At 43.7% G+C, this 121896-nt stretch overlaps 3 protein-coding genes across 11 annotated transcripts in view; 1 reads left to right on the top strand and 2 right to left on the bottom strand.

Moving 5' to 3' along the window:
• Window positions 1-279: 279 nt before the first annotated feature.
• On the bottom strand, window positions 280-115283 carry LOC123762392 (salivary glue protein Sgs-3). Of its 2 annotated transcripts, none has more exons than XM_069324427.1 (3): window positions 115193-115283; window positions 2204-2506; window positions 280-1408 (listed from the first exon to the last, which is right to left on the bottom strand). In XM_069324427.1, the coding sequence occupies exons 1-3, from the start codon at window positions 115235-115237 to the stop codon at window positions 1058-1060; spliced, it is 699 nt and encodes a 232-aa protein (XP_069180528.1). In that variant the 5' UTR covers window positions 115238-115283; the 3' UTR covers window positions 280-1057. The 2 variants fall into 2 exon arrangements, with proteins under 2 accessions (XP_069180528.1, XP_069180533.1); XM_069324432.1 differs by lacking the exon at window positions 115193-115283 and adding an exon at window positions 5046-5496.
• LOC123762240 (chondroitin proteoglycan 1) lies at window positions 53198-77986 on the top strand. 6 transcript variants are annotated; one of them, XM_069324384.1, is made up of 5 exons: window positions 53205-53328; window positions 61000-61097; window positions 69557-69910; window positions 74296-74446; window positions 74802-77986. In XM_069324384.1, the coding sequence occupies exons 4-5, from the start codon at window positions 74297-74299 to the stop codon at window positions 75081-75083; spliced, it is 432 nt and encodes a 143-aa protein (XP_069180485.1). In that variant the 5' UTR covers window positions 53205-53328; window positions 61000-61097; window positions 69557-69910; window position 74296; the 3' UTR covers window positions 75084-77986. The 6 variants fall into 6 exon arrangements, with proteins under 6 accessions (XP_069180489.1, XP_045604587.2, XP_069180485.1 ...); XM_069324388.1 differs by lacking the exon at window positions 61000-61097 and having other exon boundaries at window positions 53198-53328; XM_045748630.2 differs by lacking the exon at window positions 69557-69910.
• A 4275-nt stretch (window positions 115284-119558) lies between the features above and the next one.
• eIF2Balpha (eukaryotic translation initiation factor 2B subunit alpha) overlaps window positions 119559-121896 on the bottom strand; it is a 52456-nt gene continuing 50118 nt past the window's right edge. For all 3 annotated transcript variants that reach the window (XM_069324407.1, XM_069324415.1, XM_069324400.1), the window contains one exon: window positions 119559-120629. In XM_069324407.1, coding sequence (XP_069180508.1) covers window positions 120474-120629 — 156 coding nt within the window. In that variant the 3' untranslated portion in view covers window positions 119559-120473. The remainder of the gene's footprint in view (window positions 120630-121896) is intronic.

Genomic DNA, 121896 nt, shown 5'->3' with positions numbered 1-121896 from the left:
GTGAGCGTGGTGAGCGTGGTGAGCGTGGTGAGCGTGGTGAGCATGGTGAGCATGGTGAGCGTGGTGAGCGTGGTGAGCATGGTGAGCATGGTGAGCATGGTGAGCATGGTGAGCATGCAGCCTGTCTTACCGGGAGTAAACTTCCGGTAATCTTCAAGAGTAATGATTACATGTTTAGTTATTTATTTTCTTTCTATTTTTGTATCTTTATTTTGAATTAACAAAATAACTTTGTTGTTTATGACTCAATATAAAGGATCAGTAAAGAACACAAAAGGGTATTAAATGAGTACTTCATTTTGTTTACAAAGTATAGGGGAAACAAATGATATACATATCCGCCCTAAGAATGTGTTTGAAGCCAAGATAAGACGCTATCCGAAGCTGTTAATATTGTCTTGAGGTTCCCTAAGGACCAACACACTGGTGTTCGCTGTAATGGTCTGAAGTACAGCTTATATTGACCATATGATGCTGTAATGGTCTGAGGTACAGGCAAGTACAGCTTATATTGACCATATGATGCTGTAATGGTCTGAGGTACAGGCAAGTACAGCTTATATTGACCATATGATGCTTATGACTATCAATAAGAGTTAAAATAGTGAGTAAACCGCCACAAAAGTTATAACAGCATAGACAGTTTTCGTAAACATTCAGGTTAATTACACTACACGTGAACGCAACGACATGATTCCTGTAACAATAACGTAATAATGATTCCTATAACGAGTACGTAACAACCAGAATCATATAACAACATGGTCAAGTTTAGGCTAAGACAAAGAAGAATTGAAACCTCTACATCTGAGTTGACACTAAAACTTAACCATTTGACACTGAGGAGATAGAACCTGTCCGCTGGCAGCCGCGTCCAACAGCCTGGTTGACCAGACCACGAACCAGAAGGCCTGGTTAGAGACCGGGCCGCGGAGACGTTGATCCTGGGAATCACCACCGTTAGATAGACCACTCCTCACTGTCTTAGTGTGACGTAGAAGAGGGGGACGTGGGGCCCCTCCCCACCCCGCCCCCCTCTCATCCTGTTACCTTCGTATTACTGATCAGACTTATAACTTGAAAATGGGTTGAAGTCTTTAAAGTCAAAGCCTTTGAAGCCACCGAAGCCCTTGAAGCCACCGAAGCCATCGACGGTGGGCGTGGGGCCGGAGGTGGGCGCGGCTGGCGGGGTGGGGTAGGACGGGGCGGGCTTGTAGGTGGGTGTAGCTGGCGGGGTGGGGTAGGTGGGGGCGGGCTTGGGCGGGCCGTAGGAGGGGGTGGGACACTGGGTTACCTCCACCTTGCGGACCTCAGTAGTGGTGACCGTCACTGTATGCTGCTTCACCGTCGTCGTCGTCTGCGTCGCCACCTGGGTGGTGAAGACCGTCTGGTAGGTGGTGGACGGCACCTGCAATAGATCGGGTTAGTATAGGACAGTATGGGATAGGTTAGTATAGGACAGTATGGGATAGGTTAGTATAGGAAATCATTCCCCCTCACAAAACGTGTCACCGGAGATTGGGACATATATTTGTCTGACAACAAGTGACAGGATGAACAACCCAGCGGGTTTTCTTCCTATTGGGGAGTGTTGTACATGCTGCTATGGCGGTGTGTCCACTCACAAGATGAGTGGCGCTGCCCAATACTGTCACTATGGCGGTGTGTCCACTCACAGGATGAGTGGCGCTGCCCAATACTGTCACTATGGCGGTGTGTCCACTCACAAGATGAGTGGCGCTGCCCAATACTGTCACTATGGCGGTGTGTCCACTCACAAGATGAGTGACGCTGCCCAATACTGTCACTATGGCGGTGTGTCCACTCACAAGATGAGAGGCGCTGCCCAATAAACTCGCCTCTCGGGGCAAAATTTAAATTTAAATTTTGTCTGACATCTTCCTGGATGAAGGGGCAGCTGACTGCATGTAACTCAATTAGAATCAAAGTACTTTACTTCACAGACGTGACTAATCAGAACTCATAGACGGGATAACAACAAATGTTTGTAGTATTGTCTAGGGTGAAAATAGCCTCATTTATGAGTAGGAAGACGAGGGTGCAGTGAGGTGGTTGCAGGGTTGCAGGTCAATATGATGAGCAGTGATTAAGACTTTCACTATGGGTGCAGGAATGACTTCATTAGAGGCGTGACCGTCCCAGGCACAACCAACCCTTCACCAAACCGGAAGTAGTTCCTCACCTTCTGTGTCTCAGTGACGACGCTCACAATGGTCTTGGTGACGTGCTGCGTCTCCGTCTGGGTGTGCGTCTTGGTGACGTACTGCGTGAGCGTCTGCACCACCTCCCTCACCACCGTGGTGTAGGTCGTGTGCACCTTGGTGTTGAGCACCGTCGTCGTGCTCAACACGGTAACGGTCGGGGCGTAGCAGGGGGCCGGGGGCGGCCCGTATGAGGGCGTGGATGGCACATACTGAGCGTCACACACGCTCACCACCACACACGCCACCACACACGCCAACACACACACGCGGGTCACGCTCATCTGTAAACGCAGGCTTAATTACCAACAAGGTGATAACAGAGAACTATCCAGGTAATCTGATACCATACTACTTGTGAAGGAGGAAATGTATATGTTTACCTCTCAGAATGTTTGGTAATATGTTTATTGTTTGTGATGTGTGTCTATGTATATATTAACACGTTGTACTGAATGGGGTGAGAATAGCTTGAGCTACCTCATCCCTTTGTGTGTATTTTACCTCAATAAACTTATTTCAATTTCAATTCAATTTCAATCTAGGTAATAGTGTTGTCATCAATGAATTCATCTTCTCGTACATTTTGATGATGTCAAGTCTAACAATAGTTTATCCTTTCTTGAAATTGTCAATTAAGCTTTTCCGATTTCTCTTCACACGGAAGGTTTCAAATTTGAGCACTTAACTTTGTCATCCTACGCTGGGCGCGTACTAGTAAATTTATGTCTATTCTATAGCGTGCCGACCCAACCTGAACTGCATAATCTAAATGGGACCTAACAAGAACAAGATATAGCTGACGAACAACACCAGGTGTAGAACAAAATTATTAATCATGGTAACAGAGTTCATTTCATGTGGTCTCCATTTTATATTGGCCTCCGAATGCATGATAGAGCTGATGAGTTAGCCAAAGAATCTGCCTTTAAAGGAAAAGTTAAGTATAACCTTGGATTGTCAATGAGCAATCTGAGAGCAGCAGTACACCAAGAACTTCAACAAAATCTTGTAGATCTGAGGCAAAGTGAAATCGGCACCAGTAATTCCATCTATCATCATACTATCATGCAAGAGGAGCCACACATCTATGGTTCATCCAATAAAATCAGCAGACTTCTAGATGTTACTACTGCTCGGCTTAGACTCAGTTATAAGTATCTCTGGGAATTCTCGTTATCTGCTGATGTAGACCTGACCAAATGTAAACTGTGTCAACAAAATTATTCGCACACCCTCCGTCACTATGTGATGGAGTGCGAAAGGATACGGGGAGCTGAGCATGGTGAGCATACAGCCAGTCTTACGGCTGCATGCCATTCAGAATACGTGAATTTAGAGACAATTCTATAGCAAATATTCTACAGATGTGTAAATATTTTATTAAAAATTATCTGCTGTCATAAGTTTTGACCAAATATCCCCAGTTTGCTAACTGTAGGTAGTAACTAAGTGACTGTAACCTATCCACCGCTGCCCACTGGATGGGGGGCGGTGTGCAGGACAAATATATCAACTGTGACACTAGCTCTCCACATATGTCAGTTGCTTAATTTAGAAACTGTACTTGTGGTCGATCTCGAGCCCATTGACGATGTCTATTGAATTTTATAACTAGCTCAAGAATGTAACTTGCTTAGCTAAATGACTTGTGGGGTTCAGTCCCTGAGCCCATTATGTGCCTCTGTAACCCTTTCCACTACCGCCCACAAGATGGGTATGGGGTGCATAATAAATGAACTAGACTAAACTAGGTGTATTAGTACTAACGCTTCAAGAAATTAATCCCAGTATCCTTTTTACCTTATTTCGAACATTTACGCGTTGATCTTTTGACATTTGTTTGCATAAAAATGCATTTGCTAATCTTTCGACCATTTTAAAAGCCTTACTAGATCGTCTTGAAGTGATTTTGAGTTTTCTTTTGAGTTTATCCCCCGAAAATTTTCGTATCGTTTGCAAATTTGCAAATATTGCTGCTTAATACTGAATGTTAATCCTTTACAAATGCAGACGATGGGTCACAATAACGGGGCTGAAGATACGATGACTAAACCACGCATCGGGAAGTGAAGAGACGACGACGTTTCGGTCCGTCCTGGACCATTGTCAGTCGTCCAGTACGGACCGAAACGTCGTCGTTTCTTCATTTCCTTCGTATGGTAAACAACGTATCAGTACAAATGTGTAGTCTACACTTGAAACAATCAAGGGATCCCAGTATGGTGCCTGGTAAAGGGAGGTAATAACGAAGGGGAATACAAATGCTATAATAAATATATCAGCAGAGATTGAAGCCCCAAACAATGAATAACGCGCGGATAACTTCAGGGTGAGGAAACACCTTGTTAAACTCTACTTCAAAAAGAGTGTTGTAAATGTATAAAACAAATTACAAGGCAACATAAGTTCTGGATTGTTTCAAGCTAAGGTTAGACATAAGTGAATGAGTTTGATTGTTGGGCGGCTGGCATGGGCCAATAAGCCTTCTGTAGCTTCCGATATTCTTATATTCCATATTCTTCAATATAGATAGATAGATAGATTAGATAGATTTTTTATTCAGGTAAAGGTACATGGAAGATGTATATGGAATCTATATGGAATTTATATTCCTGTATATGGAATATGAAAGCTGTATATGTATATAATGGTATATGGAAGAACATTGTTTACATTGCTAAACAAAGCACGATAAGAGACAAAGTCTCAGCTTATACGTGGAAAGCAACAAAACACTGAGATCAATCAAACAAAACAAAAGACAAACACGTCAAACAACTTGTGAAAAAGATGCCATGGACTGAATTCTGAGGAGTTTACCGGTGGCTTGAGCAGAGAGAGTGAGCCGAGGAGGAACTGGTGAGCCCCACAACAAGGCGGGAGTCAAGTGATACCGTAGCAGACGGCCAGGGGGTGAGGGAGGATAGAGGAAGCGTTCATCTGGTAAGCTGGCCGTGTGGTGGACTCCAGCACGTGTTTGGTGGCAAACACCCAGGTCTCTATATGGCAAACCGACCTTGATGCAAGCCACGGTATCTCGAGAGCGTGTGGTGTATACCTGCTATGTGGAGCAGCCTCGGGCACGCATGACTAGGAATAGGAACGAGGAGTAAAGGTCGCTCGCTGGTGGTTAACAGACTCCTCTTGAGCGTCTGGAGGTGAAAGTAAGAGCCAGGTGGAGGCAGCAAACGCTGCCGGCGCACTGCAGGAAGGTCACGGGGTGAGGCCCGGGTCGTGCACAACTACACTCACTCACTCATTGCCTCACTAACTCACTTACGCACTCACGCACTCACGCTTACAGCCTCATACTCTTCCCTCCCACACGCGCACCCGGCAACATACCCACGGCCTCACTCCCAAATGCCCGGTCCTCGCCCACACTCGCTTCAACCTGCTATTGTGATCCATCAACACGGCGCCCACAACCATCCCCTCCTCTCCACACGGGTCCTGGTGGCACAGTCGGGTTTATTTTCGACACACAATCGGGAATTACGGGTTCGACTCCCGGGCCAGACAGAAATGGCTGGGCGCGTTTCCTATCACCTAATGCTCCTATTTATCTAGCAGTAAATAGGTGCTCAGAAAGTTGTCTGCTTGTTGTGGGGTTGGGGGAGACCTCTATATAAGCCTAACATGTATATAATCAGAAAGAACATTGACAAACTAAAAGACTCAAAAGCCCCAGGAGTGGATGGATTTAAATTCCAAGTCGTAAAGAAACTGGCAAATGCATACCATTAAAACTCCTTTTCAGAAAAACCCTGGACCAAGGGATAGTTCCCCTGGATTGGAAATATGCAAATGTTGACCCTATTTTTAAAAAAAGGCAGAACGAGCTCGGCAGAAAACTACCGGCCGATCAGCTGGACCTCACACATCTGGAAGCTCATGGAGAGAATCCTAAGGGAAGGAATCATACAACATCTCACAGAGAACAATCTTATAAAATCAACGAAACATGGGTTTGTTAAAAATAGATCCTGCCTTACTAACCTGTTCACATTTCTGCAAACAGTAACCGGCTATTCAGACAAAGGACATCCGGTAGATGTAGCTTACATGGACTTTGCTAAAGCTTTTGACAAGGAACCACATGAGAGACTGGCAAGGAAATTACAGGCACATGGAATAAATAGCAGAATATTGGAATGAATAAAACAATGGTTGAAACAGAAAACAAAGGGTCGTGCTAAATGGGAATATATCTGACTGGGGAAATGTGGTGAGCAGGGGTACCACAGGGGTCCATTTTGGGTCCAACCCTTTTTGTCATATACATCAAAGACATAGATGAGAATATTACAAACCACATCATCAGATGTGCAGATGACACAAAGATCTATGGTATAGTGGGAAGTGAAAGCGATACTGAGACCTTACGAGGAGATCTGCATGAACTCTACAAATGGTCAGATGACTTGCAAATGCTTTTTAATGTCGATAACTGCAAGACCTTGCATGTGGAGCACAACAATCCACGGCACAACTACCATACTGACAGCACTACCTTACAACAGATTGATGAAGAAAAGGATCTTGGTATCAGTATCCATCATTCATGAAAAGTTGCACAACAAGTGGGAGCGGCAGTAAAAAAAAGCGAAACAAACCCTGGGAATAATCAAGCGTACATTTACCTTCAGGAAAAAGAAAGTAGTCGTTCAATTGTATAAGTCTCTGGGGCGTCCCCACCTGGATTATTGCATCCAGACATGGAGACCTCATCTTCAGAAAGGCTTAGCTGCTCTGGAGAAGGTGCAACACCTGGCAACAAAAATCATCCCAGAGCTAAGTCATCTCTCGTATCAGGAACGGTTGAGGGGCACTGGGCTAGCAACACTGCAAACCAGGCATGACAGGGTGGATCTCATCGAAACTTTTAAAATACTGAACAATTTGTAGGATGCTGATCCGGACAAGTTCTTCAAAAGGTCAGATGTAACACGAACGAGGAGCAACGGGTTCAAGCTCAACAAGCCACAATGGAGGACAGAAAACAGAAGATGCTTTTTCACCCATAGGAATATAAACCCTTGGAACAGCCTACCCGCCAAAGCCGTAAACGCCAAAACTCTGTTGGGTTTTAAAATACAGCTGGGAAAGATTATCAGGGCAAATGGGGAATAGGCTCAGGAATCTGTATACCGGTTGATTGACAGTTGAAAGGCGGGACCAAAGAGCCGAAGCTCAACCCCAGCAAGCACAACTAGTTAAGTACATACGTATACACACACACACACACACACACACCGCACACACAGTATAGAATTTACTAAACTAAATTCCCTGTGTACAGGGTGCTCCAAAATGACCAATTTCAATGAAATAGGACGAAATTTGTACAAACTTAACTTTACTGATGTTTATCATGTGTTATAAATGTAAAAATGTCTAAATTATTCCAACACTTTTCAGAAGCCTAGCCCTAATAATGCATACAGAGGTCCGCACGCACCTTGGTTGTGACACCCGTATCAAAGTACTGTGATATAATGAAACCAGACGAAGACTCACAAGGAAACGTCCTTGCATCGGTGCTAGAGACAAAGCGAGTAGTGAACTTGTCAACACAATATATTCCTCAACACTAAGGTTAGATGAGAAACATCCGGGGACGCAGACGGAGCCCACCTGGAAAGTTCTCAATAAAGACTTGACTTATGATTTATAAATCTATCTGGTTTTGTATAACAATCAAGTAAAAACATGAAATTATGTAGGTTTTTAATTTAATAGATTCGTTCGATTTCATAGAAACTGGTAGCTAATTCTGGGACACCCTGTATATATATGCTGGACCAAGAAGCGGGTGTATATATATATATATATATATATATATATATATATATATATATATATATATATATATATATATATATTATTAAATATGACCGAAAATTTTCGGTCATATTTAATAATATATGTCTACAGGAAAGACTGCTACCAATATATATATATATATATATATATATATATATATATATATATATATATATATATATATATATATATATGCGAACAAGCCTGAATGGTCCCCAGGACATATGCAACTGAAAACTCACACCCCAGAAGTGACTCGAACCCATACTCCCAGAAGCAACGCAACTGGTATGTACAAGACGCCTTAATCCACTTGACCATCACGACCGGACATAATGAGGTGATAGCCGAGGCTATATGAACCACCCCACCGCCGGCACTCGGATAGTTATCTTGGGCATAGCATTTTACCAAATCACCTCATTCTTTGGGGCACACGTGAGGAACACAAATGCGAACAAGCCTGAATGGTCCCCAGGACATATGCAACTGAAAACTCACACCCCAGAAGTGACTCGAACCCATACTCCCAGAAGCAACGCAACTGGTATGTACAAGATTAAGGATTAATTAAGGCGTCTTAATCAAGTGGATTAAGGCGTCTTGTACATACCAGTTGCGTTGCTTCTGGGAGTATGGGTTCGAGTCACTTCTGGGGTGTGAGTTTTCAGTTGCATATGTCCTGGGGACCATTCAGGCTTGTTCGCATTTGTGTTCCTCACGTGTGCCCCAAAGAATGAGGTGATTTGGTAAAATGCTATGCCCAAGATAACTATCCGAGTGCCGGCGGTGGGGTGGTTCATATAGCCTCGGCTATCACCTCATTATGTCCGGTCGTGATGGTCAAGTGGATTAAGGCGTCTTGTACATACCAGTTGCGTTGCTTCTGGGAGTATGGGTTCGAGTCACTTCTGGGGTGTGAGTTTTCAGTTATATATATATATATATATATATATATATATATATATATATATATACATTTCTCTGTGTATATCCCTCGTGGTCTCGAATTTCCCCACTGTATATAGTCTGTATATCAAGATGTTACTCTTCGAGGTTGTTAAGGTTATTAGAAGTTGTTAATGATGTTCCTCTTTTGTTATTGTTATTGCTGTTACTATTATTATTAATAATAAAAAGTAAGCACATTTAGGCAAATTATTTCAGCCTGACTATACGAGACAAAGAAAACGCAAACAGAAAACGAGGGTCAGGTGTGTGGGGTGAGTGAGCTCCTGTGACCCATCCACCACCTACTCATTCATCCTCCCACCCTTGTACCCCTGGCCCACACTCACCCTGGCCCACACTCACCCTGGCTCATACTCACCCTGGCCCACACTCACCCTGGCCCACACTCACCCTGGCCCACACTCACCCTGGCCCACACCCTAGCCCACACTCACCCTGGCCCACACTCACCCTGGCTCATACTCACCCTGGCCCACACTCACCCTGGCCCACACTCACCCTGGCCCACACTCACCCTGGCCCACACCCTAGCCCACACTCACCCTGGCCCACACTACAAACAAACACATGCATGTTGGCCACACCAACATGCATGCCAGTTGGTGTGGCTCCAGTTGGTAGAGCCAGTAGTTCTACCTGGAGCCGGAAGCGCTCAGTGTAGTGGCATAATATAATATACAAATACTGATCATCTGTATTTATCAACCCGTCCTCCTATTTAGATAGTACTTTTTGTAACTATGTACACCATAGTGCACATATTGACGTACTAAGAAATTAGATCGTAGAATTATGTATTATTCGCTTTACAGAGTCCGAAAAAATGAAGCTAAAAACAAGCTTAAATATTCCTAGGCCTAGAATAGCACACATATGTACTATAGTAGGTCTCAGCGTGTATTAGGCCCAGGAAGGTTAGGTTAGGTTAGTTTGTCTTTGCAACATAAGTTGAAAATCGTTTTCCGGTTTGTCCAAATTCAGTTGCACCGATTTCTACTTTCTAAGTACGTTGTACGTCGGTATATGAACTATGGTGCTCATCCGACCTGTAAGTACGACCAACACAGCAGGATAGGCTGGGATTTTGACATAAATTATTATTATTATTGTTAAAAATTGATAACTTTAGGATTATTGGGCGCCAGAGCAGGACAGTTAAGCAAGTAGGGTGCTTCCAGTCAGCCTGTCCTCACAAGTAATACATTGTATTTTGTACGTGTGAGGGCTGTGGTATTCCCATTGCCTTGAGTGTAAGAGATTGTGTAAGATAAGAGCAATGGAGTGAATTCGTCTGGTCCTAAACTGGTTTTGCATGCAGCTAGGATGGTCGTGTTTGCCAGCTTGGGATAGAGCACGACATGGGCAGTCCAACGATGCTATTATGACCGTCGTAGGTCGCTTGTGGAAGATCCCACAGTGATCAGAAGAACAACTACCCAGACACACAATATTCAGCTTTGAACAGAAGATGGAGAATCCAGAAGTAGTTTGGTGCAGTGGAGAGAGGTGTGACCCTGTCTCTCTCTCTCTCTCTCTCTCTCTCTCTCTGTGTTGGGAGTGCCTGGGGGGATGAGGTCAGGTCAGCTGCCAAGTGTAAGGTTTACACTTGGCAGCTGACCTGCCTATTACCTATTCACTCCAAACTGACTTTTGGGGAAGTTCCACTATTCCTGAATGCAACAAGAGGTACTCAATGATTAGCTCATAATGAGAGCTGTCATTCCATTGGTCTTACTATTCATGCCCGTGCCACCTCTTGGGGTGGCTTAATCTTCATTAATGAATCAATCAATCAATCAATCAATCAATCAATCCACTGGTCTAGGCATGTGTGTGCGTGCTTCACAAAGGAACCAGCTCACCAGCCATGCCGTTGAGGCTGTGTTCATCACTGTGTGTACGGGAGTAACGAAGAGAAGACCTGCAGCGTTCCTATTCACATTTGGCCAATCTAAATAGTTAACAGTCTTGCTCTAGACTCCATGAAGTTCTCTGCAACATACTGCGTCCTCCTGACCTGTGTCATGTTTCCTGCTCTAGTGGAACAATAGAGGAAGTGTGTGCGTGTGGACATGACCTAACTGATCCCACGTGATCACGTGTTAACAGGAGTAATAGACTGTTGTATTATCGTAAATCATTGGAATCATACTAAGTAAAGTCGCATAATTGCCTAACTTAACTCATATTATATATATACTATATATATATATATATATATATATATATATATATATATATATATATATATATATATATATATATATATATATATATATATATATACATGTCGTACCTAGTAGTCAGAACTCACTTCTGAGCCTACTATGCAAGGCCCGATTTGCCTAATAAGCCAAGTTTTCATGAATTAATTGCTTTTCGACTACCTAACCTACCTAACCTAACCTAACCTAACTTTTTCGGCTACCTAACCTAACCTAACTTATAAAGATAGGTTAGGTTAGGTTAGGTAGGGTTGGTTAGGTTCGGTCATATATCTACGTTAATTTTAACTCCAATAAAAAAAATTGACCTCTTACATAATGAAATGGGTTGCTTTATCATTTCATAAGAAAAAAAATAGAGAAAATATATTAATTCATGAAAACTTGGGTTATTAGGCAAATTAGGCCTTGCATTGTAGGCTGAAAAGTGAGTTCTGGCTACTAGGTACGACATACATATATATATATATATATATATATATATATATATATATATATATATATATATATATACATATATATATATATATATATATATATGTGTGTGTGTCTTGTGAAGAGATAAGTGGATATATATACAAAAATAAGTGGATCATATGAAAGATAAGGACTTAAACTGTTGCTTAAATGTGTAGTGCTAACCCCTCACGTGGCTGTCTGTGTGTGTTACAGTGACAGGTGTTCCACACCTGTCACTGTAATCACGCCGCAGTATCTGGCCCCCCAGGTCTGGCACCCCAGGTCTGGCCCCCCAGGTCTGGCACCCCAGGTCTGGCACCCCAGGTCTGGCACCCCAGGTCTGGCCCCCCAGGTCTGGCCCCCCAGGTCTGGCACCCCAGGTCTGGCCCCCCAGGTCTGGCACCCCAGGTCTGGCACCCCAGGTCTGGCACCCTAGGGTGTGCTGTGGGTTACCGCACATCCCTCTCGCCCGCACTAAGCAGCCACGTGCGCCACGTGTGCGCCATAGTTGAGTCGACGTTGTCACCGGATCATCGTGTCCCAATAGCGTTCGAACGCTATTGGGACAAATGCTCGAACGTCATCAGTCAACCCGTCCTCTCATACAAAGATCCAAGCTCTTTAATCCAGCCGCCAAACCCCAGCTGTTTATGAATGAAAACGGTTTACACACGACTCACAACTGATTTCGTTCGAACACTTCCAGAACTTCCAAGTGCTTCACTGACGAAGAATTTTGTTCGAACCACAACGCTGTAAACAGCCCGTCCTCCAAACAAAGATCCAAAAGTGATTCCATGCACCCGCCAAACCCCCTGTTTATGAATGAAAAACAGTTTACACACGACTCACAACTGCTGACGTTCGAACATATCCGGAACAAGTGCTTCACTGACGAATTTTGTTCGAATCACAACGCTGTAAATGCTTCACCCACGTACTACAAATACAAATAATCGCCAACAAAACCTAAACACCTAACCTAACCTATGTCTAAATATGCACAATATGCTAATATATTATAATATTAATTTATATTTGAGAAAATTCCTGTTTTGAATGAACAGAATGTTAAAATTTGTGAATGCGTGTGTGGGGTCGACCGCTGGATGGTCGACCCCACACACGCATGGGTTGAGAGGACTTGAGTCGAGGACGGGTCGTGTGTAAATAGTTTTTTCATTAACAGGGCGTTTGACGCGTGCATGGAATGGACTTTTGGCCTTTGTTTATGAGGACGGGCTGCAGTATTTGCAACTATGTGCTTGCAGAATCGAGCCCTCTTGGATCCCTGTTCTTGTTAGGTCTGTTTTCTTGGACAAGTTATATAACACTGGTTATTAGTGCCTTGGTGACCTATAATGGTCATTTGTTATGGTGCATTATTTTTCAGTGAATACTGATATAGCATGTGCAGACGAGGAGTCACAATAACGTGGCTGAAATATGTTGGCCAAACCACCCACTAGAAAGTGAAGGGACGACGACGTTTCGGTCCGTCCTGGACCATTGTCGTCCTGGAGAATGGTCCAGGACGGACCGAAACGTCGTCGTCCCTTCACTTGCTAGTGTGTGGTTTGGTCAACATTGATATATCATTGTTGTGTATCTCTATAATCCACCTTCAGAGATATTCTTAGTGAGGCTCGGCCGCGTCTTGGCCTGACTAGTGTGTTATAAGTATACTACTGTATACCAGTCACCTTGCCTTGGGTTTACCTGTGCCAGCGAGAGTAACCACGAGAGGTATGAGTGAGCAGCGTCGTGTGGCCTTACAAGTGACGGGGACAAGCCCGCCCAACACACACCGAAACTACGACGTTGGTACAACGTTCGAACAAGTTTTAACACCACCTAACCAGTTATAACAACCAATATAGCAAGTTGTAACAACGTTCTAATACGTCATAAACACATTAAGCCAAGATGTAACAACTTTATTACAAGTTGTAACAAGCGGAAAATAGAGACAGTTTCGGTTTGTGTTTCCAGGGAAGTACCTGTTCGTTTAGCGTCAGTGGCGGCGATACGCTCTTAATGTGAGGGAACCCGTCTTACACTGTTATATTATTTTAATAAACTAGTGGTTAGTTACATGAGCTTTCAGTTTGAGCCTTTTTCCCCGTACTACTCTCACACGTGGCTCGTCCCCCCCCCCCCCTGGCTCACTCGGTAATAATTCTCGACATCATCTCTAGGGTAGAAGGGCCTGACGGCTGAATGTATAGCGCTCGGGATTCGTAGTCTTAAGGTTCCGGGTTCGATCCCCGGTGGAGGCTGAAACAAATGGGCAGAGTTTCTTTCACCGTGATGCCCCCCTGTTCACCTAGCAGTAAATAGGTACCTGGGAGTTAGATAGGTGCTACTGGCTGCTTCATGGAAGGGGGTGTAACAAAAACGAAACGAAACTGCCCGAAACGCTGCCCGAAACGCTGCGCGTACTAGTGACTTTACAAGAATGTAATTACTGTACTATCCAATGTATTCTCACAAACCCAATGTACCTTCTTGTATATATATAAATAAAATAAAAATAAAATAAAAAGGAGACTTGGTCGAGGACCGGGCCGCGGGGACGCTAAGCCCTGAAATCACCTCAAGATAACGTCAAGGGTAGAGGTGCTTCACAGCCTGGCATCACACTCAACCTTGAGGCGTGACATGACGCTCTCAGCCCTTCAGCGGGAGTCGTTTGGGCAGCAGGACGACGACCCGTAACGCAACATTACGATATCAGAGAGGAAGAGGTCATTCCTTCCTGTTATTATCTCTGCCGCTGACGTAGGCGTAACTTCTTGTTATCTCTCTGCCCCACTCAACATGCGCCAGTACAAGAGCAAGGTGCAGTTGCACGTCCACTGGCAGAATCTAATCATTACAGTATGCTATGGTCCCCCAACGGACAAAATACGGGGTACTATGAAAAGTAGCGGATCACAAACATCCACATTTTCGATGCGTTGGATGGTTAGGTTAAGTGGGAGGCTTGGGTTCGCGGGTTTTAATACACCGTATTCTGTGTGTTGTGACGACTCAAGAGCATGGGCGCCTCACCCACGTCACACTGTTCTTCACCCGCCTTAACCTGTTGGGTGTAGTGGAGCCCCGGCCACCACACGCACCACTTGGGTGTAGTGGAGCCCCGGCCACCACACGCACCACTTGGGTGTAGTGGAGCCCCGGCCACAACACGCACCACTTGGGTGTAGTGGAGCCCCGGCCACCACACGCACCACTTGGGTGTAGTGGAGCCCCGGCCACAACACGCACCACTTGGGTGTAGTGGAGCCCCGGCCACCACACGCACCACTTGGGTGTAGTGGAGCCCCGGCCACAACACGCACCACAAACACCACCATTTCCAAACCTGTACTTTACTATATTCTTCTTAAACCCTAACTTCTCCTCGGCTTTGGGGTCTCTAATACACTAACCTGGGGTGTATTAATACACTAACCTGGGGTGTATTAATACACTAACCTGGGGTGTATTAATACACTAACTTGGGTGTATAAATACACTAACTTGGTCAGGATAATGTTAGCTTGATAAACTGTGAATACACTGTTGACGTATATGTTAACAAACTATGTAACTAGCTCATTAAGGCTGTAACCTGCTTATAGCTTAACAACATTTTGGGGGTTCAGTTCCTGAGCCCATTACGTGCCTCCGTCACCTTCAAACTGCCACCCACGGTATGGGTATGGGGTGCATAATAACCGAAATAAATTCAACAAAACACTACTCCGAATATTACGGGTTCTATCTTTTCTGACAGTTTCAGAACACTACGTATCCCCCTTGGTCTATGTCCCTAACCTGCCTGAAACTCTCAGACCTGCGCCTCTTGCAACAAGAGAGGAGATGCCCCACGAGAAACATGATCACAACATACAAAGTACTGACGGCGAATGGACAAGAACTGGGGACAGTTATTGTTCTAGTGAGTAATAATAGAAGAGGACACAGGGTGAGGGGTAAAGGCGCGCGGTGCGGGTAGTGAGCAAGTGGAAGGTGGCCGCCGCTCACAGCCCCAAGACCCGCTGCTGCACCCCCACCTTGGTGAAGGATCTACGACCACCAGGTACCAAGAGCTGGGTGCTGCTCCCAGTAGACCACGGCAGGTGAATGTGTACACCCACACACACACGCACCTTGACAGTTGAGAGGCGGGACCAAAGAGCCAGAGCTCAACCCTAGCAAGCAGAATTAGGTGAGTACACACACACACACACACACACACATGTTGTGGGGTGGGTGTGTGTGTGGTGGTGATGTGGAGGAGGCAGACTCCATACACAGTTTCAAATATAGATATGATAGAGCCCAGTAGGCTCTGGAACCTGTACACCTGTTGATTGAAGGTTGAGAGGCGGGACCAAAGAGCCGAAGCTCAACCTCCCTAAGGACAACTAGGTGAGTCCAACTAGGTGGGGCGCTGGTAGCTGAGTGGACAGCGCGCCGGATTCGTAATCCTGTGGCCCGGGTTCAATTCGCCGGCGGAAACAAATGGGCAGAGTTTCTTTCACCCTAATTCCCCTGTTACCTAGCAGTAAATAGGTACCTGGGAGTTAGTCAGCTGTTACGGGCTGCTTCCTGTGTGTGTGTGTGTGTGTGTGTGTGTGTGTGTGTGAGAGAAAAGAAATTAGTTAGTAGCTAGTAGCAGTTGATTGACAGTTGAGAGGCGGGCCGAAAGAGCAGAGCTCAACTCCCGCAAGCGTGTGTGTACTAGGTGAGTACACACACGTCTTGATCTAACCCTCCTCCCCCCCCTCCCCCAAGAGCAGCACCACAACACAACAAATGTGTCAAGTTGTCGCGGGTTGCATTGTCCCACCGCTGGGGGAGAGACAGGAGACGGGTAGTGTGGAGTGACGGGCAGTGGCCGCACCACCACGCCACACCCAACCCTCCCTATACACACCCACAACATGTACATGTTTTGGGTGTGTATAGGACTTGTCTATTTGTCAATATATTCCATTCAAAACAATTCTTCACGATCTTCAGAGGGACGCATTTGGGCGGCCTCTGTGTGGCGTGCAGACGCTGGGGGAGGGAGGTGACGGGGGGGAGGAGAGGGGAGATTACGGACAAGTTGGTAGATTTCAACACAAAACATGACACACGGCACAGAGGTTGTCCCCACGACAGCTCCAGGAACTGGGGAGAAGGAACAAGGTCCTTGAGCCTCCTTAAGGCACATCTGCCTTTCGGAGGAGGTTAACCTCGCCACATTGGATAAAAAAAGGGGGACATGATCACAACATTGACGATTTTTCCCACTGACATGGCAGACAGAGATGAGATGTCCAGATGCCAACTGGAGGAAGGAGATGACAGGGGAGGATGCTGGAGAGGCAGACGGAGTCATGGGGGTGTATGGAAGCACTTCAGTGTGAGAGAAGTAATGGGTAGTGGGAATGGGTAGCGAGGAGTGACGATTGATGTCAACATCACATACAGTTTCAGAGTAGACAAGGCAGACACTGGTAGCTAAAAGGCGGAACCCGGGAGTTGAGGATCGACCTGACAAGCACGGCTGGGAGAGTATAGTAGCAGCGTTAGCATAACACGGTGAGTACAAGGAGGTGAGTACAGCTGAGTAATTACCCGCACGTACTACAGTGGTGTCAAAGCTGTTCAGTACTCAGGGAGCTCCAGTGTCACAACCGTCCTCCTTGTTACTGCTGCCTGGTGTCTTGTTACTGCTGCCTGGTGTCTTCCTTGTTACTGCTGCCTGGTGTCTTCCTTGTTACTGCTGCCTGGTGTCTTCCTTGTTACTGCTGCCTGGTGTCTTGTTACTGCTGCCTGGTGTCTTGTTACTGCTGCCTGGTGTCTTGTTACTGCTGCCTGGTGTCTTGTTACTGCTGCCTGGTGTCTTCCTTGTTACTGCTGCCTGGTGTCTTCCTTGTTACTGCTGCCTGGTGTCTTGTTACTGCTGCCTGGTGTCTTGTTACTGCTGCCTGGTGTCTTGTTACTGCTGCCTGGTGTCTTGTTACTGCTGCCTGGTGTCTTGTTACTGCTGCCTGGTGTCTTGTTACTGCTGCCTGGTGTCTTCCTTGTGAGGTGGTGGTGGGGGGAGGGTACGGGCCCACAGTTCCCTGGCCCCCGTACAGAGGTGGTCACAGGGCCCCTCACGCTGGTGTGTCTCCTCAGGTGATCACAACATGCTGTCATTACCTGTGGATTACCTATAGACCATTTCGAGAGTTATACAACTCGGGGGCAGCCTGGTGTGTGGCCAGTGTTCTTGTACATGTGTGGAGGCAAACCTGGCAGTACCTTACATGTGTGTATTGTGAGATCTCTCTCTCTCTCTCTCTCTCTCTCTCTCTCTCTCTCTCTCTCTCTCTCTCTCTCTCTCTCTCTCTCTCTCTCTCTCTCTCTCTCTCTCCCCCCCTCTCTCTCTCTCTCTCGTCTCCGTGCCCACGAGTGTAGTTTGAGTGCTTTGAGTCACTCCCAGGAGTTTAAAGTACTTCCCTAACTCTTGGGCTGGACGGTAGAGCGACGGTCTAGAGCAATTCATGCAGGTCGGCGTTCAATCCCCGACCATCCAAGTGATTGGTTACCATTCTTTCCCACCGTTCCATCCCAAATCCTTATCCTGACCCCTTCCCAGTGCTATATAGTCGTCATGGCTTGGCGCTTTCCCCCTGATAATTTCCTCCCTGCCTAACTCTACGCGGTCTGTGAACATCTACCTTGTTCTACTGGCTCACATCTACCTTGTTCTACTGGCTCACATCTGCCTTGTTCTACTGGCTCACATCTACCTTGTTCTACTGGCTCACATCTGCCTTGTTCTACTGGCTCACATCTACCTTGTTCTACTGGCTCACATCTACCTTGTTCTACTGGCTCACATCTGCCTTGTTCTACTGGCTCACATCTACCTTGTTCTACTGGCTCACATCTGCCTTGTTCTACTGGCTCACATCTGCCTTGTTCTACTGGCTCACATCTACCTTGTTCTACTGGCACACATCTGCCGTGAACGGGGCTGTGAGGGTAGAACACTGCAGCCCTGGAGAGAACACCAATGGTGGTTCAATGCTCAGTATTACTGGTGCGGCCTCGACCCTTGTTCTCACTGTCTTGGGGCGGCTGGTGGTGTCCTTGTGTGTCTGTCCTCTCCAAACTATCCCAAGCTCTTGGACCTGCTCGCTCCTGTCTGTCCTCTCTAAACTATCCCAAGCTCTTGGACCTGCTCGCTCCTGTCTGTCCTCTCTAAACTATCCCAAGCTCTTGGACCTGCTCGCTCCTGTCTGTCCTCTCTAAACTATCCCAAGCTCTTGGACCTGCTCGCTCCTGTCTGTCCTCTCTAAACTATCCCAAGCTCTTGGACCTGCTCGCTCCTGTCTGTCCTCTCTAAACTATCCCAAGCTCTTGGACCTGCTCGCTCCTGTCTGTCCTCTCTAAACTATCCCAAGCTCTTGGACCTGCTCGCTCCTGTCTGTCCTCTCTAAACTATCCCAAGCTCTTGGACCTGCTCGCTCCTGTCTGTCCTCTCTAAACTATCCCAAGCTCTTGGACCTGCTCGCTCCTGTCTGTCCTCTCTAAACTATCCCAAGCTCTTGGACCTGCTCGCTCCTGTCAGTGAGGAGATCTGTGTATCTGTGTATTTACGTATGTAGGTTACTTGACCAGACCACACACTAGAAATTGAAGGGACGACGACGTTTCGGTCCGTCCTGGACCATTCTCAATCGACTTGAGAATGGTCCAGGACGGACCAAAACGTCGTCGTCCCTTCAATTTCTAGTGTGTGGTCTGGTCAACATACTTCAGCCACGTTATTGTGACTCATCGCCTGCATATGTAGGTTAGCTTAGCATTTTAAAAGCACCGAATCACCTTCTGTGGTTGATTGTTCAATAAACCCTTGAATTATATGTTTAACACTTCTCTAACCCTGTCCATGGAGGACAGAAGAAAATGTATATATGCTGGTTAGCATTGTAAATGTGTAGCCAGGACTACAGGACTACTAACTAATGGAGCCGGTCAGCCGAGCGGATAGCACGCTGGACTTGTGATCCTGTGGTCCCGGGTTCGATCCCGGGCGCCGGCGAGAAACAATGGGCAGAGTTTCTTTCATCCTATGCCCCTGTTACCTAGCAGTAAAATAGGTACCTGGGTGTTAGTCAGCTGTCACGGGCTGCTTCCTGGGGGTGGAGGACTGGTCGAGGACCGGGCCGCGGGGACACTAAAGCCCCGAAATCATCTCAAGATAACCTCAAGAATCTCAAGATAACCAAGTCTGTGGTACAAAATAATAATAAAAAAAATGAGGAGATCTGACTGTATCTTGTATCCTGCTATCCTCTAAGGGGTTATTGTTCCTATACTGCCAAGCTTTATAAAGAAATCCATTATACCTCCTTGCCCCTTCATTATGTTGGATATCATAGTGCTAAAGCTACCGTTGTATTTACCTACATTTATACAGATAAATCATTACTTTATATATAACCCTTGTATATAAATGCTACGGCTGGACGCTTGAGACTAAAGGAGCAGGTTGTAGAGACAAACTCCATTCATAACTTTTAAAGTAGAAATGATAGGGAAATAGGTCAGGGGGTCATTGCATTAGACAACCAGCAGCTAGAAAAGCGGGGTCCAGGAGTTATAACTCGATCCAGCAACCACAAATAGGTGAGTACACGCATACGATAAATAATTGTACTTAACTGAAAATAAATATATTAAAAAATAAATACGTCATTTGCATGTTTGTTAAAAACAGTAAGATTTTGTTGACTGAACTTTATGTATTTTAAACGTTCAGAAAACAACTTTATATATATATATATATATATATATATATATATATATATATATATATATATATATATATATATATATATATATATATATATATATATATATATATATACTGTAGTTACAGTGTCACCTTTCTATAACCTGTTAACAACATTTCTAAAACGTTGTGTGTTTGCTGGGCGTGCCCTCTTGTTCTGTTGATATTCATTGTAAACAATTCCTGTTTCCACCCTGGCAATCCCTCTAAGTATTGTATACGTCTGAATCATGTCCCCCCTCTCCCTCCCTCCTTTCTAGCGTCGTCAGGTTTAGTTCCTTCAGTCTCTCTTAATTTATATCTCATACACCAACACTGTACACCACGCACGGTGTACAGTGTACCCAGCGACCGTGTACACCACGCACGGTGTACCCAGCGACCGTGTACACCACGCACGGTGTACAGTGTACCCAGCGACCGTGTACACCACGCACGGTGTCAATAAGTGGTGGTATTTCTTGATGAACGATTATGACTTGTGCTGCACATTCTCAAGAGCACTTGTCACTTATTACAGCGATAGTTAGTAGGGGGTGAAGGGCACCACTGTTGACCACTGGACCACACTCACTACTGGACCACTGGACCACTGGACCACACGGACCACTGGACCACTGGACCACTGGACCACACGGACCACTGGACCACACTCACTACTGGACCGCTGGACCACACGGACTACTGGACCACACTCACTACTGGACCACACGGACCACTGGACCACACGGACCACTGGACCCCACGGACCACTGGACCAGACGACAACAACAAAGGTGACACCTGTGCTTGCAACAAACCGTTGTCTCAGGCGACGCAGATAAACAGACATATGGCTGACAGGTGCACACACTCAGCTGGCAACACTGCACAGGTTGTAACATTTCAGAGGCTGCAACACCGCACAGCTTACAACACTGCAGAGTTGTGTTGTAAGTTGCCCACCAACTTGGGCCTCACACACGCACACGCACACGCACACACACACACACACACACACACACACACACACACACACACACACACACACACACACACACGTGGGGGTCCATGCTTCGAATCTTCTAGAGCCCAGGTGCCGATACAATCCTACCCATGTTGGCCACGAACCCCACTGCAATCACCGTGCAAAGTTGGGTGAGGCTAGCCGTAAGCGTCTGGCTTAGGTGAATGGGATGTTTATTTAGCCGGAAGTGCAAGTTTCATATGGCGTGGGTCACTAGTGCATCTCAGCTTCAGGAGTTATCTTGAGTTGATTTCAGGGCTTTAGTGTCCCCGCGGCCCGGTTCCTCGACCAGGCCTCCACCCCCAGGAAGCAGCCCGTGACAGCTGACTAACTCCCAGGTACCTATTTACTGCTAGGTAACAGGGGCATAGGGTGAAAGAAACTCTGCCCATAGTTTCTCGCTGGCGGCCTGGGATCGAACGCGGGACCACAGGATCACGTGTCCAGCGTGCTGTCCGCTCGGCCGGCCGGCCCCATTCAGTAGTCATGGGAGTGTCGACAGTGTCAGTGTAGCAGTAGGCTGCTGCTTCTGGAAACTTTCCTTATTAAGGCTACTCATAGCTGAGTGGATACAGCTTCTGCCTCACGTGCGTCGGGTCCGTGGTTCGAGTCTCCTAGAACCCAGGTGAATGAAATGTAGAGGTTGCAACACGGTATACACTACAACATTGCAGAGGTTGCAATACACCAGAGGTTACAATACACCAGAGGTTACAATACACCAGAGGTTACAATACACCAGAGGTTACAATACACCAGAGGTTGCAATACACCAGAGGTTACAATACACCAGAGGTTGCAATACACCAGAGGTTACAATACACCAGAGGTAGCAATACACCAGAGGTTACAATACACCAGAGGTTACAATACACCAGAGGTTACAATACACCAGAGGTTACAATACACCAGAGGTTACAATACACCAGAGGTTGCAATACACCAGAGGTTACAATACACCAGAGGTTACAATACACCAGAGGTTGCAATACACCAGAGGTCGCAACACTGCAGAGGTTGCAAGGGCCACACCAGGAGTGAAGAGCGTGCTGGACAAACACACAGTGCTCACAGGTAAGGGATCATTGTGTTGCCGCAACAGAGGAGGAACAGCTTGGTAGATCATTAAGCCCACGCTGCCAGAAGCGGCCAACAGGGTCGCTTCACCGCTGTCAGGTTCCGGGTTCAATTCCTAGGGCAGGTTTCCCCTCAAGTGAAGCCTCTATTTACTTGCCAGCAAATTGGTGCCAGGACAGACGCTTAGGGCTAGTCTCACCCAACTTTGCACAGTGATTGCAGTGGGGTCCGTGGCCAACATGGGTAGGTCGGTATCGGCACCTTTGAAACATATATAACGTGTCTCGGGTGGGGAGGGGGGGGGGAAGAGAAGGGGTGAAAGAATATGTATCTCTATAAAACATGACGTCTGTCTGTCTATTTGTTGAAGGATGGAGGCCAGATACTTTGCAGGGTGATGTGTGATTGTGTGGGGAGCGTCATAGGTTGGTTGGGATCGGCTCCTATTCCGAGCCCCCGGCAGCAATACCTGTGACGTGTGACGTGTGACGTGTGACGTGTGACGTGTGACGTGTGGGGTTGATTATCCATAGTGACAAAACAACGTTTATGGCTCTTATTAACGTTTAATCAACGTTGATAACGTCGATTGAATCTTACTCGGGCATCTTTTGCCCCATTGCCAGAGAGAACGGGAAGGACGGAGGACGGGAGAGAGAAAACGGGAGAGGGGAAGAGCGGCAAAGAAACTGGGTTGGAGGGAGAGAGAGAAGACGAGGGAAGGAGTGACGTGTAGAGAATGGGAAGGAGGGAGAGAGACCTCGTCAATTCTCGCTACCCAGGACTCGAACTCAGGATCAAATCCCTCACGAGGTGCTGGACGAGTGAGTTACCACCGCGCCACCAAAGCCTCCAACTTATTCATTAATTATTTATATTTCCACAGCAAGATAAAGGGGTCAGTAATCCAAGAACGTTGTCTCTATAACTTCTCAGCTACCCGCATCCAAATCCCCCTTCAATCCATTCAATTAAACTGTTTTTACCCCACAGTGAACACAAACAGGATAACTTTGAGCGCATTTTTCACGATGATATAACTTATTATATTCTAGTTGATGTTTTGTGAGCTGGAGGAAGGTGGAGCGGAGCAGCCTTACAGGAGGAGTGTCCTGCAGGGCAGGTCAGCACTGCTGCTGCTGCCTCAACGCTGAGGTGACGGACAGGCCACCACTCTCCCTGACTGTCTACAGGGACCTCCACACTGGACTGTGTACAGGGGACCTCCACACAGGACTGTATACAGGGACCTCCACACAGGACTGTGTACAGGGACCTCCACACAGGACTGTGTACAGGGACCTCCACACAGGACTGTATACAGGGACCTCCACACAGGACTGTCTACAGGGACCTCCACACAGGACTGTATACAGGGACCTCCACACAGGACTGTCTACAGGGACCTCCACACTGGACTGTATACAGGGACCTCCACACAGGACTGTCTACAGGGACCTCCACACTGGACTGTATACAGGGACCTCCACACTGGACTGTATACAGGGACCTCCACACTGGACTGTATACAGGGACCTCCACACAGGACTGTATACAGGGACCTCCACAGAGGACTGTATACAGGGACCTCCACACAGGACTGTGTACAGGGACCTCCACACTGGACTGTTTACAGGGACCTCCACACAGGACTGTGTACAGGGACCTCCACACAGGACTGTGTACAGGGACCTCCACACTGGACTGTCTACAGGGACCTCCACACAGAACTGTATACAGGGAACTCCACACAGGAGGATACTGCTATGTGTGGAGCCTGTGTGTGTGTGTGTGTGTGTGTGTGTGTGTGTGTGTGTGTGTGTGTGTGTGTGTGTGTGTGTGTGTGTGTGTGTGTGTGTGTGTGTCGAAAAATCTATTGATTGATTGACATTTGAGAGGCGGGCAGAAAGAGCCAGTGCTCAACCCAAGCATGTACAACTAGGTGAATACAACTAGGTGAATACAAGAATCCATACAGAAGGCCTATACACAGGCGGCATGACAGCTCAATATGCTCTAGTACCTGTATACCACTTGATTAAGGACTGAAAAGCGGAATATATAAGGTGTTGCTCGTCCTCCACAAGTACAACTAGGTAAGCCCAACTACGGGAACACAGATACAAGCCTACCTTGTTTGTATCTCGGCTAAGAGCTTGCAACTTGTCTTCTGGAGACTCTGGAACCCATATATAAGAGACCGGATAGTTAGGGCGGGGCTTGTGGCGGTCACCGGGAGGCGGGAACCACCTCAGAGGTGGAGCCAGACAGGCCAGCAGCAGGAGGAGCTAAGGCCTGTGGCGAGGGGTGATAAGGACCTGGATGGCGTGTTTAAAGGTTGGTTATGAGTGTTGGATGAAAGTGTTGTGGGGGAGGTGAGAGTGAGAGCTGTGGTCAGTGGCTCAGCTGCTGTGATGGACTCACCACCTGTGAGTCTCAAGCTCGAGGGAGAGTCTACTCACACTCACATCTTACTGGGGAACTTGAAAAGACACAGAGTTCCTGGTACAGAGTTCCAGAGTTCCAGAGTTCCAGAGTAACGTCCCACAAGTGTGAGAACTGAGATATGAAGAGACACTGAAAGAAATAGATCTGGCATTGCTAGAAAAGGGGAGAGAGAGAGAGGAGACATGATAAAGATCTATGAAATACTTAGGGGGGGATTCAAAGAGTAGAAATGAGGTGTTCACAATAATAATCCATAGAACAGGAAAGCATGGAAGGAAGCCTGGGAAACAGATGAGCCTTAGAGATGTAAGAAGGTTTTATTAGCATATGAGTAGTGGGTAAAATGGAACGAAATAAATGAGTAAGTTGAACAAACGAACTCCATTCATTATTTCAAAAGTAGATATGATAGAAAAATGGGCCAGCAGTCATTGCACTAGATAACCAGGGGCTGGAAAAGCGGGTTCAAAGAGCTTAAGGTAGATCCTGCAAGCAGAAATGAGTACACACACACACACACACACACACACACACACACACACACACACACACACACACACACACACACACACACACACACACACACACACACACAAACCCACTCACACACACACATGAGCGACCACAGTCGCTATATCAGAAACCTATCCTGTTTCTGATATACGTAAATGATCTCCCAGAGGGTATAGACTCATTCCTCTCAATGTTTGCTGACGACGCCAAAATTATGAGAAGGATTAAGACAGAGGAGGACAGCTTGAGGCTTCAAGAAGACCTGGACAAGCTGCAGGAATGGTCGAACAAATGGTTGTTAGAGTTAAACCCAAGCAAATGTAATGTAATGAAGATAGGGGTAGGAAGCAGGAGACCAGATACAAAGTATCATTTGGGAGATGAAATACTTCAGGAGTCAGAGAGAGAGAAAGACCTGGGGGTTGATATCACGCCAGACCTGTCCCCTGAAGCTCATATCAAGAGGATAACATCAGCGGCATATGCCAGGTTGGCTAACATAAGAACGGCCTTTAGAAACTTGTGTAAGGAATCTTTCAGAACATTATATACCACATATGTTAGACCAATCCTGGAGTATGCGACTCCAGCATGGAGCCCATATCTAGTCAAGCATAAGACTAAACTGGAAAAGGTTCAAAGGTTTGCCACCAGACTAGTACCCGAGCTGAGAGGTATGAGCTACGAGGAGAGACTACGGGAATTAAACCTCACTTCGTTGGAAGACAGAAGAGTTAGGGGGGACATGATCACCACATTCAAGATTCTCAAGGGAATCGACAGGGTAGATAAAGACAGGTTATTTAACACTAGGGGCACGCACTCGGGGACTCAGGTGGAAACTGAGTGCCCAAATGAGCCACAGAGATATTAGAAAGAACTTTTTTAGTGTCAGAGTGGTTGACAAATGGAACGCATTAGGAAGTGATGTGGTGGAGGCTGACTCCATACACAGTTTCAAGTGTAGATATGATAGAGCCCAATAGGCTCAGGAACCTGTACACCTGTTGATTGACGGTTGAGAGGCGGGACCAAGGAGGAAGAGCTCAACCCCCGCAAGCACAATTAGGTAAGTACAATTAGATGAGTACAGTGTACTGAGCGACCACAGTGTACTGGTGTTTGAGTACCTGATTGAAGAAGGGTTATTGAACTCGAGGAGGGATACCGAAGCCAAAAGGTTAGCATACCGAAAGGGAAACTATGAGGAAATAAGAAAATTCCTAACAGATATAGCATGGGAAACAGAGCTCAGGGGAAAGACGGCCCAAGACATGATGGACTACATCACGTAGACGTGCAAGGACGCAGCAAACAAGTTTGTCCCAGTCCAAAAGGAAAACACTGAAATGAAGATGAGAAACCCATGGTCTAATCAGAGATGTAGACTAGCTAAGCAGCAAAGTAAAAGGGCATGGAGAAACTATAGGAATAACAGGACACTTGAGAGCAGAGAAAGATACCAGAATGCCAGGAATGAAAATGTCAGGTTGAGAAGAGAGGCAGAAAGACAATACGAAAATGACATCGCAAGCAAGGCAAAGACTCAGCCTAAATTGCTGCACAGCCACATCAGGAGAAAAACAACAGTACTGGAACAGGTTATCAAATTAAGGTTAGGGGCGGAAGGATTCACTACAAACGACAAGGAAGTGTGTGAGGAACTGAATAAGAAATTCCAGGAGGTCTTCACCTTAGAGCAAGGAGAAATTCCAGAGATAAGAGAGGGAATAGTTAACCAGGAACCACTGGAAGAGTTTGAGATTACCAGCGGGGAATTAAGGAAGTGTTTACTAGAGTTGGATGTGACAAAGGCGAAGAAAGCTAGTGGAGCACCTGGAGCGAAAGAACTTTGTAACACAGCATCAACATGGGTTCAGGGATGGCAGGTCCTGCCTCACAAGGTTACTTGAATTCTACGACCAGGCAACAAAAATAAGGCAAGAAAGAGAAGGGTGGGCAGACTGCATATTTTTGGATTGTCAGAAAGCCTTTAATACAGTACAACACAAGAGGCTAGTGAAAAAGCTGGAGATGCAGGCTGGAGTGAAAGGGAAAGTACTCCGGTGGATAGAGGAGTACCTAAGCAACAGGAGACAACGAGTCTGTGTGAGGGGTGAGGTCTCAGATTGGCGGGACGTTACAAGTGGAGTCCCGCAGGGGTCAGTCCTTGGACCTATACTGTTTCTGATATATGTAAATGATCTCCCAGAGGGTATAGTATCGTTTCTCTCATTGTTTGCCGATGATGCAAAAATTATGAGGAGGATTGAAACAGAGGATGATAGTAGGAGGCTACAAGATGACCTAGACAGACTGAGTGAATGGTCCAACAAATGGCTGTTGAAGTTCAACCCGAGTAAATACATAGTAATGAAACTAGGCAGTGGAAACAGGAGGCCAGACACAGGATACAGGAGATGAAGTACTTAATGAAACGGATAGAGAGAAAGATCTAGGAGTTGATATGACACCAAACCTGTCTCCTGAAGTCCACATAAAAAGAATAACGTCTGCGGCATATGCGAGGCTGGCTAACATCAGAACAGCGTTCAGGAACCTGTGTAAGGACTCATTCAGAATCTTGTACACTACATATGTAAGACCAATCCTGGAGTATGCGGCCCCAGCATGGACCCCGTACCTTGTCAAGCACAAGACGAAGCTGGAAAAAGTCCAAAGGTATGTCACTAGACAAATCCCAGAACTAAGAGGCATGAGTTACGAGGAAAGGCTGCGGGAAATGCACCTTACGACACTGGAAGACAGAAGAGTAAGGGGAGACATGATCACAACCTACAAAATCCTCAGGGGAATCGACCGGGTAAACAAGGATAAACTATTCAACACTGGTGGGACGCGAACAAGGGGACACAGGTGGAAACTGAGTACCCACATGAGCCACAGGGACGTTAGAAGGAACTTTTTCAGTGTCAGAGTAGTTAACGGATGGAATGCATTAGGCAGTGATGTGTATGGAGGCTGTGTATGGACGCTGATTCCATACACAGTTTTAAATGTAGATATGATAGAGCCCAGTAGCTCAAAAAATCTGTACACCAGTTGATTGACAGTTGAGAGGCGGGACCAAAGAGCCAAAGCTCAACCCCCGCAAGCACAAATAGGTGAGTACAAATAGGTGAGTACACACACACACACACTTGGGGAACAGGTTGTGGAAGCAAACTCTATTCATAATTTTAAAATTAGGTATGATAGGGAAATGGGACAGGAGTCATTGCTGTAAACAACCGATGGCTGGAAAGGCGGGATCCAAGAGTCAGTGTTCGATCCTGCAAGCACAAATTGGTGAATACACACAGGGGTTGGTGGCTGAGTGGACAGCACGCTGGACACGTGTTCCTGTGGCCCGGGTTTGATTCCGGCGCCGGCGAGAAACAATGGGCAGTTTCTTTCACCCTAATCCCCCTGTTACCTAGCAGTTAATAGGTACCTGGGAGTTAGACAGCTGTTACGGGCTGCTACTTGTGTGCATATGTGTGAAAAAAATTAGTTTGTAATTAATAACAGTTGAGAGACGGGCCGAAAGAGCAGAGCTCAACCCCCGCAAGCACAACTAGGTGAATACTAGGCTAACACACACACACACACACACACACACACACACACACACACACACACACACACACACACACACACACACACACACACACACACACACAAATGTGTACAGGGCCAGAAATGAGTACATCAGAGTGAGGAGAGAAGCAGAGACAGTATGAAAATGACATCGCGAGTAAAGCTAAGACCCAACCAAAGCTGCTCCACAGCCACATCAGGAGGAAAACAGCAGTGAAGGAACAAGTGATGAAACTGAGAAAAGGGGAGAACAGATACACAGAGAACGACAAAGAGGTGTGTGAAGAACTCAACAAGAGATTCCAGGAGATTTTCACAATAGAACAAGGAGAGGTCCCTGCACTAAATGAGGAGGAAAACCGAACAACCTTGGAGGAATTTTACCTCACCAGTGGAGGTCAAAAGGAATCTATTGGAGCTGAATGTGTCAAAGGCTGTTGGGCCTGACAGAATCTCACCGTGGATTCTAAAGAAGGTGCAGAAGCACTAAGTGTGCCACTCTCTATGGTGTATAACAGGTCACTGGAAATGGGAGACCTTCCGGAAAGCTGGAAGACAGCTAATGTAGACCCAATTTACAAAAAGGATGACAGGCAAGAGGCACTGAACTACAGGCCAGTTTCCCTAACTTGTATACCATGCAAGGTGATGGAGAAGATCGTGAGGAAAAGGCTCGTAGTGCATCTGGAGGGAAATAGTTTTGTAACACACCACCAACATGGGTTCAGAAATGGTAAATCGTGCCTCACAGGCCTAATAGAATTCTATGACAAAGCAACACAAATTAGGCAAGAAAGAGAAGGGTGGGCAGACTTCATTTTCTTAGACTGTCAGAAAGCCTTTGACACAGTACCTCACAAAAGGCTGTTACAAAAGTTGGAGCAGCAGGCAGTAGTAAAAGGTAAGGTGCTTCAGTGGATAAGGGAGTATCTAAGCAATAGGAAACAGCGAGTAACGGTGAGGGGGGGGGGAGGCATCACAGTGGCGAGATGTCACCAGCGGGGTTCCACAGAGCTCTGTACTCGGACCCATCCTGTTTCTAGTATATGTAAACGACCTTCTAGAGGGTATACTCATTCCTCTCAATGTTTGCTGATGATGCAAAAATTATGAGAAGAATCAAAACAGATGAAGATAGACAGAGACTACAGGACGACCTGGACAAACTGGAGGAATGGTATAGAAAATGGCTGCTAAAGTTCAACTCAGGAAAGTGTAAAGTAATGAAATTAGGCAAAGGGAGCAGAAGGCTAAACACAAGGAACCATCTGGGAGGTGAAATTCTGCAAGTCAAATAGAGAGAAAGATCTGGGGGTCGATATCACACCGAACCTGTCCCCAGAGGCCCACATCAAAAGGATATCATCAGCGGCATATGCTAGACTGGCCAACATAAGAACTGCCTTTAGAAACTTGTGTAAGGAATCGTTCAGGACCCTGTATACCACTTATGTCAGACCAATCCTGGAGTATGCAGCTCCAGCCTGGAGTCCATACCTAGTTAAACACAAGACGAAGTTAGAGAAGATTCAGAGGTATGCCACCAGACTGGTCCCGGAACTGAGCGGAATGAGTTACGAGGAAAGGCTAAGGGAGCTGAACCTCACAACCCTGGAAAACAGAAGAGTAAGGGGAGACATGATAACCACCTATAAAATTCTCAGGGGAATTGACAAGATGGACAAAGACAAACTCTTTAGCGCGGGTGGAACACGAACAAGGGGACGCAGGTGGAAACTTAGTACACAGATGAGCCACAGAGACGTTAGAAAGAATTTTTTCAGTGTCAGGGTAGTTAATAAATGGAATGCATTAAGTAGTGTTGTGGTGGAGGCTGACGCCATATACAGTTTCAAATATAGATATGATAGAGCCCAATAGGCTCAGGAATCTGTACACCAGTTGATTGACAGTTGAGAGGCGGGACTAAAGAGCCAGAGCTCAACCCCCGCAAGCACAACTAGGTGAGCACACACACACCTGAAGGCCAGAAAGCAAAGCCACAGTCAGAAAGGAGGTTTGGAGCCGGATGAATGTAACAAGTGAGGCCCCGAAAGGGTTGGTCCTGGGACCCTACCTGTTTGTTCATTATTAATGTGAATGACTTACCCGGCAACCTGTCCTCTTACAAATTTCGTCTGACTTTGGCCGTTTGCCTGTATGGCCGAAAATAGACAGTAATTTGAAAATGAATAATAATTGAAAATAAATGTTGGATTTTTGTTATCCAAAACAGCAAGTTAGGGGTCCTCTAGGTAGGTTAGGAGGGCACGAAGTTCTCCTAAGATTTCAAAACGTCACGAAAACCGTTAATTTAATGTTTCCTCTCCTAACCTAATCGAGTAAGCCAGAGGACTCAAAACAGAAAACGGAACAGTACATCACTTTCGTGAGCCGATTTCATTTCAAATTACGTCCATTTTTGGCCATACGGGCAAACGAGCGAAAAGCGACGTAACTTTAAGAGGAAGGGTTGGTGAGTGATCAAGTACATATCAATGTACTCAGATGACGCAAAGCTGATGAACAATGTAAAAAACAGAGAAGGGCTGCAGGAAGTTACAAGGGGATCTTAACAAATTCTAGAACTGGGCCAAAAAAATACAAACATGTATAATGTAGTGAAGATTGGAAAGGATAAGACCAGAAGATATCTACACTATAAAAGGAAGGAATCCACAGGAATCCAAATCTTTCAGGAAAGAAAGATTTGGGAGTAGATATAATTCCATAACTAAAAACGGAGGCACATATAAACATGATAACATCGGCAGCATATGTGACACTAGCAAATATAAGAACATCGTAAAGAAACTCACATCAAGACTCCTTCAAAGCAATCTACACAACACCTGTTAGACCAATACTGTACTGGAATATGCAGCATCAGTATGGAATCGTCAGCTTGTGAAGCATTAAGCTAAAATTGAAAAGGTATAAATGTTTGCAACAAATATTGGGGACAGAGAGTTATAATAATAGTATAATAGGCCGTTGGAAACAGGAGACCTAACAAAAAACTAAAAGACATATAAAGTTGTCCAAACATACAAAAAGAGTATGTTTGACTAGAAGTTGGTAATACGTTAATAGCATAGGTTCATGGATGGTAATATCTTGTCTCACAGATTTTATAGAATTCTATGATCAGACGATAACAATTTGATAAGAAAGAGAAGGGATGGACTAAACTACATGTTTTTGAATTGTCAGAAAGCTTTTGACACATTACTACCTTATAGAAGGCTAGTGCACATGTTGAAGCAGCAGGCAGAAGTGTCGGGGAAGATGCTCCAGTGGATAAGGGAATACCTCAGCAACAGCAGACAGCGAGTCACTGTGAAGGGTGAGATCTGAGAGTGGTGCAGTGTTACCAGGGGGAGTCCCACAGGGTTTAGTTCTCAGACCTATTCTATAAATGTTTCTTTAGACGAAATACATTTATTACTCTCAATGTTTGCTGGTGATGCAAAAGTTACGAGAAGGATTAAGACATAGAAAGATCACAAGAGACTACAAGATGACAGACAAACTGAAGGAATGAAAAACCACCATTCACAGCTTAAAGAGCAAGTATGGCAGAGCCTGTGGAAAGTCGGGTGCAACTTGTGAGTAGGGAATATGAGGTGGGGCTCAAGAGCTAGATCTTGCTCCCTGTAGACATAACCAGCCCAACACAACTAGTGAACACACTTGGAAAAGATAATTATAAAGAGGAAAGCAAAACCCATGTAAGGGGCTTGGTACCCGAGAGTCAGCCTGGCTGTAAGAGACAAAGCTTGGCTCACCAACCTATATCAATTCTTGAACAGCGTCGCTAAGACACGACACGAAGAACAGTGGGTGGAGCTCATCTTCCAAGATGGTCACATGGATATTATCCTCCATAAAAGGCTGATTCACAAGCTGGAAAACCAGCGCGGATAATTGGGAAGATACTCTGGAGGGTTTAAGAATACCTGATAAATAGGAAACAGACGACTGTCGTGAGAGAGGCAGTGTCAGGGAGGAGAGATATGGAAGCGGGGTCCTACAGATTTTGTTTCTTGGACCACCACTGTTCTTGATGTGTGTACAGTGCCTCACGGTGGAGGCACCACTGTTCTTGATGTGTGAACAGTGCCTCACGGTGGAGGCACCACTGTTCTTGATGTGTGTACAGTGCCTCACGGTGGAGGCACCACTGTTCTTGATGTGTGAACAGTGCCTCACGGTGGAGGCACCACTGTTCTTGATGTGTGTACAGTGCCTCACGGTGGAGGCACCACTGTTCTTGATGTGTGTACAGTGCCTCACGGTGGAGGCACCACTGTTCTTGATGTGTGTACAGTGCCTCACGGTGGAGGCACCACTGTTCTTGATGTGTGTACAGTGCCTCACGGTGGAGGCACCACTGTTCTTGATGTGTGTACAGTGCCTCACGGTGGAGGCACCACTGTTCTTGATGTGTGTACAGTGCCTCACGGTGGAGGCACCACTGTTCTTGATGTGTGTACAGTGCCTCACGGTGGAGGCACCACTGTTCTTGATGTGTGTACAGTGCCTCACGGTGGAGGCACCACTGTTCTTGATGTGTGTACAGTGCCTCCCGGTGGAGGCACCACTGTTCTTGATGTGTGAACAGTGCCTCACGGTGGAGGCACCACTGTTCTTGATGTGTGTACAGTGCCTCCCGGTGGAGGCACCACTGTTCTTGATGTGTGAACAGTGCCTCACGGTGGAGGCACCACTGTTCTTGATGTGTGTACAGTGCCTCCCGGTGGAGGCACCACTGTTCTTGATGTGTGAACAGTGCCTCACGGTGGAGGCACCACTGTTCTTGATGTGTGTACAGTGCCTCCCGGTGGAGGCACCACTGTTCTTGGTGTGTGAACAGTGCCTCACGGTGGAGGCACCACTGCTCTTGATGTGTGTACAGTGCCTCCCGGCGGAGGCACCACTGTTCTTGATGTGTGTACAGTGCCTCCCGGTGGAGGCACCACTGCTCTTGATGTGTGTACAGTGCCTCCCGGTGGAGGCAGGTTCGTGTATGACAATGCGGAAGATGGTGTGTGGTGAGGAAGCACTGCAGATAAGGCCAGACACATCACTAGTGCACTTTAATCCCAACCAGTATACAAGAGTGGGGAGAGTGGGAGTGGAGGCGAGGAAAACGCTATAGTATGCGAAGGAAAAAATAACAAAAATAAGAACAATAAAAAAGACGAGCCAGACGCACATATAAACAAGATAACATCAGCAGCATTTGTAAACAGAAGGAGGGTATTCAGGAACAAACAAGGAAGTCTCTAAGATATTATCCACCTCGTACACTTCACTAGTCGTAGAGCGCACAGAAGCACATCTGAAAGAGAACAACCTGAAAATTAAAGAATTCCGGGGACAAGCTATAAGCGACCGTTGACAACAATGAAAGAGCCGAGCTGCGAGCAATTTAGCACATCATTTTAGTGACGTTATGAGCGCTCGGGTGGACGGGCGGTCTAGTTAGCTACCAGTATATAGGCACCCGGGGAGTTAGGCAGGGTGGAACCCCCCTCTGTGATGGGGGTTCCATCCTGAGGAGGGTCAGCAGTTCAAGCTTGCGGAACCTCCTCAATACAAGCTTACACACAAGCTTCCTGTCCCTGACAACGGGAATTACTAAACGTCCTTGGAATAGTAGCGATGAGGCGGGGCCCGAGAGCTTGATCTGACTCCCCATATTCACATCCAGGACAACACACAGCTTTGATATATCAAAGCAAATGAACTTGGAGAATGGGTACTAGAAGAAAACCCAGACATAATAGCACTCACAGAAACAAAGCTAACGAAAACCATAACAAATGCAGTGTTTCCACAGGACTATTATGTTATAAGGAAAGAAAAAGAAGAAAGAGGTGGTGGTGGTGTAGCTTCTGCTGGTAAGAAAAGGCTGGGATTTTGATGAGATGGTTATTCAGGGCTGTGAAGGTTTCAGTGACTACATACCAGGTAAAATAGCAACTGGAGGACAAAAAATTATAGTCGTAGTCATATATAATCCACCACCAAATGACAGAAGACCCAGACAGGAATATGATAGAAACAACATGGCCACCATTAACATAATAGAGAGAGCGGCTTCTGTTGCTAGAAGGAATGGATCTGGACTACTAATTATGGGAGACTTCAACCAGGGGAACATAGATTGGAAGAACAGAGACCCACATGGAGGACCAAAAACATGGAGCTAAGCTGCTGGACGTGGCAACAAGACACTTTCTAAGCCAGCACATCAAGAAACCAACAAGAATGAGATAAGATGAACCAGCCATGCTCGATCTGATATTTACCCTAAATGAGTGGGATATAAGGGAAGTTAAGATGGAAGCACCCTTGGGAATGAGTGATCCACAGTGTATTGAACTTAGAGTACCTGTTAGAGCTAGGAATTATCTCCCCCAAAAAAGAACTAGGAAACAAAAGGCTGGCATACCGAAAGGGGAATTATGAGGAGATGAGAAGTTTCCTAAGGGAAATACCTTGGGACACAGACCTCAGAGCTAAGTCTGTACAGGGTATGATGGACTATGTCACCCAAAAGTGTCAGGAGGCAGTAAACAGATTCATCCCGGCCCAAAGGGAAAAATCCGAGAAGCAAATGAAGAATCCATGGTATAATAGGCCATGTATGGAAGCAAAAGGACTGAACAAAAGGGCGAGGAGGAACTTCCAGAATAACAGAACACCAAAAAGCAGAGAGAGATACCAGAGAACCAGGAATGAGCATGTTAGGGTGAGAAGAGAAGCAGAGAAAAAATTATGAAAATGATATAGCAAACAAAGCCAAGGCTGAACCAAAGCTACTCCACGATCACATCAGGAGGAAAACAACAGTGAAAGAACAGGTAATGAAACTTAAAACAGGCGAGGACAGGTATACAGAGAAGGACAAAGAGGTGTGTGAAGAACTCAACAAGAGGTTCTAGGAGGTCTTCACAATAGAACAAGGTGAGGTCACTGTGCTAGGAGAAAGGGAAGTAAACCAGGCGGCCTTCAAAGGGTTCGAAATTACGAGAGAGGAGGTCAAGAGACACCTGCCGGATCTTGATGTTAGAAAGGCTGTTGGTTCAGACGGGATCTCGCCATGGGTACTGAAAGAGTGTGCAGAGGCACTTTGCTGGCCACTCCATAGTGTGGAGAGCACTGGAGCCGGAAGACCTACCAGAAATATGGAAGACGGCGAATGTGGTCCCAATATACAAAAAGGGCGACAGGCAAGAGGCACTGAACTACAGGCCAGTATCCTTGACTTGTATACCATGCAAGGTGATGGAGAAGATCGTGAGAAAAAACCTAGTAACACATTTGGAGAGAAGAGACTTCGTGACAACCCATCAACCTGGGTTCAGGGAGGGTAAATCTTGCCTTACAGGCTTAATAGAATTCTTCGATCAGGTGACAAAGATTAAGCAAGAAAGAGAAGGCTGGGCGGACTGCATTTTATTGGATTGTCGGAAAGCCTTTGACACAGTACCGCATAAGAGGCTGGTACATAAGCTGGAGAGACAGGCAGGTGTAGCTGGTAAGGTGCTCCAGTGGATAAGGGAGTACCTAAGCAATAGGAAGCAGAGAGTTACGGTGAGGGGTGAGACCTCAGATTGGTGTGAAGTCCCCAGTGGAGTCCCACAGGGCTCTGTACTCGGTCCTATCTTGTTTCTGATATATGTAAATGATCTCCCTGAGGGTATAGATTCATTTCTCTCAATGTTTGCTGACGATGCCATAATTATGAGAAGGATTAAGACAGAGGAGGACAGCTTGAGGCTTCAAGAAGACCTAGACAAGCTGAAGGAATGGTCGAACAAATGGTTGTTAGAGTTTAACCCAAGCAAATGTAATGTAATGAAGATAGGTGTAGGGGGCAGGAGGTCAGATACTAGGTATCATCTGGGAGATGAAATTCTTCAAGAGTCAGAGAGAGAAAAAGACTTGGGGATTGATATCACACCAGACCTGTCCCCTGCAGCCCATATCAAGAGGATAACATCAGCAGCATATGCCAGGCTGGCCAACATAAGAACGGCATTCAGGCACATATGTCAGGCCAATCCAGGCGTATGCAGCCCCAGTATGGAGTCCATATCTAGTCAAGGATAAGACTAAACTGGAAAAGGTTCAAAGGTTTGCTACCAGACTAGTACCTGAGCTGAGAGGTATGAGCTACGAGGAGAGACTACGGGAATTAAACTTCATTTCGCTGGAAGACAGAAGAGTTAGGGGGGGACATGATCACCACATTCAAGATTCTCAAGGGAATCGATAGAGTAGATAAAGACAGGCTATTTAACACAAGGGGCACACGCACTAGGGGACACAGGTGGAAACTGAGTACCCAAATGAGCCACAGAGATATTAGGAAGAACTTTTTTAGTGTGAGAGTGGTTGACAAATGGAATGCATTAGGAAGTGATGTGGTGGAGGCTGACTCCATACACAGTTTCAAGTGTAGATATGATAGAGCCCAGTAGGCTCAGGAACCTGTACACCTGTTGATTGACCGTTGAGAGGCGGGACCAAAGAGCCAGAGCTCAACCCCCGCAAGCACAACTAGGTGAGTACACACACACACTCATAAACGAGTGTGTGAACACCATAAAATAAATTCTGCAGCTGTAGTTTGTTTATGGTAGTCGCCATGTACACAGGTGGAGTGACGCAAGCACTTCTAAATGCTTGCCTCACTCCCTGGGCTCACTGGGATCCCTGTACTCCCTGGGCTCACTGGGATCCCTGTACTCCCTGGGCTCACTTGGCTCCCTGGGCTCCCTGCGCTCACTGGGCTCCCTGGTCTCACTGGGCTTACTGGGCTCATTAAGCTCCCTGGGCTCACTGGGCTCCCTGGGCTCACTGGGCTCCCTGGTCTCACTGGGCTCACTGGTCTCACTGGGCTCCCTGGGCTCACTGGACTCCCTTGGCTCACTGGGCTCCATGGTCTCACTGGGCTCACTGGTCTCACTGGGCTCCCTGGGCTCACTGGGCTCCCTGGGCTCATTAGGCTCCCTGGGCTCACTGGGCTCCCTGGGCTCATTAGGCTCCCTGGGCTCACTGGGCTCCCTGGGCTCATTAGGCTCCCTGGGCTCACTGGGCTCCCTGGGCTCCCTGTACTCCCGTTGCTCACTGTGTGGTTGGTGGCTCCAGGGGCCCTCTCTGTGTGGTTGGTGGCTCCAGGGGCCTCCTCTGTGTGGTTGGTGGCTCCAGGGCCCCCTCTGTGTGGTTGGTGGCTCCAGGGCCCCCTCTGTGTGGTTGGTGGCTCCAGGGGCCCTCTCTGTGTGGTTGGTGGCTCCAGGGGGCCTCCTCTGTGTGGTTGGTGGCTCCAGGGCCCCCTCTGTGTGGTTGGTGGCTCCAGGGGCCCCCTCTGTGTGGTTGGTGGCTCCAGGGGCCCCCTCTGTGTGGTTGGTGGCTCCAGGGGCCCCTCTGTGTGGTTGGTGGCTCCAGGGGCCCCCTCTGTGTGGTTGGTGGCTCCAGGGGCCCCTCTGTGTGGTTGGTGGCTCCAGGGGCCCCCTCTGTGTGGTTGGTGGCTCCAGGGGCCCCTCTGTGTGGTTGGTGGCTCCAGGGCCCCTCTGTGTGGTTGGTGGCTCCAGGGCCCCTCCCTCTGTGTGGTTGGTGGCTCCAGGGGCCCCTCTGTGTGGTTGGTGGCTCCAGGGCCCCCTCTGTGTGGTTGGTGGCTCCAGGGGCCCCTCTGTGTGGTTGGTGGCTCCAGGGGCCCCCTCTGTGTGGTTGGTGGCTCCAGGGGCCCCCTCTGTGTGGTTGGAGGCTCCAGGGGCCCCCTCTGTGTGGTTGGTGGCTCCAGGGGCCCCCTCTGTGTGGTTGGTGGCTCCAGGGGCCCCTCTGTGTGGTTGGTGGCTCCAGAGCCCCCTCTGTGTGGTTGGTGGCTCCAGGGCCCCCTCTCTGTGTGGTTGGTGGCTCCAGGGGCCCCCTCTGTGTGGTTGGAGGCTCCAGGGGCCCCCTCTGTGTGGTTGGTGGCTCCAGGGGCCCCCTCTGTGTGGTTGGTGGCTCCAGGGGCCCCTCTGTGTGGTTGGTGGCTCCAGGGCCCCCCTCTGTGTGGTTGGTGGCTCCAGGGGCCCCTATGTGTGGTTGGTGGCTCCAGGGGCCCCTCTGTGTGGTTGGTGGCTCCAGGGGCCCCTCTGTGTGGTTGGTGGCTCCAGGGGCCCCTCTGTGTGGTTGGTGGCTCCAGGCCCCCCACCCCCCCTCTGTGTGGTTGGTGGCTCCAGGGCCCCCTCTGTGTGGTTGGTGGCTCCAGGGCCCCCTCTGTGTGGTTGGTGGCTCCAGGGGGCCCCCTCTGTGTGGTTGGAGGCTCCAGGGGCCCCCTCTGTGTGGTTAGGTGGCTCCAGGGCCCCCTCTGTGTGGTTGGTGGCTCCAGGGGCCCCCTCTGTGTGGTTGGTGGCTCCAGGGCCCCCTCTGTGTGGTTGGTGGCTCCAGGGGCCTCCTCTGTGTGGTTGGTGGCTCCAGGGCCCCCTCTGTGTGGTTGGTGGCTCCAGGGCCCCCTCTGTGTGGTTGGTGGCTCCAGGGGCCCCTCTGTGTGGTTGGTGGCTCCAGGGGCCCCCTCTGTGTGGTTGGTGGCTCCAGGGGCCCCCTCTGTGTGGTTGGTGGCTCCAGGGCCCCCTCTGTGTGGTTGGTGGCTCCAGGGGGCCCCCTCTGTGTGGTTGGAGGCTCCAGGGGCCCCCTCTGTGTGGTTGGTGGCTCCAGGGCCCCCTCTGTGTGGTTGGTGGCTCCAGGGCCCCCTCTGTGTGGTTGGAGGCTCCAGGGGCCCCCTCTGTGTGGTTGGTGGCTCCAGGGCCCCCTCTGTGTGGTTGGTGGCTCCAGGGCCCCCTCTGTGTAGTTGGTGGCTCCAGGGGCCCCTCTGTGTGGTTGGTGGCTCCAGGGGCCCCTCTGTGTGGTTGGTGGCTCCAGGGGCCCCCTCTGTGTGGTTGGTGGCTACAGGGCCCCCTCTGTGTGGTTGGTGGCTCCAGGGCCCCCTCTGTGTGGTTGGTGGCTCCAGGGGCCCCCTCTGTGTGGTTGGTGGTTCCAGGGCCCCCTCTGTGTGGTTGGTGGCTCCAGGGGCCCCCTCTGTGTGGTTGGTGGCTCCAGGGGCCCCTCTTGTGTGGTTGGTGGCTCCAGGGGCCCCTCTGTGTGGTTGGTGGCTCCAGGGCCCCCTCTGTGTGGTTGGTGGCTCCAGGGCCCCCCTCTGTGTGGTTGGTGGCTCCAGGGGCCCCCTCTGTGTGGTTGGTGGCTCCAGGGGCCCCTCTGTGTGGTTGGTGGCTCCAGGGGGCCCCCTCTGTGTGGTTGGAGGCTCCAGGGGCCCCCTCTGTGTGGTTGGAGGCTCCAGGGACCCCCTCTGTGTGGTTGGTGGCTCCAGGGCCCCCCCTCTGTGTGGTTGGTGGCTCCAGGGGCCCCCTCTGTGTGGTTGGTGGCTCCAGGGGCCCCTCTGTGTGGTTGGTGGCTCCAGGGCCCCTCTGTGTGGTTGGTGGCTCCAGGGGCCCCCTCTGTGTGGTTGGTGGCTCCAGGGCCCCCCTCTGTGTAGTTGGTGGCTCCAGGGCCCCCTCTGTGTGGTTGGTGGCTCCAGGGCCCCTCTGTGTGGTTGGTGGCTCCAGGGGCCCCCTCTGTGTGGTTGGTGGCTCCAGGGCCCCTCCCTCTGTGTGGTTGGTGGCTCCAGGGGCCCCTCTGTGTGGTTGGTGGCTCCAGGGCCCCTTCTGTGTGGTTGGTGGCTCCAGGGGCCCCTCTGTGTGGTTGGTGGCTCCAGGGGCCCCCTCTGTGTGGTTGGTGGCTCCAGGGGCCCCCTCTGTGTGGTTGGAGGCTCCAGGGGCCCCCTCTGTGTGGTTGGTGGCTCCAGGGGCCCCCTCTGTGTGGTTGGTGGCTCCAGGGGCCCCTCTGTGTGGTTGGTGGCTCCAGAGCCCCCTCTGTGTGGTTGGTGGCTCCAGGGCCCCCTCTCTGTGTGGTTGGTGGCTCCAGGGGCACCCTCTGTGTGGTTGGAGGCTCCAGGGGCCCCCTCTGTGTGGTTGGTGGCTCCAGGGGCCCCCTCTGTGTGGTTGGTGGCTCCAGGGGCCCCTCTGTGTGGTTGGTGGCTCCAGGGCCCCCCTCTGTGTGGTTGGTGGCTCCAGGGGCCCCTCTGTGTGGTTGGTGGCTCCAGGGGCCCCTCTGTGTGGTTGGTGGCTCCAGGGGCCCCTCTGTGTGGTTGGTGGCTCCAGGGGCCCCTCTGTGTGGTTGGTGGCTCCAGGCCCCCCCCCCTCTGTGTGGTTGGTGGCTCCAGGGCCCCCTCTGTGTGGTTGGTGGCTCCAGGGCCCCCTCTGTGTGGTTGGTGGCTCCAGGGGGCCCCTCTGTGTGGTTGGAGGCTCCATGGGCCCCCTCTGTGTGGTTGGTGGCTCCAGGGCCCCCTCTGTGTGGTTGGTGGCTCCAGGGGCCCCCTCTGTGTGGTTGGTGGCTCCAGGGCCCCCTCTGTGTGGTTGGTGGCTCCAGGGGCCTCCTCTGTGTGGTTGGTGGCTCCAGGGCCCCCTCTGTGTGGTTGGTGGCTCCAGGGCCCCCTCTGTGTGGTTGGTGGCTCCAGGGGCCCCTCTGTGTGGTTGGTGGCTCCAGGGGCCCCCTCTGTGTGGTTGGTGGCTCCAGGGGCCCCCTCTGTGTGGTTGGTGGCTCCAGGGCCCCCTCTGTGTGGTTGGTGGCTCCAGGGGGCCCCCTCTGTGTGGTTGGAGGCTCCAGGGGCCCCCTCTGTGTGGTTGGTGGCTCCAGGGCCCCCTCTGTGTGGTTGGTGGCTCCAGGGCCCCCTCTGTGTGGTTGGAGGCTCCAGGGGCCCCCTCTGTGTGGTTGGTGGCTCCAGGGCCCCCTCTGTGTGGTTGGTGGCTCCAGGGCCCCCTCTGTGTAGTTGGTGGCTCCAGGGGCCCCTCTGTGTGGTTGGTGGCTCCAGGGGCCCCCTCTGTGTGGTTGGTGGCTACAGGGCCCCCTCTGTGTGGTTGGTGGCTCCAGGGGGCCCCCTCTGTGTGGTTGGTGGCTCCAGGGGCCCCCTCTGTGTGGTTGGTGGCTCCAGGGGCCCCCTCTGTGTGGTTGGTGGCTCCAGGGGCCCCCTCTGTGTGGTTGGTGGCTCCAGGGGCCCCCTCTGTGTGGTTGGTGGCTCCAGGGGGCCCCCTCTGTGTGGTTGGTGGCTCCAGGGGCCCCCTCTGTGTGGTTGGTGGCTCCAGGGGGCCCCCTCTGTGTGGTTGGTGGCTCCAGGGGCCCCCTCTGTGTGGTTGGTGGCTCCAGGGGCCCCTCTGTGTGGTTGGTGGCTCCAGGGGCCCCCTCTGTGTGGTTGGTGGCTCCAGGGGCCCCCCAGTGTGTGGTTGGTGACTCTCCAGGCCCCCTGCTGCGTGCTTCAGGGCTCGACGCCTCCCTCCACAAGAGTGTGTGTGTGTGAGAGAGGTGTGGTGAAGCAGTTGCATCACCATCTCACCATCCGAGCCATCTGCTACTGCCCTCACCACTTTCTCACTCATAAAAAGCTTCTGAAATCAGGAAGTCAATTAAAATCCGCCAGTAGCGACAGCAGCGCAGTTTACCCGGACTCCGGCAATGGTCTTCCCTTGTTGCCCGAGGGATTATGCCAGGTATCTCTTGATTATTCTGCCTTGATACACAACTAGCAAATGTCTTGGCTCGTACACTATGCCGTAGGAAAATCTCTGTAAGTGGATTGGACTGCTGATAATTTGTTTCCGAATGGAGAAAATTACCAGGTTGGAAAATTACCAGGTTGGAAAATTCCAAGATTGGAAAATTCCCAGGTTGGAAAATTCCAAGATTGGAAAATTCCCAGGTTGGAAAATTCCAAGATTGGAAAATTCCCAGGTAGGAAAATTCCAAGATTGGAAAATTCCCAGGTAGGAAAATTCGAACGAATATATTTTCCTTTGATGTAAATTACTGCGTAATTCAGTGTATCAGTAGCAAGCAGCTTGACGCAGGGTCTCCGCGCCCCCATGAGCGGTTGGCAGGTTGCTGAGGCCTTGGTATAGCGACCCCGAGCGTCTTGATAAGCACCTCACGACCGTCCTCTCGACTAATACCCCATTATAGAAAGGAATCAACGTACCAAATTCAATGTACTATGAAAACGAGCGGCTCACAAAACTCCACGTTTTCTATGTATCGATTGGTTAGGTTAGGTGGGTTGTTTGGGTATGTGTGTTCCTGGTTAAGTTAGGACGTTGCATTTTGAACGTCGAGGCAAATCGAGAGAACGGGAGAATGGGGTGTACATCAGTGTTCCCACTAGAGAGATGAGACAACATCTCGTTACCTCACACAGATGGCAGATGCACTGTGCTTACCTCTGAGACGCCTTTTCAGAAAATATCTAGACCAAGGGATAGTTCCTTTAGATTAGAAAATATGAAAATGTAACCCCTATTTTCAAAAGATAGAAAAGGTTCAGCAGAAAACTACCGTCCGATCTGCTTGACCTCACACATCTGCAAGCTTATGGCGAGAATCCTAAGCGAGGGAATCATTCACAGTGAATAATGTAGTAAAACCAGTCTCTTTACCAGTCTCCGTGGTGCAGTGGTAAGACACTCGCCTGGCGTTCCGCGAGCGCTTTATCATGGGTTCGTATCCTGGCCGGGTAGGATTTACTGGGCGCAAATCCTTAACTGTAGCCTCTGTTTAACTCAACAGTAAAATGTGTACTTGGTTGTAACAACGATTCTTCGCGGCGGGGATCGTATTCCAGGGACCTGCCCGAAACGCTACGCGTACTAGTGGCTGTACAAGAATGTAACAACTCTTGTATATATCTTGTAAAAAAAAAAAAAAAAAAAAAAAAATCCTGCCTTGCAATCCTACCTGCTTGATGGGGTTCTAGGAGTTGTTCTACTCCCTAAGCCCGGCCTGTGGTTCACATTTTTGGGAACGGTAAATAGTGATTCAAAGGACTTCCGGTAGATACATGAACTTTGCTAAAGCTATTGACAAGGAACCACATGAAAGACTAGCAAGGAAATTCCAGGCACATGGCATGAATAGTAGAATACTAGAATGGATAAAACAATGGGTAAAGCATAGTAAACAAAGGGTTGTACTAAATGGGAATGAATCTGACTGGAGAAATGTGGGTACCACAGGGATCTGTTTTGGGCCCAACCCTTTTTGTCATATATATATATGTAAATGACATAGATACAATTGTCATATGTATCTATGTCAATGACTTATATCAATGAGAATATTACAAATGATATCATCAAATTTGCAGATACACTAAGAGTTATGGCAAAGTGGAAAGTGAAAATGATATTGAGACCTTACAAAGAGATCTACATGAACACCACAAACAGAAGAGACTGCCAAATGCTTTTTAATATCGAGAAATGCAAGACGATACATATAGGACATAATAATCCTCATCACAACTACCAAATTAACAACATTACCTTGCAGGAGATTGATGAAGAAAAAGACTTTGGAGTCAAAATCCATCATTCACTGAAAGTTGGCAACAAGTGGGACAGCAGTAAAAAAAAAAAACTAACCAAATCCTAGGAATAATCAAGTGTACCATTGACTTTAAAGGGAAAAAAGGTAGTTATTCAGTTGTATTAATCTCTGGTGCGCCCCCACATGGATTTTCTTTTGCTTTTGAGGCATTTGGGTCATTATATTTTTGGGTTAAAAAAATTGGAGTTAATGGTTACAGTGAGGTAGGATAAGAAATTCGTGCTTTAAAGTGTTTTACACATGAATTTCTTAATTCCGAAGAAGGTAGTTGTAGTGATCTGTTGCAGACCATAGCTTCTTCCCTTACCCCTTGTTTGCCGTCCCCTTCCTTGTTCATTTTTCCCCTCCCCTGTGGTCTCATCTTCCCTTCCCACCAGCCCTTTCCTGCCATAAACCTGTTGAAGTCAAATTCCCTTAGGCAAGTGGGACTATCGCAGGCCACTTGTCCCCTCCTGCCCCAATCCTCCACTCCCAATCATTTTCCTTCTCTCCTGCCTTCCCTTTAGCCGTGGACAAGTTGAGGGCCAATAAAATCTCAGTGCCATAAAACTGTGCTCTCAAATTTCTCTTGGGTGGCTGGTCAGGCAAGGTTTGTTTCACAAGAATACAATTGCACTGCTTATTTCCAGATTCCGTGAGAAGACCGCCTCCGGGCAGGTCAGGCAACAACGCAATGTATAGGCGGGTGAAGAGGACAGCAATATGGGGCATCCAGCAGCGTCGCCATAGCATAAATCTTTGTTCACCAAGTATTTGAGGTACAGCGAAGGGGTCACCCCAACAACTCCCCCGTCTACTTTATATACATTGACGACATCTTTGGTGTAATGCTGGGCCCCCCCAGGCCCTAAACATCTTCCATACATGGGCAAACACTGGTGCACCCAAACTTATGGTTCACGACAGAGAGGCACGAGGAAGAAATCAATTTCCTGGATACGATGGTCTCAATAGACCTGGCAAGTAGACTCCTATGCACAAGAGCCTTACTACAAATCAACAAACCTGCACACGTATCTCAGATACGACTTGTGACACCCGGAGCCACTCAAGAACTCTCTACCGTTCTCCCTGGGCCTCCGCCTAAAACGAATAACAGTGACAACAGGATCCTACAGACCCAGCACCAGGACCTCTGGGCGATGTTCCTAGACAGAGGATATCCAGAAGAAGTCCTCCAACACGTGGCAAGAAGCCTGCAGGAACCAACAAGGGAGCAACTACTTCAACAGACGCAACGAGACCTCCAAACCAGGGGCATCCTCCCTGCGACCTACTTCCCAGGCCTGGCAAGACCACTACAGGAGACACTCTAAACCATTTGGATCTGGTTAGAAGAAACATATGACGAGCACCCGTCATGGGCACACTTCTCACAAGAACCTCCGATGATGGCATGGAGACGCAACAAGTCCCTCAAGGATCGCCTTGTCTCGGCGGCGTTTCGGTGAGGGTGCTCACCCCACACATACAAACCCCACTATCTCGAGGGTTAAGTGATTACTAAGTGATTACCAAGAATTTGGACTGAAAAACAGGGGAGTTTAGACAGATCAGCCGGGGTGGCCTAACAAGAGGCGACCTCATCTCCAGGAACCCATTACCATCCTGGGGATGGAAGCCGGTGCCTCCCCACCCAGATAAGCTCCCGAACAAGCTAAGATGAATCTCTTTGTCCCGTGGTGGACCAGCGGGGGAAAGCCCAGGACAGAGGAAATGTGGTTGAATGAGGCCCCACAATCTGCCACCTAGCCCGGAGCCAAGCTCATGGAAAAAACATAGGCCTCCTTGGGATAGTCTAAGAAAATATTAGTCAGTGTGACTTTGGGGTGACTTGGGCAGGTCCAGTGACCTGGGGAGCAGCCATTCAACATCTGTGGCTGGAGATTGCAGGAGAAGGTAAAGTGTGCTAGAGTACTCATGTTCAATCAGTTTTTTACACCATTGCCTCATAGAATTTAATTACAGCTAGGATATAAATAAAAGTGTCTTTTTAAATAAAGTGATTATTAATGTATTTGTGTTGTTTAAATGTCTGTCCCTCCTGTTTTATTAATTCTGAGTCATTCTATGACGTGGTTACGTGCTGTACTGGAAATCCCCTGGTGTTCTCCTCCATTTAATGAATTTTAAAGTTGCCCTTGAATCTAAATTACTAAAGTAAAGTTTTCTATAAGTAATTCCCAAGCATCATTTATCGTCAAGGTTCCTACGCCCTCCGAGTTCATGATTATTGATGTCTGTCCTTCCTGGGAGATCAGTAATACAGACACATTCAGGTTTCAGGTTCAGGAAGGTGGTGGCAGTGTAAGTTTAAGGACTTATTATTTATAATAAACTCATACCCCTTTATGTTGTTGCTTCCCCCTCATTTAATATTTCAGTTTAACAGTTAGCTGAGAGTTCAGTGAGGGTCACAGTGAACTTGCAAGCAGTGTTAAGTTGGGCTTTTAAGTGAGTAAGGGGAGTAGCATGTGGAGGTATTACAATTGTATCCAGCCATGGAGACCTCATCTTCAGAAAGACAGCTTTCTTTGGGGAAAGTTCAACACCGGGCAGCACAGATCATTCATGAACTAAGTCGACTATCATACCAGGAACAGTTGAGGGCCACAGAGGTAACAGCACTGCAAACCGGACATAATAAGGCTGATCTCATTGAAACTTTTAAAATACTGAACAATTTGGAGGATGTCGATCCAGACGACTTCTTCAAAAGGTCAGCTGTAACACAAACAAGGAGAAACGGTATATTTTTATTGTAATAACTATTGGACTATAATATTATGTATTTCAGTTCATATTTGTAAACATATGACTTGCAGTTGTTTATGTGGTCCTTGTAATCCTTATGTGGTCTTTATAACCAATCAATGTAATATAACCATTCACAAGTTGCTGCTGACAGTGAAAAAGCTTAACAGACAATTTGATAATATTCAAACATCAACTGATGCAATTACCTGCACTAATCCTCAGTGTAATTTGCATCAGAACAGTTTCAATTATTTGTATATGAACTGTTCAGTGCTAGCTAGCGCGAGGGATGCGAGTATCCCTCTTATTAAAACAGACAAAAATATAAGCCTGGTTGGAATCATCACGTTAGGGAATCCCCCAAATACATTAATTTGTTGACAATTGCCGTCACACTAAGACAAGAGCGGCCACGCGTCAAAAGATTGTTATTTGTTTAGTTAAACGAACTAGAAGGTTCAAGTTCCTGAACCGATTATGTGCCTCTCTGGGGAACCCAACACCAATATTTGTACAATTAAGAACGTCACAACATTGGTGAAGTAGTTACAGAGTTTAACATAAACACGGGAGGGAGATAGTTTACCAAGGTGGAGGCTTGGCTGCGTCGCTGTGACCCTCAACTTCTCTACACGGGATTGATTGTTTCCACCGGAGGCGGCTAGTTTATTGTGCACCCCATACTCGTCCTGCGAGCGGGACATTCTCTTCCTGCACACGTCCATGTTCTCTGAGTTCCCGAGTGTTCTCGCCTCGAATGTTTACATTAACCTTTTCGTGTTATATTAAAAAATTATATTGTTTTCATTGAAGCAATGTTTATCCCGTTCCTCGGCCATTTGAGGCCAAAATAAACACTAAACCTCTCTGTCAAAAGATGTTGAATATACCAAGAAACGTATTAGGTTATATAAAGATTTCCTTGCAGAACCTCGGGAGTTATCGTCTGAATGCCTCGTCTGGGAAGACACAATTAAACATTTTCGTGAGTAATCATTGCCTTTAAATGACATAGATGCCTATGTAATATGTAACGGAGGTTTATGAGGTAATACAGATTCTTGTATTCTCGTGACTGTACCAGTAGCATCAGTGGAACACTTTTTTTTACACCTTTAAAACTGCCTGAAATGTTATTTAGGAAATTCATGTGGAAATGAAAGATTAAGTGGACTGTCCGTTATGTCAGGCCATAGTGGACTGTCTCTTATGTCAGGTCATAGTGGACTGTCTCTTATGTCAGGTCATAGTGGACTGTCTCTTATGTCAGGTCATAGTGGACTGTCTCTTATGTCAGGTCATAGTGGACTGTCAGTTATGTCAGGTCATAGTGGACTGTCTCTTATGTCAGGTCATAGTGGACTGTCTCTTATGTCAGGTCATAGTGGACTGTCTCTTATGTCAGGTCATAGTGGACTGTCTCTTATGTCAGGTCATAGTGGACTGTCTCTTATGTCAGGTCATAGTGGACTGTCTCTTATGTCAGGTCATAGTGGACTGTCCCTTATGTCAGGCCATAGTGGACTGTCCCTTATGTCAGGCCATAGTGGACTGTCCCTTATGTCAGGCCATATTGGACTGTCCCTTATGTCAGGTCATAGTGGACTGTCTCTTATGTCAGGTCATAGTGGACTGTCTCTTATGTCAGGTCATAGTGGACTGTCCCTTATGTCAGGTCATAGTGGACTGTCCCTTATGTCAGGTCATAGTGGACTGTCCCTTATGTCAGGTCATAGTGGACTGTCTCTTATGTCAGGCCATAGTGGACTGTCCCTTATGTCAGGCCATATTGGACTGTCCCTTATGTCAGGTCATAGTGGACTGTCCCCTTATGTCAGGTCATAGTGGACTGTCTCTTATGTCAGGTCATAGTGGACTGTCCCTTATGTCAGGTCACAGTGGACTGTCTCTTATGTCAGGTCATAGTGGACTGTCTCTTATGTCAGGTCATAGTGGACTGTCTCTTATGTCAGGTCATAGTGGACTGTCTCTTATGTCAGGTCATAGTGGACTGTCTCTTATGTCAGGTCATAGTGGACTGTCCCTTATGTCAGGTCATAGTGGACTGTCTCTTATGTCAGGTCATAGTGGACTGTCTCTTATGTCAGGTCATAGTGGACTGTCCCTTATGTCAGGTCATAGTGGACTGTCTCTTATGTCAGGTCATGTGTGTAGCTTAAAATTTACCCAATGCAATTTCTTTCTTTATTATGCATCCCATACCCATCCGGTGGGAAGTGGTGGAAAGGGTTACAGAGGCACATAATGGGTTCAGCAACTGAACCCCAGAGTTCGTTTAGCTAAGCCAGTGACGATCTTGTGACGCTAGTTATACAACTCAAAATGTTACATACACATGTACAATATATATATATATATATATATATATATATATATATATATATATATATATATATATATATATATATATATATATATCTCATTGAATATGGCCGCATATTCTGTATTTACTATCTTCTGATTTAGGGCTTCTATCCCTCTAACTATTTTTTTAGCATCAGGGCTTAGCTGAAAGAGGAGTTCTCCAAAACTCATTTTTGTAATTTCAAGGTGAAGAAAAAAAGAATTACTATAGAATGTATTACACTTATTTATACAATTTGCACAACGTTTCGAACCTCCATGGTTCATTCTCAAATGAGAAGAATTTACAGAACTGGTTGATTTATACCCGCACTGGGTCAGGTGATAAGACAATATATATATATTATATATATATATGTCGTACCTAGTAGCCAGAATGCACTTTTCGGCCTACTATGCAAGGCCCGATTTGCCTAATAAGCCAAGTTTTCCTGAATTAATATATTTTCTCTAATTATTTTCTTATGAAATGATAAAGCTACCCATTTCATTATGTATGAGGTCAATTTTTTTTTATTGGAGTTAAAATTAACGTAGATATATGACCGAACCTAACCAACCCTACCTAACCTAACCTAACCTATCTTTATAGGTTAGGTTAGGTTAGGTACCCGAAAAAGTTAGGTTAGGTTAGGTAGGTTAGGTAGTCGAAAAACAATTAATTCATGAAAACTTGGCTTAATAGGCAAATTGGGCCTTGCATAGTAGGCTGAGAAGTGCGTTCTGGCTACTAGGTACGACATATATATATATATATATATATATATATATATATATATATATATATATATATATATATATATATATATATATATATATATATATATATATATATATATATATATAGGGGTACCACCACTGGCTTAATTAAAGGGACCCACATCCTCGAAGAAGAAAATAAATAGTGTTCAGAGAAGACCTTGTGGATTCTCACTGAATACTTTAATCTTTTCCTCTCCTACCACCCCTATTATTTATATATATATATATTATATATATATATATATATATATATATATATATATATATATATATATATATATATATATATATATATATATATTGTAATATTTATAATCTTATAATATTTATATATCACAAGTGATTCAACTAGAGGCTCACAACAGTCACTATACAAGGCACTTTACATCTATGGTGAGTGCCACAGTTACTAGTCTTGATGCACACCCACCCAGTCGGCCACCCACGGGAGCCGGTCGGCCGAGCAGACAGCACGCTGGACTTGTGATCCTGTGGTCCTGGGTTCGATTCCAGGCGCCGGCGAGAAACAATGGGCAGAGTTTCTTTCACCCTATACCCCTGTTACCTAGCAGTAAAATAGGTACCTGGGTGTTAGTCAGCTGTCACGGGCTGCTTCCTGGGGGTGGAGGCCTGGTCGAGGACCGGACCGCGGGGACACTAAAAGCCCCGAAATCATCTCAAGATAACCTCAAGATAACCGAACTGGGCGGCAGCCTTACAGTCATGTGCAGGCTGCACCTACAGGAAGCAAATTTTGGATACCTCATATATTAGGTCTGTGATCGATGCTGCTGCACCCATGCTTGCTCTAGTGCCTGAGAGAATGCTTGCAGGGCTGGAAAATATGCAAAACGAAGCCATAAGGGATATCCTCGGATGCCCCCGTACAACTAAATTACTAAACATGAGGAAGAAACTGAATATTTCATGTGTAAGTGATCGCATCGCTGAAATTAATGATTTAATTGGTATCAAGATGCATAGGCTAACCCACCCTAACCCCTGCACTGAAGCCATCCAAGCCTTCTTCCTTGAAGGTCAGCATCCCTCCAAATGGATTACCAAAACTGTCACTGTGCTCATAATGTATAATATTCATCACCTTCACCAAGAGAGACAACAACGACACTTTCCTGCCCCATGGAAGATCACTCCTTTCCAAATTACTGTCCCCGTTTCCCACCCAAGAAGCTGATTCAAGAACAAAGCCTTGCTTCGACAAGAAGCAAAGTACAATGCCTTAAGCCAAATTGATGCTTTGGTCAGAGAGCGCTCCCTTTCCCAGATTATTTACACTGATGGATCCTTGCACCAGTCCCATGGTGTAGCTGGAGGTGCATTTGTTGTGACAGCGAAAGATGGTTCCTTCTCCCATGAGTGTGGAGCGCGTCTAAGTAACTCTTCTTCAAACAGAATTGGTTGCCATAATCCTTGCACTCGAGCGCGTACATGAATCCAAAGTTGATACGCTAATTGTAAGTGACTCCTTGTCATCCTTGACTGCCCTCAGCTCCCCAAGGCATAACTGTGACGTGCTTATCTCTGAAGCTAGACACAGATATAGTTAAATAATCAATGATGGAGTCAGAGTTTGTATTCCTTCCCATATTGGTCTCCGAATGCATGATAGAACTGATGAATTAGCCGAAACTTTTTATAATGAAATGTGAAAAAAACGCGGAATTCATAGATAACACCATTAATGGAGTCCAAGAAACGTGTAAGTTCATCATTCATAATGATGTACTGCCAGGAATCCTAGCAAAAATTTACTCAGCAGAGTTATTTTACATTTTATAAGAATATCTCTCAAGGTTGCAAATGATATTATTTAATAGGCTGATAGTTACAGGTCGGCAATTAAAGGCAACTCAGGAGATAAATAATTGATGTTGAATGTTTTATGCATAAGTTTCTTTATGTTTGAATAATCGTGATATTGAACTTCTATTTTCTGTTCATGTATTTTATATTTTCTGTTGATGAATTAAACCTTTAAGTTTCTGATTTTGAAAACTTATCCACATTTTATGGCGTTTATATTTTTGTTTATAAAAAAATATTTTCTGCTAAATATAATTTACTGTCCAAGCCATAAATAGAGTGTTACTTGTATATCTTGGCGAGGAAATATTTGGGGCCGCAGTTCACTTACTCATCTCTGTACATTTGTCAACAAAAACATACATAACAACAAATACATTTAAGTGAAAGAGGCATCTTATGATTTCTTCATTACAAGATTGCCTCTTGCTTGTCGTAATATTATCGCAACGAGAGAGGGAGATATTTCGGAGGCATGTTGCAGTCTACAACACAATGAGTTACGATAATGAATGTTCTCTGCTTGGCTAATCTGTCGTCACCATCCTGCCTCGTAGGGGACCCCTGCTATGTTCACCTCAGGAGACCTAAACTACCTCATATGCCTAAGTGCAGACATACTGGCGTACTTTTTAATAGACGATTATATTCGTATATGCATAGACTGAGGCGCAGGTCTTAATGTACGTACAGCCGTCCAGAACGGCACACAGATGGGTGTTATTGATGAGACTACATTAGAAGGGTGACAAGACAGGCGTGGTGACGGGCAGTGATGGTGTGGTAAGTGGTGCACGTGTCGTCACCACCTCGTCCCCCTTGTTATTCATGGTGACGCCACACCACCACACCTCTCCACGCTAGCCAGCCCCGGGGCCGCTTGGCGAGGGAGGACGGGGGTGGAGGGACACATTGACGGCTTGAGGCAAGGGCTGGACGGAGGGAAAGACAGGCAAGGTAAGGAGGAAGGGAAAAGTGAGAAAGGGAGTGACAGGAGAGTGTGGAAGAGGGTAAAGACACCTGCCAGAAGCTGGAGAAACACCTGGCGATGATAGCTACCATCTTGACTAGTGGCTGACAACTTACCTCAACTATTGTCACTATTATTTAGATTTATTCTTCAGCACAGTTGACTCAGTTACACACCTTCGGTTACTAAGGATAAGGTGACACATTGTCATATAGGCTTGGTGTTGGGCCTATCACCCTCTACGAGGTTACCACAGCCACCACAACACACCTTACCGATCAACCAGTATGTTCACTTCACTGGCCCTGAACATAATCCAGGACGCAAGTATACGCTCAGTATATACCTGCCAGTGCATGTGTGGTTCAATGCCTATCATCCTCATGAGTGTTAATAAGACAACCACAAGTGTTAACTGACCAACCAACAGGCATACTTAAGCTTAGGCCAGAGACCTGTATATACACTTGAGAAACGTGGGTACACTAACTGGTATGGAATGTATCCCTATGGTTTATGTATGACATTTCTCAGCAAGACTACCAAGCCTGTGTGAGTGAGCTGGTGACATTTACAGCTCGAGGTCACCTGGCCATATCTCCCCACCCAGCACTGTAGCGCTGCCTGCCCTCCTTGTCTGGAACCGCTCCTCACCTAGTCCCGTCTGAGGGATGTACAATATATTAGCCTTATTCCACTACGGGCTCACCATAGCCCGTGCTACTTGGAACATTTTGTTTCGAGTAGCTGAATCTACACAACAACAATATACAACTTTGCACTTTTTCCATACACATTAATTTTCGCAATTTAAACTAATCAAGTAGATCTACCCAATTTATGTGTCCAACTTGTGCCAGTGTTGGACTGTCCCAGTGGGACACTTGTGTCCCCTGGCTCCTGGGCCTCAGTAATGCGGGTACAATGAGTCATGAGAGAGTTCCCAGCGTTTATTTCCCAGGCAGGAAAAGAGTTAAGAGAGAAAATTGTGGAAAATAATGAGGAATGAGAGACCACATGGCCCTAATTCGCCCCGGGGAGAGGTGAACCACACTAATGACCTGGGGACAATCTTAGCCTTATTCAAGGCATAAGAGGGCCTGACGGCTGAGTGGATAGCGCTAGGTGTTCGTAGTCCTAAGGTTCCGGGTTCTATTCCCGGCGGAGACATATGGGCAGTTTCTTTCACCCTAATGCTCCTGCTCACCTAGCAGTAAATAGGTACCTGGGAGTTAGACAGCTGCTACGAGCTGCTTCCTGGGTGTGTGTAACAAAAAGGAGGCCTGGTCGAGGACCGGGCCGCGGGGACACTAAGCCCCGAAATCATCTCAAGATAACCCCCACACCGGGCCGGGGAGCGCCTGGTCCCCCCCCCCCGTGTAATCTCCACATTCCAGCCTATCTTATCGCTAAATTTCTACCTGCTTTTTTATCATTATTAATATAGGTATTTATGCAATTACTCTAAACTAGACTATTGGAAGGGTTGCATAGTGTGTGTGTGATGAACAAGCTATGTGATACTAAAGCCCCCACTAACACAGGGGATGGTTACCCATACTAGGGCATGTGACTGTCACCCTACACTGGCAAACTTTGCATCCATTATGAGGATATCCTCTACAACACGCGAGTGGATCAAGTAATTCAGTCGCCAGCAGTTATTGCAGTGCTTGTAGCCCTGTAGCCGTTCTCTACAATGTTGTTTAAGATTCGCTACTTGGAACAAAAAGTCCCAAGTAGCACGGGCTAAGGCGAGCCCGTAGTACACTTGTGTTCTCTACCACTATGGAGCGTCCTGTTGTTGTTGGTCACTGATGACTCGCCGGTGTACGTGTGTTCGTAAGATGTTCAAGTAAGAACAGATTAAAATTGGGTTATCCCAACCTTGGAATTCTCGTGTGAGAACGTCTGTCAAAAGTAGCCATCAGCCTCACAGAGTGTGGGTGAAGGCGTCTAACATGCGCACACGTTACTTCATCAGTTCCCCACAACAATACACCAGGTACAATAAGGATTATTAATGTCAGAACTTACGCCACAACCATGTATGTTATATTTGTTTGAGACTCTCAGCTCCAAGGGTCTACATGTATGATAGTTCCACACACTTGAAACACGTCGAGTGCTCACAAACAACGAAAATTTCACTGTAGTGAACAAAGAATTTTTTTTGTAAATTAAACATTGTTGATTCACGTCATTCACTTGGGTATTAGGAGACTCGAATCGTCGACCCCACGGCCTGACCTACAACTGTACTATTATAATAATAATAATTTCATTCACCTGGGCTCTAGGAGACTCGAACCACGAACTCCACGCATGTGAGGCAGAAGCTCTATCCACTCAGCTATGAGTAGTCTTAATAAGGAAAGATTCCAGAAGCAACTACTGCTGCTATTTCTGGAATCTTTCCATGAAGAGGAGAGGGGAGCTGCTCTGATTTTAGATTATCTGATTATCTGATTTTAGAAAGTATACCGACCGTTTTTTAAACTTTTTGGCTTTTGTTTTTTAGACTTTTTGACTTTTGTTTTTTAGACTTTTTAGACTTTTGTTGTATAATGGCATCAGTGAAACTCTTTTGGGAACGGAAGCCAAACTGGTAAGGACTTAATATGTTGAGTTTTACAAGGTAGAAATAGAGCTGTCTGTAAATATTTTTTCAAATATTTATGAAAATATAGGTTGAGTTGATATTGGTTTGTAATTGTTTATGTCAGCTGTCTCGCCTCCTTTATGGACTGGCGACACTCTTGCTTTTTTAAGGATATCAGGAAAAGTATGACACTAGAGATTTGTTGAATAGCAGAGCTATTGGAAGAGCAGGAGGCAGCACTCTTATATATCATAGATGGTATTTCATGAATGTTCCCAGCTTTGGTTCTAAGTGATTGAATTATGGAGATAATATGTGTTTGGCTGACTGGTAAAAGGAGTAGAGAGTTAGGACAGCTGCCGGAGAGATATGTAGTAACATGTGTCTGGGTCGCTGGGATTTTTCTGGCAAGGTTTGCACCAATTGATGAAAAGAAAGCTATTGAATTCAGTTGCCGTTTCTAAGTCTGTTGCAAGTGTGTGTAACCATCTTTGAAGAATTATATCTGCTTGTTATGTGATTGTTGTTTAGACCCTGGGATGTTAGAGACTGGCTTTCCATGTACTTTTCATATTTCCTTTTGCTTCTTTAAATCTATTTTCATAAAAGGAAGCTTTGGCTCTTCGTATTATATTGGTAAGTATTGATGAGTATCTCTTAATTTCTTCTTTTGTAACTAGGCCAATCCTATGGGTTCTTTCATATTTGTGTTTCTTATTAAGTGCTTTCCGTAAGCCACTTGTGAGCCAGAGGTTGTTTAATTAACCTTTTGGCAGTTACTTGCTATTGGGGCTGTATATATCTATCCGTGTGTGTCTTACAGGCGTTCTCTCCCATGGTACTTCACCATCTGAAACAATCACCTCTTGTGTTACTGGTTCACACTGGCATTAAATTATTGACATTTAACATGTATTAACTGTATTTATGTATTAACTGTCATTTACGTTGTATTGTATACTGGACACAATGGCAACTGTGCCCTCGTAGCACTGTGTTGCGCCGCGTCCAGGCACCCGCAGGGATACCAATGTCCACAGGTTTTGCTGTTTTATTATTATTATTAACATCTTTATTGACAAAATTAATTACAATTTTGCCTAATCTGAGGATTTCGATTAAGTCTTATTAAAGTGAGGATAATGCTGGTATTCACTGTCACGCAGGACAGAGGGTCATACACAAGACAATAGGTCTAAACTGTAGGCGGAAGCACACATATATCATAGTTACAATCAATGTTTTAATGTATGAATATGTAAAAACAACTTTCTATTGTGCACTGCTGTCTGATTCTATTTCACAAATTCGACGAATAGGACCGCGAGATCCAGAGACATAACTTGAATGGTCATGTTTTTACTGGCAGAGAGCCGTGATGAGGTGCATGGCGATCCTGTGGTCCTGGGTTCAATCCCAGGCGCCGGCGAGAAACATTGGGCAGAGTTTCTTTCACCCTATGCCCCTGTTACCTAGCAGTAAAATAGGTACCTGGGTGTTAGCCAGCTGTCACGGGCTGCTTCTTGGGGGTGGAGGCCTGGTCGAGGACCGGGCCGCGGGGACACTAAAATGCCCCGAAATCATCTCAAGATAACCTCAAGATAACCTTAATTGTCAGGTGAGGGTCTGGGTGGCACTCCCCCCCCCCCCCTGTCCTACCCTTCCCGGTGTCCCTCACCTATTTCTTCCCCCCGTCCCATCCTTAATCCTTATCCTGACCCCTTCCCAGTGCCAGATAGTCGTAATGGCTTGGCGCTTTCCCCTCTAATAGTTCCCTCCCCTTCGGTACACCCTTCTCAGTCATGCATCTTATTGACTTTTGCTCTCCACACTTTTTTATTTTTTAAAATTTTAATTATATTTTATTCTCTTAAAAAAATTTTTTTAAATATTTTATTCATTTAAATTTTGTACACAGTTCTCTTTCGTTCTCTGCTAAAAAGAAGAAAAAAAATTAAATCTACATGCATCAAATTTGGCTTAATTTCAAATAAGCGCATTAGGCCTATAATTTAGGTTTAAACCCCCCGTCTCTGACCTTCTGACCTCGTGGGGGGGGAGGGGGGGAGGGGGGAAGGGGGGGAGGAGGGGGAGGGGAGAAGGGGGGAGGAGGGGGGAGGGGGGGAGGGGGGGATGGGGTTCCCTAATGACCCTTACCGTGTACAGGTCTCGTGCAACAAGGCCATATCTGTCCTGACCAGCGACCACATTAATAAGCAACCAGTCTTTCACTGCACAGTCACACGTGCACAGTCACACGTCCACAGTCAACTCTAACGCGTGCACAGTCAACGCTAACACGTGCGCAGTCAACTCTAACACGTGCACAATCAACTCTGACACGTGCACAGTCAACTCTGACACGTGCACAGTCAACTCTAACACGTGCACAGTCAACTCTAACACGTGCACAGTCAACTCTAACACGTGCACAATCAACTCTGACACGTGCACAGTCAACTCTAACACGTGCACAGTCAACACTAACACGTGCACAATCAACTCTAACACGTGCACAGTCAACTCTAACACGTGCACAGTCAACTCTGACACGTGCACAGTCAACTCTGACACGTGCACAGTCAACTCTAACACGTGCACAGTCAACACTAACACGTGCACAATCAACTCTAACACGTGCACAGTCAACTCTAACACGTGCACAATCAACTCTGACACGTGCACAATCAACTCTAACACGTGCGCAGTCAACTCTAACACGTGCACAATCAACTCTGACACGTGCACAATCAACTCTAACACGTGCACAGTCAACTCTAACACGTGCACAGTCAACTCTAACACGTGCACAATCAACTCTACCACGTGCACAATCAACTCTAACACGTGCACAATCAACTCTAACACGTGCACAATCAACTCTGACACGTGCACAATCAACTCTAACACGTGCACAGTCAACACTAACACGTGCACAGTCAACTCTAACACGTGCACAGTCAACTCTGACACGTGCACCACCACCTACACAGACACTTCTCACAGCACCTAACAGAAGGAACATATATCTCATAAATAATAAAGAGTGGCATGCGATAAGGAATAACTTTGCGATAAGGAATAACTTTCCCTTACTGCACTTGTTTGTGTGAAAAATTGTAGTTTCAGTTCTCCAGTTTCATAAATGTCTATGTCAACATCGGGGTGACAGTTGCCAGCTCACCGTCATCTCGAGTGTCGCCACCCAGTTTAATAAGTGTAAACAAAGCCGCCAAAGATTGAGAAAAGATGTACAGGTTCGTAAGTGCTTACGTAACTCCTTCGTAAATCTGGCCCCAGGAAGATAAATGTACTTCTGAACCTGGGGCCAGATTCACTAAGCAGTTACGCAAGTACTTACGAACCTGTACATCTTTTCTCAATCTTTGACGGCTTTGGTTACATTTATTAAACAGTTTACTAGCATGAAAACTTGCCAGTCAACTGTTGTTATTGTTATAAACAGCCTCCTGGTGTTTCGGAGCTCATTAACTGTTTAATAATTGTAAACAAAGCCGCCAAAGATTGAGAAAAGATGGACAGGTTCGTAAGTGCTTGCGTAACTGCGTCGTGAATCTGGCCCCAGGTTCAGAAGTACATTTATCTTCCTGGGGCCAGATTTACGAAGGAGTTACGTAAGCACTTACGAACCTGTACATCTTTTCTCAATCTTTGGCGGCTTTGTTTACACTTATTAAACAGTTAATGAGCTCGGAAGGACCAGGAGGCTGTTTATAACAATGAAAACAGTTGATTGAGAAGTATTCATGCTTGTAAACTGTTAAATAATTGTAACCAAAGCCGTCAAAGATTGCGGAAAGATGTACAGGTTCGTATGTACTTGCGTAACTGCTTCGTGAATCTAGGCCCTGGTCGACTTGCGGTCAACCACCCGAGGGCTTCCTCCTCTCCATATGTAGAAGCTGGTAAGAATTGTATTTCACCTTTGTAAATGAACATTAATGACACTATGTAAAAGACACATCGAACATTTTATGTAGGGCAGACGTAACTCTGCCTATCTATGTATTTATGTCTGTAGGTTAAATTGGCCTTTCAAAAGCATTACAATCACCTTCTGTGGTTGATTGTTCAATAAATCCCTGAACTATAGGCTTAGCAGATCTCTCACCCTGTCCATGGAGGACAGAAGAAAATGTATATATGCTGGTTAGTGTTGTAAATGTGTGGCCACGTCTGTGGTAGAGAGAAAAAAAACAGTATGGCAACGCTGCCACGGTGAAGCCCTGGCTCTCAGGGGCTTCCTCGCCTCCACCAGCGTGGCAACACTGCCACGGTAAAGCTCTGGTCCCCGAGGGCTTCCTCCACCAGCGTGGCAACACTGCCACGGTAAAGCTCTGGTCCCCGAGGGTTTCCTCCACCAGCATGGCAACACTGCCACGGTAAAGCTCTGGTCCCCGAGGGCTTCCTCCACCAGCGTGGCAACACTGCCAAGATAAAGCTCTGGTCCCCGAGGGCTTCCTCCACCAGCGTGGCAACACTGCCACGGTAAAGCTCTGGTCCCCGAGGGCTTCCTCCACCAGCGTGGCAACACTGCCAGTGTCACATATACAAGTGCCACTGAAGATGCCATAAATAATAACACTACAATCATGCTTTACATTGTGCCATAAGGTATTCTACCGTATAATTTTTACCAATAATTTTGATTGTTTTATGGTTTTGAATTTAGGGTCCATCAACCTTTATTGCTAAAGATAATATTTCTGAAATCCTTGCACTGTGTCCATGTTTCGCTTCCAGTACATAAACGACATATGAGCTTAAGCAACAAGAGTGTACTGTGAAGACGAATAACAGCAAACAGCAGCTTCCCTGTAATACCTAAAAGTATTAGCGAAAAGACCTAACAATAATGTGTATATTTGATTGTAAATACATAGCTATTGAAATGGAACACTCTCTGTAACTAGCTGACATTATGATTATAAAATGTGCAGGATAGATGCTAATTGTTAATGTAATAATCTCCGATGAGGTCTGATAAAGACCTTTTGTGCCCTCGGTAATCCTTTTTTTGCGCTACCGCTCACAGGATGAGTATGGGGTGCACAATAAACTAGCGTCCTCCGGCGGCAACAATCAACCTCTGGAAGGTTATCATGGCCACCACAACGGTCTAGCGGCAACCTAGTGAGTATACCTTAGTCCTGAACATAGTCTACAACTAAAGTAAACTCTCAGAGATAATACCCCGAGAGAACTGAAGTATACCTCTCAATGTACAACACAAGGACAATTGTAATTGTATCCATGTCCTTGTTTTGGTTGGTGTTTGGCTTAGGGCTATCCACCGCGGGTGTGTTATACAGGCCCCCAGCCAACAGTTTACTGAGCAGTTTACTTTACCACAAGAAGTAAACTTGTTCTGAACGTATTCCAGTACTGAAGTATTCCCTCAGTGTATGTGAACAAGAGCGCTGCTAGCTTAGGTAAATTAACTATGAGGTTCAGTTCCTGAACCCATTTTTTTTTTTTTTTTTTTTTTTATTATTTTCTACCACAGACGTGGCCACACATTTACAATGCTAACCAGCATATATACATTTTCTTCTGTCCTCCATGGACAGGGTTAGAGAAGTGTTAAACATACAGTTCAAGGGTTTATTGAACACTCAACCACAGAAGGTGATTCGGTGCTTTTAAAATGCTAAGCTAACCTACATACGTAAATACAAAGATACACAGATTTACGTACGCCCTACATAAAGTATTAGATGTGTCTTTTACATAGTGTCATTAATGTACATTCACAAAGGTGAAATGTAATTCTGATCAGCTTCCATATATGCTTTATACCCATACATATACATACACACACACACATACACATACATATATACACACATACATGCATTCACATACATTTGTCTCATTTACCCTGACAGGGTGAGGTAGCTGATAAAGAAACTAGTGTGCAATTAAGCGCTTAATCACTGAAGGTGATGAAGGTGCTTTTACAAGCTCAGGTTATATAGTTACATCACATACATACATTGTATGATTGATACATTACATGGTCAATTTTGGATATAAGTCCAATATATCATCAAGTGTTCCAGTACTCATATAGTAACTACAGAGTTCAGCATACCTTAGCCCAGGAGGGCGAAAGTCAGTCAGTATGGGACATTCTACAATATAATGTTCAAGAGAGTGCATGTTTTCTCTTTCACAAAGTTGACACATTGTGTACTCGACATTTGGGTTTTGAGAAAGCTGCCAGATACGTCTATATCCCAGGCGTATTCTGGCCACTATAACATCACATTGCCGGGTTCTTGTTCTATTAGTCCCATATGTGAATGTCTCCTCACGATATCTATCATAATATTTAATGCTACAACTTTCAGGTCTTTGAGAATTTGTTAGGTCGGTGAGATTTTCATTAGATATTTGTTTAAGTATTCTCTTTGTCACTGCTAATGAAACACCCATATCAATTTCTACCACTGGTTTTCTGCAAGCTGACTTAGCAAGCATATCAACAGTGTCATGCCTTGAGATGCCAACATGTGATGGTATCCATAGGAATTTAATCTCAAATCTGTTTTCTTTGGCAGCTAAAACATTCATTCGAATATCACTGACTATTTTCTGGGTGTCACTACTATGTGCGTTCAATGCCAGGAGTGCACTCTGCGAGTCACAGTATATAAGTCCACTGCCCTGAACCCATTGTGTGCCCCTGTAACCCTCTTCACCACCGCCCACGGGATCGGCATGGGGTACACCACCACCCACGGGATGGGTATGGGGTCCACCACCACCCACGGGATGGGTATGGGGTCCACCACCACCCACGGGATGGGTATGAGGTCCACCACCGCCCACGGGATGGGTATGAGGTCCACCACCGCCCACGGGATGGGTATGAGGTCCACCACCGCCCACGGGATGGGTATGAGGTCCACCACCGCCCACGGGATGGGTATGGGGTCCACCACCACCCACGGGATGGGTATGGGGTCCACCACCGCCCACGGGATGGGTATGGGGTCCACCACCGCCCACGGGATGGGTATGAGGTCCACCACCGCCCACGGGATGGGTATGAGGTCCACCACCGCCCACGGGATGGGTATGAGGTCCACCACCGCCCACGGGATGGGTATGAGGTCCACCACCGCCCACGGGATGGGTACGGAATACATAATGACTACATCAGTGTATATGTACGGATAAATGGGGGTCTACCTCTGGGTGTATACTTGCATCAAATAATTTAGATAGTAGAGTAGCGGCGGTCCTGGGAAACACCTGTTGATACCCACCATCAGAGCTCTTGCGCATCTCGTGGCGACGCTGTTGGACCTGTTGGAGCGATCAACACACACACACACACACACACACACACACACACACACACACACACACACACACACACACACACACACACACACACACACCAGTGGGTGCAGACACCTCAAGGTCGCTCAAGGCAGCATGTCTGGTAAAAATAGTCTCCCCATGATCAATGAGAAACTGATTTTCTTCCTGGGAACCTGCCATTGTAGCTGGTTTATTGATTCATTTATTCCCAATGCACTACATTAACTATGTTATTTTATTTTGTTATAATTTATATATTCCATATTATATTGTGTTAATGTTTCGTAAACTTGCTTCATTTCATTGAGGCGCGTTAGTTTAGTTCATTTATTATGTGAGGGTCCCTGTAGTACAGTAGGCTTCCTTCTCGACGCACAATCGAGAATTCTGGGTTCAAATCTCGGGCGGGACAGAAATGAATGGTTGGGCATATTTTCTTTCATATAATGCATCTGTTCACCTAGCAGCGAGTAGGTACTCAGGAGTTAAGTCAGTTTGTTGTTAAGGGGGGGGTTACTTTTTTTTTTTTTTTTTTTTTTTTTTTTTTTGAGATATATACAAGAGTTGTTACATTCTTGTACAGCCACTAGTACGCGTAGCGTTTCGGGCAAGTCCTTAATCCTACGGTCCCTGGAATACGATCCCCTGCCGCGAAGAATCGTTTTTTCATCCAAGTACACATTTTACTGTTGCGTTAAACAGAGGCTACAGTTAAGGAATTGCGCCCAGTAAATCCTCCCCGGCCAGGATACGAACCCATGACATAGCGCTCGCGGAACGCCAGGCGAGTGTCTTACCACTACACCACGGAGACTGCCGGAGACTTCTTCACCACGGAGACTTCTCTGCTTTCTGGGCAGAGTCAGTAATTCGGCCTTGGGGGGGGGGGGACCTCGATAAAAGCCACTAACATTTTTACAATTGTATCTTAGAGTCACTTACAATTAATGTATCAAGTTTGGAGACTTGTACACATTTCAGTACAAGAAAGAAGGCAAATAGTTGTGTGTGAAAGGGTAGAGGCCAAGTTGTTTATACGGACTCCCTTCTCTTCTTACTCTTGTTCGTTATGTAATATGCTGCTTTAAGACGTGTTTGGCCACCGTCTTTACCAGTTTAGCCTCTCCACTGCTCATCACCCCCTTGGGGGAACCCTTATTTATCCAGGCTATTTCTCTAGTGGCTAAAGTCCCCCTAGTATTTGAAGGTTTAGCTCTTACACTCTTGATTCTTGTGTCTGTTGTATCCTTTCCCGGGCATTCTGTTGGTTGGTGGAGTGATGTCAATTACAGCAACCACTAAATTCATGTGTCCACTGCTGCTGTACCCATGACACACACCCTTGCTGGTTGGGTTCCTCTCATACCCTTACTTTTAAAAAGTGTACATGTGGGTGTATGTACTACTTGTGCTTGCGGGATACCTGTTAGCTCTTGGACCCCGCCTTTCTAACCGTTGACTGTCTAATGTACTGACTCTCGGCCTATTTTTTTCCTCTATCATATCTGCTACATAAATTTCTCTCTCACACACACATTCCCAAGATGCAGCCCGTAGCATCTATCTAACTCCCAACCCGCCCAACACACACCGAAACTACGATGTTGATACAACGTTCGAACAAATTTTAACACCTCCTAACTAGTTATAACAACCAATATAGCAAGTTGTAACAACGTTCTAATACGTCATAAACACGTTAACAGTCAATCAACTGGTGTACAGGTTCCTGAGCCTACTGTTCTCTATCATATCTACATTTGAAACTGTGTATGGAGTCAGCCTCCACCATATCACTTCCTAGTACATTCCATTTATTAACTTCTCTAACACTAACAAAAGTTCTTTCTAATGTCTCTGTGGCTCATTTGGGTACTCAGTTTCCACCTGTGTCCCCTAGTGTGCGTGTGCCCCCTGTGTTAAATTAACTGTCTTTATCTACCCTATCAATCTCTGAGAATCTTGTATGTGATGATCATGTCCCCCCTAACTCTTGAGTCTTCCAGCGACGTGAGGTTTAGTTCCCGTAGTCTCTCCTCGTAGCTCATACCTCTCAGCTCGGTTGTTATGTATTCTTATTTCCTACCACAGACGTGGCCACACATTTACAATGCTAACCAGCATATATACACTTTCTTCTGTCCTCCATGGACAGGGTGAGAGATCTATTAAACATATAGTTCAGTGATTTATTGAACAATCAACCACAGAAGTGATTGTAGTGCTTTTAAAAAACTAATCTAACCTTCATACATAAATACACAGATTTACGTCTGTCCTACATAAACAGTGTTCGAGGTGTATGTTACAGTGTCATTCATGTGCGTTTACAAAGGTGAAATACAATTCTGTCAGCTTGGGTACTAATCTGGCGGCATACCTTTGAACCTTCTCCATTTTAGTCTTGTGCTTCACTAGATATGGACTCTAATTAATTTCTTTCTTTATTATGCACCCCATACCCATCCCGTGGGCGGTGGTGGAAAGGGGTTACAGAGGAACATAGTGGGTTCAGGAGCTGAACCCAAGTGATTCAACAAGAGGCTCACAACAGTCACTATACAAGGCACTTTGCATCTGTGGTGAGTCACACAGTTACTAGTCTTGCTCCACACCCACCCAACTGGGCGGCAGCTTTACAGTCATGTGCTCCACACCCACCCAACTGGGCGGCAGCTTTACAGTCATGTGCTCCACACCCACCCAACTGGGCGGCAGCTTTACAGTCATGTGCTCCACACCCACCCAACTGGGCGGCAGCTTTACAGTCATGTGCTCCACACCCACCCAACTGGGCGGCAGCTTTACAGTCATGTGCTCCACACCCACCCAACTGGGCGGCAGCTTTACAGTCATGTGCAGGCTGCACCTACAGGAAGCTGGAGCTGCATACTCCAATGTTGATGGTACATCAACACTGCTTCTTTTATAGCAGGTATTTGTCCACTTAAACATATCATCCTCCAATTAGAAGAGATTCACGTCAACATCAAATAATCACCCGTTTCTTTTAAGCCTATATTTGTCTCTCTAAAATAAGAAATTGAACGATTTATAATGCACCACAATAACTCACAAACGAATGCATTTGTTAGTGGAGAAATGAGATAGTAAATTAATTGATTATTCAGACGTCCAAATCCCCGGAGAGAGTTGGACTGCTATATCCAAGCTCAGAAACCTCATCTTCAAAAGAACATATCTGTTGTGAAACAAAATCAGTGCCGAGCGAGAATGGTCCCTGAACTAAGTCAACTCTCCTGCCAGGAACGGTTGAGGGCCTCATGATTATCCACACTACGCGTCAGACACGACAACTGAACATGTTAGAGGATATTGATCCAGACCAGCTTCCCTGTAACATCCCACAAGGGGAAGCAGCTTAAAGCTCAAGATGCCACAATGTACGACAGACAACAGATGCTTTTTTCACTTAAAAGCTATGGAATAACATAGCCACTTAACATTCCAGGCATAAAAACAGAGAAATAGAGAACACAATGACCAGCTGCTATCTGCAGCTGCATCGCCCGCTACGACAGCTACTAACGCTTGCGAACCTACTGCAGCTGTAACACCCGCTCCTGCAACTGAAGCAACCCAGAACCCGACGACTTCTCGTCCATCACCGTCTGCTACAGCTCCACCTACAGTACGTGCATCCACGGAACCTTCTACACCTGAAACAAGACCTGCTGCTGTTACTCAACCATCAAGAGCTCAACCTTCACGATCCACATCTGATTTTTACTCATCCGACTCAACGGATGAGGACGTCTGTGTGGGAACGCCATCTCCACATTCACGGAAATGTCACTACTCAGCTGCCGATGTCCTTCACGACACTACACGATCAACCTTCAAGGATAACTCCACAATGACAACACGAAGTCAGACCACCGAGACAGACAAGCCCAAGAAAAAAGACCCACGACCAGAGTTTGCTTAAATCGTCAAAAAAACCACTGACACTGACGAAATGAACTAACATCAGTACCAGCCATCAACCTTCAACTACCATCAACTGCCAGCTCCTTGCGAGCCCAGCCCCTGTGTGTACTGTAAATGACGTCCCCACTCAACCCTACTTCACTCTACTCAAGTTCAAATCCGCGGTGGTTGGGCCACCGATCTTTCATCTCCCCTCTTCACCTCGTCTCCAGTTCCTCGCTCAAGATTTCTGCATCCTCGTTCCGTTCTCCCATCCCCAGCTTGCCAACTCTATGGACATTATCAAGTTCAAGCACAATGACCGGACTAAGGCTGGGATACACCAAACTAGCAGCACACAGATCTGAGGGCCTGAGGGCCACAATCTCTCCAGTGGCCTCGACGGAGACAGAACTCCGGCGGCTTGTTAAAGGAGTTCCGTCCCCCACCCCCCCGCCCTCCCATTGTTCCTGAGGGTTTTTCCCACTGGATTTTGAGTTGAAATAATGCCTTGGCGTTTACGACATCGGTGGGTAGGCGGTTCCATGAGTGTAAAGCCGTCTGCGTAAAAAATCCTCTCCTATTTTCTGTCCTACGTAGTGGCTGGTTGAGCTTGAAGCTGTTGCCCCTTGTATAGGTTACATTTGACCTTTTAAATAAACGGTCTGGAATAATATCCATCATTTTATGTAGTATTTGAAAAGTTTCGACGAGATCAGCCCTGTCATGTCTGGTTAGCAGTGTTATTAGTCCTGTGGATCTCAACTGTTCCTGATATTAGAATTTACTTATTTCTGGGATGAATTTTGTTGCTATGTTAAACTTTCTCCAATGTAGATATGTCCTTTTGAGGGCGATGTCTCGGTGCTTGGATACAGTCTTTCAGAGGGAGACGCACCAGAGACTTGTACATTAAATAACCACTTTCTTTTCCTTGAAGTCATTGGTTTATTTGATTATTCCTAGTTTTTTTTTTTTTTTTACTACAGCTCCCCCTTGTGCAACTTTCAATAACTGATGTATCAAAACACCCTCGGTCTTTTTATCCTTCAATCTATTGAAGAATTGCTATGGTAATTGGGATATCACTGATAGGCCCTACATGCCTTTGTCAATCGTGTGCCCATTTCAGGAGCTCAGGTACATTTATTTGTACAGCCTCAATATAGTTTTCGCTTCCTACTTTACATAAATATCAGAATACTCTGCAAATGTTATGATGTGGTGTGTAATATTCTCATTTATGTCCTTGATGTGCGTAACAAAAAGGGTTGGCCCCAATACGGACCCTTGCGGTACTCCACTCACCACCTCCACTTTTCCAGTCACACTCACATCCTAAGCGTCACATCTCCCAGCTCAGTCGATTAAGGCAGTGTCTGGGATGCTCCCGGACGCAGGTTCGAATCCTCGTCACGGCCCTTGTGGATTTGTTCATTTGATGCATCACGTTAGTGTGATCTGTGTGTGTGTGTGTGTGATCTCCCATCCTTTACTGTCTTTGTTTTAATCAATGTTTTATACATTCTAATATTTCACCGTTTATTTCATGTGCTCGTAATTTTCTCGCCAGTGTTTCATGTGATTATCAAAAACTTTTGACTCGTCCATATATACTACCTCTACTGGAAGTCTTTGTCTGAACAGCTGGTTACCATTTACAAAAATTGTGAGCAGGTTAGTAAGGCAAGATTTATTTTAACAAAACCATATTGTATTGATTTTACTAAGTTATGCACCGCGAGATAGTGAACGATTCCATCAATATAAATAAAGGACAGATATAAATGAACTTTGCATCAGAAGAAAATTTGTAGAAGTCATGACGATAATGGAGACCTGCACACTGGGTACTCCCAAGCACACACCTTAACCAACTACACCACGACATGCTCAAAAAGCAGTGCAACCTGGAATTCAACTGAATCCTCTAGTTGTCCTGAGGGTTCCACTGAAGCCAAATCAAGGTTCTACGAACTGCCCGCATTCACCCTGGCTGTGGTCCAGGAGATCTACCTGCAACACTTCTCTTCATATGCACAAAGAAATCACATTAACAAGATATATCAGTGATATTTTCTAACTGATACATCACGTATGATTGTCTTGTACTATTGATACTATTATCTTTCACTGCTTCTGACATCATAGTGCCAGAATCAATTTCAAGCACGACATTATAACCCTCAGATGCTTTTTAACATGAAGCACATGTTAGGGGAGCAGACCTCTCACTCCATCTAAACTACCAAGTAGTCAAAACATTGGCTAAAATATCTCCAGTCAACCTCAAAATTAGACCACATCTGACCTTTTCATATCTCTTACAGACTTACACCACCCGGGAGCCGGTCGGACGAGCGGACAGCACGCTGGACTTGTGATCCTGTGGTCCCGGGTTCGATCCCTGGGCGCCGGCGAGAAACAATGGGCAGAGTTTCTTTCACCCTATGCTCCTGTTACCTAGCAGTAAAATAGGTACCTGGGTGTCAGTCAGCTGTCACGGGCTGCTTCCTGGGGGTGGAGGCCTGGTCGAGGACTGGGCCGCGGGGACACTAAAGCCCCGAAATCATCTCAAGATAACCCGAACAATCATAAATATAAAACGTAACCCCAGCAACACATGAGAGCAACAATCCGCTGAAGCCATCAACACAACACCCAGCCTTCGCCGCCAAGTTCAAGTATGTTATGTATAGTTATATTATGTTTATTGAGACAAGAAAATACATCTCAAAGGGATAGAGTAGCTTAGGCTATTTCTACCCCAGTACCGCCTAGTCTTACTTTACTAAGCAGCTGTCCACGCCTGACAGCTGGGTGGACAGCGCTTCGGATTCGTAGTCCTGAGGTCCCGGGTTCGATCCCCGGTGGAGGCAGAGACAAATGGGCAAAATGTTTCTTTCACCCTGATGCCCTTGTTACCTAGCAGCAAATAGGTACCTGGGAGTTAGACAGTTGCTACGGGCTGTTTCCTGGGGGTGTGTAACAAAAAGGAGGCCTGGTCGAGGACCGGGCCGCGGGGACGCTAAGCGCCGAAATCATCTCAAGATAACCTCAAGATAGCATGCGCTCTTGTGACGCTTCTCCCAACATTACCTCTCGTGCAGTCGACCGGAGGAGTAAACCCAGTTCCCGAGAGTTCCGCAAACAGACGTATCGTAAGGAACCTTATACAGAAGTAGACGACTTATGACTCCTTTTACCTTCTTGGGGGTTTTCCTTCCCGTGAACAGTCATAGGATTGGCGCCCAGTCAATCCTCCCTGACCACGGCTCAGAACCCAGTCGGAATCACTCGTGATACGTGTGTATTACCACCGGCTTCCATGAAAAGGACATATACACTGAGAGGTGTACCTTATTTCTCGGTGCATATACAGTACACAGAACAAATCCACTAAGACCGGTGACGAGGATTCGAACCTGCTGTCCGGGACGATCCCAGATGCTGCCTTAATCGACTGAGCTACGACATGGTAAAAAGAGTTGAAACCGAAGTTCAGGATCCAGTACACAGAGTTTGCTTTACTTCCGGACAATGTTTTCAGGGCTAAAGTATGCTTCCTGGGGGGGGGGTAGAAATAGCCTAAGCTACTCTATCCCTTTGAGATGTATTTATTGCTTATCTCAATAAACATACTTGAACTTGAACTTGAGTATGCTTCCTGGCCTGTCAGTAAGGCAGTGTAACCCTCATACACCTGGCAGGCCTTAAGCCCAACACAGTATCAATCCGGCTTTCGGTCCCTGTGGAAGTCATTAGTGATTTACTAATAAATTTACTTGTAAATTCCCCTCCTTCCCCCCCCCCCCTCCCTCCGTCTCATCCAACAGCTTGTAAAAGTGTTCCCCAACCACCAGACGTCTCCATTACCGCCATCCAGCGCCGCAACAACCCGCACGTGACGTCACGAATGGTGTCGCTTTCATATTCCGACTCGTGTACGTCAAAGTAATTTATTATCTGTTGAAAAAGTAACGTTTAGCATATGCGAAAATAATTGCGAGTGTACTGAGAGGAACATGAAAGTGTTCTTAAAATAGTCAGCTTGCACTATTATGGTCAACAATTATAACAATTTTAATTTATAAACACGCACACAAATATTATCTATGTACCTGCGGGCCACTGTCTCTCAAGTGGCCTCGACGGGGACAGGAAGCCAGCGGGTTTCCAAAGGTCCCCCCCATTTGTCCTAATGATTTTATCGTATTGGATTTTGAAATTCTGCAGCGTTTTGGCATTTACACCTTTGGCGGGTAGGCGGTTCCAGGGAGGTTTATAACACACTGTCCTCAGGGAGGAAATCCCATTAAAGTAATGTATTCAAAACTATTACGCAATTAATGCTATTGTCAACTCTCTATCCATGGTTAGGTTACGTTAAGGTTACTTTAGGTAAAGGTTTGGTTAAGTTAGGTTTTACTACGTTTGGTTACGTTAATACGATGTAATACTGTCCCCACCTGAAACGCTAAGCGTGTTAGTGGCTTTGCAAGAGTGTAAGAGCACCAATGATATGTACTCTCACAAACCCAATGTACCTTCTTGTAGACAGACAGACAGACAGACAGACAGACAGACAGACAGACAGACAGACAGACAGGACATAGATAGATAGATAGATAGATAGATAGATAGATAGATAGATAGATAGATAGATAGATAGATAGATAGATAGATAGATAGATAGATAGATAGATAGATAGATAATTAAATTAATTAATGGTCTAAAATGTGAAATATGGAATTCGAAAACTATTTAAGTGTACCCTTGAATTTTGTTTAGAGAAAGCTAAATTGTTCAGACCGTTTTAAAGAAAACACTTTTTATATTTTAAACCAACAATTAATAATATAATATATATATAACTTTAGAATATTCTCTGTTTATGATAACGGTTCACTTGCCAGTTTACAAGCAGACTATTATTGAAACCGTAATATGTTTTTAGATCATAACAAATATCTAGATAACTATCCAGGTGGTTTTTTTTCTCTTGCTAATGGATTTGCTCTGAGGAAGAGTTGATCTCTTTTTCTGTCTACACTATAGCTTGTTGAGGTAGAAACCGTTGCTCCTTGTTCGTGTTACATCTACTCTTCTGAAGAAGTGTTCTTTCCAGATTAATATACTCCAAATTGTTCAGTAATTTAAGTTTTCAAACATGGAACATTTCCATGAGCCCTGTCATGTCTGGTTTACAGTGCTGTTAGCCCTATGGCCCTCAACCGTTCTTGGTATGAGAGTCGACTTAGTTCTGGAATTATTTTTGTTCCCCGGTGCTGAACATTCTCGAGAGCAGATGTCTTCCTGGGGACGAGGTCTCCACGCTTGGGTACAATAATGAACGTGGGGCCGCACAAGACTTGTGCAGCTGACTAGTTATCGTCTTTTCCTTGAAGTAAAAATTTCGTTTGACTATTTCTAGCCAGGATTTGGTTTGCATTTTTTGCTGCAGCTCCCACTTTCTTTTGGGGGTTGTAATGGTCATTACTTTCAGTAATTGGTTGATTCCTACTCCAAGGTCCTTTTTTCCATCAATCTGATACAAGCTAACGTTGTTAACCTGGTAATTACATTGTGCATTGTTAAGCCCCACATGCATTTTTCGATATTAAAAAGTATTTGCTAGTATTGCGTCTGATAATTTCTGGTAAACTATTATAATGACACATGCCAATAATTTAGCAACACGTACAGGGCCCGTAAGACTCCTAAAGATTCACTTGAATCCCAGATTGCATTGTCTTTAACCATGTCATGGTGTAGTGGTCTAAGGAGTTTGCTTGGGATCATTGGTTGGGATCATTGTTTGCTAAGATCATTGGTTCGAATCATCCCAGTTGCTCTTACTGATTTTCTCATTGGTACATCACGTTAATGTGATATCTTTGTGCACGTACAACTATATTTATTAGAAAGACTATTTTCTGTTATTATTAGATTACTAATACAGTTATTATTAGCAAGCAGACAAGATATTACGGCAAGTATTTAGAGAAAATATTAAGATAATGCACATAACAAAAGAGTGAGGCCACGCCCAGCCTCAGCCCGGTGGTGGACCTGTGGGTGGGGCTGTGGGTGGACCTGTGGGTGGGGCTGAGGGAGGAGTCTCCTTCACCTGTTGCTCCGCCCACTTACAGTTCCAGCTTATATATATAGTCAGGAAATGCTAAAGACACCACACAGCGAGAAGGAACGAACGGGTTCATGACTTATTTGACGTAAGCTCTATAAGTTTGTTGTCCCATATCGTTGTGTATATCACTAATGGCCGTATATGAAGGTCTATAATGAAACGCTTGTTATGAGTGGAAAAATCATCAAAGCTCATTGTTAATAGTGTTGCATATTTTGAGCATCTTGGTGTTGCATATTCCAGGGCATCTTGGGAATTTTCATTACAATATATATTATTATTATTATTATTATTATTATTATTATTATTATTATTATTATTATTATTGCCTGCACTGTAGTTAATAATTTATGAACAAATTTTCAAGTAAAACTGTTATCTTCCCCTTGTATTTTCTGTATTTATATTCTTACGTACAACGGCATTTATAAGGCTACCCGAGACTGTATGGTGGACAGCAGTGTACATGAGTGGGACGTAGATCACCTTCATGCCCAAGTGGCACCTCAAGGAAGAGATAAAGTTCCAGTTGGGTGTCTGGCACCCTTCTTTACTGTGGGTGCTCGTGGCTCAGTTGGTAGGGTTATGGTCTGCTGCTTCTGTGGTCCCACCAGGCAAACACTGATTCAGAATTAGAGTTGTAGATCTGTAGAACGACCAGGGAGCAAAACAGGAGGTAGAGGACAGAGCTGCCAATAACGTAGAGGGAAACATAAAAGGAAGCAATTGATGTTTTGCTTTGAATGCCTTTTGATGAAGTCCTTCCTTCGTCGTCTCAACTGTTGCTCTTCCCTGCCAGTAATACTGTATATTATCTAAAACTTTGTTGTAAATGTTTTCATGTTTCTAATTAAGTCTACTAGCACCAACACATTCACGTTAGCCATAATATTCACGTGTAATGGCTTCGCCACTCGCAGGATGAAGGCGGTTGCAGTGTTGATGACTCTGGTGGTAGCTGCCACCAGCATTCCCCATTACCCACCTAAACCACTTCCGTACACAGTGCCCACCCCCACCTGCACCCCCGTCACCGTCACCCACACCACAACACAGTCCAAGGAGGTCACGGTAAGTCACCTCGCCGCCACCAACACCTTAATATCTATATAACAATTACACTGAAAGAGTTTCCAAGCTAATATTAAAAGTTGGATGTGTAATTATTACGTTCTTGGTGTCCCGTTCACCCTTACTGTCGCATTGGTTCATATTAACAAAGTAAAAATGTTGCTAATTAATGTTGACTTGTATATACTAGTGTTCCCAAAAGCTTTAGTTTTTCATTAATCCGTAAGAGATCCGGATGACATTAAAACGCGTCACCGAACCGCTGTAGGAATAGTTGTACAACACAATTTTCACATTGGTGTCAAAAGGACATTTTAATATTGATGTAACTAAAGGACGTGTTATACCCCCGCAGGAGACGAGCACCGCACCGGTCTACACTACCACAACGGTGTACCAGAGTGCTACCGTCACCCGGGACGTGACCCAGACCGTCACCACCGTCCTCACTGACAACATCACCAACTACCACACCGAGACCAAGCAGGTGGAGGTCCCCACCACCATCACCACCACCCACACCGTACTCTCCACCACTTATCAAACCAAGACGGACAATATTTACGTCACCCAGACCCAAACTTCTGTCAAGACCCAGTACGAGACCGTCTGTCCGGTGCCTCCCTACGGTGGCTAGACCGCTCTTGAGACCGTCGAGAGTAACATGACGAAGTATCGTAGATATTGTTACTATTGCTTGTTGGATATCATTAAGATTGTTATGTTTACAACCACATTAAGATAAATGTTTTTTATAGTGGAAAACTCTTAAAAGAAAATTTAGTGGACGATTAATCATAAAATGGCTGCACCACCAGACTGTAACTTTAATAGGCTATACTGGATAATAATGAATTAGAAATAATAAAATAATGTGTGTAATCACAAAATAATGAATTTATATAAGACTTCCTAGTAAATTATATGCGCTCCATTTCATAGCACAGTATATTTAGTTATCTTTACTACTTGATGCTATAAAACTTGAGTATATAAATCTGGATTGTAATAAAAAAAATCCCCATGTAGCGTTTGGCTCAACCCTCAGGAATAATCTATCTGTACTAGCTATATCTAGAAGCTAGCTATATCTGTATATAGCTAGCTATATCTGTAGCTAGCTATATATATAGAACTACATTATTATAGTTCCCCTAATTGCTTACGTTTTCTATGCGTTCATAAACAACTTAAGGCCACTGACACTCGCATCGTGCCGCTGGTGGCTGACAGTAACTCATAAGGGCGCTTGTTGTCCCTCAACACCGCTCTCCCGCCCTCACATTTTACTGATAGAAACTGTGTTTACATTTGCCTCGTTAAGGACGGGAGACATCTCCCGTCACGCAGGGTGCAGTCGCACCTCCACAGATCTACAGTGTCATCTACTGATACTGGTTATGGCTCAAAAGGGTAAACCACTTACGGGCTATTCATGCCCGTGCCACTTTTTGGATGGCTTAATCTTCATCATCATCGCCTCGTTAAACAGTTTCGGTGTACTTATCAAGTTGTGCTTGTGAGGGGTGAGCTTCGGCTCTTTGGTCCCGCCTCTAAACTGTCAGTTTGCTAGTGTTGTGGGCATGTTTCATTATACTCAATCCCTCTGTTCACCTATAGCAGTCAATAGGTACTTGCAGGGAGTTAGACAACTGTTGTGGGTTGCATCCTGCTTAGTTAATTTATTGTGCACCTCATATCCTTTCTGTGGTCGTGGAATATATAACACAGACATATCATGAACTCATTTGGGGGAACTGAACCCCCAAAACTCATTTACCTGAGCAAGTTACAGTACAGATAATCTTGTTTCACAGATCAATGATTATATCAACAATGGATTCGAGAACGATCAGAACTACAGTCTCTAAGCTAAGCAACGTACATCTGCAGTGAACTACTTTCCTAACTTGTTTATCATGCACCACACCCTCCCCCCCCCCCCCTTCAAAATCCAGTGGGCAGCGCTGTAAAGGTTACAATCACCCACATTTACTACCTATAGCTAGCAAGCTAGGTATATTTTGCTAAAATTTCTGGTAGCAGATAATTTTGAATGAAAGCTTCCACTCCACTCATCAAAGACCCCGCCTCCCTCTGCTCGTCGAGGACCCCACTCCACCGTCTTAGACCACCCAACACATTCCTGATCACAAATACAGTTACTGTGAGGGAGGGGGGGGGGGTGTTGACGACATACACGTAGACTTCGTTAAGGAAGACTCTTGGGAATCCTTGCCAGCAGACTCAGTTTATGTCTCAATCAAGGACAAATGAATCATGAACTAATCCACAAGGGCCGTGACGAGGATTCGAACCTGCGTCCGGGAGCATCCCAGACACTGCCTTAATCGACTGAGCTACGACAGGGTTAAAAGGGTTGAAACCGAAGTTCTACTGAACTTACTGGATCTTTTGTTCATTTGATGCATCACGTTATTGTGATCTCTGTGTGTGAAATGAATCATACCCATCCCCCAGCTGCTACACATCATTGCACTGATGGATATAGAAGCAAACTTGGTAACAGCTTCACATACTACACATACGGGGAGGGAGGGAGTTTTCAGGGGAAAGCCCCAAGCCATTACGACTATATGGCACCTGGAAGGGGTCAGGATAAGGATTTGGAATGGGACGGGGGGAAGGAATGGTGCTCCCAACCACTTGGACGGTCGGGGATTGAACGCTGACCTGCATGAAGTGAGACCGTCGCTCTACCGTTCACTGTAAGTGGTTACTACACACATGGATCAATAGACCAGCAGGGACAAGAATCTGGGGCTGCAGTTAAGGCAGGAAAACTCTACTCTAAACTAACTCTACTAAAACTAACTCAATAGTTGGAGATTCGAACGGATGCTCAACTTAATAAACAGAGACGCTAGCCATTCAAGAGGCATTGGAACATACTCTTGCTGATCACCAATAAAACATTATCATACAAACAGATTCAAAAGCTGCCACTTAAACCTTACAAGAAGAACACTTACGTGTCAACATCCATATTATCACAAATGTTATAGCATGTATGCACTCAAAACACAAGGTCATCGGATCATTACCAACTGGGTACCAAGTCATGTCGGAATATTACGGGCTATTCATGCCCGTGCCACCTTTTGGGTGGCTTAATCTTCAGCAATCAATCAATCGGAATAATAGGGAATGCAATTGCAGATGAAACAACAAAACTTGCAACTAAGAAGGGGAATGTAGATACTGTAGGGTTTAGGGCCCCGTGCAGGAATATCCCTGACAAAATAAAAACTCCATCTCTTAACGTCCCCCATCCCAATATCCACCCCCCCCCCCATGCGTCATCTCCCATCCTTCCAATATCCTGCCAATCACTTGAAGGTTCTCCCTTCATCGCCTATCCAAGGGTTGGGGCATCATGGCTCCTAAGGATATTTACCACACGTTTACCTGCTCTCTAATCAAATATATAATAATTGTATGATAGGTATGATTTCTTATATTATTTACTAAGGTCAATCACACATGACAAAATCCTATATTGTTAATTTAGATGTTTTTTCCCCTTGCAATAAGTGTAAATAATAATAATAATAATAATAATAATAATAATAATAATAATAATAATAATAAAAATATATTTTTTATATTAACAAGCTCAGGTATACATAGCAATGTGCTGCTACCCAATTCTATATGAAAGATTAATTTTTTTATCTTTATTTAATAAAATACAATATAAATCATATATACATAAGTTTTACAATACAACATTACATATACAGTTGTATAATTCTCAGTGAACAAGTGTTTCATTATCACAGAACATGTAATTCTCCTCTTCATAGAGTTTCTTCAATATTTTAGTCTTAACTTGCTATAACAAAATACTTATTTTCTATACACTATTTACATATTAGAGTCTTTGTACATGTGTGTGTGGATGAGTCGTTCTTTATCATCAAAGTCAAACTTCTTGTTCTTCTCAAAATCTTCGATAACTTCTCCACAATTCCTAGAAGCATTTCTTGCATCCATTTCTTTTCCTTTGACTTCGATCCGAAAGAAAGAAGTCCCCACTAGCAAAATCTTGGTACAGCATAAGAATATCTTCCAATATTGCTCAGTGTATGAAGTAAAATATAAGCAGGGTTAGACTGCTATGTATTATCAATATAGTGACTGCTATGTATTATCACTATAGTGACTGCTATGTTTTATCACTATAGTGACTGCTATGTATTATCACTATAGTGACTGTATTATCACTATAGTGACTGTTATGTATTATCACTATAGTGACTGCTATGTATTATCACTATAGTGAATGCTATGTATTATCACTATAGTGACTGCTATGTATTATCACTATAGTGACTGCTATGTATTATCACTATAGTGACTGCTATGTATTATCACTACAGTGACTGCTATGTATTATCACTATAGTGACTGCTATGTATTATCACTATAGTGACTGCTATGTATTATCACTATAGTGACTGCTATGTATTATCACTATAGTGACTGTTATGTATTATCACTATAGTGACTGCTATGTATTATCACTATAGTGACTGCTATGTATTATCACTATAGTGACTGCTATGTATTATCACTATAGTGACTGCTATGTATTATCACTATAGTGACTGCTATGTATTATCAATATAGTGACTGTATTATCACTATAGTGACTGCTATGTTTTATCACTATAGTGACTGCTATGTATTATCACTATAGTGACTGCTATGTTTTATCACTATAGTGACTGCTATGTATTATCACTATAGTGACTGCTATGTATGATCACTATAGTGACTGTATTATCACTATAGTGACTGTATTATCACTATAGTGACTGCTATGTATTATCACTATAGTGACTGCTATGTATTATCACTATAGTGACTGCTATGTTTTATCACTATAGTGACTGTATTATCACTATAGTGACTGCTATGTATTATCACTATAGTGACTGCTATGTATTATCACTATAGTGACTGCTATGTATTATCAATATAGTGACTGCTATGTATTATCACTATAGTGACTGCTATGTATTATCAATATAGTGACTGTTATGTATTATCACTATAGTGACTGCTATGTATTATCACTATAGTGACTGTTATGTATTATCAATATAGTGACTGCTATGTATTATCACTATAGTGACTGCTATGTATTATCACTATAGTGACTGCTATGTATTATCACTATAGTGAATGCTATGTATTATCACTATAGTGACTGCTATGTATTATCACTATAGTGACTGCTATGTTTTATCACTATAGTGACTGCTATGTATTATCACTATAGTGACTGCTATGTATGATCACTATAGTGACTGTATTATCACTATAGTGACTGCTATGTATTATCACTATAGTGACTGCTATGTATTATCACTATAGTGACTGCTATGTATTATCAATATAGTGACTGCTATGTTTATTTATTTATTTATTTATTTATTTATATACAAGAAGGTACATTGGGTTTGTGAGAATACATTGGATAGTACAGTAATCTAACAGATAATTTTAACAGATAACAGATATTTTATCAATATAGAAAAGTCAAATATGTTTTATTATCAACATTAAAATACAAATAAAAAGAAGAGGCGTCCAATGTACAGCGATATTTTTCTAAGATGTCTTTACCAATAATGAATGGATGTTTGTCCTCAGGGAGTACGTGTAGTTAGTCTTCAATGTAGGTGTCCCCGCCCATATGAAACCGAACAGTTTTGGGCGTTTTATTTTCTAGACCGATAGTTTTTAAAAACAAGCTAGAAACCCAGGAGTCTCCTGATCCGGTGTCCACCAATATTTTATCCGTCAATGTATTTGGTGCACTGGCTGGTAGGCTTATTCTAATGTACGCCTATCTTGAGGAGGCCAATCCAAATCCTTTATATCTAAACCGTTTTAGGTTCTTGAAATGGAGGGATGAATTTTTTTGGTGAAATTATTGCACTGCGTGGTACTCCGTCATTAGTGGAAAGCTAAAATAAAAAATTGGGATTGGCTCGGGGTCGTAGTAATGGTCCATTTCCGGAGGAAAAATGTCAACTCCTGCGAATAAACGCTTGCCATTTGGTAGCATTACTCTAACATTAGTGATTGCCTTCAAAATGACGTTTTTTGATTCGCAAAATAGATTTAATTTTATGGAGAGGCTCTTGTGTTCAATCGCGTCTAATCCAAGTTTTTTCGCTTCTCGGTGTTCAATAAAATTACTTTCAGTCCCGGTATCAACGTACATAGTGGATTACTGTCCATATATTTCGACTTTGAGGAGGTTATGACCGTCCAGGGTGACCACCTCCATACCCTCTAGTGACGGGGGATTAGAGATCATCGGGGAATGAAGGAAGTATATTGTCAATACTTCCCCGTCCTCACTGATCTCATAGCTTCGTGTTCCGTCGTCGTATTTTTGTCTCTTATTGTGACTATTGTTGATGTGACACTCATCAAGGTTCCTCTTGGATCCGCCTACGACACCTATAATCTCAGTAGCCATGACTGAGGGGAGAAGAGGAGGACAGGAGCTGAAGCACGACCTCTCGTCTTTCTTCTCGTCTTACACTGGATCTCGCTCACTGAAGAACAAAATATATCCCAGATACATCCTATTATAGTCATGCACATTTATAGATATAACTTTCAATAGCGGTTTTGTATTTGTAAACTTGTTAGTTTTTATTAGCAAATTTAGGTATACACAACAATGTGGTGCTACCCTATTCTATATGAGATGTTACAGAGTGTAGATCAAGAACTAGCTATAGGTTCAACTATTATTCCCCCGCTCACAGGATGGTTAGTCATACATGGAATCAGAGGGGGGGGGGGGGGGTGGGAGGGGGAATACCAGCCTCAATACAAAAACAAATCAACTATGACTAAAATTCAGGTAAGAACATAAAAAGTAAAGCTGATCTGTTAGCCTCCACTAGCAAAATCTGGCTACAGCACAAGAATATCTTCCAATATTCCTGAGTGCATGAAGTAATTACAGAGCTCAAAGTACCTCATAGCATTAGGCCACTTGGGCTGAACGGTAGAGCGACGGTCTCGCTTCATGCAGGTCGGCGTTCAATCCCCGACCGTCCAAGTGGTTGAGCACCATTCCTTCTCCTGGTCCCATCCCAAATCCTTATCCTGACCCCTTCCAAGTGCTATATAGCCATAATGGCTTGGCGCTTTCCTTTGATAATTCCTTCCTTCCGCCTGCGCTCAAGAGAATACAGATTTAGGCCTTTTAGTCGGTGCCAGTAGTTTAGATGTTTTACTGAGTGGATTCTAGCAGGAAAGGATCTCTGCTCGGTCTCCAGGTCAGCAATTTCTCCAGCTTTGAAAAGGGCTGTCATTGTGCAGCAGTATTCCACTCTAGAAAGCACCTGTCATAGATACCGATATTACAGCCTAATTCTGGCAATTACAATGTCACAGTCTAGTGGATGCTTTATGCTGCCCGTACACATAATTCTTGGTTCTAAACATGTCATAGCTCTTTATACTCGTGCTTTCTGATCTTTGTGTGTCAATGACTGCGCTTCTGTCTTCCCTAATTTCCTGAAATACTGCGCTTTTACAGCAGAAATTAGAATGCTCATATCCATCTCAACTTCAGGCTTATCACATGCAGTTTTAGCTGCCTTGTCTGTGTCGTCATGCTGGACAACACCTATGTGAGACGGCATCCATACAAATGAGACAAACTTTTGCTTTTTGCATTAACAATGTTGTATATATTGGATGTTACAATATTCCTGGTGTCTATTTTGCATGTTGGGTTTTTAAGGGCTTGAAGAGCTGACTTTGAATCACAGAAGATTACTCCTCCACTGTTCTTCAGTGCGTTAGTGGCAAGTTGTAGTGCAGCTTATTCTGTATGTGTGGAGCTGAGCCAGTTATTGAGTCTCACACGTGTGGTCTGTGTACATATGTTGTCTTTGTATATTCTACAAGCTGCTGCAGTGCGACCTGTTGACATTTGATCAGACCAGATCAGCATAAGCATAGTGCTCCTGAGGCCGTAAGTTATTTATACAGGAATTAATTGTTTCGAACGTTGTTGCTTTTAGGAGTGCTGGGTTTTCCTTGTTGTTTTTGCTGATGGGTGTGTAAGATACTTGTATATCAGGGTACAGATATAACGGAATATTATTGGCTAGCACTTTGCATACAATAGGACTATTTAGTTTAATGAGATTGGCAACACTTCTACTCAACCAGTTGAGCAGAAGTGATTGAGATTGCGTATAGATTGCCCGCTGGTGCATTGGCAACACTCCCGCCTACACACAGCACTAGTCAATCTTTCTCCAAGTAGTAAGGGTGATGTTGGGTCTCTCATCACCCTTACACAGAAGGTAGTACTGAGCTGCTTAATTCTTTCACATATGGTTGGGAGTTTCAGCTCCTCCCTCATGTTGATGATTCTTGTGCATCTGAGGGCTACAAGAATTATCCTCATGGCTTCATTTGGATTTTCTCTAAAGCTTTCAACTTATTGCTAGGGAGACTAATAAGGTGCAGGGTGTGGTAGTCGACTAGTGACCTGATGAACATCATGTAGAACATTCTGGCATATTTGACATTAATACCAAGGTGCTTTCCAGCAAGTGTTTTAAGAGGACTTAGCTGTCTTTAAGCTTAAACTGTAGTTCACTTACAATTTTACTATTAACATTCACACCGAGGTATTTGTATTGCCTAAAGTTTTCAATGCGCTGATGAAAACTTTAAAAACAGGAGGATTACTGATTTTGGGGGCATAAGGTCCTGGTTTTACCTATGGAGACGATAAGTCCACATTCCTTGATACACTTACAAATAAAGGTATTTATAGTCTGCAGCCGGTTGCCACTGTTTGCAATGTCGCAAATGTTGTCTGCACAGCAGATGGCAGCCACAACGACTTGTGTAGGTATGTCAGCTGTTAGGCATCAATCAATCAATCATCTTCACTACATACTATCTTCATCTTAGCGATTTCTCTTCATGCTTTATTTTCATCAACACTCACCATCATCACAGTGACCGTCTTCACTACTCACAATCATCATATTAATAATCTTCACTACTCACCATCATCACATTAATAATCATCAACACTCACCATCATCACATTTTCCCCTGATAATTCCCTTCCCTTCACCACCATCACTGCAGCTGTCTCAAGGACCCACCTTCCCTACCCTCCACCATCTTCCCTACCTGTAGGGTGAGCGGGGAAGAATTAGTGGGGGGTGAGAGGAAGGGTAGTCAGGATGAGGTAAAGTGCCAGGGCTAGACCCACCTGCATAATATCAAAACGTTATGACCAGACTAAGCGATGGAGGCAGGGAAGCGGATTTTTGTGACAACATTACGTCTTTCAGCGCGCCCACGGAGGTAGCAGCCCTCAGCTGGGTGTGCCCTGGTTCTCACACCAGTTGTGGTCTTGGATTTCCCTAATCAGCATCGTGCCCCGCCCAAAGTCACTAGTAAAAGCGAGCTAACAGGTCCCCCCCCCCCTAAAGAGGAAACGTTAAGGAGGCTGGGTAGTTTGGAGCTAGGTGATTGAGTAGTGGCATAGGAGGAGAGAAGAGTCATGTAAATGCCGGAGCAGGGGGTTGGGTCGTCAATCAGGTTAAAGAGGTTGTGCGTATTTCTAGGTTATTAAAGGTGTCGTAGTTGTCGTGGTAGGTCAGATTTCTTGTGATCTGTTTCTTCCCCATTGTGTCCCAGACTATGTTCAGAGAAGGAATGTTCGCCCACTCATGCAGGGCTTCACTAGTGGTGAAGTGGGGCTTGGGGAAATATCCTGATGCTAGTGAGGCGTTGTAGACGTCTGTGAGTGCAAGGACTAGGGAGTCTGGAAGTTGTTTGAGGAGAGCTTGGCCAGTGCCTGAGGCTCCTGGGGCTTTTCGTTGGGTATTTTTGAGCATGAGTTTAACTTCTACAGGAAGTATTGATGCTGTGAGGTCATGTTGTATGTCGTCTAGTGTCATGAGGTCAATGGTAGGGTAGTGTGTGATGGCCTGATGGTTGTGTCGAATCCATGTTTCTACTCTGTTAATGTTGTGTCTTGCTGTTGGCTGTGAGGGTTGAGGGTTGAAGATGTCCTGTCAGTGATGGTTGAATATGTCTATTACTTCTGAGAGATCAGTGAAGTTTTGATTATTTTGAGTGATGTGTGTAAAGACAGAAGAGGAGGGGGTTGCCCTTGATCCTCTTTATGAAGTTCCAGAATTGATGCAGAGTTGTTTTTCTGTGTAGTTCAGGTTTTTGTACGAGTTTCTCCCAGTGGTTGGCATGGTCGAGGTCTAGGCTGTTGAGTCTGTGGATTCTGAGTATGGTGATGTCTGTATTTACTTGGCCGTATCTGTGAACGTTGCGGGAGAATCTGTTGTGGTAGCAGACGAGTAGCCTTTTGGTTCTGATGGAGAGAAAGGAGGAGTATCTGGTTTTGTGGGTGGTTTTTGGTATGGTTGCGTCAGCCGCTTATATGATGTTGTTTTGGACGGTGAAGATTTGGGAGTCTATGTCTGTGGTTGGTTTATCTTGGAAGTTGTAGGGTTGTGTGCTGGTATTTAGGTGCTACTGAAGGCTTCCCAGACTGCATTTTGATAGTCATATTGTGGGGTGGCTGGGATGAGTATGGGGTGGCTGGGATGAGTATGGGGTGGCTGGGATGAGTATGGGGTGGCTGGGATGAGTATGGGGTTGCTGGAGATTGTGAGTGACATGGATGTGTGATCTGAGCCGGTGAGAGGTCCGGGTGTAATGAAATATTGGAGGTGGGTGCCTGCTCTGTTAGTGAGGATGAGCTCTGGTGTTCCAGTCCCATTGTGTGTGTAGCTTGTTTTGAAATGTGAGCCAAGGAAGATGAGGTGTTTACTTTGGTGAAGTTGGTGTAGTTGTTGTCCGAGCATGTTGTGTTGTTGGTGGTTGAATGTTTGGTGTTGTGCGTTCAGATCTGCCAGGAGGAAGACCGGTATGTGTGTGTGTGGTTGAAGAGGGTGTTTAAGTCCTGGAGAGGGAGGCCCAAGTTTGGGAGAATGTATGTGGCGCCGATGATCATCTGTCCGTGTTGTGTGAATGCGGATTGCTAGGAAGTGTTTGTGCTGCCAGTTGGTGGTGAGGTCATGTTTGTATGGCTTTTAACCTGAATGACAACCCTTTCATGTGCTTCGTCGGGGGATTGGTATGTTGTGTAGCCGTAATGTCTAATTTTGTGAGAGTTTATCACGTATGTACTTTTCAGTAACAGCATATCCGGTCTTTCGGTCACAAGATAGGTATGGGGTGCATAATAAATGAACTAAACTAAGCATCGATGAGGACAGGAAGCCGACGGCTTGTAAAAGGTCCCCTTCATTGTAATTGACTGAGTTTTGTATGGGCAAAAATAACAGTAAAAACTAACTGCTTTTGTTACACCTGATGGTGTCTTACTAATATAAAGTTACATCTCATTTCTTATTGTGGGTGTTGTTGGCTCAATTGGTAGGATTGCTGGCTGCTGTTTTTGGTGTACGCGGTTCGAGGTTACGATGGTCCAAGTGAATGAAATATCCATGATATGGTGGTTAGCAATTTATATTAATTTACATTGTTTGGTATAATTAATGCATCAGCTACGCTTCAAAAAACCTTATGGACAATGTGTTACAAGAAGTACCTAAAGGTCGAGCGTACTTGGACGATATTGTTAATATCTGGACTGAACATTTGCTGGGGATTAAATAAATACTATTCACAGTCAAATTAGCCGCCTTCAGCACACAAAACAATTTAATACTTTATTGAATTATTAAATTGTTTTGTGTTCTGAAGCAGGCTAATTTGACTGTGAATCTAAAAAAAATCAGTACTACTGTTGAGTATTCAGAGTTGAGGAATAAGAAAGAGACAAAGAGTTTCATGGGCATGTGTGCGTATTACGATATTGTAAGATGTTTCTGTGGTTGCTGCTCCCTTGACAAATTTGTTGATAAAGACCTTAAAATTCAAGTGGACACAAGAGTGTCGGAATGCTTCCTGGAACTTAAAAGAAATCTTGACATCTTCGATCTGATTTTGGGGCTGGAGCTGTTTTATTTCAGTTTTTTGAGATATATACAAGAGTTCTTACATTCTTGTACAGCCACTAGTACGCGTAGCGTTTCGGGCAACTTGTTTCGTTTCGGACAGTTACGGAATGATAACATCGAGCACCTAGTCTATTATTTTCTAAAAATTTGATAAAACTATTCAGTAGTAGATAAAGAGGCACAGAAGTGAAGAATAATAGTGCCTTGGGTAGTTGCATGTTGTGAGCGACAGGGTGGACTGGGCAAGCCACTTGGTAAGTTTGCTATAGTTTGGGGTTAGCTGTCAATGTGTCCTGTCCGTTTTCTGTGGTGTCTGAAGAGGCTTTAGCTATTGATTCATGGGGGACTATGAAGGTCTGTTGGTAGTAGTATGATTCTTATGATTTTGAATGGTAGCATAAACTGTGCTTGGCCCTAAGTGATGATGGGTTGTTGATAGTTGGGTGTACATTGTGAGAAATGTTTTCGGGAATATGTCAGCTAAGACATGCATATTATTACTTAGTGGTTAATGTGTGACTATTTGGATGCTGGCTCTGAATCTTGCAAAAATGATGTTGGTTGTGAGCTGGTTGTTGTGGGGTCGGTGATCGAGGGTGAACATGAGTGTTGTTGTTTTGGTTGTGGGCTATTGTTGTATCGGTTGCTGACAGAACTTGAGTATAACGTTTTGGTCAGTTGTGTGTGTTCTGGGGTTCTTCTTGAGGTTATCTTGAGATGATTTCGGGGCTTTAGTGTCCCCGCGGCCTGGTCCTCGACCAGGCCTCCACCCCCAGGAAGCAGCCCGTGACAGCTGACTAACACTCAGGTACCTATTTTGCTGCTAGGTAACAGGGGCATAGGGTGAAAGAAACTCTGCCCATTGTTTCTCGCCGGCACCTGGGATCGAACCCAGGACCACAGGATCAGAAGTCCAGCATGCTGTCCGCTCGGCCGACGGGCTCCCTTGTCCCCGGCCGGACCGACCGGGATGGCTGGGTTGCTGGAGTGTTGAGATTGTGAAGTTAAATGTGAGGCTGTTTGCTGCTTAGATTTCTGAGTACTTGTTTCCTAACTGGGCAGGTGTTGTGTACTGCAGTGTGTGAGCCATTATAATCTAGTGCTACTCAATCCCCCAATATTTGCACCTAAGCCATATTGCTTTACCATTGTAATCTTAGATATCATCTGATATCATGGTTATTGTATTGAGTGCATTTTCTACTGCATTATTCCTTCAAACTTTTCCTTGAAATGATCCTCATATTGTGCTTCAGTGAACCAATGTATAACCCTGAAATGCTATCCTCATGTACCTAGTAATCCTTGTTTCTTTATTGTGTATGGTTATTATTGTGTATTATTCTGATCTGCTTTTGTGTCAAATTTTCTTCAAATTACCTGTAAACATTTTTTGTTGATTTTACTGTAATTAATCTTCTTAAAATTATCTGTATCTGTAAAGAAAAGCTGTAAAATACCTACTAACATTTTTTATCAGTTTCACTGTTAATTTATCAAATTTTTTTCTGTTAGTTTAAGGACTTGCCTGAAACGCTATGCGTGCTAGTGGCTTTACAAGAATGTTAATTCAACTTGTTTTCTATATTCTCTGTTAACCCCCAATGTAACTTCTTGTATATAAATAAATAAATAAATAAATAAATAAATAAATAAATAAATTTATGCATACAAGTGATGTGCTGCTGCAACTATACCAAAAGTCTCCTTATTCCTTGCCCGAAACACTATGCGTATTAGTGGCTTTAGGTAATGTATGTACTAGCTCTATCTATAAATCCAACATTATGTTTGTAACTCTTCATCTATGTATGTACTTTTACGAGTATAAAATTTTTTAATTTTATGTAAATGTTTAACGAATCTCTCACCCTATCCATGAAGGACAGAAGAAAATGTATATATGCTGATTAGCATAGTAAATGTGTGGCCACGTCTGTGGTAGAAAATATTAATAATAAAATAGTAAAAGTTAGAGAGTCACAATTGCCTGATGCATCAAATGAACAAAGGAAATCGTGTTCAGTCGATTAAGGCAGCGTCTGGGATGCTCTCGGACGCAGGTTCGAATCCTCGTCACGGCCCTTGTGGATTTGTCCAGTTAGAGAGTCAGCTATATATAAGCAACGTCAACAGTCATCAGTGGACGACGTCAGACGGACTTTTAAACAACCAAAAATGCCCACTAGGCAGAGGTTTAGGGCCCCGTGCAGGAATATCCCTGACAAAATAAAAACTCCATCTCTTAACGTCCCCCCATCCCAATATCCCCCCCCCCATGCGTCATCTCCCATCCTTCCAATATCCTGCCAATCACTTGAAGGTTCTCCCTTCATCGCCTATCCAAGGGTTGGGGCATCATGGCTCCTAAGGATATTTACCACACGTTTACCTGCTCTCTAATCAAATATATAATAATTGTATGATAGGTATGATTTCTTATATTATTTACTAAGGTCAATCACACATGACAAAATCCTATATTGTCAATTTAGATTTTTATTCCCGTTGTAATAAGTGTAAATAATAATAATAATATATTTTTTATATTAACAAGCTCAGGTATACATAGCAATGTGCTGCTACCCAATTCTATATGAAAGATTACTTTTTTTTAACTTTATTTAACAAAATACAATATAAATCATATATACATAAGTTTTACAAGGCAATACAACATTACATATACAGTTGTATAATTCTCAGTGAACAAGTGTTTCATTATCACAGAACATGAACTTTAAACCCCTAAATGCTATACTTATTTCTCTTTAAATGATTTACAATACTGGAGATTATATTTACATTAATTTACAGGGGAAATTATTACATATATATATAAATACATTAAAAATTATGAAAGATTACTGAGAGGAACATTACATTATGAAACATTATTTCAAACATTTCATTACATTATGAAAGATTACTAAGAGGATTAGTGTAATTCTCCTCTTCATAGAGTTTCTTCAATATTTTAGTCTTAACTTGCTAAAAAAAATACTTATTTTCTATACACTATTTACATATTACAGAGTCTTTGTACATGTGTGTGTGGATGAGTCGTTCTTTATCATCAAAGTCAAACTTCTTGTTCTTCTCAAAATCTTCAATAACTTCTCCACAATTCCTAGAAGCATTTCTTGCATCCATTTCTTTTCCTTTGACTTCGATCCGAAAGAAAGAAGTTCCCACTAGCAAAATCTTGGTACAGCATAAGAATATCTTCCAATATTGCTCAGTGTATGAAGTAGAATATAAGTAGGGTTAGACTGCTATGTATTATCACTATAGTGACTGCTATGTATTATCACTATAGTGACTGCTATGTTTTATCACTATAGTGACTGTATTATCACTATAGTGACTGTTATGTATTATCACTATAGTGACTGCTATGTATTATCACTATAGTGAATGCTATGTATTATCACTATAGTGACTGCTATGTATTATCACTATAGTGACTGCTATGTTTTATCACTATAGTGACTGCTATGTATTATCACTATAGTGACTGCTATGTATGATCACTATAGTGACTGTATTATCACTATAGTGACTGCTATGTATTATCACTATAGTGACTGCTATGTATTATCACTATAGTGACTGCTATGTATTATCAATATAGTGACTGCTATGTTTATTTATTTATTTATTTATTTATTTATATATATACAAGAAGGTACATTGGGTTTGTGAGAATACATTGGATAGTACAGTAATCTAACAGATAATTTTAACAGATAACAGATATTTTATCAATATAGAAAAGTCAAATATGTTTTATTATCAACATTAAAATACAAATAAAAAGAAGAGGCGTCCAATGTACAGCGATATTTTTCTAAGATGTCTTTACCAATAATGAATGGATGTTTGTCCTCAGGGAGTACGTGTAGTTAGTCTTCAATGTAGGTGTCCCCGCCCATATGAAACCGAACAGTTTTGGGCGTTTTATTTTCTAGACCGATAGTTTTTAAAAACAAGCTAGAAACCCAGGAGTCTCCTGATCCGGTGTCCACCAATATTTTATCCGTCAATGTATTTGGTGCACTGGCTGGTAGGCTTATTCTAATGTACGCCTATCTTGAGGAGGCCAATCCAAATCCTTTATATCTAAACCGTTTTAGGTTCTTGAAATGGAGGGATGAATTTTTTTGGTGAAATTATTGCACTGCGTGGTACTCCGTCATTAGTGGAAAGCTAAAATAAAAAATTGGGATTGGCTCGGGGTCGTAGTAATGGTCCATTTCCGGAGGAAAAATGTCAACTCCTGCGAATAAACGCTTGCCATTTGGTAGCATTACTCTAACATTAGTGATTGCCTTCAAAATGACGTTTTTTGATTCGCAAAATAGATTTAATTTTATGGAGAGGCTCTTGTGTTCAATTGCGTCTAATCCAAGTTTTTTCGCTTCTCGGTGTTCAATAAAATTACTTTCAGTCCCGGTATCAACGTACATAGTGGTTTACTGTCCATATATTTCGACTTTGAGGAGGTTATGACCCTCCAGGGTGACCACCTCCATACCCTCTAGTGACGGGGGATTAGAGATCATCGGGGAATGAAGGAAGTATATTGTCAATACTTCCCCGTCCTCACTGATCTCATAGCTTCGTGTTCCGTCGTCGTATTTTTGTCTCTTATTGTGACTATTGTTGATGTGACACTCATCAAGGTTCCTCTTGGATCCGCCTACGACACCTATAATCTCAGTAGCCATGACTGAGGGGAGAAGAGGAGGACAGGAGCTGAAGCACGACCTCTCGTCTTTCTTCTCGTCTTACACTGGATCTCGCTCACTGAAGAACAAAATATATCCCAGATACATCCTATTATAGTCATGCACATTTATAGATATAACTTTCAATAGCGGTTTGGTATTTGTAAACTTGTTAGTTTTTATTAGCAAATTTAGGTATACACAACAATGTGGTGCTACCCTATTCTATATGAGATGTTACAGAGTGTAGATCAAGAACTAGCTATAGGTTCAACTATTATTCCCCCGCTCACAGGATGGTTAGTCATACAGGGAGTTAGGGGGTGATAATACCGGCCTTGATACAATAACTAACCAGCTCTGACTAAACAACTGACTAAACGTTCATCAAATATTCCCATCTCACAAGATGGTTAGTCATACATGGGATCAGAGGGGGGGGGGGAGGGGGAATACCAGCCTCAATACAAAAACAAATCAACTATGACTAAAATTCAGGTAAGAACATAAAAAGTAAGGCTGATCTGTTAGCCTCCACTAGCAAAATCTGGCTACAGCACAAGAATATCTTCCAATATTCCTGAGTGCATGAAGTAATTACAGAGCTCAAAGTACCTCATAGCATTAGGCCACTTGGGCTGAACGGTAGAGCGACGGTCTCGCTTCATGCAGGTCGGCGTTCAATCCCCGACCGTCCAAGTGGTTGGGCACCATTCCTTCTCCTGGTCCCATCCCAAATCCTTATCCTGACTCTTCCAAGTGCTATATAGCCATAATGGCTTGGCGCTTTCCTTTGATAATTCCTTCCTTCCGCCTGCGCTCAAGAGAATACAGATTTAGGCCTTTTAGTCGGTGCCAGTAGTTTAGATGTTTTACTGAGTGGATTCTAGCAGGAAAGGATCTCTGCTCGGTCTCCAGGTCAGCAATTTCTCCAGCTTTGAAAGGGGCTGTCATTGTGCAGCAGTATTCCACTCTAGAAAGCACCTGTCATAGATACCGATATTACAGCCTAATTCTGGCAATTACAATGTCACAGTCTAGTGGATGCTTTATGCTGCCCGTACATATAATTCTTGGTTCTAAACATGTCATAGCTCTTTATACTCGTGCTTTCTGATCTTTGTGTGTCAATGACTGCTCTTCTGTCTTCCCTAATTTCCTGAAATACTGCGCTTTTACAGCAGAAATTAGAATGCTCATATCCATCTCAACTTCAGGCTTATCACATGCAGTTTTAGCTGCCTTGTCTGTGTCGTCATGCTGGACAACACCTATGTGAGACGGCATCCATACAAATGAGACAAACTTTTGCTTTTTGCATTAACAATGTTGTATATATTGGATGTTACAATATTCCTGGTGTCTATTTTGCATGCTGGGTTTTTAAGGGCTTGAAGAGCTGACTTTGAATCACAGAAGATTACTCCTCCACTGTTCTTCAGTGCGTTAGTGGCAAGTTGTAGTGCAGCTTATTCTGTATGTGTGGAGCTGAGCCAGTTATTGAGTCTCACACGTGTGGTCTGTGTACATATGTTGTCTTTGTATATTCTACAAGCTGCTGCAGTGCGACCTGTTGACATTTGATCAGACCAGATCAGCATAAGCATAGTGCTCCTGAGGCCGTAAGTTATTTATACAGGAATTAATTGTTTCGAACGTTGTTGCTTTTAGGAGTGCTGGGTTTTCCTTGTTGTTTTTGCTGATGGGTGTGTAAGATACTTGTATATCAGGGTACAGATATAACGGAATATTATTGGCTAGCACTTTGCATACAATAGGACTATTTAGTTTAATGAGATTGGCAACACTTCTACTCAACCAGTTGAGCAGAAGTGATTGAGATTGCGTATAGATTGCCCGCTGGTGCATTGGCAACACTCCCGCCTACACACAGCACTAGTCAATCTTTCTCCAAGTAGTAAGGGTGATGTTGGGTCTCTCATCACCCTTACACAGAAGGTAGTACTGAGCTGCTTAATTCTTTCACATATGGTTGGGAGTTTCAGCTCCTCCCTCATGTTGATGATTCTTGTGCATCTGAGGGCTACAAGAATTATCCTCATGGCTTCATTTGGATTTTCTCTAAAGCTTTCAACTTATTGCTAGGGAGACTAATAAGGTGCAGGGTGTGGTAGTCGACTAGTGACCTGATGAACATCATGTAGAACATTCTGGCATATTTGACATTAATACCAAGGTGCTTTCCAGCAAGTGTTTTAAGAGGACTTAGCTTTCTTTAAGCTTAAACTGTAGTTCACTTACAATTTTACTATTAATATTCACACCGAGGTATTTGTATTGCCTAAAGTTTTCAATGCGCTGATGAAAACTTTAAAAACAGGAGGATTACTGATTTTGGGGGCATAAGGTCCTGGTTTTACCTGTGGAGACGATAAGTCCACATTCCTTGATACACTTACAAGTAAAGGTATTTATAGTCTGCAGCCGGTTGCCACTGTTTGCAATGTCGCAAATGTTGTCTGCACAGCAGATGGCAGCCACAACGACTTGTGTAGGTATGTCAGCTGTTAGGCATCAATCAATCAATCAATCATCTTCACTACATACTATCTTCATCTTAGCGATTTTTCTTCATACCTTATTTTCATCAACACTCACCATCATCACAGTGACCGTCTTCACTACTCACAATCATCATATTAATAATCTTCACTACTCACCATCATCACATTAATAATTTTCACTACTCACCATCATTACAGTCACTGTCTTCACTACTCACAATCATCAAATTAATAATCTTCACTACTCACCATCATCACACTTTCCCCTGATAATTCCCTTCCCTTCACCATCATCACACTTTCCCCTGATAATTCCCTTCCCTTCACCATCATCACTGCAGCTTTCTCAAGGACCCGCCTTCCCTACCCCGTGGGCCTGGTCGAGGACCGGGCCGCGGGGACACTAAAAAGCCCCGAAATCTTCTCAAGATAACCTCAAGAGATAACCTCCTGACAGCTTGCTGAGGAACTTAATCTGCATCTTTCTATTTGTTAGAAAGCTGCATAGTAGCCTTTGTATGTTGTCAGGTAGTTGGGATAGAGTACAGAGTTTGTATTGTAGGCCGTCGTGCCATACTGAGTCGAACGCCATTTCAACGTCCTTTGCTATAAAGGGCCGTCTTGACCTTTGGTGCTTGTTAATGGAAAGGTAGTGTGTTACTATATTCAGTGCGTCTTGTGTGGAGCGGAGTTGTCTGAAGCCAAATTGTTTGTCTGTTAGTATGTTTTTGCCTTCTAGGTGATGTTTAAGTTTGTGATTTATAGGTTTTTCGTTTACATTTCATAGTGTCTAGTAGGCTGATTGGTCTGTAGTTCTTGGAGTCTGTTGGGGATTTGGGGGGTTTTGGGATGAGGATTGTTATGGCTTCTTTGGATGGGCTTGGGGAAATATCCTGATGCTAGTGAGGCGTTGTAGACGTCTGTGAGTGCAAGGATTAGGGAGTCGGGAAGTTGTTTGAGAAGAGCTTGGCCAATGCCTGAGGCTCCTGGGGCTTTTCGTTGGGTATTTTTGAGCATGAGTTTAACTTCTACAGGAAGTATTGATGCTGTGAGGTCATGTTGTATGTTGTCTAGTGTCGTGAGGTCAATGGTAGGGTAGTGTGTGATGGCCTGATGGTTGTGTCGAATCCATGTTTCTACTCTGTTAATGTTGTGTCTTGCTATTGGCTGTGAGGGTTGAGGGTTGAAGATGTCCTGTCAGTGATGGTTGAATATGTCTATTACTTCTGAGAGATCAGTGAAGTTTTGATTATTTTGAGTGATGTATGTAAAGACAGAAGAGGAGGGGGTTGCCCTTGATCCTCTTTATGAAGTTCCAGAATTGATGCAGAGTTGTTTTTCTGTGTAGTTCAGGTTTTTGTATGAGTTTCTCCCAGTGGTTGGCATGGTCGAGGTCTAGGCTGTTGAGTATGTGGATTCTGAGTATGGTGATGTCTGTATTTACTTGGCCGTATCTGTGAAGGTTGCGGGAGAATCTGTTGTGGCAGCAGACGAGTAGCCTCTTGGTTCTGATGGAGAGAAAGGAGGAGTATCTGGTTTTGTGGGTGGTTTTTGGTATGGTTGCGTCAGCCGCTTATATGATGTTGTTTTGGACGGTGAAGATTTGGGAGTCTATGTCTGTGGTTGGTTTATCTTGGAAGTTGTAGGGTTGTGTGCTGGTATTTAGGTGCTACTGAAGGCTTCCCAGTCTGCATTTTGATAGTCATATTGTGGGGTGGCTGGGATGAGTATGGGGTGGCTGGGATGAGTATGATGTTGCTGGAGATTGTGAGTGACATGGATGTGTGATCTGAGCCGGTGAGATGTTGTTGTTAAAGATTCGCTACCTAGAACAAAGTTCCATGTAGCACGGGCTATGGTGAGCCCGTAACTTGAGAGGTCCGGGTGTAATGAAATATTGGAGGTGGGTGCCTGCTCTGTTAGTGAGGATGAGCTCTGGTGTTCCAGTCCCATTGTGTGTGTAGCTTGTTTTGAAGTGTGAGCCAAGGAAGATGAGGTGTTTACTTTGGTGAAGTTGGTGTAGTTGTTGTCCGAGCATGTTGTGTTGTTGGTGGTTGAATGTTCGGTGTTGTGCGTTCAGATCTGCCAGGAGGAAGACCGGTATGTGTGTGTGTGGTTGAAGAGGGTGTTTAAGTCCTGGAGAGGGAGGCCCAAGTTTGGGAGAATGTATGTGGCGCCGATGATCATCTGTCCGTGTTGTGTGAATGCGGATTGCTAGGAAGTGTTTGTGCTGCCAGTTGGTGGTGAGGTCATGTTTGTATGGCTTTTAACCTGAATGACAACCCTTTCATGTGCTTCGTCGGGGGATTGGTATGTTGTGTAGCCGTAATGTCTAATTTTGTGAGAGTTTATCACGTATGTACTTTTCAGTAACAGCATATCCGGTCTTTCGGTCACAAGATAGGTATGGGGTGCATAATAAATGAACTAAACTAAGCATCGATGAGGACAGGAAGCCGACGGCTTGTCAAAGGTCCCCTTCATTGTAATTGACTGAGTTTTGTATGGGCAAAAATAACAGTAAAAACTAACTGCTTTTGTTACACCTGATGGTGTCTTACTAATATAAAGTTACATCTCATTTCTTATTGTGGGTGTTGTTGGCTCAATTGGTAGGATTGCTGGCTGCTGTTTTTGGTGCACGCGGTTCGAGGTTACGATGGTCCAAGTGAATGAAATATCCATGATATGGTGGTTAGCAATTTATATTAATTTACATAGTTTGGTATAATTAATGCATCAGCTACGCTTCAAAAAATCTTATGGACAATGTGTTACAAGAAGTACCTAAAGGTCGAGCGTACTTGGACGATATTGTTAATATCTGGACTGAACATTTGCTGGGGATTAAATAAATACTATTCACAGTCAAATTAGCCGCCTTCAGCATACAAAACAATTTAATACTTTATTGAATTATTAAATTGTTTTGTGTTCTGAAGCAGGCTAATTTGACTGTGAATCTAAAAAAAATCAGTACTACTGTTGAGTATTCAGAGTTGAGGAATAAGAAAGAGACAAAGAGTTTCATGGGCATGTGTGCGTATTACGATATTGTAAGATGTTTCTGTGGTTGCTGCTCCCTTGACAAATTTGTTGAAAAAGACCTTAAAATTCAAGTGGACACAAGAGTGTCGGAATGCTTCCTGGAGCTTAAAAGAAATCTTGACATCTTCGATCTGATTTTGGGGCTGGAGCTGTTTTATTTCAGCTTTTTGAGATATATACAAGAGTTCTTACATTCTTGTACAGCCACTAGTACGCGTAGCGTTTCGGGCAACTTGTTTCGTTTCGGACAGTTACGGAATGATAACATCGAGCACCTAGTCTATTAGTATTCTAAGAAATTTGATAAAACTATTCAGTGGTAGATAAAGAGGCACAAAAGTGAAGAATAATAGTGCCTTGGGTAGTTGCATGTTGTGAGCGACAGGGTGGACTGGGCAAGCCACTTGGTAAGTTTGCTATAGTTTGGGGTTAGCTGTCAATGTGTCCTGTCCGTTTTCTGTGGTGTCTGAAGAGGCTTTAGCTATTGATTCATGGGGGACTATGAAGGTCTGTTGGTAGTAGTATGATTCTTATGATTTTGAATGGTAGCATAAACTGTGCTTGACCCTAAGTGATGATGGGTAGTTGATAGTTGGGTGTACATTGTGAGAAATGTTTTCGGGAATAAGTCAGCTAAGACATGCATATTATTACCTAGTGGTTAATGTGTGACTATTTGGATGCTGGCTCTGAATCTTGCAAAAGTGATGGCCAGGTTGTGAGCTGGTTGTTGTGGGGTCGGTGATCGAGGGTGAACATGAGTGTTGTTGTTTTGGTTGTGGGCTATTGTTGTATCGGTTGTTGGCAGAACTTGAGTATAACGTTTTGGTCAGTTGTGTGTGTTCTGGGGTTCTTCTTGAGGTTATCTTGAGATGATTTCGGGGCTTTAGTGTCCCCGCGGCCTGGTCCTCGACCAGGCCTCCACCCCCAGGAAGCAGCCCGTGACAGCTGACTAACACTCAGGTACCTATTTTGCTGCTAGGTAACAGGGGCATAGGGTGAAAGAAACTCTGCCCATTGTTTCTCGCCGGCACCTGGGATCGAACCCAGGACCACAGGATCAGAAGTCCAGCATGCTGTCCGCTCGGCCGACGGGCTCCCTTGTCCCAGGCCGGACCGACCGGGATGGCTGGGTTGCTGGAGTGTTGAGATTGTGAAGTTAAATGTGAGGCTGTTTGCTGCTTAGATTTCTGAGTACTTGTTTCCTAACTGGGCAGGTGTTGTGTACTGCAGTGTGTGAGCCATTATAATCTAGTGCTACTCAATCCCCCAATATTTGCACCTAAGCCATATTGCTTTACCATTGTAATCTTAGATATCATCTGATATCATGGTTATTGTATTGAGTGCATTTTCTACTGCATTATTCCTTCAAACTTTTCCTTGAAATGATCCTCATATTGTGCTTCAGTGAACCAATGTATAACCCTGAAATGCTATCCTCATGTACCTAGTAATCCTTGTTTCTTTATTGTGTATGGTTATTATTGTGTATTATTCTGATCTGCTTTTGTGTCAAAATTTCTTCAAATTACCTGTAAACATTTTTTGTTGATTTTACTGTAATTAATCTTCTTAAAATTATCTGTATCTGTAAAGAAAAGCTGTAAAATACCTACTAACATTTTTTATCAGTTTCACTGTTAATTTATCAAATTTTTTTCTGTTAGTTTAAGGACTTGCCTGAAACGCTATGCGTGCTAGTGGCTTTACAAGAATGTTAATTCAACTTGTTTTCTATATTCTCTGTTAACCCCCAATGTAACTTCTTGTATATAAATAAATAAATAAATAAATAAATAAATAAATAAATAAATAAATTTATGCATACAAGTGATGTGCTGCTGCAACTATACCAAAAGTCTCCTTATTCCTTGCCCGAAACACTATGCGTATTAGTGGCTTTAGGTAATGTATGTACTAGCTCTATCTATAAATCCAACATTATGTTTGTAACTCTTCATCTATGTATGTACTTTTACGAGTATAAAATTTTTTAATTTTATGTAAATGTTTAACGAATCTCTCACCCTATCCATGAAGGACAGAAGAAAATGTATATATGCTGGTTAGCATAGTAAATGTGTGGCCACGTCTGTGGTAGAAAATATTAATAATAAAATAGTAAAAGTTAGAGAGTCACAATTGCCTGATGCATCAAATGAACAAAGGAAATCGTGTTCAGTCGATTAAGGCAGCGTCTGGGATGCTCTCGGACGCAGGTTCGAATCCTCGTCACGGCCCTTGTGGATTTGTCCAGTTAGAGAGTCAGCTATATATAAGCAACGTCAACAGTCATCAGTGGACGACGTCAGACGGACTTTTAAACAACCAAAAATGCCCACTAGGCAGAGGTTTAGGGCCCCGTGCAGGAATATCCCTGACAAAATAAAAACTCCATCTCTTAACGTCCCCCCATCCCAATATCCACCCCCCCCATGCGTCATCTCCCATCCTTCCAATATCCTGCCAATCACTTGAAGGTTCTCCCTTCATCGCCTATCCAAGGGTTGGGGCATCATGGCTCCTAAGGATATTTACCACACGTTTACCTGCTCTCTAATCAAATATATAATAATTGTATGATAGGTATGATTTCTTATATTATTTACTAAGGTCAATCACACCAGACAAAATCCTATATTGTCAATTTAGATTTTTATTCCCGTTGTAATAAGTGTAAATAATAATAATAATAATAATAATAATAATAATAATAATAATAATAATAATAATAATAATAATATATTTTTTATATTAACAAGCTCAGGTATACATAGCAATGTGCTGCTACCCAATTCTATATGAAAGATTACTTTTTTTTAACTTTATTTAACAAAATACAATATAAATCATATATACACAAGTTTTACAAGGCAATACAACATTACATATACAGTTGTATAATTCTCAGTGAACAAGTGTTTCATTATCACAGAACATGAACTTTAAACCCCTAAATGTTATACTTATTTCTCTTTAAATGATTTACAATACTGGAGATTATATTTACATTAATTTACAGGGGAAATTATTACATATATATATAAATACATTAAAAATTATGAAAGATTACTGAGAGGAACATTACATTATGAAACATTATTTCAAACATTTCATTACATTATGAAAGATTACTAAGAGGATTAGTGTAATTCTCCTCTTCATAGAGTTTCTTCAATATTTTAGTCTTAACTTGCTAAAAAAAATACTTATTTTCTATACACTATTTACATATTACAGAGTCTTTGTACATGTGTGTGTGGATGAGTCGTTCTTTATCATCAAAGTCAAACTTCTTGTTCTTCTCAAAATCTTCGATAACTTCTCCACAATTCCTAGAAGCATTTCTTGCATCCATTTCTTTTCGTTTGACTTCGATCCGAAAGAAAGAAGTCCCCACTAGCAAAATCTTGGTACAGGATAAGAATATCTTCCAATATTGCTCAGTGTATGAAGTAGAATATAAGTAGGGTTAGACTGCTATGTATTATCAATATAGTGACTGCTATGTATTATCACTATAGTGACTGTTATGTATTATCACTATAGTGACTGTTATGTATTATCACTATAGTGACTGCTATGTATTATCACTATAGTGACTGCTATGTATTATCAATATAGTGACTGCTATGTATTATCACTATAGTGACTGCTATGTATTATCACTATAGTGACTGCTATGTTTTATCACTATAGTGACTGTATTATCACTATAGTGACTGTATTATCACTATAGTGACTGTTATGTATTATCACTATAGTGACTGCTATGTTTTATCACTATAGTGACTGTATTATCACTATAGTGACTGTATTATCACTATAGTGACTGCTATGTATTATCACTATAGTGACTGCTATGTATTATCACTATAGTGACTGCTATGTATTATCACTATAGTGAATGCTATGTATTATCCCTATAGTGACTGCTATGTATTATCACTATAGTGACTGCTATGTATTATCACTATAGTGACTGTTATGTATTATCACTATAGTGACTGTTATGTATTATCACTATAGTGACTGTTATGTATTATCACTATAGTGACTGCTATGTATTATCACTATAGTGACTGCTATGTATTATCACTATAATGACTGCTATGTATTATCACTATAGTGACTGCTATGTATTATCACTATAGTGACTGCTATGTATTATCACTATAGTGAATGCTATGTATTATCACTATAGTGACTGCTATGTATTATCACTATAGTGACTGCTATGTATTATCACTATAGTGACTGCTATGTATTATCACTATAGTGACTGCTATGTTTTATCACTATAGTGACTGCTATGTATGATCACTATAGTGACTGTATTATCACTACAGTGACTGCTATGTATTATCACTATAGTGACTGCTATGTATTATCACTATAGTGACTGCTATGTATTATCACTATAGTGACTGTATTATCAATATAGTGACTGCTATGTATTATCAATATAGTGACTGCTATGTTTATTTATTTATTTATTTATTTATATATATACAAGAAGGTACATTGGGTTTGTGAGAATACATTGGATAGTACAGTAATCTAACAGATAATTTTAACAGATAACAGATATTTTATCAATATAGAAAAGTCAAATATGTTTTATTATCAACATTAAAATACAAATAAAAAGAAGAGGCGTCCAATGTACAGCGATATTTTTCTAAGATGTCTTTACCAATAATGAATGGATGTTTGTCCTCAGGGAGTACGTGTAGTTAGTCTTCAATGTAGGTGTCCCCGCCCATATGAAACCGAACAGTTTTGGGCGTTTTATTTTCTAGACCGATAGTTTTTAAAAACAAGCTAGAAACCCAGGAGTCTCCTGATCCGGTGTCCACCAATATTTTATCCGTCAATGTATTTGGTGCACTGGCTGGTAGGCTTATTCTAATGTACGCCTATCTTGAGGAGGCCAATCCAAATCCTTTATATCTAAACCGTTTTAGGTTCTTGAAATGGAGGGATGAATTTTTTTGGTGAAATTATTGCACTGCGTGGTACTCCGTCATTAGTGGAAAGCTAAAATAAAAAATTGGGATTGGCTCGGGGTCGTAGTAATGGTCCATTTCCGGAGGAAAAATGTCAACTCCTGCGAATAAACGCTTGCCATTTGGTAGCATTACTCTAACATTAGTGATTGCCTTCAAAATGACGTTTTTTGATTCGCAAAATAGATTTAATTTTATGGAGAGGCTCTTGTGTTCAATCGCGTCTAATCCAAGTTTTTTCGCTTCTCGGTGTTCAATAAAATTACTTTCAGTCCCGGTATCAACGTACATAGTGGATTACTGTCCATATATTTCGACTTTGAGGAGGTTATGACCGTCCAGGGTGACCACCTCCATACCCTCTAGTGACGGGGGATTAGAGATCATCGGGGAATGAAGGAAGTATATTGTCAATACTTCCCCGTCCTCACTGATCTCATAGCTTCGTGTTCCGTCGTCGTATTTTTGTCTCTTATTGTGACTATTGTTGATGTGACACTCATCAAGGTTCCTCTTGGATCTGCCTACGACACCTATAATCTCAGTAGCCATGACTGAGGGGAGAAGAGGAGGACAGGAGCTGAAGCACGACCTCTCGTCTTTCTTCTCGTCTTACACTGGATCTCGCTCACTGAAGAACAAAATATATCCCAGATACATCCTATTATAGTCATGCACATTTATAGATATAACTTTCAATAGCGGTTTTGTATTTGTAAACTTGTTAGTTTTTATTAGCAAATTTAGGTATACACAACAATGTGGTGCTACCCTATTCTATATGAGATGTTACAGAGTGTAGATCAAGAACTAGCTATAGGTTCAACTATTATTTCCCCGCTCACAGGATTGTTAGTCATACAGGGAATTAGGGGGTGATAATACCGGCCTTGATACAATAACTAACCAGCTCTGACTAAACAACTGGCGAAACGTTCATCCAATATTCCCATCTCACAAGATGGTTAGTCATACATGGAATCAGAGGGGGGGGGGGGTGGGAGGAGGGGGGGGGGGAGGGGGAATACCAGCCTCAATACAAAAACAAATCAACTATGACTAAAATTCAGGTGAGAACATAAAAAGTAAGGCTGATCTGTTAGCCTCCACTAGCAAAATCTGGCTACAGCACAAGAATATCTTCCAATATTCCTGAGTGCATGAAGTAATTACAGAGCTCAAAGTACCTCATAGCATTAGGCACTTAACCACTTGGGCTGAACCGTAGAGCGACGGTCTCGCTTCATGCAGGTCGGCGTTCAATCCCCGACCGTCCAAGTGGTTGAGCACCATTCCTTCTCCTGGTCCCATCCCAAATCCTTATCCTGACCCCTTCCAAGTGCTATATAGCCATAATGGCTTGGCGCTTTCCCTTGATAATTCCTTCCGTCCCGCCTGCGTTCAAGAGAATACAGATTTAGGCCTTTTAGTCGGTGCCAGTAGTTTAGATGTTTTACTGAGTGGATTCTAGCAGGAAAGGATCTCTGCACGGTCTCCAGGTCAGCAATTTCTCCAGCTTTGAAAGGGGCTGTCATTGTGCAGCAGTATTCCACTCTAGAAAGCACCTGTCATAGATACCGATATCCCAGCCTAATTCTGGCAATTACAATGTCACACTGTCTAGTGGATGCTTTATGCTGCCCGTACACATAATTCTTGGTTCTAAACATGTCATAGCTCTTTATACTCGTGCTTTCTGATCTTTGTGTGTCAATGACTGCGCTTCTGTCTTCCCTAATTTCCTGAAATACTGCGCTTTTACAGCAGAAATTAGAATGCTCATATCCATCTCAACTTCAGGCTTATCACATGCAGTTTTAGCTGCCTTGTCTGTGTCGTCATGCTGGACAACACCTATGTGAGACGGCATCCATACAAATGAGACAAACTTTTGCTTTTTGCATTAACAATGTTGTATATATTGGATGTTACAATATTCCAAGTGTCTATTTTGCATGTTGGGGTTTTAAGGGCTTGAAGAGCTGACTTTGAATCACAGAAGATTACTCCTCCACTGTTCTTCAGTGCGTTAGTGGCAAGTTGTAGTGCAGCTTATTCTGTATGTGTGGAGCTGAGCCAGTTATTGAGTCTCACACGTGTGGTCTGTGTACATATGTTGTCTTTGTATATTCTACATGCTGCTGCAGTGCGACCTGTTGACATTTGATCAGACCAGATCAGCATAAGCATAGTGCTCCTGAGGCCGTAAGTTATTTATACAGGAATTGTTTCGAACGTTGTTGCTTTTAGGAGTGCTGGGTTTTCCTTGTTGTTTTTGCTGATGGGTGTGTAAGATACTTGTATATCAGGGTACAGATATAACGGAATATTATTGGCTAGCACTTTGCATACAATAGGAATATTTAGTTTAATGAGATTGGCAACACTTCTACTCAACCAGTTGAGCAGAAGTGATTGAGATTGCGTATAGATTGCCCGCTGGTGCATTGGCAACACTCCCGCCTACACACAGCACTAGTCAATCTTTCTCCAAGTAGTAAGGGTGATGTTGGGTCTCTCATCACCCTTACACAGAAGGTAGTACTGAGCTGCTTAATTCTTTCACATATGGTTGGGCGTTTCAGCTCCTCCCTCATGTTGATGATTCTTGTGCATCTGAGGGCTACAAGAATTATCCTCATGGCTTCATTTGGATTTTCTCTAAAGCTTTCAACTTATTGCTAGGGAGACTAATAAGGTGCAGGGTGTGGTAGTCGACTAGTGACCTGATGAACATCATGTAGAACATTCTGGCATATTTGACATTAATACCAATGTGCTTTCCTGCAAGTGTTTTAAGAGGACTTAGCTTTCTTTAAGCTTAAACTGTAGTTCACTTACAATTTTACTATTAACATTCACACCGAGGTATTTGTATTGCCTAAAGTTTTCAATGCGCTGATGAAAACTTTAAAAACAGGAGGATTACTGATTTTGGGGGCATAAGGTCCTGGTTTTACCTATGGAGACGATAAGTCCACATTCCTTGATACACTTACAAATAAAGGTATTTATAGTCTGCAGCCGGTTGCCACTGTTTGCAATGTCGCAAATGTTGTCTGCACAGCAGATGGCAGCCACAGCGACTTGTGTAGGTATGTCAGTTGTTAGGCATCAATCAATCAATCATCTTCACTACATACTATCTTCATCTTAGCGATTTTTCTTCATACCTTATTTTCATCAACACTCACCATCATCACAGTGACCGTCTTCACTACTCACAATCATCATATTAATAATCTTCACTACTCACCATCATCACATTAATAATTTTCACTACTCACCATCATTACAGTCACTGTCTTCACTACTCACAATCATCATATTAATAATCTTCACTACTCACCATCATCACACTTTCCCCTGATAATTCCCTTCCCTTCACCATCATCACACTTTCCCCTGATAATTCCCTTCCCTTCACCATCATCACTGCAGCTTTCTCAAGGACCCGCCTTCCCTACCCCGCGGCCTGGTCGAGGACCGGGCCGCGGGGACACTAAAAAGCCCCGAAATCTTCTCAAGATAACCTCAAGAGATAACCTCCTGACAGCTTGCTGAGGAACTTAATCTGCATCTTTCTATTTGTTAGAAAGCTGCATAGTAGCCTTTGTATGTTGTCAGGTAGTTGGGATAGAGTACAGAGTTTGTATTGTAGGCCGTCGTGCCATACTGAGTCGAACGCCATTTCAACGTCCTTTGCTATAAAGGGCCGTCTTGACCTTTGGTGATATAAAGGGCCGTCTTGACCTTTGGTGCTTGTTAATGGAAAGGTAGTGTGTTACTATATTCAGTGCGTCTTGTGTGGAGCGGAGTTGTCTGAAGCCAAATTGTTTGTCTGTTAGTATGTTTTTGCCTTCTAGGTGATGTTTAAGTTTGTGATTTATAGGTTTTTCGTTTACATTTCATAGTGTCTAGTAGGCTGATTGGTCTGTAGTTCTTGGAGTCTGTTGGGGATTTGGGGGGTTTTGGGATGAGGATTGTTATGGCTTCTTTGAATGGGCTTGGGGAAATATCCTGATGCTAGTGAGGCGTTGTAGACGTCTGTGAGTGCAAGGATTAGGGAGTCGGGAAGTTGTTTGAGGAGAGCTTGGCCAGTGCCTGAGGCTCCTGGGGCTTTTCGTTGGGTATTTTTGAGCATGAGTTTAACTTCTACAGGAAGTATTGATGCTGTGAGGTCATGTTGTATGTTGTCTAGTGTCGTGAGGTCAATGGTAGGGTAGTGTGTGATGGCCTGATGGTTGTGTCGAATCCATGTTTCTACTCTGTTAATGTTGTGTCTTGCTATTGGCTGTAAGGGTTGAGGGTTGAAGATGTCCTGTCAGTGATGGTTGAATATGTCTATTACTTCTGAGAGATCAGTGAAGTTTTGATTATTTTGAGTGATGTGTGTAAAGACAGAAGAGGAGGGGGTTGCCCTTGATCCTCTTTATGAAGTTCCAGAATTGATGCAGAGTTGTTTTTCTGTGTAGTTCAGGTTTTTGTATGAGTTTCTTCCAGTGGTTGGCATGGTCGAGGTCTAGGCTGTTGAGTATGTGGATTCTGAGTATGGTGATGTCTGTATTTACTTGGCCGTATCTGTGAAGGTTGCGGGAGAATCTGTTGTGGCAGCAGACGAGTAGCCTTTTGGTTCTGATGGAGGGAAAGGAGGAGTATCTGGTTTTGTGGGTGGTTTTTGGTATGGTTGCGTCAGCCGCTTGTATGATGTTGTTTTGGACGGTGAAGATTTGGGAGTCTATGTCTGTGGTTGGTTTATCTTGGAAGTTGTAGGGTTGTGTGCTGGTATTTAGGTGCTACTGAAGGCTTCCCAGTCTGCATTTTGATAGTCATATTGTGGGGTGGCTGGGATGAGTATGGGGTGGCTGGGATGAGTATGGGGTTGCTGGAGATTGTGAGTGACATGGATGTGTGATCTGAGCCGGTGAGAGGTCCGGGTGTAATGAAATATTGGAGGTGGGTGCCTGCTCTGTTAGTGAGGATGAGCTCTAGTGTTCCAGTCCCATTGTGTGTGTAGCTTGTTTTGAAATGTGAGCCAAGGAAGATGAGGTGTTTACTTTGGTGAAGTTGGTGTAGTTGTTGTCCGAGCATGTTGTGTTGTTGGTGGTTGAATGTTTGGTGTTGTGCGTTCAGATCTGCCAGGAGGAAGACCGGTATGTGTGTGTGTGGTTGAAGAGGGTGTTTAAGTCCTGGAGAGGGAGGCCCAAGTTTGGGAGAATGTATGTGGCGCCGATGATCATCTGTCCGTGTTGTGTGAATGCGGATTGCTAGGAAGTGTTTGTGCTGCCAGTTGGTGGTGAGGTCATGTTTGTATGGCTTTTAACCTGAATGACAACCCTTTCATGTGCTTCGTCGGGGGATTGGTATGTTGTGTAGCCGTAATGTCTAATTTTGTGAGAGTTTATCACGTATGTACTTTTCAGTAACAGCATATCCGGTCTTTCGGTCACAAGATAGGTATGGGGTGCATAATAAATGAACTAAACTAAGCATCGATGAGGACAGGAAGCCGACGGCTTGTAAAAGGTCCCCTTCATTGTAATTGACTGAGTTTTGTATGGGCAAAAATAACAGTAAAAACTAACTGCTTTTGTTACACCTGATGGTGTCTTACTAATATAAAGTTACATCTCATTTCTTATTGTGGGTGTTGTTGGCTCAATTGGTAGGATTGCTGGCTGCTGTTTTTGGTGTACGCGGTTCGAGGTTACGATGGTCCAAGTGAATGAAATATCCATGATATGGTGGTTAGCAATTTATATTAATTTACATTGTTTGGTATAATTAATGCATCAGCTACGCTTCAAAAAACCTTATGGACAATGTGTTACAAGAAGTACCTAAAGGTCGAGCGTACTTGGACGATATTGTTAATATCTGGACTGAACATTTGCTGGGGATTAAATAAATACTATTCACAGTCAAATTAGCCGCCTTCAGCACACAAAACAATTTAATACTTTATTGAATTATTAAATTGTTTTGTGTTCTGAAGCAGGCTAATTTGACTGTGAATCTAAAAAAAATCAGTACTACTGTTGAGTATTCAGAGTTGAGGAATAAGAAAGAGACAAAGAGTTTCATGGGCATGTGTGCGTATTACGATATTGTAAGATGTTTCTGTGGTTGCTGCTCCCTTGACAAATTTGTTGATAAAGACCTTAAAATTCAAGTGGACACAAGAGTGTCGGAATGCTTCCTGGAACTTAAAAGAAATCTTGACATCTTCGATCTGATTTTGGGGCTGGAGCTGTTTTATTTCAGTTATTTGAGATATATACAAGAGTTCTTACATTCTTGTACAGCCACTAGTACGCGTAGCGTTTCGGGCAACTTGTTTCGTTTCGGACAGTTACGGAATGATAACATCGAGCACCTAGTCTATTAGTATTCTAAGAAATTTGATAAAACTATTCAGTAGTAGATAAAGAGGCACAAAAGTGAAGAATAATAGTGCCTTGGGTAGTTGCATGTTGTGAGCGACAGGGAGGACTGGGAAAGTCACTTGGTAAGTTTGCTATAGTTTGGGGTTAGCTGTCAATGTGTCCTGTCCGTTTTCTGTGGTGTCTGAAGAGGCTTTAGCTATTGATTCATGGAGGACTATGAAGGTCTGTTGGTAGTAGTATGATTCTTATGATTTTGAATGGTAGCATAAACTGTGCTTGGCCCTAAGTGATGATGGGTTGTTGATAGTTGGGTGTACATTGTGAGAAATGTTTTCGGGAATATGTCAGCTAAGACATGCATATTATTACTTAGTGGTTAATGTGTGACTATTTGGATGCTGGCTCTGAATCTTGCAAAAGTGATGTTGGTTGTGAGCTGGTTGTTGTGGGGTCGGTGATCGAGGGTGAACATGAGTGTTGTTGTTTTTGTTGTGGGCTATTGTTGTATCGGTTGTTGACAGAACTTGAGTATAACGTTTTGGTCAGTTGTGTGTGTTCTGGGGTTCTTGAGGTTATCTTGAGATGATTTCGGGGCTTTAGTGTCCCCGCGGCCTGGTCCTCGACCAGGCCTCCACCCCCAGGAAGCAGCCCGTGACAGCTGACTAACACCCAGGTACCTATTTTGCTGCTAGGTAACAAGGGCATAGGGTGAAAGAAACTCTGCCCATTGTTTCTCGCCGGCACCTGGGATCGAACCCAGGACCACAGGATCAGAAGTCCAGCATGCTGTACGCTCGGCCGACGGGCTCCCTTATCCCCGGCCAGATCGACCGGGATGGCTGGGTTGCTGGAGTGTTGAGATTGTGAAGTTAAATGTGAGGCTGTTTGCTGCTTAGATTTCTGAGTACTTGTTTCCTAACTGGGCAGGTGTTGTGTACTGCAGTGTGTGAGCCATTATAATCTAGTGCTACTCAATCCCCCAATATTTGTACCTAAGCCATATTGCTATACCATTGTAATCTTAGATATCATCTGATATCATGGTTGTTGTATTGAGTGCATTTTCTACTGCATTATTCCTTCAAACTTTTCCTTGAAATGATCCTCATATTGTGCTTCAGTGAACCAATGTATAACCCTGAAATGCTATCCTCATGTACCTAGTAATCCTTGTTTCTTTATTGTGTATGGTTATTATTGTGTATTATTCTGATCTGCTTTTGTGTCAAATTTTCTTCAAATTACCTGTAAACATTTTTTGTTGATTTTACTGTAATTCTTCTTCTTAAAATTATCTGTACCTGTAAAGAAAAGCTGTAAAATACCTGCTAACATTTTTTATCAGTTTCACTGTTAATTTATCAAAAATTTTTCTGTTAGTTTAAGGACTTGCCTGAAACACTATGCGTGCTAGTGGCATTACAAGAATGTTAATTCAACTTATTTTCTATATTCTCTGTTAACCCCAATGTAACTTCTTGTATATAAATAAATAAATAAATTTATGCATACAAGTGATGTGCTGCTGCAACTATACCAAAAGTCTCCTAATCCCTTGCCCGAAACACTATGCGTATTAGTGGCTTTAGGTGATGTATGTACTAGCTCTATCTATAAATCCAACATTATGTTTGTAAGTCTTCATCTATGTATGCACTTTTACCTGAATAAAATATTTAAATTTTAATTTTAATTTTAATTATTGTGATCCATCAGAGAGTGCAGTAACACTGAAAAGTGTATACTCTTTTCAACTTTGTCATCACAATTCCTGTCCTAGGTTTTTCAATTTGATATCAACGTGTTTGCAATATAATTTTCTATAGGATTAAATACATATGAAGTACGAAAGCCCGGCGTACCACCCACACAAAACAGAGAAAGTGAGAGCGTGTTACCTGGGAACGCTAAATAAGAATGAAATGTGTACACTCTTTTCACTTGGTCACCTCAATTCTCGTACTAGGTCTTTCATTTTGGTATCTTTGGGTTCGCAATAGAATTCCCTACAGGAGTATATGCATATCTAAAGTCCAAAAGCCCTGCGTACCACCCACAGCAAACAGAGAAAGTGACAGCGCGTTATCCCAATGAGCGCTCATCAGGAGCAATATAATGTGTTTACTCTTTTCAACTTTATTACCTCAATTCTCGTCCTAGGTCTTTCATTTTGGTATCAATGCATTTGCAATAAAATTCCCTACAGGAGTATAGGCATATAATGTCCAAAACTGTGGCGCACCTCTCCTGCATCCAAGACAAAAGCAGACCAATTTTTTTTTTTGATGCCATACTTTATCATTAGTGAAAATAAGGTACTGTACTAAAATTTTGACTCCATACTTCGTCATTAGTCGGCAAAAGTGTTAAGAGCAAGATATGGACCTGCTTTGAAAGCAGAAAGATTTCTGTTGGAAGAAAAACGTCTGCCAATCAAGTTGCGTCAGCTGTGCGTGCATGATCTGGGGTACTTATAAGTGGGCAGCTGACACCGTAACTCCTTACGGGCTATTCATACCCGTGCCACTTTTTGGGTGGCTCAATCATTATCAATCACCGTAATTCACTCATTCTCAGTCGCTGCCTGCTCCACACGCAGCCCACCCACCTCTCGGGAACCTACGTTTCCCCAGGCACACTTACACTGGGGTGCCGCTAAAGGCGGACATGCCATTTACTTGTACAACCTTGTTCCTAATTGCAATTCCTGTCAGAAACTCTCCTTGACAGATGTAATAGGACATTTTCTCAACACCAACAATTTTATCTCTTTGTTATCCACTGAGCACAAACTAAGTCTGGGTTTACACTCCATGAAATTAAGGGAACTAGCCTTGGAACTCCCTCCCTAACAATATAAAGCTGTCCAAAGTTAACTAAGAAGTACCTTTTTCATCCTCTTAGTTTCATCCTAGTGCTCCCCCAGCATTGTTCTTGTGCTAGCCACACCACCAATATATGCACCTAATCCTTACAATTTCCCCACTGTAATAACTGCTTGTTATGTTGAATGCAATTTTCTACAATGTAACTAGATTAACCCACAATTTATGCTACAAGGTACCTGGGGATGGTCCTCAAATTTCTGTAAAATACCTATTATAAATTCCTATTCCTATAAATACCTATTATAAAGTTTCTAACAATGTACTTGTTAACATTCTTCAAATGGAGCTACATTTTACCTAGGTAATACTACCTGTTAGATTAAAGAACAGCCCAAGATGCTGTAATTACCAATACCAAACCATTGTACCTACGACTCATCTTTTATCATGGTTATTTTATCTGGGGGATGGGGGGGGGGGTGGTGCTCTGCCAGAACCCCTCAAAATGATAGGATTCCACTTCTGGTAGTAGCCTTAGTTTACATAGCTTAGTTAACTTCTGTAACTCATCCAACACATAATTAGGACTATGATAAATGAGTTGTGGGAAGAGTGTATGTTTGCCAGGTACAGTACCTCGTAGGGGGGCCTCGTAGCCTGGTGGATAGCGCGCAGGACTCGTAATTCTGTGGCGCGGGTTCGATTCCCGCACGAGGCAGAAACAAATGGGCAAAGTTTCTTTCACCCTGAATGCCCCTGTTACCTAGCAGTAAATAGGTACCTGGGTGTTAGTCAGCTGTCACGGGCTGCTTCCTGGGGGTGGAGGCCTGGTCGAGGACCGGGCCGCGGGGACACTACAGCCCCGAAATTATCTCAAGATAACCTCAAGTACATGCAAATAACTATACTGTATATAAAAATAATTGTAATTAATTACAATTAAGAATTTATTATTTGTAAATTTAACTCGATATTAATTAATAAATAAGTACCCCATTCCAAAGGCGAGTTTTCTTCCAGCACAGAAATGTATTTCCTTATACGATTTTGTTGATTGTGTACAGTATTTGTAACGCTTGAAACTTTGATGAGGATACAGTACTAGGTTAGCTTGCTGTAGGTTGGCAAGAATGATATTTTTGAAGTAATCATAGTCTTCATTGGCAAATAAGTATTTTATGCCTTTGCTGGTCTTGAAGAAGGTTGTTGGTGTGATCTTCATGGTATTGTAGAATGTTGTTATGAAGTCAAAAGTGTTAATGTTGATTGTGTCAGTGCACTGCATCCCCCAGACTGTACCATTCTTGCAGACTGATGGAGAAGCTACTCTGTGTACTACACAAAACAATCATTGCAACATGCAATGATTGTGCTCAGTGGGGGTGAATGTGCAGACCAGATTTTAATGGAACCTACTATTAGACTTAGCCTATCTCTTCTATATGAACTAAACCCATTGTCCTCAAAGTTTCAACCCCCAATTGTGGTTGATAGCACTATCACTATGTTCCACAGTGGATTGGTATGTAATTAGAAGAAGAAAGATTTAATGGAGGAGAAAAGAGTGCACCTACAGTCATGATGCATTTACAAAAGGTGATCTGCCAGCTTTACACTTGAGCCTGTTCTGGCTTGAAGTGGGTCTGAGGGGCGCCTGACAGCTGGGTGGACAGCGCTTCGGATTTGTAGTCCTGAGGTTCCGGGTTTGATCCCCGGTGGAGGCGGAGACAAATGGGCAAAATATTTATTTCACCCTGATGCCCCTGTTACCTAGCAGTAAATAGGTACCTAGGAGTTAGATGGCTGCTACGGGCTGCTTCCTGGGGGTGTGTAACAAAAAATGAGGCTTGGTCGAGGACCAGGCCGCTGGGACGCTAAGCCCCCGAAATCATCTTAAGATAACCTCAAGATAACCTAATGCAGTTGAACCTGAACTGAGATACACTTACAGATATCATGATAACACAGAACATGGCTTGGGAAAAATAAGTTGACTACCTGGAACGATAGAGGCTTCGTTGCCTGGATACCACTCCTTATGAATATGGCTGAATTGCACTGGGGCCATACATAAAAAAAAAAAAAAAAAAAAAAAAAAAATTATAAGTACATTGTGCAGGAAGCTGTCTTGTGTTCAAGCAGCATACCTCCATAGTAAATCTGTGATCATGATGAATGCCCAGGCCTCTGTCGTGTTGAAATCAAATCAGATCAGCCATAAAGAATTATGAAAGAAAACTTGCTCAAAACATTAAGAAAGATCCAAAGTTTTCTATGCCTATGTAAGAAGTAACACAAAGACACAAGACTTTGTAGGAAACCTTAAAAGATGAGACCAACCAAACCAAATTAAAATGATAAAATGGCAGCCAACAGAAAATGAATAATTTACATAGGAAATGTACTGAGAAAAACAACTAGGTGATGCAAACTTAACCCATGTACTGCATAAAACACCTTAAGGCACTTGACAGGTGGTGTGCCAGACACTACATGGCGTTTGTCGGTATAACATAAGATTCAAAACTCGCATGCGGTCCCTTGGGTAACAAATGGAAGCCTGAGGCCATCAGTACGAGTCTACCATCTTGAAAAAATTCCTAGCATGTCCCATGGGTGTGGTAGGCTCAGTTTGAAGTGAGCAACCATGGCTGACGAATGTGATTCCAGCACATTCAATGGGTCACCGATTGGTCGAATTGTTCAAAAATCACTCTCGGAGGATGAAATACATGATGTATCGAGATGACCCCGATAATGATGCTGACGACCCAAAGATCGGATACAAGTGATACATACATTGATGAGGGTGATACACTGAACATGTACAGTATGCAGATCTCGCCAGCCTAGCCATGCGGTCCCAGGCCAACACCACTCCCAGTGTTCATCATAACCACCTATGCCAGCTGCTGTTTCTGAATGCTGTGATAATGTAGGTGACTCTTTTCTGGGTTCAGTGACATTGGTTCCGATACTAGTAGCATAGATGAACCTATGTTCGGTGGCTCTTGTGGTGGCATTCACCACCAATTTGTACTTTTAGTCTTGCTCTACTGTCCCAATTACTTATAAAGTTTTGTCAGGAAATTACGGTTTCAATGAAAGTTTTTGTCAACAATACATCATGATGCTCCCAACAGACTGGCTTACAAAGACTCCTTTGCACTACACAAGCTTAGTTAATACCAAGTACGGGAACACGTGAAAAAGGTAAAGGTGTGTGTGTGTGTTGTTTGTAAACACACAATTAAGGAGAAGAAGCAATAACCTGTATGTACCTGGTGCGTAGAATGCAAAGTTGCCTTGTGCACCGTTGACTGCTTCAGTGATTATCATACACTCGTGAAGTACTGATTGTGTTGTGTGTAAATATAGCGTGTAGCAATGTAAAATATGTATAAACAGCCAAGTGCTATCCAAACCCCTTAGGACTGAGACTGAATAGGTAACATATTGTGTTTGGATAAGTGGTTAGTCATCTGGAAAAGCCAGGGGGAAAATTGACAATTTTGTTTCAGACGTTCAATAGTGTTTTGTTTGTACTCGCCAATATATGCTCCATCAACTATAATCTTCAAGTTATTTAGATAGAAAAGGTGGTGGTGGATGATGACATTGTTGGGTTGACTGAAGTGGAGATTAATGGTGATGAGGTAATCTCAGAAGACTGCCTTTCACCATGTACTCTAATGTACCTAATGCTTTGGCAAAGTTGAAAGCTTCTGAGCCATCCATTAATGCACGAACACTGCTCAAGTGGTGCTGTGTATGGTCACTGGGCAAACGTGTTCCATCTCTATTGCACATTTTTATTTAGACTGCCTGTCCCACCAGTTATGCAAACTGTTTTATCCGAATGAGCCCCAATAGGGTAACAAGCATTTTCGGATAATAAGCGTTCGTAAAGCACGTGGCTGACTGCATGAATTTGAAAACTAAGCAAGTAATATTGTGGCAATAAACATTTTTAGTAGACACATTAGAGACACTTGTATCATAATGACTTGGAACATGTTCCACTGTGTACAAATCCTAAATGACATCCATGTGCTTAAGATGAGCAAAAAATAAAATAAGAAAATAATGGAAAAGGTAAGAAATTTTGAAAAGAACAAATTAGTGCCAACTCACGGGTCTTGAATTGGCCACGCGACCGGCTCCAGGAGTCTCCAGCATGAGCGCACAGCCATCAGTGACGTCTCACTGCAACTTCTCCATTTCACTGCAGGCAAAGTACGGTAATTGCTTTTTCATTTCCTCTGTTTCCATGATCAGGGAAGGGGTTTTAATATTAGAAGAAAACAAATTTCGGGGGAATAATATTTTTACTCGCATCATGGGGTTGTCATATTAAACTAACACGCAGTACATGGGTTAAACCAGTGCCTTGAGGAAATACACACGGTAGCACCAGAAATATGTGCAAACACATACCTCTAAGGATAAAGGGAAAAAGATGCAAACTGGAATGAGAACGATGCTCCCTCCATAGGCAACAAAAACAAATTGCAGAACATCTCAAATGCTCTACTCTATCCCAAGAATGACACAGAAGGCTATGTAAACAGAAATGGTAGCACTACAGTTGTAAAAATTATAAAATCCAGGAGAGGCAAAGATAGTAAAATACCACAAGCAAAACAGTGAGGACTCCAAAGTACTTTTTCTCCTATGCAAAATCTAGAACAAAAACAACATCTTGCATTGGGCCCTTGTGCAAGGAACATGGAATCTTTGTAACTAACAACAAAGAAACGAGTGAAATACTAAGGTTTCAGTATGATTCTGTTTTCAGTGAACCCTTGAACACATTCAAGATCAATGATCAAAATGAATTCTTTATGAATGTGACACCACCAAGGAACCATATATCTGACGTCGCCCAAATTAACTCAACTTGATAGTAGCCATAGACAGCATGACCATGTACCCTGCACCAAGCCCAGACTGCTGGAATTCTATATTCATGAAGAATCACAAAAAACAATGTCACAAGCACTAAACATCTTTTAGAGACAGAGCCTAAATACTGGTGTTATTTCTGACATACTTATAACAGCAGAGATAGCACCCACTTCCCAAAAGTGTAAAGCAGATGCAAAAAATTAAAGATTAATGCTGTAGCTCTAATATCACACATCATAAGAATCTTTGAAGGAGTGTTAAAAAGTAAGATCACAAAACACATGGAATCACAGTGTCTACATAACCCCTGGACAACACGGATTCAGGACAGGGTGCTCATGCCTCTCTCAAATGCTATACCATTATGACATGGCCTCAGATGCCACAGATGACAAGCAAAATGCTGATGCAATTAATATATACAGATTTTGCAAAAGCATTCACCCAATGTGACCATGGTGTTATTGCACACAAAATGTACACAAAAAGAATTACTGGCAAAGGAGGGAGATGAATCTTTAACTTTTTAATGAACAGAACCCAGAGTCTAACAGTCAACAAAGTAAAATCTTGATCATCCAGATTTAATCTTGAATCAATCAAAGAATTCAAAAGTTCATTCCTCATAGGTATCATGCTTGCTCCAGTACTTTTTCTCAACCTCATATCAGACATAGACAAGAATACCAACTAGTACTGTATCATCCTATCATCCTTTGCAGATAAAACCAGAATTTTCATGAGAGTGGACAATTCAGAGGATATACCAAATCTCCAATTGGATGTTAATGAAGTCTTTCGAGGGGCCAAAGAAAATAACATGATGTTTAATGAGGATAAGTTCCAGTTACCTGTACTGCATTATGGAAGAAAATTTAAATATCAAAACAGAAACAACATATAAAATGCAGTCAAATCACATTATTGAAAGGAAAAGCAATGTAAAAGATTTAGTAGTAATCATGTTGGAAGACCTTACTTTTAAAGAACACAACAAAGCGGCTGTCACAACTGCAAGAAATAGGTCAGATAACAAGAACTTTTCACAGGAGAGATGCCATATCTTGAGGTTATCTTGAGATGATTTCGGGGTAAGCGTCCCCATGGACCGGTCCTCGACCAGGCCTCCTTTTCGTTACACACGCCCAGGAAGCAGCCTGTATCAGCTGTCTAACTACCAGGTACTTATTTACTGCTAGGTAAAAGGGGCATCAGGGTGAAAGAAACTCTGCCCATTCGTTTCTGTCTCCACCGGGATTGAACCCGGAACCTCAGGACTACGGATCCGAAGCGCTGTCCACTCAGCTGCCAGGCCCCATCACTGCCATACCAATTATGATACTTTTCAAGACACTCTAGAGCAGCAGTGGTCCGCGAGACAATTTTATTGGTGTATTGTATGTAACTGTATTTTCCTTAACTGTTTTATTTAATGTTATCAAATAGTTTGATTTTAATAACTATCATTTCTTGTTTGGTGGATCATGGGATTCACATTAGTGGTCCACGGGATTTAAAATTATGAATTTGGCGATCCAAGAGCTCAGAAAGGTTGGCGACCACTGCTCTAAGAGTGGAATGTTGTTGCACACTAACAGCCCCATTCAAAGCTGTAGAAATTGCTGATGTGGAGAGCATGCAAAGAGCTTTTACCACTAGAATCCCATCAATAAAACATCAAAATTATTGGAACTGCTGAACATTTTTAAATCTGTATTCCCTAGAGAGCAGGCAGGAGAGATACATAATAATTTACACTTGGAAAATATTAGAAGAACTGGTTCAAATCTCCACAGAGAAATAACACCACACGAGACTAGAAAGCATGGCAGGATGTGTAAAATAGCCCCACTGAATAACAGAGGGCAATAGGCATGCTGAGAGAGAACTCATCAACATTAAAGGGCCAAGACTTTACAGCACTCTTCCCCCTACATACAGGCTTAACTGGCCAACCTCTAGCAGTGTTCAAAAGAGAACTTGACAAGCCCTTTCAAAGGATATCTGATCAATCAGGCTGTGAGCAGCCACATCGAACAGCCTGGTTGATCAGACCACCAACCAGGAGGCCTGATCTGCATGTGGACATTGATCCTCATAATCATTAACAGGTCGTCAGGTAGTACCCACTTACATGCGGGATTGCGAGCCATTTATTGGAGGCCTGAGGCATCAAATGGATGCCTCATTTACCATGCCAAAGTTTTAAATCTTATCTAAACCTTAAAATAAAACTGGTTGCAGTGCGTAGCATCAATGAAACAACCCTGGGTGTGGTGCGCAGTTGAAGGGTTACAGTACATGGGTTAAGGTTCAACCTTTTCCTTTTTCAAACCTACCAATTCTTTTGTAGTCAAAGTCATCTTTGGTTGTAAAATCTTTCACTAATCCAACAATTTTATGTATGACTTTTACTTCTTCTGTGGTTCATTTTGACCTAGATGTTATACCCTTTTCTTAGCAACCAAAAATTATTAGGGACTTGCTTCTATCAATCATGTTTTGTACTGGCTTCAGTTCCTTTATCTTCATGTCTGATGTCTGCACTTTTCTGCTTACTGTAGTGTCTCACATGCCTAATTATTTCCTCATGATATTTTACAATGTTCTCTATTTGCATCAACTTGTGCAAACCATGCTTGCTAATTTTTTCCTCATCAAAGCCATTAAAATCAATCTCTTTTGTCTTGTCCTTCCTCATATCGGTGGCCATCTTCCGTTGTTATCCTGCTGTTATTTTGAATATCGTTTACTTTTATTTTGGTTATTTTTCAAATTCATGATACCTTCATGTTTCCTGGAACACTACTCATGGTCATCAACCTGTTTTACAATATTTAAGCAATTGGATTTTCCTGAAGCTCCTTAATGGAGCAGCAGGGCTGGCTGGTTCTTCTACATCATTTTATCCAATGTTGTGAGTTTCAATCTGTTCTGACAGTTTCAGAACCCAGTTTATATCCCCCATATGTCCTTAACCCATTTGAAAATCTCCTTCATATCACCTATGTCCTGCATCTCTCTAGCGAGTGTAAATGGAGACACTTCAACCTTTGTAGGAAAGGTCCCCAATACCAGATAATAAAGAAAGCATGGCAAGGTTAATATCTGGTATTGGGGACCTTTCCTACAAAGATTGAGACTCAATAAAGAAAGCATGACAAGATTAATGAGTATGTTCATTGTATAGTACAACAAAAACTGCACAGAGTAGTCAAGTTGAGTTTCACCAGTGCTAAATATAGCTGAAGGATAATATTCAGGTTTATATTGCTGATGCTTAATCTTATTATAAATCTAGTATCTTGTTTGCTCTATTTTGTGCTTCAATGTATTACTATCATGGTCTTGGGTCATTGTTAACCATAACTCCCAAGTGTCACAATTTGATCTACTAGTGGCTGGATTATTGATGTAGTAGGTAGAATCAGTGTCTTTCTAAGTCAAGGAAAGCAGACTATCCTTGGGATGACTAGCTGCCCTGTAAGCACGAAATCCGTAAACTGGACACTAACACCACAACGGTATACAGGGATCCTCTAACGAAATGTCTGCTTTATTTAAGGATTACTGTTGTAAAGAAATGCTCTGCTGTTAAACAATCTACTTTATGTCGATACATTATTTCTGTTACATGTATTGTGTCATAATAGATTTTGATCCAGAATATAGATCCTAAACTGCTGCTGATACAGAAAAGGTAACATTATGTACAATGTTGTTTATGTTGACATATATAAATTATTTTGTCTTATCAAATATTTTATGACTATGTACCTTTTCAAGTCCAGCCTGAACTATAATTAGAATATTTATATATATATATAAAAAAAAAAAAAAAAACTTCAGTCTGATAGCTTTGAGGATAAAGAAGACATCATGCCTTCCCATAACATGATTCACTTATTGATTTACAATGATTTCCTAAATTAATACTGGGAGAATTGAAGGGGGGGGGGGGGGGGGAAATAATTCAACAAGGCTGCAGGGGCATCAACCCCAGGACCACAACAAGAGAACACTATTATCTATGATGCACAATTTTTATATCTTATATATTCTACAGGTGATATCAAAAGGTTCAATTTGTCACATTATCAAAGAGTTTAAATTCAGTAAAAAGGGAGATAAGGTTCCACTAGAATTTATTTAAAATTAACATTAGCAATATATAGCAGGTTACACGTACAGTACTGTGTTACATTCATTTAGTGGCAACCATAGATTAACACACAAACTGTTAGGCTCGGCAAGTTTCCACATACATACTGTATTCAACAAGGAATTTATTATTAATTTGTCTTGAGAAAATTAACATAGCAGACTTTCTTAAAAATTATGTATTTCTTTTACTAAATGTAACAGTTCAAATTACAATACAGTATATGAAATTTTACAGTACTCACAAGATAATTCACCTCTTCTTAGACAACTGTAGTTTTAAAACCTCAAACAATTTGGCTATGTATATAAATTTACAACTTTTCCTCAATAGAGATGTTTTTGTCTATGTATAAAGCTTGATGAGGTGTTCAGTGACTGCTGACGTTGGTAGCACCCCAAGATCAGTGTAGAGAAGGGTCAAGTTATTCGGTGGGGTGTAGTCAACCAGTGGGTGTTCACTCACCAGATCCTTGCTAGAATTCAAGACAGAAGCTTGATGCTGAGGAGAGGTAAAAAGATAAAAAAAAAAATTAACAAATTATTAAGGGACTCACTTATTTGTTCAATTGTATATGCAAGTCACTGATGCTCTCAAGTTTAAGGGAGTGGGTTTTAAACACAAAATATTTGTGAAGCTTTACATCTACTAATTCAAAATGCCATATGTGGACATCCCATTTGCAATGATTGAAAGGTTGTTCATAAGGACTTGTAAGTTACATTAATTTGGTCATTACAAAGGTGAGTTATTCAATAAATAATAACAAATAGAAAGTGAAGGTATAAATTAAAAAACAAAAAAACAGTGTTGAATGTAATGAAACGCCATTTTCTGGGCGAGACCTGGAGGCTCCCTGGAACTATTCGGGCTGATATGAATATATTAGACAGTGGCATCAGTCAAAGCGAATGGAGTTCTTAGGCCTACAAGCAACCACGAGCCAGAATTTGGCCCTCTCAGAGAGGCACGAGGAGCAATGGCCTATAGAAACCCCCATGTGGTTATAAGCATTTTATGTCTGCCATTGACTGGGTCAGGCAAACAGAAAGGTAGGCGCCCCAAAACAAACCCTATCTGGTTAAAAATGGCTACTGAAAGATGAACAGTTGGACATAACTCCCCAAACTAAAAACGAGCAAACGAGCATGACGTCACAACCGTCACCTTGCCGCTGTCTGCGCAGCTCATCACTCCCCAGGAGGGAAAAGGGGGAGCTCCAGATCTCCCTTCCCCCCTGCACTGGATATCCACCCCTAGTTTAGCACCTGCATGTCAAAACCGCAAAAACCGCCGACCAGAGGAAGGGAGGGTTGTCGGGGAGCCTCCAGGTCTCACCCAGAAAATGGCGTTTCATTACATTCAACATTGGTTTTCCTGGAGCTACTTAACCGAAGATGAAAACAAAGAGGGACTTTTGGCTAGAACGCAGGCTGGTTAGATTGCAGGCTTTCTAAACCCAATTATCCTGCGGATGACCTGGGAGACCTGTGGCCTGGAACTGGGAAGAAGGGAAACTGTATCAACCCAAAGCTCGTTTCCAGCCACCAAGGCCGTGGTGTGCAGGTAATGGCGAAGAACCGCAACTGGACATTACACATGATGCAACTCCAGCCGAACTAACCAAGCATCAACCTGATCCGAAACTGAAGGAAACTTACGGAGGGACAAGAAATGACTAAAGGATCACCAAGAAATTTCATATTGCCGCCGAGACGAGACACGCAGTTGGGACACCATCAACGAAGTCACCTACTCACCATACAAA

Source organism: Procambarus clarkii, chromosome 2 (assembly GCF_040958095.1).
Source record: "Procambarus clarkii isolate CNS0578487 chromosome 2, FALCON_Pclarkii_2.0, whole genome shotgun sequence".
Classification (NCBI taxonomy): domain Eukaryota; kingdom Metazoa; phylum Arthropoda; class Malacostraca; order Decapoda; family Cambaridae; genus Procambarus; species Procambarus clarkii.
The sequence above is the reverse complement of the archived record's forward strand: the minus strand, read 5'-3'. Positions and strand labels throughout refer to the sequence as shown.

Bases quoted from the DNA above. Each gene is read 5' to 3' on its own strand.
- LOC123762240 (XM_069324378.1), top strand. The intron at 74,447-74,801 runs GTAAGTCACCTC...ATACCCCCGCAG, and splicing joins CACAGTCCAAGGAGGTCACG to GAGACGAGCACCGCACCGGT.
- LOC123762392 (XM_069324427.1), bottom strand. From the start codon at position 115,237: ATGCTGGAGACTCCTGGAGCCGGTCGCGTGGCCAATTCAAGACCC. The intron at 2,507-115,192 runs GTGAGTTGGCAC...CTGCGTTTACAG, and splicing joins GCGTGGCCAATTCAAGACCC to ATGAGCGTGACCCGCGTGTG. The intron at 1,409-2,203 runs GTGAGGAACTAC...GATCTATTGCAG, and splicing joins TCGTCACTGAGACACAGAAG to GTGCCGTCCACCACCTACCA.